This window comes from Humulus lupulus, chromosome 8 (assembly GCF_963169125.1).
Source record: "Humulus lupulus chromosome 8, drHumLupu1.1, whole genome shotgun sequence".
Lineage (NCBI taxonomy): Eukaryota > Viridiplantae > Streptophyta > Magnoliopsida > Rosales > Cannabaceae > Humulus > Humulus lupulus.
The window spans coordinates 147,948,692-148,092,870 of record NC_084800.1 but is presented as its reverse complement, the minus strand read 5'-3'; the positions used below and the strand labels follow the sequence as shown (position 1 = coordinate 148,092,870).

The following is a 144,179-nucleotide window of genomic DNA, read 5'->3' as shown; positions in this document are numbered from 1 at the left end:
TCGAGGTAAAAAATTGCACCCGATGGTGAAATGTATGATTGGAGCTTGGCCTAGCTATTAATGTAATATGATTGGGGCTTGGCCCATTTTTTATATGAAAATGTGAATAAGGCTTAGGCCCAGCTAATGAACATGATTATAATTGTGCTTGTGCAAATCTGCTTAGTATACTTTAATGCATTGTATCTGCATGTATGATGAATATATTATGTGGATGTTTGTTCTGCTTAAGAATCTTGGTTTCCTAACCGAGAATCTGTCTGTTGTATCTTATTAAAGCTTGACCTGCTAGTCAAGGGTATATCTGGTTAGAAGGGGGCTCGACTTATAAGTCGAGGGTTTCAAATGATTGACTTATAAGTTGAGGGTCTGTAAGGCTCGACTTATGAGCCGTGATCGCCGTTATGCGTGTTAAGCGCAGGCCGCTATGGCTAGGCCACCCCATGACTTCCATTTGGACTTTACTGGCTTGGTGAATGCTTTGCATATGTTATCTGTTTTGGGTTTTCTTGCTGGGCTTCGGCTCACATATGTGCTGTGGTGCAAGTAAGGGCAAGGAGAGAGCCAACCAACCTTGAGTGTAGCAGGCATGAGCGGCGGCGTGTACATGTTTAGCTAGCCTGGCTGCCACAGCGAGTGGATTTTGGGAGATGTTTGTAAATAAACCTAGATTTTGTCATTTGGTCGACTTGGTTCAGTTTATATGTTGTAAATGTTTCTAAACTGTATTTTGGGATCCCAAGTGTTAAACTTTTATGATTTTCTATGAAATGAGATTATTTCTAAGTTTTCCTCTGCTTATGGCTTAATTACACTATTTGACCTAAAACCTCGATTAGTGAGTTGAATGTACATTTTTAAACTCACTTAGTAACGACTCTAAGGAAGTAGGGTGTTACAACTTGGTATCAGAGTGAGCCAAGGTTATTGGTTGTGGAGATTGACTGAACATGTACACTCGCTGTCAGTGACAGGCTCGACTTAGGGTTGGTTGGTAAGATTGACTAATATGTTTGAATATGTGTTTGAATGCCATGTCTGCTTGCTTATCTTATATAGAGCATGATGAATGAGTTAACATATGCATGATGCTAGGGCATGGCCCGTTGTGTGATATATTCTATATGAGTTATTGCTTGTGGGTGGGTAAGGTGTTTGGGAGGTGGTTATTGGGATGTTGTTATCATGCCTGATGAGCGGCGTCATTGGTTGCGGGCATATTTGTTGAGAAGCCTCGACCATGAGCTAGACTCCGCGGCAGTAGGGCCGAGGATGACAACCAGGGTCAGGACCCTCCATGTAACGCCCTGGATAACCAAGACCGTTACACTGTGTGTTTAAAATAGTGCAAGACTTGCTAATCAAGTCCTTCAGACAAAGTGTAAGCTCTATACCATTATCAGAGTAGGAATAAAAAGATTTTGGTTACAAACAGGCTATTTTCATTAAAAATGACGATTTAGTACATGGAGACTCGAAACAGGGTTTAGATGTCTTAGTTACAACAAATTCTAGAAGTTACAAATAGTTCAAGCCACTCTAATGGCAAAATATACATTTTAGGTTTCCGTCCTGCACAATTTGTCGACCGTGGCGGCCGAGCAGTTGACAATGTACACCTCGCCCCCAGAGCTCTCCAACTCATTGTTGATTCAGCCTACCCTTGCCTTTACCTGCACCACGTAGCACCCGTGAGCCAGGGCCCAGCAAGAGAGCATAATAACATAGCAAGATTAACATCAATAATCAAATATTCCACAGTGCATAATCAGAAATTCATCAGTTCATAACACCTATCCACGTAGTGATTACAATTGTCATCCAGACAGTCAATCAACTATATTCATAGCACAATATTCACGTTCATAACTAATAGATTGTCATATCCATCAAATAACATTCAGGGTTGGCGCCCTTAGTCGCACCCTCTATTTAACACACTGTCTTCGGCTCAATAGGGCCGCCCCCAGTGTAATACTCACTGACTCCGGCCAGCTTAACCGAGCTCAGTGATAAATAAGCTGCCTCAGCTTCCAGTGGCTGAGCCGCGCCCCAGTGCGCAAATAATGATTCCGACACCCTTAGGCCGGTAATCGCATGTCCCATGGCGTAATAACACCATCTCATGACATGATATACAAATATTGGGAACTCTTAGTCCCGTCGTGACCACATGGTTAATCACATTCACATAATAATGCATACAAACATAGGGAGCACTTAGTCCAAACCTAACCACATACTCAGGTGCAGCTTTCTTACCTGTATCCCGAGCTTCCGATGCCCCAAAGCTGCAAGCACGGTCCTCTTTCCCGAGCCTCACCAAAGACCTAGTCACAACACAAGCGAAACATCCTTTATCACTAACCAATCCAAAACTACTTCCCGGAACCAATCCCACACTCTCGGAATCCCCAAGACCTTAAAACAATACCCCGGAGACATCCCCCGAACCCCCGGAGCGAAGGCCCAAAAATTGCCAAAAGTGACATCCTGAAATTGGCCTTGTGCCGCGGCACCACTTTCTTGTGCCGCGGCACCCATCAGTCAGGGACTCCACGCCGCGGCACACAAAACCCGTGCCGCGGCACGCCTTCGCAGCCCAGAATTTTGGGTTTTTCCTTCGCGTTTTCCTGAGCTTCAACCTCTCCAAATCACCCCAAACTCCATCCTAAGTCCCAAAACCAACTCTAAACCCTTAATAAACCTCACAACAACTCAAAAACATCATGCCCAAGCTCACTCACACCTTCAATCCTAAAATTCACTCTTGAATTTCATACTTAACAACTCAAACACAAACCACACTCCTAACTCCCTAAACCTTAATAGAAACAAGCCTAATAATCACATAGAAACCTTACCTTGAGTGGTGAGTCCAACCTCTAGCTTTAAACCTCCTTCCCCTTTGATTACCCAATTCTGAGTTCATACAAAACCAGCCACCAATTTGTTTCAATTCACACTTATCAACCAAAAATCAGACTTGAAACTTACACAAATTATAGACAAACCCTTACCTCTGAGTAACCTTGATTTATGCTCAATTTAGTTGCCCAAAACCATCAAAGCTCCCCTCCTAGGTCTCCCAACTTCAGCTTTCCTCTTCTTCTCTTTTCTTCTATCTTTTCCTCACATTTCAGCATAAATCAATTCCCCACCAAGTGTTATACGTGGCCCCCCTTTCCTTCAGCTGAAGTAATCCAATTCCTTGCCTAATGACCACTTTACCCTTCCATCTATTTCCCATTCCAACTAAACCTCAAGGCCCTTTTTGTCATTCCTACTTCCTTACAATTCTACCACTTCCTTTAACCAATCTTGTTACTCTCTATGGTTACTAACAGCTACACAAGTTACCAAACCACCGGTTACCAATATCTCACAAGAACTAAATTACAAAATCCCCAAAATACCCCTAGGCTCCTCCCGAGCCGGGTATGAAACCCCGTTGTGACTTTTGAGTTATCTAGCTCTCTAGGACCGTCTCGGCACGTGCATCGCATTAATATCACCACACCCACGTGGTACAAATCACATCACATAATTATCACACGTATGCCCTCAACGGGCTAGAATTATCACATACCATAGTACACATAATCATGCATCTCAAATACTCAAATAGTCATATAACATGCTTAAAATCATAATCATGCGTCTTAATCATTAAATTCACGCATACTTCCCATTATGCCCTCCAGGCACGCTAATCAAGGCCCTTGAGCCTTATTAGCAAATTTGGGTCGTTACACTCCACCTGCCCCACAGAATTGGCAAAAGGTGTTTGTTGAGATGGAAGCAAGACTGCGGCAAACAGAGGAAGAGTTGCGACAGTTGAGGTAGCAGGCCCCACCTCAGGTTACTGGGCTGCCAATGCAGCAGGTTGCAGCGCCAGTGCCAATGTAGTCTGCTACGGAGAATAAGTGGGAACCTTTGTATGAGAGGTTCAGGAAGCAGCATCCTCCCACCTTTGAGGGTGGATCAGACCCACTGTGGGCAGAGCAGTGGATGAATATGATCTCCTCAATTCTGGATTTTATGAGAGATCAGGGGAATGAGAGGGTAGCTTGTGCTAGCTACATGTTTAGAGAGGATGCCCGCATTTGGTGGGACATGGTGGTTCAAAGAAGGGAAGTATCAGTTATGACCTAGGAAGAATTCAGAAACTTGTTTAATGAGAAGTATTACAGTGTGGCAGTTCGAGCTGCGAAGGTTGATGAGTTTATCAACCTGACTCAGAATTGATCGACAATGATAGAGTATGCTATAAAGTTTGATAGATTTGCGAAGTAGGCGCCAGCTTTAGTGCCGACTGATGCGGCAAGAAGGGACAGGTTTGTGTGGGGGTTGAATGTTATGATTGCCCGCGATGTGAATATTACCTTGGATCCAGAGACTACTACTTATGGCCAGGTTGTGGATAAGGCCCTTACAGCTGAGAGGGCCGAAGATCAGATTTGGAAGGAAAGCGTTGTTAGGCGCGATGCCAGGAGGACAGACCCTCCTTTTGTTGGGTCCAGTCGTGGTGGTGGCTTCAGTTAGTAGAAGAGGAAGGCCCCAGATTCCTTTGTTCCTCCCAATTCAGATAGGAGGGCACGGGGTGCTTCCACTGGTCGTCAGGGTGGCAGTGACAACTGGAGGAGTTTTCTAGTGTGTCCGCGGTGCAGGCGTCGACACCAAGGTGAGTGCAGGATCAGGGCCTGCTTTGTTTGTGGGAGTGCCAGTCATCTGAACAGGGATTGCCCTCAAGTTAAGAAGGAAGAGCAGAAGCAGAGTGACAGTCTTTCTCCTGCAAGGGTATTCACTTTGACACAGACTGAGGCGGAGGCTAGGCCCTCAGTTGTGACAGGTCAGATCTCTAGTGCTGGTTCTCTGTATACTGCATTGTTTTATTCAGGGGCTACTCATTCATTTGTATCTGCTAGAGTGATAGATCAACTTTGTAGACTTAGTGGTGTGTATGCTAGGGGATTTCAGACTTTGTTGCCAACAGAAGAATTGGTAGTCTCTAGGAAATGGATTAGAGCATTGCCAGTAGAGGTAGATGGTAGGGAACTATCTATTTATTTGATTGAGTTAGAGATGGATGATTTTGATATGATTCTAGGGATGGATTGGCTATCCAAGTATGGGGCAACGATTGATTGCAAGCGCAGAATGGTGACATTTGAGCCAGAAGGGGAGGTACCCTTTGTGTTTGTGGGGACAGTTAGTGGACTGCGAGTACCAATGATTTCAGCATTGAAGGCTAGAGACCTGATGCAGCAAGGTTGCATAGGATTCCTAGCGAGCATTGTGGATACCTCTAGGGTGGGGTCAGTTGGACCGGGTGAGACTAGATTGGTGTGTGAGTTTCTGGATTTGTTTCCAGCGGATTTGCCAGGGTTGCCGCCGTAGTGGGAGATTGACTTTGTTATAGAATTGGTACCAGGAGCGGAGCCAGTATCTAGGACACCTTATAGAATGGCTCCGACGGAGTTAAAGGAGTTGAAGATTCAGTTGCAGGAATTACTTGATTTGGGGTTCATCAGGCCGAGTTTCTCGCCATGGGGTGCTCCAGTGTTGTTCGTTAAGAAGAAGGATGGATCCCTTAGGATGTGTATTGATTATAGGGAGCTAAAAAAGTTAACCATTAAGAACAAGTATCCACTGCCTAGGATCGACGATTTATATGATCAGCTACAGGGAAGAACACTGTTTTCCAAGATAGATCTCCGATCAGGTTACCATCAGTTAAGGATTAAAGAGGAGGACATATCAAAGACTGCTTTCCGAACGAGCTATGGACATTATGAATTCCTGGTTATGTCTTTTGGATTAACCAATGCCCCAGCAGCCTTCATGGACATGATGAATAGGGTTTTCAAGGATTATCTGGACAAGTTTGTGATTGTATTCATCGATGACATCCTAGTGTACTCTCACTCAGAGACAAAGCACGAGCAGCATCTATGGTTGTTCTATAGCGGTCGAGAGAGCATAGGTTATATGCTAAGTTCAGTAAGTGTGAGTTCTGGTTGCCAAAAGTTACATTTCTGGGCCATATTGTCAGTAAGGAGGGTATTCTGGTTGACCCAAGTAAGATTAAGGCGGTCAGAGATTGGCCTAGACCGAGCAATGTTCCTGAAGTGAGAAGCTTTCTGGGTTTAGCAGGGTATTATCGGCGGTTTGTTGAGGGGTTCTCCAGAATAGCTACGCCATTGACAAAACTGACAAAGAAGAAGACAAGGTATGTCTAGACGGACAGGTGTGAGAACAGTTTTAAGGAACTGAAGCGGCGACTGATCACTGCGCCAGTGTTAAGCTTGTAGATAGAGAATGGAAAGTTTGTGGTTTACTGTGATGCATCCAGACAGGGTTTGGGGTGCGTGTTGATGCAAGATGGTAAGGTTATAGCCTATGCATCGAGACAGTTAAAGGAGTATGAGCAGAGATATCCTACGCATGATCTGGAGTTGGCAGCAGTGGTGTTTGCACTTAAGATTTGGAGACACTATCTTTATGGTGAGAAGTGCGAGATATACACCGACCATAAGAGCCTAAAGTATTTCTTTACTCAGAAGGACCTGAATATGCGCCAGAGGCAGTGGCTGGAGTTGGTTAAGGATTATGATTGCGATATCCTATACCATCCTGGGAAGGCTAATGTAGTGGCTGATGCATTGAGTCGGAAAGGCCTAGGACAGTTGTTTGGTTTAAGGCGGGTATCTGACAAGTTAGCTGAGGAGATGACCAGAGCAGGTATAGAGTTGGTGGTTGGACAGCTGGCCAACATCACTCTTCAGTCTACACTCCTTGAGAGGATCAAGGAAGCGTAGGGGAAATATTCCCAGTTAAGAGGTCTCAGGGAGAGTGCCTTAGTCAGAGCGACTAAGGACTTTTCCACTTCAGAGATGGGGTTACTAAAGTACAAGGGCTGGATTTGCGTTCTGATGGATTCTGATATCCGGCGAGAGATCTTAGATGAATCTCATACCACTCCCTATTCATTGCACTTGGGTACGATGAAGATGTACCAGGACTTGAGAGCTCTATATTGGTGGTCGGGCATGAAGAGGGATTTGGTGGATTATGTGGCTAAGTGCTTAACTTGCCAGCAGGTTAAGGCTGAGCACCAGAGGCCAGCAGGGTTGTTGCAGCCTCTGGGGATCCCAGAGTGGAAGTGGGAAGATATTACTATGGACTTTGTGGTTGGTTTACCAAGAACTATGGGACAGCATGACTCGGTGTGAGTGATTGTGGATAGGTATACCAAGTTCGCCCACTTTTTGCCTGTTAAGACAACTTATACTGTGGAGCAATATGCTGAGTTGTATGTGAAGGAGATTGTTCGACTTCATGGGGCTCTGAGGTCAATAGTATCCGACAGAGACCCCACCTTCACTTCCAAGTTTTGGGAGATTCTGCAGAAGGCTATGGGCACGTAGTTACAGTTTAGTACCGCTTATCATCCTCAAATGGATGGGCAGTCTGAGAGGACGATTCAGATATTGGAGGATATGTTGCGAGCCTGTGTGCTTGATTTTGGGGGATCGTGGAGTAAGTATCTCCCTTTGATCGAGTTCTCGTACAACAACAGTTATCAGGCGACTATCGGAGTGGCTCCGTACGAGATGCTTTATGGAAGGAAGTATAGATCACCTATTCATTTGGATGAGACAAGTGAGAGGAGATATCTGGGTCTAGAGATGTTTCAGAGGACCAATGAGGCGATTGAGAAGATTAGAGCTCGTATGCTCGCCTCCCAGAGTCGACAGAAAAGTTATTCAGACCTGAAACGCAGGAGCATGGAATTTCAGGTTGGTGACCATGTATTCCTTAGGGTTTCACCCATGAGGGGTGTCAAACGGTTTGGTGTTCAGGGAAAGTTGAGCCCTAGGTTTGTTGGCCCCTTCGAGATTCTGGAACGGGTTGGAGAGGTAGCTTACAGATTAGAAATGCCTCCAGCTTTATCAGGGGTTCATGATGTTTTCCATGTATCCATGCTCTGGATGTATATGTCAGATTCGACGTATGCTCTAAGTTTTGAGAATCTGGAGCTTGATTAGGATTTGTCCTATGAGGAGAAGCCGGTTTAGATTCTTGACCGAAAAGATAAAGTCTTGCGGAGCAAGACCATCGCCTTGGTGAAAGTGCTGTGGAGAAACAGCAAGGTTGAGGAGACGACATGGGAACTTGAGTCGAAGATGAGGGAGCGGTATCCCGAGTTGTTCAGGTAATTTCGAAGATGAAATTTCTGTAAGGAGGGGATAGTTGTAACGACCTGAATCTTCTAATAGGGCATAGATCCTTGATTAGTGTGCCTGGAGGGCAATAAATGATTTAATATGTTAATATGTGGATTTATGTGAATATATGATAATGATGCATGTTTAGTTGAGTTAAATGTGCGTGTGGGCCCCATCTGGATATTAGGGGTATAAATGTGATAAATGTTATATGTATGTGTAATGTCTGTGCAGCATGATCCGAGACAGTCCTGGGGAGCGGTTAGCCAGAAAGTCACAACGGGGTTGAGAATCCAACTCGGGGCGAGTCGAGGGGTAGTTTGGGCATTAGTTATTATACGGGGTTATCGGGTTAAGAAAATAAATATTTGGAGATATATTTGAGGATAGAATGTCTAGGAGGGAATATTGGGAAAAATTACCATTTTGCCCTCAGGGACGTTTTGGTACCCCGAGCCTTGAGGTAACCACATAGACTTAAGTTGAATAAAACAAACCTTAAAATATCATAGAGCTCTCATAAACCGACTCACCTTTTCTCTCCCTCTTCAAGTGGTTTTATTCTCTTTGGAGGTTTAAGGAGAAACTTGGAAACTTGGAGAAATTAGCTAGAAGCTAGAGGAATTCAGCTGGGAAATCTTGGGAGCTAGGAGCTTGAGGATTAAGGATCAAATTCAGAGACTAAACTCAGCAAAGGTAAGCTCTAACCATGGGAATTAAGCTTGAATTTCTGCTGTGTTTTTAGGATATGCATGTGATTGGAACTTGATCTATTTTTGGGTATTTTAGTTGAGCTTTGGAGAAGGTTTTAATGGGGTTTTGATGTTGATGTTGAGCTGGAATGTTTGTGTTAATTATCTGGGATTGTTAGCTAATTTTTGGGTGAATTGGCTTGAGGAAAATATAGAAAGTTGATGAAGATTTATGGGTTGGAGGTGAGGTTCGCAGCCCTAGGATGGGCATGCCACAGCCCGTGTGCGCGCGCGGCCATGGGAGGCCGAGAAGTTCATGTGCGCTGCGGCGCTTGGTGCACGCGCCGCGACCCGTGTCGGTTTCAGTGAGGTGCTAGCCTTTGTTTCGAGGCTATCCGCGACGCTTGTGGGTAGGGCCATGACTCTTAGTGCCAGTTTGTGTTTTTAAGGGTGTTTAGGCTTGGGAACTCAATGGTTAACGCTCGGGATGGATTTATCACCCGGATTGATAGAATTCAAGGTCCCGGAGGTTAGGGCTATGGTTCAAAGTTATTCAATGGATTAGAACTTAATGGATGGATATTGTTAATGTGTTGTGACCAGGGTTTCGGCGAGGTTCAAGTTAGAGGACTGTGCTCTGGACATCGGTGCTCGGAGAGCTCGGGACTCTGGCAAGAAAACCCTTGTTCCCATAGAGCTTGTATGCAGGGTTGAGCCCAACGTGTTTGAATTGTAGGGCGTAGCCCTTTGATTGTATTTGCTAGTATTTTGTACTTGATTATTATGCTATGAGTGCAATTATGTGAATGATCGGCAAGAGCCGGGAACGGTGTAGGCTGAGGTCAGCAAGGGCCGGGAACGGCATTGGGCACGTTGAGTGCAAGGCCGAGTACGGCAAGGGGCCGGGAGCAGCGTTGAGCACGTGGAGTGCGAGTTGCCAGGGTGAGTCCCTAAAAGGATACCTGGGATATCCTCATGGTGTGGACAGTGAACCCAGGGCCTGGTAAAGCGCCTGGGACGGCTAGGCCGTATTTGTTTTGCGTATTGATGGCCAGTTTATATACTTGGTGAATGCTTTGCATATGTTATCTATTTTGGGTTTTCTTGCTGGGCTTCGGCTCACAGATGCTCTGTGGTACAAGTAAGGGCAAGGAGAGAGCCAACCAACCTTGAGTGTAGTAGGCATGAGCGGCGGCGTGTACATGTTTAGCCAGCCTGGCTGCCACAGCGAGTGGATTTTGGGAGATGTTTGTAAATAAACCTAGATTTTGTCATTTGGTCGACTTGGTTCAGTTTATATGTTGTAAATGTTTCTAAACTGCATTTTGGGATCCCAAGTGTTAAACTTTTATGATTTTCTATGAAATGAGATTATTTCTAAGTTTTCCTCTGCTTATGGCTTAATTACACTATTTGACCTAAAACCTCGATTAGCGAGTTGAATGTACGTTTTTAAACTCACTTAGTAACGACTCTAAGGAAGTAGGGCGTTACATCTGGCCTCTTCTTTTTAGCTCTGCAGTCTAGCTTGCATTTCAGCAAACATTTGTTGCTAGTTCTCAGGAGATAGCGGAGGGTCTTGACCTATGTTATTTTCTCTAGCCAGGATTTTAGTGCCAACTAATCTGTTTGATCGCTTTGGAGGCATAACTCTCCAAGTATATCTGCACTCTATGACTTGCCTCATCAGGCAATGATAACATATTTCCCAATTGCCCCACGGTTCACAACCGAGCCAATAAGCAACACTCACAAACATCATGCTACTTGACATTCCACATGCATCAACAACATTAACAAGCATACATTCTCATAGTCACCTAGCAGTCAAGGGCGAGGCCCTATCACTATAACTCATGCTCCCTAATCAAGCATGCCAATAAGGAATATATTTTTCATTTAAAAGATTAGGCACATAATAATATCATTTGTTGCCAAACCTTGAGTCAAGCTTATCTTTAGCGACGAGTGTACATGACCAGCAAATATTCAGGAACTAATAAACCTTCTGAACTTTGATACCAAGTTGTAACACCCAGAATAGTCATGATTGTTACATCGTGTGTTAAAAATAGTGCTTAATGCTTTAAGCGAGTCATTTGGACTTAAAAGTGTAATTAAGGTTAAACAACTGTTTGTTGGTAAAATTTTTTATCAAAAAGTTGAAACCATCATTAAAAGTTTTGAATAGTTACAAGAGATCCCAAAAATTTCTAAATAAAATCCAAGTTTATCACAATTACAGACTTTGCCGACCAAAGCGGCAAATTTCAACTAATGACTCATGTTCCTCAAAATATCTCTATCGTGGTGGCTCAGCCAGCTGAGTACACACACGCTGCCCCTACAGCTCTCCAATTCAAAGCTAGTCCAGCTTTCCTTTTCCCTTACCTGTGTCATGAAGCAAGAAAACCCAAACAACTCATACAGATCATCAAATAAACATTAACATGTATTGCATACTCTATAACCACAACTAGTTCAAATAGATTTTCTAAACAATATACATTCCAAATAATATACAACTCATGCCGAGTAGATGGATGTCACATCTTCACAATGGCCCTGCCACTATGGAGAATATCGCATCTGTGTTATGGACCCGCCACTACGACATACATTACGCATGTAATCCCGATAATGGCCTCCAGACCGAGTGATCAGTACAAACAAGTATAACAGCATATATTCAAACGAAGAAAACATTTACCTATAAACAAAATCATGATATGGCCATACTCGTGCCCTATAATTAGGGCGCATGCCCTACGCTCAATGTAAGTGTCAGTTTTCTTACCTCAAGTCCTCAGCAATAGGGAGAAGAGAAAATGAGCACAATATTTTCCTTGCTGAGCCTTGCAGTAACCCTAGTCTCAACATATTAAGTGATATCCATCAAGAACTAAACCAATTAAATGCTTCAAGATTGATTCCCAGACTCCGAGACTTCAAATTCTACTAAGCCGGGTACTAAATTACTATCTGATCCCTTATGTTTTGAGTCCCCGCAACTCAAGTCATTAGTTGCCCAATTTCCCCACTTAGATCTGCGGCCCGCCCCTAAAGGGCAGCAGCGCACCTCTAGGCAAAGAGCCCTGAACCACAAGGGCACAAGACACGCATCGTGGCACTGCCTACCAGGCGCCGCAGTGCCAAGGCGGTTCAGATGAAGCCCTAAATGCTTCTAGGTTCATGCGTGTTGCCGCACTCCAACAACAACATCGTGATGCAACCCTGCAAACCCAGGAATTCTGTGATTCTATAAATCACAATCGAACCAAATCCATTCCAAACACACTTTTCAATAACTTATGAGCCCAAAACGACCACAAATCAACTCCAATAACATAGAAATTCAAAATACAACCATCAAAACCCTGTAAAACACAATCACACTCCAACCCTAAGGATTTTTTCAAAACACCAAAAAGAAAACTAAAAGCTTTGAAAAACTAAGTTTACCTCTTAGAATTCGAACTCCCCCACTGGATTCCCAAAGCTTGGCAGCTTCTAATCCTCAAGAACTAGCTTTAATTCCACTAAGGGTTGCCTCAAGGATCAATACTACTAGAGCTTTTGTAAAGCCCCATGTCATTATGGCTACTTCCTGGAATGACGACTGGCCAAGTAAACCGACATGAGTCTTTCCAGCATGATTTGTCCTCATTCGCACACTTCTTGGGAAAACTTCATAGGAGGTCACTCATCATGAGACTACTCCAGGTCAAGCACGCTTAACTTTGGATTTCTCAAGTGATGGGCTACCAAAAAGAAGATGCATCTTGTTAGCATAGGTAGTACCCATCGATCCATTTAAGTTATCTTCAACTGTGTAGTCCCATACCTACGCAGCCTTAGAATCATCACACTTGACCATCCCTAGGCGATGTGGGATTGCACAACTTTTTACCCGATCTTTCCCCCTGTGGATCACAGGATTCTCACTGTCACAATCACCCCCCTTAGTGGTCTAACATCCTCGTCGGCCACATTTCTAGCCGGGTCAATGCTCTGATACCATTTGTAACCCATCCATGTCACTATGGCTGCTTAATGAATTGACGACTGGCCATACAAACCAACACCAATCTTTCAAGCGTGGTTTATCTACACTTGCATGCTTCCTGGAAAAAGTTCCAGGAGTTCACCCATCATGAGACTACTTTAGGTCAAGCACGCTTAACTTTGGAGTTCTCAAGTGATGGGCTACCGAAAAAGAGATGCATCTTTTTGGCATAGGTAGTACCCATAAATCCCTTTAAGTATTCTTCACATGTGTAGTCCCATACCTACAGTCTTAGAATCATCACACTTGACCTTTCCCAAGCGATGTGGGATTGCAAATATTTTTTCCCGGTTTTTCCCCCTACAGATCATGGGATTCTGACTGTCACAATTTTTTTCTTGAAGCAAAGTACAGTGAGAAAAAGAGAACAAGAGGGAGAGAATGTAAGTGAGAGACTTCCATCAGACTTTGGCTAAGTCTGGGTTATCCCCTTGGCAAAAGACCATATTGCCCATACTAAAAAATTCTTTTCTTTAGGCCCCCAAGGGAAAAAAGCTCATTTGACACCACTTTTCTGCTAAACCTCAAATTTCACTTAAGATTCCCAATTAATCCCACTAATCTTCCAAACACCAATATTTTCCCTCAGTTATAACTCATACTCCAAAACCCACGGTAATTCACCAAATTACTAAAATGCTCATATGCTCACCCCGAGCCATGTATTAATCCCCGACATGACTTTTCCACGCTCACTAGGATCGCCTCGTGCCACACATCTCAAATATATCCATATAATAATGTGGTCCCACTCACTAAACACATATAATTATAGATATACCCTCAGCTGATCAAATTACAAAAAATGCCATTTTTAACAGAAACGGGCCTATTAGCACATTTAATACACTTAAAACATGCATGAGCAGTCATCATAATATAACTCATAAAATTCACATATATAATCACAATTAATCATACTAACACATAAACATCCAATTATGCCCTTCTGGAACAGTAATCAAGGCACTAAGCCTTATTAGCGAATTTGGGATGTTACATTTAACAACTCTTTTAATTGTCCTATAACCTATATGAGCAAGTCTATTATTAGGCCACAAAGAAATAAAACTAATATTAATCACATTGCAAGAACTAAATGTTATATTACTATTGTACTAATGTGGGTTGGTCGGACACCTCAAGAAAATTGCCCGCGTTGAAGAAAGAGGAACCAGGGAAGGTGGACAGCTTGACTCCAGCTCAAGTGCACCTGTGGAGCTAACTATGATTTCCTCTCCCTAGCCATTCGCTATAATGGATATTTATCTAATTGACTCGTTGCCTACTGGAAAATGAGGAGTTTCCTACGCAGTTATTGCAATCGACTATTTTACTAAGTGGGTTGAGGCTGAGCCTCTAGCAACTATAACCTCGAAGACAGTACTAGATTTTTTTCGTAAACGTATAATATGACATTTTGGACTCCCAAAAAAGATTGTGTCTAATAATGGAACTCAATTTTGACAGCGACCTATTCGTGACTTTTTGTGAGAAGTACGACATAGTAAAAAGTTCCTCTTCAGTGGCATACCCTCAAACAAATGGGAAATTCAAGGTAGTAAACAAAACCCTAAAGGCAAGCTTAAAGAAGTGACTAGAAGAGGCTAAAGAGTTGTGGCCTGAACAGCTCCCGCAAGTCGTTTAAAGAAGCTACTTAGTTTGAGATGCGAGAGAACCAGATCACTTTCGTGAAATTCTGAGCGTGACGCATATCAGTTTAGATTAGGTCTTCGATACCCAGCTCGAAGGAAGTATTCATCTCACGTAAGCCTGATCATGACGTATATTGGAGGATCCCAAAAGAATCGGAGATTCCTTATACACTCATTGATGCTCATATATTATTCTATATTTATTACCTGATATTGGGGGCATAGAATCAATAGGCATTAATTTATTTATGTAAATGGGATGTTACCAAAAAATGTATGTTAAAATATTTATGCTCGGTTTCCCAAAACAGTTTAGGAAGAATTCCCTATAAATACAAGGGAGAATGGATAGAAAGGGGGATCGGCATTTTTGTATATTGACAATTATGTGAAACAATCACAAACAATTTCACATTGAGAACAAAACAGGTTAATAAGTGTGACTCGTTGACTAGGTGGATTTTAACCACTGAACCACGTAAAAAGTGTGTGTTCTTAAGAATTTTTATTTATCCAATTATAGTTTAGCAAAAGCCTAATATCTCTAATTTCTTATTTCTTAATCCACTGTTGGCGAAAAACCGCATCAACAAATTGGTGTTTCATTGGGAGCATATTAAGCTTAATTTCCCACGCAAGTTTCACTTAACAGTTACAATAGTTGTCACCTGATCTATGCATGACAATGAGACGGAGCAACCTGATCATCAGGAGGCTCACCGTGCATCCATCCCCCACTATAGAAGGCTCATCTGTAGAACAAGATGATGCTGGGAGCATAGCCTTACGCCCACCAAATCCTCATCCTGGGTATTTGATAGCCATCTAGAAGAAAAACACCCAATTAAGGCACCATCTCGCCCAGGCTAACAAGCAGATTAAGGAGATCTTGGCTCGAAAACCTCCTCTTGCAACTGATGTTAACATAAGAATGAGGCAAAGTGGGTAACATAGGACCCATAGGAATATTTGGCCCAATCCCAGTCGCTCTGTCAGAACTGCAACTATGAACTCCATACATTATGAGCGGATTCAGCGAAATACTCGACCTACCAATCCTCACATGAATTCTTACGCCTTACTACCCTAAAGACATTACCATGTGATTTATAAATGTGCCATTAGCTCGTTAATGGAGGTTTTAGGTTAAAAAGTGTGATTAAACCAAAGTAAAGACTTATTTAATGAACAATAGATAAAAAGAGTTGGTCATTCATTAAAATTATAAAAGTGTTACATTTACAATCCAAAGAGTTGGTACAGTCGACCTAGGTGACAAAAGCAAACATTCACCATGTGTTCCTTAAAACAACCACAGACGTGGCGGCCAGGTAGACTAAACATGTACACACCACTCTAAGCCCTGCAACTCATGGTTGTTCGACCTTTTTCCTTGCTCTTACCTGCACCACTGAGCATCCGTGAGCTGAGGCCCAACAAGAGAACTTCAAGCACAACATACAATAATATACTTCAACAAATACATACTTAATCATAGACAACAAGTAATTACACGTTTCCACTGGAATGCGGAACATAACCGCAGTGGAATAGCCCAATAGCACATTGGCGTAACAGCCAAATAGAATTGTAATACAATAACACAACAATACCATAACACAACAGTATAATAACACGACAACACTATAGCACATCAACACAACAACACGTCAGGTCAATACTACAACAGCGACGTTTGTCGATCAGGGCGCATTACTAGGCACCAAGTTCAGGATCCCTGCCGAACGGGTGTGTATAGAACCCTCGAGCATCTCTCCCTGGTGGCCAGCATTCAGCATGCTTAACGCCAATCTCAGCCCCTTGTTGTTCCCAGCTCTTGACACTCCTAGCTCTTGCCACTTCCGGCTCTTGCCGATCAGGCATAATCACATGTATGACATAATAAATTTAAACAATACATACAATGCTATACATCACATAGCGCTACGGGTACAAACAGTTCTCTGACCTGGTCTTCCGAGATGACAACCCAAAGCGATCCCGAGCACGATTCCTAATCCTGAGCCTGAGCGGTTAGACCTAGTCACAACGTATTAATAAATATCCATAATGATCTAAAACCATTAAAAGTTTTTGAAATAACATACTAGCCTCCGTGACTTTGAATTCCACTAAACTGGGTATTAGAATCCTTCTTGGTCCTTAACATTTGGGTTCCCTAGCCTAAAACCTTCATTTCCCCTCTTTTCCCTTTTGTTTTCATTTTGGGTCGTAGCATGCCCTTTAGGGTCACAACGCGCCTATAGGTTAGAGAAAGAGCTCTCTCTGCTAAAGGAAACGGGTCGTGGCACGCCTCACTTGTGCCACAGCGCCTGGACAACCCAGAGGCTTCTCCAGCCTATTCAAACATGCAGGTCGCATCACCTGAAGAATAGGGTCGCGGCTTGGGCCTCCCAAAATCCACCATTCTCACTGCATTTTCCTCAGCCAAACTTCCCCAATTCCTACCTAAGCTTGCCCCAAACTCATAATCACATCCCAAACTTACAACATCAGAGCATGATCAACAAAACCACCTCAAATATTAGTCAATAACACATTAAAATTCAAACAATTAAACCAAAACTAAAACGTTAAGAAACCCTTTAAACCACAACTAAAACCACAAAAATTTAGGGTAAAGCCTTACTTCACTGAAGAATCAAAACGCCTTAGGCTGTCTCAAACCTTCTCCTTGCTTGATCTTCCTCAAGTTCCAGCCTCTAAGCCTTGATTCGTCAGCTGAATTCTCAGAAGTTCCACCAAAATTTGAAGCACCATTAAGAGGGATAGAGAGCTGACTAAAGAGGAAGAGAGAGATAGACTGAGATATGTTTCCCCCCTTCTGGCTTGTTCTATACTCTTATTTAGCTTAAGTCTATCCTTAGAAGTAGAATACCCAAAATGCTCCTACGTATATCCTCAATCCTTTGGTGCCACCAAGGGCAAAATTATCATTTGCCACATTTCCCGCTAATCTTCAAATTGTTCTATAAATCCCCATCTAATCCCGATATACCCAAATAATTACTAAATAATTCCCCATTACACAATAAACCCCAGGCACATGCCAAATCTCTCAAAACACCCCTAGGCTCACCCCGAGCCGGGTATCTGACCCCGTTGTGACTATTCCGCTAAACCACTCCCTAGGATCGTCTCGGACCACACATCTCAAATATATCCCCATAACACTGGGGTCTCACTCACAGTACAAACATAATTACATTTATGCCCTCAATGGGCAAAATTACAAATATGCCCTTATTCACAGAAATTGGCCCACATGCATATTCAATACACATAAACATGCATGTCTAATCACATTACCACATAACTCATTTATAACACATCATCCCGCATATAATCAATTACTCACTCATAAAATCCCAATTAGGCCATCCAGGCATTATAGTCAAGGCACTCAGTCTTAATATTAAATTCGAAACGTTACAACTATCCCAAAATTTGGTCAAACATTTCGGGATACTAATCCTGCAATCTTAAACATATATCCCAAGTCAGGTCCTTTACTTCGTCTCTTCTTACAACACCTCCATAAGAACGATATTTTTAATCTATAAAACTTCCTTTCTTTTATCCATAATTTCTACTGGTCTTTCCTTACATAATAAGTTTCACTAAATTTCTAGGGTCTCCTCACCCAATTAAGAGTTGTACTTGTCATCCCTTTCTTCAACATTGGCACCAGTAACACCTCATAAGCCTCTACCCATACTGGGGTAAGGCCAGACTATAGGCCCCTGGCCTAATCCCTATTAGGATCTCACAAACTAATGTCAACTCTAAAGTCAAACTCCTTTTTCTTTTCTGAACCATCGTATCCTTGTTAGTTCATAATACACGAAGTAAACAAAGCCCTCAATCCTGGAACTCCACGTTCCCATATCTAGACTTGCAAATTCTTGTGTCCTTGTAATAACGCAGACATTTCTGCCCTCAACGTTCTTAATAATTTCACTAGTTTTCTAAGTCATTTATGAACTAGTATGCTTCCTGTCCCTTGGTTCATTTTTTGGGAATAAGTACTTCTCATTCCTTGTCTCACATTATTCTATTCAGAGTCACTCTATGACGCTTTTTCCAAGAACTTGGGAGTCCATGGGTCTCAATTTGACACTATCGACCTCAGTGTCCAATGGAGACGTACGGTCTCCTTTCGTACCCACTCCATCTTTTAATATGTTACTCAAACCAATCATGGTGTGCTAACCCAATAGGTCAAATCACAACTTTTTCATCCACTCACCTCATCTGTAATCGAAGGTAGTCCACCTCTAGGGTTCATAATCATATCCCTTTACTAACTCCAGGATACACTAGAGTCATATAGCCCTTCTGGCTTCTGATCACCATCTCTTGTTTATTAAACAGTTAGATCGTACGCCTCCTAGATTGTAGTCTCGACACCCATTCAAACTTCCTGGATACAATAATCGTAAGGGGTAACCTAAGGTTCATGCCACATCCTCCCCTCAATGCCAGTATCCTTCAGATCATTCATCCGGTCCGCATATCTTGACCCATCTGTTCCGAAGTGATAATATCTTAATCCATTCCTACAAGATCTTCTTTTTATGTTTCACTGTTCATTCATAGGAATATATCCGCCAATTATCAATCACAGGTTCCAAACCAACCCCTGTCAGTACATCATTCTAACAGTGGCTAACTGGCATTACTATCAACTTGAAATCAACAATGAGGTTCAAATGATAACTCTTTGAGTTACACATAGGCGCACCCTAACTTATAACATACTACACCGTGATTCCAAACTCTAAGCAAGGACGATGTCTTCTGCATCGTTTTTCTTTACCAATCCATTATGTACAAACTTTAATACCATGACGTGTGAATCACTCTTCATTCCAACTTCTAAAAATCCAGTATGCAACTTTCCATTCTGGCAAACATTATGTTCTCACGTTACTTCATTCAAGGTGTGCCTGTCCTCGAAGATGCTTTAACTAGTAGCCGATGTGTCCCACTGGTTTCACTGTGCTTCTCGCCCCTAAGGCATTCCTTTAGTAATTTCCTTAGGGTTTCCATCTTAATTACCTCATACATGATCCCATTACCTCCCATAACATGACCTTGAATGTCTTCTAGAGAAATCGGAACTGTCCCTCTTAGAATCTTACCTGTAACCATGCTTCCTTAGCCTTGGTACTATCAATGAAGTTATTATTCGCATTCTGCTTCTAACAGGGAGTGGTCTGAAACATCCTTGATCAATTTGAATACAACTTATCCACATCATCCTTGTACTCTCTACTTGTCAAACTTACTTGGGCCGTTGAAGCATTGGTCTGTTTAAAAGCCTTTACCGATAATCCACCACATCCTACTTTGTACATGAGGAAATTCTTGAAACATCTCTTGCCTTGATCCTCAACTGGATAATTCTTGAAAACATTTTCCTATCCTCGCATTCAAGTAATGAAACCTTTATTCTTGATAATGGGTACCCATCCTTAACAATTACTTCCTTTGACTATTCATATGTGGTACATACCCCTGCAGACTTGGCCCTCTTCTTGACAAATAGTGTTGACGTCTCCCATGATTAGATGTTCCGTTCAATCAACCCTCAAGTCAAACACTTCTTTAAATGAACCTTTAATTATTTCTGCTGAGCTAGTATCATCCTTCATAATATCTTGAATATTGATTCTATTTCTACCTTAATCCCGTTGCACGCTCAATTCCCTAAATACGACAATTATCCTAACAAATCCTCGTGAACTAATCTGAAACCTTACCGGCCAATCCCGTGTTTATCTAGTCTAATTGATACAACCTTATTGGTATCTTCCTCGACAGCTAGGTGCCCTATAACTGCAACAGGGTCCTTTCCGTTTAACCTCAGATTCACCATCTTATTTTACTGTCCATAGTTGTCCCTTACTTGACAGGCAAATCCACACTCAGGTTCACCTCGAATACCTCATAAAGCCAACTCAATCAATCACTACCAATTTCCCCAGATAGACGCTAAAATCTAAAGCCCCACAACATGACAATCATATAGCATATGCCACACATCGATGTCTCTCCTAAGAAGTACATAGCACCAAACTCGTCAGCTCAATTTATAAACAAGAACAAGAACTGAAAAGTCTATCGGTCGCCTCTGAGGGGTTACCCTCAGGCTCTAACCATATCGATACGGTCACTCAAACTGGGGTAAGGTTATCTATATTCTTTAGTTCTTCTATCTTTGTCTTTCTGACAATTCCCCTTGATGTGCCTTACCATTCTTCATCGATAACGTGCCTTTGCTCGAAATTCGCCCACATGATGTCTCATGCGCCTAGCGCATACTAAGTAACCCCTCCATATCTCATTGTCGTCCAAGCGGCCACCCTGAATACCATGAACCCTCCTATCAGGACCAGGAGTAATAGAACCATCGGGGGTCTTTCTCTCCTAGTTACTGGGCCTCCGCCCCTACCTGATCTCATGAATGGGGATACCATTACCTGAGCTTTCCGCCCAACGACACTCTTACTTCATGTCTCGTCTCCTGCGTCCTCTATAACAAGTTCCCCTACTACCCAAGCATATGTAACAACCTCCTACATTGGAGCAATCCTAAAATTCTGGGCCGTGCCAGGGTTCAATACTCGAGTGGACCGCTTCTTCCAGGCCACATCTGTTGGTGCCGAATCAAATGCAAATTTAGCCAATCTACGAAACTCACTGACATACTCCGTCACTGCCCTACTATCCTAAACCAAATTCATAAACTCATCAGTCTTTGCTATTCAAACTGCGTCACAATAAGGCCTCTCGTTGAACTATTTTCTGAGTTTCCTTCCAACCCACCATGACAACATTCTGGGTCTAGGATACAACTTCCCACCTGGTTCAGGCATCCTCCCAAAACACGTACGTGGCACAAGCCACTCTATCATTGCCTTTCACTTCTATAAAGTCAAGGACGGAGCTAACCATGCCCGTCCACTATTCAATACTGCACAGGTCCAGACCTCCCTCAGAAACTAGAGGATTACACTTCTGGAATCTTTCCTATAATAATTCTCATCTATTTCCACCCTCAGGTTAAGTCGTAACTGGTTCCATTGTTGCCAACTCTCATAGAGCAGCCTTCCTTGATGGAACCCGCTATCTCAATCACCTAATCTCTTCATCTTGCCTTTACAATCTTGCTTACATGCCTGTAAACACCTGTCGCCAATCTTAAGGCTGATGGATGATTTTGGCCTCAGTTTCCGTTATTCACATTGCCTGATCCACTTGACTGCCTTGGATACAACACTTCCAAATCTATCTGCCGCTGAAAACCTAGCCTACCAGCCCTGATACTCTCATGCAGCACTAAACTAAAGCAAGGCTAAACAACACAATAACCATATAATACACATACCAGGATACAAATCAATATACACATGCAACACTCATCTAACCTCAATCCCACAAAAACATAAACATATATATCATGCTCCATATTCTAGCAGATAAGGCAACTAAAATAAACAGTTAAGCAAATATTGCATTAAATACCAACCAACCCTGAGTCGAGCTTGTCTCTGGCAGCGAGCGTACATGTTCGGTCAATCTCTAGGAACCATAAACCTTGGCACGCTCTGATACCAAGTTGTAATGCCCTACTACCCAAGAGTTGTTACCATGTGATTTTTAAATGGGCCATTTCCTCGCTAATCGAGGTTTTAGTTTAAAAAGTATGATTAAACCAAAGTAAAGACTCATTTAATGAACATTAGATAAAAAGAGTTGGTCATTCATTGAAATTATAAAAGTGTTACATTGGGATCCCAAAATACTCTTTCAAAATACATTTACAATCCAAAGAGTTGGTATGGTCGACCAAGGAAACAAAAAGCAAACATTCACCATGTGTTCCTTAAAACAACCTCAGTCGTGGCGGCCAGGTAGACTAAACATGTACACACCACTCCATGCCCTCCAACTCATGGTTGTTCGACCTTTTTCCTTGCTCTTACTTGCACCACTGAGAACCCATGAGCCGAGGCCTAGCAAGAGAACTTCAAGCACGACAGACAATAATATACTTCAACAAATACATACTTAATCATAGACAGCAAGTAATTACACGTTTCCACTGGAATGCAGAACATAACCGCAGTGGAATACCTCAATAGCACAATGGCATAAGAGCCTAATAGAATAGTAATACAATAACACAGCAGTACCATAACACAACAGTATAATAACACGGCAACACAATAGCACGACAACACAATAACACAGCAGCTCAATTTCTACAATAGCGGCCTTCGCCAATTAGGGTGAATTACTAGGCACCAAGTCCGCGGTCCCTGCCGAATGGGTGTGTGCATCACCCTTGAGGGTCTCGCCCTGGCGGCTAGCATTCAACATGCTTAACGCTGATCTCAGCCCCTTGCCGCTCCCGGCTCTTGCCGATCATTCATAATGTAGCGTCCCAAATTTGCTAATAAGGCTTAGGGCCTTGATTAGCGTGCCTGGAGGGCAATAATTGATTTTTATGTTAATATGTGAATTTGTTGAGTATGTGATTAGAAATGCATGTTTAGGCAAATTAAATATACATGTGGGCCTTTTTTGGCTATTAGGGGCATGTTTGTAATTTTAGCCCGTTGAGGGCATAAATGCTATATTTGTGTATATTGTGATTGATACCATGTTTGAGTTGTGATATATTTGTGATGCACGATCCAAGACAGTCCTAGGGAGCAGATTGGCTAGAAAGTCACAATGAGGTCAAATTCCCGGCTTGGGAGGAGCCTGGGGGTATTTTGGGGATATTATATGTGTTTGGAATTTATTGAATAGTGTGTAGTAATTTAGTAATGATTTAGACATGTCAGGACTAAACGGGGATTTATAGGAATACTCGGGGACTTAACGAGATTTGGTAAATGGTTAAATTGCCCTTGGGTTACTTAAGGATTGAGGATAAGCTTAAGGGGTAGTTTGGTCATTTGGCAGGGGTATTACTTAGCTCAGAGAAGTCTTGGGAAGACACTGGAAGAAAACAGAAGACTATCTCTCTCTATCTCACAATTTCTTCCTCTCTCTTTGGATGCTTGAAGGCTGAGGGAATTCTAAAGGATTTAAGGTAGGAATTCAGAAATATAAGGCTTGGAACTTGGGAAGGATAAGCTTAGGGTGTTGAAGAACTAGTCTAAACTCAAAATCATCCTTGAGGTAAGGAACCTAGCACTGAATTATTTGAGTTTCTGCTAAGTTTTGGTTAGAGTTATGGGTCTACATGTGTATTGGATTCTTAAGTTTAATTTGGTTATTGGCTGAGTTTATGTGATTATTTATGGACTTGTTATGGAGCCTAGATTGTGTGGAAGTGAAGTCCAAGATTAATTTTGGGTTTAGATATTGATTTGGATTGATTTTAGAAGAATTGGCTCGAAGAAAATGCAAGAAAAATGGAGGTTTTCTGGGTTTGGAGGCTCGAGCCGCAGCCCTGTTCTTCAGGTGCTGCGCCCCGTGTGTGTCAAAGAGCCTAGAGGCCTCTGCCTGCCAAGCGCGCCATGGTCCAAGGAAGGGTATGTCGCAGCCCATGTCTCCTAGTAGGGAAGCATTTTGCCTCTGTCTTGGGGTGCGTTGTGGCCCTTAAGGGGCTGGGTCGCAGCCCTAATTCAAAGTATTGGCTCTTTGAAGGTTTTTGGCTTGGGAACCCAAAAGTTAAGACTCGGGAAGGATTTTACCACCCCGGATTGGTAGAATCTAAGGTCCCGGAGACTAGAATTCTATCCCAAAGTTATATAATGGATTAGAGCTTGATGAATGGTTATTGTTAATGTGTTGTGACTAGGTTTCCAGCGAGGCTCGGGTTAGAGGACTGTGCTCGAGATTTCGGTGCTTAGGAAACTTGGGACACAGGTAAGAAAAATGTTGTACCCGTAGAGCAGGGCATGGCACTATTGTTTCTATTGCGAGGCATGACCCTTCGTGATTAAAATGCAGGGCGTACCCCTATTGTTGTGTTTAGTATATGTTTCTATACTCTATTGATATTATGCTATTTATTGCATTTTTGTGAATGAATAGCGAAGGTCGGGAACGGCGAAGGTCAAGAACGGCAGGAAGCCAAGAATGACAAGGGGTTGGGAATGGCTTTAAGCATGTGGAGTGCAAAGCCGAGTACTGCAAGGGGCCAGAAGCGAAATTGAGCACACAGAGTGCGAGCCATTAGGGCAAGTCCCCTCTCGGATGCTAGAGTCATCGTCACGGTGAAGACCACAAACCCAGGGCCTAGTAAAGCACCTGGGACGACATGGCCGCTATGTGTTTAGCCTATTGGCTGTTTTGTTATATGCTAATTGATGGATATGCATGTGTTGATTGTTTGTGTTGAGTTTTCTTACTGGGATTCGACTTACGGGTGCTCTATTGTGCAGGTAAGGGCAAGGGAAAGGTTGACCAACCATGAGTACAGAGAGTGTGAAGCGACGTGTACATGTTCGGCCTTCCTGGCTGCCATGGCCAGGGGTATTTTTTGGAAATATGATGTATTAACCTGAATTTTGTCGCCTAGTCGACCCTAAATGTATTTTGAGTTGTAAGTATTTACTAAATAGTATTTTGGAATCCAAAATGTTTAATATTTAGTGTTTTCAATGAATGACTACATTTTTATATTTAATGCTTTAAAACAACCTTCAACACAGTTTAGCTACACTTTTAACCTAAAACCTCGATTAGTGAGTGATTAGCACATTTTAAACTCACTTAGTAACAGCTCTAAGGAAGTAGGGTGTTACACATAATCACATGTATGGTATAATAACTATAAAAAATACACACAACACTATACATCACATAGCTCTACGGGTACAAACAGTTCTCTTACCTGGTGTCCCGAGCTGACAACCCAATGCGATCCCGAGCACGACTCCTAATCCCGAGCCTGAACGATAAAATCTAGTCACAACGTATTAATAATATCCATCATGATTTAAATCAATTAAAAGCCTTTGAAATAACATACTAGCATGTGAGACCTCGAATTCTAGTAAACCGGGTAATAGAATCCTTCCCGAGCCTAAAACCTTGATTTCCCCTCTTTTCCCTTTTCTTTTCATTTTGGGCCACGACGCACCTCACTTGCATCGTGGCACCTGGGCATCCTAGAGGCTTCTCCAGCCTCTTCAAACACACTGGTCGCGACACCTGAAGAACAGGGTCACGACTCGGGCCTCCAAAACCTAGAAATCCTCCATTCTCACTGCATTTTCCTCAGCCAAACTTCACCAATTCCTACCTAAACTTGGTCCAAACTCAAAATCACATCCCAAACTTACAACAGCAGAGCATGATCAGTAAAAACTCCTCAAATATTAGTCCATAACCCATTAAAATTCACAAAATCAAGCCAAAACTAAAACTTTATGAAACCTATTAAACCACAACTAAAACCACCAAAATTCAGGGTAAAGCCTTACCTCACTGAAGAATCAAACCTTTTAGGTTGTCCCAGACCTTCTCCTAGCTTGATCTTCCTCAAGTTCCAGCCTCTATGCCTTGATTCCTCAGCTGAATTCTCAGAAGTTCCACAAAAACTTCCAGCACCATTGAGAGGGAGAGAGAGCCGAGTAAAGAGAAAGAGAGAGATAGACTGAGATATGTTTAATTACTAAATAATTTCCCGTTACCCGACATACCCAAATAATTACTAAATAATTTCCCATTACCCGATAAACCCCAGACACATGCCAAATTTCTCAAAACACCCCTAGGCTAACCCCGAGTCGGGTATCTAACCCCGTTGTGACTATTTCGCTAAACTCCCTAGGATCGTCTCAGACCATACATCTCAAATATATCCCCATAATGTGTAGCCCACAACATGTTAATGGTGACCCACCACATTGGGTTCAACCTAAGTTGTATCCTGTTCCCAGCAACACTGAATGGATCAGCCATGTTAATGTTCTACAAGTACAAAAAACATTCAATCACCTCGTGGAAGAAACTATCTTCTGAGTTTAAGAGGTAATTCCTAGCTACGAAGGAAGCTCGTGTTGAAGCCAATTAGTTGGCCAACATCAAACAACAGGTCGGTGAATCCCTGAAGGCATATCTGAACCGGTTTACCAATGCAGCAGCACAAACTAGGGATGCTGACGACAACTCCAACCTCATGGCTATGAGGGTAGGGATCACAGTAGGAGGTGATTTATGGAAAGAGCTCAAGTTTAAAAGAGTTAGGAGTGTAGATGAATTCCTAGCTCAAGTTCAATAATGGATAAATCTAGAGCAGGCACAATCTGCAATCGCAGGTACCAACCAGACCCTTGTTCAGCCCGTTGGAGTGGTAACAGATGCTGCAGCTACAGCTCAGCCTGCTACCCCGAATAACCAGGTAGGGAGTAATAAATGGAAGGGGACTGGTGAAGGCACTCCCTAGGATCGTCTCGGACCACATATCTAGAATTATGTATTATATTCTTATAAATAAATTATGTTTGCTTGAATTGGTTTGATTATATTAATAGATATCTCGCCTGGGGTGTGAATAAGGGTAGTTTTCATGCCCCCAACCTTAGGGTTTGAATAATAAATCATTATACATATGAGTTGTGATTAGCTTTTTTATATCTATGCTTATGATATGCAGATGGATAAAACTTGAATCCATTTTAACAGGTTAGCAAATAAAATTATATAGTTTAAGTTTAAATTAGGTTTAAGTTTAAGTTTAAGTTTAAGTTTTGGTATTTTATTATTGAAGTATGTAAAGACAAGATGACATTGTTGGAAGATAAGCAGCTAAATATGAAGATTCAAATTGCTGAAATGTTGAATCTACTTAAAGGACACTTGGTAACAATTCTTTCTTGCACTTATATAACTAAAAATTTGTATTTTTGAAATGAATCTTATATTGTTGTTTATATTTAGGGTGGTAGAGCAACAACAAGTGAGGGGCAGTCACACAATATTCCACAATCCAACAATATTCCTTCTCCTAAGGTAAATCTTCAAATTGTTTTCTTTCTTTTTAAGGAAACAAATACAAAAATTAATATAATGTCTTCAAAATTAATTTTGTAGAGTGTTGGAGTTAAAAGGGGCCATAACTTTACAGAAGCAAAGAATGCTTGCTACTTGCTCAATTGATCAGATGCAATTATTGCTGAAGGTCGTTGGGATTCTAGTAATCCAGACTCAGAGGTGCACGGAATTCCTCTTGGACCACATTTTATGCGTGCTTACTATACGAGAAGCTGTTGGTTAAACAGTTGCATGGCCTTCTCAAAAGGTTATTCCAAGAGGTATTTATTTGGTTATTTGATTATATATATGCTTTTTCAACATTAACCGATATGCAATCCGTGATTATGATGGTATTTTTTTATTTATTTGATATGGAAGATGAGAAAGAAAAAATGATAATGGGGCAAATTTGAATTAATATTATGCACCATTTAATTAAAGTTCTAAGGTCACTTGAGTATAGATAATTGTAGTAATGTGTGTAATGTAACAACTTGTTTATTATTCAATCTCAATTATTGTAAATTTGGTTATGTGTCATGATATTATTGACTATTTTAGATGAATGATGATATTTCATGACCTCATTAGTTTTTTCTTTTATTTTATTTACTAGATTCAACAAGTGAAGTGCAAAAGAAAATCTGATTTGGACGACTTTGGTGTGCTGACATTTGGAAGATCAAGAATTCCTACCTTTACTTTTGAATATGCAACTGTTTAAGACTGTTTTATTGACTATTGTGAGAATGTTTTGTTTATGTTAATTAGGTAGTGTTGAATATCTTAAGACTTTTGGATTGTTTTTTAGATAATCTTGAATGTATTTTGAAACAATTATTTAGTTATATGTGTTATGCACCATATAATTGGTACTCAAAAATATATTTGTACAATGTTAAAGTTGTCTTAAGTATATTAAATGAAGTGGGTTTAAATTAAAGCAATAAAAACTAATTGTAATATACAGGTTTATATAATAATAATTCAAGCTCATCCAAATATTAGAATAATACAAAAAATGTGTTATTATATCTTTTACAATAACACTTGTTTATAAGCATAAAATTATGTTATGCAAACTATTTTTTATAATGCAGAAAGTGTGTTATTATAAAGTGTATCATAACACTACTTTATAAGTACAAAAAAGTGTTATATAATCTATTTATAAATAGCATAATGAATACTCATCTACCTATTAAAATAACACAACAAAATTGTTATTGTAGGCTATACCATAACACATGTCAATAACTATGGAAAAGTGTTATGCAAAGTGCTCCGACCTACTTTAACACCACTTTCCTTAACACATCAAAAAGTGTTATGGTATATATTTGATAATACTTTTTCAGTCTTACTGAAAGTATTTTTTCTTGTAGTGTTGCTCAGTCAAAGGTGTTTAATCATTTTCAAATATGCTGAAAGAGTGCAAAAACATGTTTGATATATCAACGTATGATGATATATCACAACTATAAGGGCTGATATGTCACCTACGGAAGATACAGAAAACACGTCGACTTCGCACAAACGAATACACATAGCCTCGGGAATATGGGGGAGGTGATATATCACCTATAGGGGGAGATATATCGGCTCCACACTTATATTTTGAAAGTTCGTGGAATCCGAGCTAGAAACAGCCCTTAACCACTTGGACTTGCTCTTGAACGTTTTTGACCGTGTTCTAGGCACTTGTTGAAACGAAAATTCAAATCTTTTCAATTGATATTCATTTATTTATTCATTTTAAAAGGGGTTAGTTTCACTCCTTAAACTCTATAAATAGGATCTAGTACTCAGCCATTTCACTCATCAATCAAGCATTCATCAGAGCATCCAAGCTACTAAGTTTACTATAAAGAGAAAACACATGGGTTTTGGGTTAAAAGTTTTTCCAATCTAAGATTTTCAAAACGCTTGGGAAGTAAGATAGAGTGTTATTTTGGTATCCAGATGTAGATCAAAGTCATAGTTCATCCAAGGTATTCTTATCCTCAAGTTTAGTTCTTCATAGTTCCTTAGTTTTCTTTTCTTTTCTTTCAGATCCTAACTCTTTGTTATGATTCTTGGTTAGGTGTTTAAGTTCTTTGAAACTTAAGATTTTTGGTAAGTTTCTACTTTGATTTTTTAGTTCTCTTTTTCTTCTCCTTTTCTTTAGAAACTCATGGTTTTACTGTTGGTTTTAGGAGTGTTCCAATCTCGTTCTTGTCTCCATTTCCCTGTTTTTGGTAAGGAAAATAGGTTAGATTATATGTGTTTATATGATATGTTTTATGCTATGATATGATATATGTTTTGTAGTCACTTGGGAATATGATTTGCTTAGATAGCAAACCCCAAGAAATTTTATCATTTTCGTGGTTTAGAGTTATGATGTACCCTACCTCGATTAGTAGACGGAGGACCTAGATGGGTTATCATATACTATAGTTGTGATCTAACCTACATCCATTAGTAGACTGAGGACCTAGATGGTTTTATCACATACCATGTTAATGAGTTAATGGCCATTAATATTGTAGTCTATATGATATAGTCTTATGTTTTATGATTTATGACATATATGTTTTTAGTAGATTTTCCTGGCTGGGCATTAGGCTCATTCCTTTCGTTTTAGATGGTGTAGGAAAATGAACATGGAAGGCGGGTCAGATTCGTGGCAGCTCGGCATGTGTGTTGAGGACAGATGGATTGAATGGACTACTGGAAGGTCAAGGATGACGATGTTTTCAAGTCTTTTAATTTATGTTTTTTTGTATTTCCGCACTTACTTTTTTAATCAAATTCATTAAAGTTTATGTTTTATGTAAACAATAATGGATACCCATACTTTATTTTGTATTTCGTACAGTATTTTGGGTTTTAAATGAAGTTATGTTATTTCTTATGTATGTATCCCAAACTAGTAGTTATGTATAGTATTTTTTAATGTTCTGAGGTCTAGAATTAGTCGGGGCATTACAGTTGGTATGAGATCCAAAGTTCAAATGCATGAAGTTCTCTTTGATACACACACACAAGCTCTGAATCCAACCGCCAATGTAAGTGTTTATGTTTTGATTTTTATGTTTACGTTTATAGCTAACGTTTTAGTCATTATGTTTTCAGTTAAAAATGGATGGAGTCTTGACCTATCAGGATATCCGAGCTGTTAAGGCATTGAAAAGGATTATAAATCCAAGGAATACAATAGGAGTGCTAGAAAGAATCACTCAGAGATTGATCCTATTTCACAAGGAGATAGTCTACCTTCAAACCACTAAGCAAATTATGTTGAGAGCTATAGAACAATATATCCTAGTAATTAGCCTTGTTAAAGATTTTCCTTCTGTAATTTCAACATTAGAAAAATATGGGAGACTATCGATGATTTACCAATCACCATGAGATATTATTTTCTCATACTTAGGTTCACCTCTAAGTTGGAATTTCAATTCACTATTGAACAAAAGCATAGCATCTTCATGAATCTTCCCCGAGGTAGTTTTGAGGCTCAAAATAATAATGATTATGAAGAAATAAATGATGATATGCTAGATGAAGGGTCAAATGTTGAAGATCCTGATTTTTAGATTTACCCTATGTATTATTTTTAGTTTTCTTTATTTATTTTTGAATTTATGATTGTGCTTAGTGAAAATCTTTTTCCAAATGAATTTAATTGTTATTTTTGAATGACATGTATGAGTTTGATTTTTTTTACAATCATAATAAATAATAAGTTTAATAAATAATGAACAAGTTCAGTGAGGGTGGATACAAATCAATGGACCGTGTTTTGTATTGAGAGTTTAGGGGGCCATAGTAGTGGGAACAATTTTACTGATCCTAGCCCTCCCTTAATATGGTTAACTTTGGAACAACGACGAGTTTCGAGCCTGAGAATTTAGTCATATAGGATGGTTAGAAACAGACTTAGAAAATAATAAAGATGGCTGATTTTCTAAGTATAGAAACACACCCTAATTAAAAAGAAGGCTTACATAATTTTTCATAAGAAATCATAATTGATAGGTCCGAGTTATGTTTTCTTAGACTAAGTCTTCCCTTAAAGCCTATTAGGGTAAGTTCTAACATGTTTTTCTCGACTGTTAGAACTTTGTTGAAGATGTCGCTTGGAAGGTTTGCACACACAGCTAGAAATGCCTCCAGCACCACCAACAAGACTAACGAAGCCCCTCCAGTCCAAAGAAGGGGAACGTATGCTACCAATGCTGCTGCCAATAGAAATGCACCGCCACCTCCAGTTGACAACATCGATGAGATTGTCAGACTACGTCAACAAGTGGAAGAACTGTTGCAGCAACAACAACGACAGACTCAGCCGCAGCCTCAGACTCAGCCCCAGCCTCAGCCGTAACCGTAGCCTCAGCCAGCGGCTCAAGCATCCCAGCAAGTAGGTCGATATGGGGGATGGCTGATAGCGAATTATGCACCTTATCCAACTCATTACATAGAGCCAATCTACGAGCGCTTCTGTAAACAACACGCTCCGAAATTTGAAGGGACAATTAATCCCTTCGAGGCAGAAGAATGGTTCAAGAATGTAGAGCCGATACTTGCACACATGAACCTTGGCAACGCAGATCGCATATCTTGTGTTTTGTCTCTTCTGAAGAAGGATGCCAGGATCTGGTGGAATTTAGTACAACAAACTCACGACATCGCCACCATGACATGGACTAGATTTGTGGAACATCTTGACAATAAGCAAGCCGATGGTGAAAAAAGAGCACAAAATAGCAACGATAATAATAGATCGGGTTATGTAGATTACCCGCAGTGTTCTAAGTGCCAGAAAAGACATTCTGGGGAGTGTCATGGGAACACCAAGGGCTATTACAATTGTGGCCATGAAGGTCATCGGAAGAGGGAATGTCCACAGCTCAAGGAAGAGGAAAAGAACGACAACAAGATGATTCCAGCCAGAGTCATTGCCTTGACCAAGGGAGAAGCCAAAGCTAGTAACAAAGTGGTCACAGGTCAGATTCCTATCCTCGATAATATAGGTTCAGTATTATTTGATTCAAGAGCAACACACTCGTATGTCCCATTAGGAATGATAGAGAAATTAGACAAACCTTGTGAAAGATTTAGAACTAGGTTTGTGACAAAATTGCCTTTGGGCGAAGTAGTCCTATCATCACGGATAGTACGAGGAGTACCGATCATAATCGAGGACATAGAACTAGAAGGAGACATGATAGAGCTAGAGATCAAAGACTTCGATGTAATATGGGGCATAGATTGGCTAGTAAGGCATGGCACAACCATCGATTGTAGATGCAAGCAAGTGATGTTAGAAACTCCTGACGGTCAAAAACTATGCTTTATGGGAAAGGTTTTAGGACTACGGACACCGCTTATCTCGTCTCTCAAAGCTCAGAGGATGATAGAGAAAGGATGTTACGCATTCTTAGCCAGCGTTATGGATGTGGTACAAGAAACACCACCAAAGGTTGGAGACGTCCGCATTATAAAGGAATTTCCAGAGATATTTCCTGACAACTTACCAGGGTTACCCCTACTTGGGAAATAGGCTTCACAATCGAACTAGCACCGAGTACTGAGCCTATCTGTAAGGCGCCATATTGAATGGCACCTACCAAATTCAAGGAGTTGAAAATGTAGTTACAAGGACTCTTAAACTTATGTTTCTTTAGACCAAGCCATTCGTTATGGGGAGCACCGGTTCTATTTGTGAAGAAGAAGGATGGAAGCATGCAGATGTGTATAGATTACCGTGAGCTGGACAAGGTGACGATTAAGAATTAGTACTCGCTACCACGGATCGATGACTTATTTGATCAACTTCGAGGAGCGACTGTATTTTCAAAGATTGATCTATGGTCCTGTTGTCACCAGCTCAAAGCACAGGAAGAGGATATACCAAAGGCAACTTTTAGAATCAACTCGATATGGACATTACAAGTTTCTAGTTATGTCTTTTGGTCTTACCAACACTCCAGTCGCATTTATGGACTTAATGAATCAGGTCTTCAAGGATTACTTGGATAAATTCATCGTAGTGTTCATTGACGATATTGTTGTGTACTCCAAGGATGAAGTCGAGCACGAGGAACATTTAAGATTGACCATGTTGCGAGTAAACGAATATCAACTTTACGCTAAGTTCAAGAAGTGTGCATTTTGGCTGTCGCAAGTGGCATTCCTAAGTCTAGCAGGCTATTATCGAAGGTTTGTAAAAATCTTTTCTAAGATAGCCACTCTGCTTACCAACCTTACCCTGAAACAACAAAAGTTCAACTGGACAGATAGATGTGAAGAGAGCTTCCAGTTTCTCAAGGATAAGTTATGCTCAGCACTAGTACTTTGTGTACAGACACCCAATGACAAGTTTGTAGTATACTGTTATGCGTCGAAGCAAGGTTTGGGTTGTGTGCTTATGCAAAATGACAAAGTGATAGCCTATGCCTCAAGGAAACTAAAGAAATACGAGCAACACTATCTAACACACGATATGGAGTTGGCAGGGTGGTCTTTGCATTGAAAATCTAGCGCCACTATCTTTATGGAGAACGGTGTGAGATTTATATGGACCACAAGAGCTTAAAGTATTTCTTCACGCAAAATGAGCTCAACATGAGGTAGCGCAGGTGGTTAGAATTAGTAACGGATTATGACTGTGAAATCATATACCACCTAGGAAAAGCAAATGTAGTTGCAGATGCGCTAAGCCAAAAAAGTTATGGAAATCTTACAGCATTATCTAGAATAGAAAAGTCGCTCCAGCAAGAGCTGATTAATGACGGAATAGTAGTAGTTATTGGTAAACTGGCTAACTTGTCCATCCAGTCAAATTTGTTAGAAGATATACGGATCGAGCAAGGGCATGATGACACATTAGTAACACATATGGATGTAGTCAAAGGGGACAAGGCCACAAATTTCTCTATATCAGAACAGGGGTTCTTGAGATATAAGGGTCGGGTATGCGTGCCGAGTGACCATGGAATTAAGATGAAGATTTTAGAAGAAGCACACACTACCCCATACTCAGTTCACCCAGGGTCGACCAAGATGACTCACGACCTTAAGGCACTATATTGGTGGCCGGGAATGACGAAAGACGTAACAGAGTATGTGTCCAAATGCCTTATATGCCAACAAGTAAAAGCGGAACATTAGTGACCTGCAGGCTTATTACAACCGCTTAGTATTCCAGAATGGAATTGGGAAGATATAGTCATGGACTTCATGATAGGATTACCACGAACAAATAAGCAACAAGACTTAGCTTGGGTAGTGGTAGATAGACTAATCAAGTCAACTCACTTCCTGCATGTCAAGACTACGTACATAGCAGACCAGTACGCAGACATTTATGTTCAAGAAATAGTACAATTGCCTAGAATCCGTAAGACCATAGTATTAGATAGAGGATTAGTGTTTACATTGAGATTTTGGGGAAGCTTCCAGCAAACCACGGGTACCAAGTTAAGTCTAAGTACGGCATTTCATCCTCAGACTAGCGGTCAATCTGAGCGTACCATAGATATTTTAGAAGGTATGTTGCGCGCTTGTGTACTAGACTTTAGAGGATCAGGAGTAAGTATTTGTCACTTATACAATTCTCCTATAATAATAGCTACCAGTCCACGATCGATATGGCACCCTATGAGCTACTTTATGGAAGGAGGGGTCGATCACTGTTACATTGGGACGAGGTAAGAGAAAGACAACTTCTTGGACCCGAAGTTGTTAGAGAGGCTCAATATGCAGTGGCATTGATTAGAAAGCATATCCACACTACTTAGAGCAGACAAAAAAGTTATGCAGATGCCAAGCAGCGAGACGTGGAATTCAAAGTCGGAGATCAAGTCTTCTTAAAGATATCTCCTATGAAAGGAGTGAATCAGTTTGGAAAGAAAGGCAAACTTAGTCCCCGATTTATAGGTCCTTTTGAGATATTGGACAAGGTGGGAACAATTGCATATAGATTACCCCTACCGCGAGCTCTAGCAGATAGCCACAATGTGTTTCACATCTTGATGTTGTGTAGATATGTGTCAGACCCATCTCACGTCCTCAAGTACGATACGATAGCACTCCTGTAATGACCCAACTATTTCTAAGACCTTGGGCAAATAAAACTACTAGACATAGCTACTACTATTTTGATACAAACATAAGAAATAACATAACTTTATTGAAAATCCAAAATATTGTATCAAATACAAGATAATATAAAATGTGATAGATATTGTATGGGATCCCATTATTTATAACACATAAAACATAAACTTTAATTCAATTGTTCAAAAACTAAGTGCGGAAAAACAAAAGAAACATAATTCAAAAGACTAAATAACGTCATCCTCGATCAACACGCAGTCCATTCATTCCATTCATCCTTAACACACAAGCCAAGATGCCAAGAATCCTTCCACCTTCCATAATCATTTTCCTGCATCAAGCTAAAAATAAAGGAATGAGCCTAATGCCCAGCAAGGAAAATCTACTAGAGGCATACATCATAAATCATAAACATATACTATAAAAAAAAAACATATATCATATAGGACTACAATATTAAAGTCCATTAACTCATTAACATGGCATGTGATAAACTATCTAGGTCCTCTGTCTACTAATCGAGGTAGGTTAGATCACATGGTAGTATATGATAACCCATCTAGATCCTGTACTAGTTGAGGTAGGGTAAATCATAACTCTAAACCATGAAAATGATAAATAATCTTGGGGTTTGCTATCTAAGCAACTATAAGCCCCAAATGACTACAACACATATTTATACATATATATACATATCATAACATAAAACATATAATAACATAAACATATCATAACATAAACATATATGCACATAAAGTCTATCCTATTTTCCTTACCAAAAGTCGGGATATTTTGGAACAAGAACGGGATTAAAACACTCCTATAAACCAACAGTAAAATGGTGAGTATCTCTGAAGAATAATGATGAAATGAGAACTAAAACATCATGAAGAAACTTACCAAGAAGAACCTTAAGTTTCAAGAAACTTAAATACCTAATCAAGAATCATAAACAAAAGTTAGGATCTGAATAAAAAAAAACTAAAGAACTGAACTTAGGAATAAGAATATCTAGAATGATCTTATGGATTGATCAAAACCTCAATACCAAAATCTCACTATATCTCACTTCCCAAGGGTTTATAAAAGCTTAGAATGATAAAGCTTTAACCCAAAACCCAAGTGTATCTCTCTATAGTAACACTAGCAACCTTGAGGCCCTGAAGATTGCTTGAAGAATGAAGAAAATAGATGAGTACTAGGTCCTATTTATAGAGTTCAAGGAGTGAAACTAACCACTTTTAATTGAATAAATAAATGAATATAAAATGAAAAGATTTGAATTTTCGTTCAACAGACGCCCAGAACTCGGTCAAAATCGTTCAAAGGCAAGTCCAAGTGGTTAAGGGTATTTTTAAATTTAAAAATATCAATATTCAAAAATACATCACCAGGGGCAATATATTGCCTACCCTGTGTGATATATTCGCCCTACCCTAATCCTGAGCCCCGTTCGAAGGTTCGTGCAAAGTCGACGTGTTTTCTGTATCTTCCGTAGGCGATATATCGACCCCTAAGCTGCGATATATCGGCATATGTTGATATATCAAACACGTATTTGCACTTTCTCAGCATATTTTGAATTGGATAAACAAATTTGACTGAGTCATAATACGATCCTAATAGTTTCTGGAAGGTTCTAGAGCTTCTAGATCTTTCTTTTAATTAAACTATTCATCAAAAATACTTAAATCCTTAATTAATATGATTATGACAAGTGTCACACTCTTATTAATCCTATCTAAACCTTAGGTTATAATAAATAATATATCTTGGACAAGCAATATTAATCAAACCTTATGTTATAATTAATATTCTTATACTATAGGTTAAACTTATAAAATCTGTAACTGTTGTTATGAGTTTCCAACTAAGTCTCGGCTTGAACCAAAATCCTCGGAATCTAACATACTACAAACTAATACTAACTACTACTACTATCTAGCTAGCTAAGTAAATATTCTAGGACACTACAATTCTCCCCTACTTAAAAGAATTTCGTCCCCAAAATTTACTTACCAAAATTCCGGATACCGTGCTAACATGTCCTCCTCCAACTCCCACGCTGCCTCCCATTCAGAACTATTACTCCATAGGACCTTGACTATTGGAATACTCTTAGACTGTAATTCCCTCATCACCCTATCTAGGATACTAACCGGTCGTTCCTTGTAACTCAAGTCTTTCTAGAGTGCTATTGTATTGTACTTGGGGACGTGAGATGGGTCTGACACATATCTATGCAGCATTGAGATGTGGAACACATTATGACTATCTGCTAGAGCTGGCAGTAGGGCTAATCTATATGCAACTGTTCCCCACCTTGTCCAATATCTCAAAAGGACCTATAAACCGGAGACTAGGCTTGCCTTTCTTCCCAAACCGTTTTACACCTTTGATAGGAGATATATTTAAGAAGACTTGATCTCTGACTTTGAATTCCACATCACGTCACTTGGCACCCACATAACTTTTCTGTCGGCTCTAAGCAACAAGCATACGATTTCTAATCAGCACTATTGCATCCTGAGCTTCTCTAATAGCTTCGGGTCCAAGAAGTTGCCTTTCTCCTACCTCATTCCAATGTAACGGCGATCGACACCTTCTTCCATAAAGTAACTCATATGGTGCCATTCTGATCGTTGACTGGTAGCTATTTTTGTAGGAGAATTCTATCAGTGGCAAATACTTACTCCACTCCAAAATCGAGTACACAAGCACACAACATATCCTCTAAAATCTGTATGGTATGCTCGGACTGACCATCGGTCTAAGGATGAAATGCGATACTAAGACTTAACTTGGTACCCATATCTTGCTGGAAGCTTCCCCGAAATCTCGATGTAAACACCGATCCTCTATCGGATACTATGTTCTTAGGGATTCCATGCAATCGTACTATTTCTCGGACATAAATGTCTGCGTACTGATCTATTGTGTACGTAGTCTTGATAGGCAGGAAGTGAGTTGACTTGGTTAGTTTATCTACTACTACCCAAGTCGAGTCATGCTGCTTATTTTTTCGTGGTAGTCCCATCACGAAATCCATGGCTATGTCTTCCCACTTCCTTTCTGGAATACTAAGCGGTTGCAATAAGCCTACAGGCCACTGATGTTCTGCTTTCACTTGCTGGCATACTAAGCATTTAGACACATACTCGGCTACATCTTTCTTCATTCCTGGCCACCAATACAATGCTTTAAGATCGTGAGTCATCTTGGTCGACCCTGGGTGAACTGAGTATGGGCTATTGTACGATTCTTCTAAAATCTTCATCTTCATCCCATGATCATTCGGCATGCATACCCGGTCCTTATATCTCAAGAACCCCTGACCTGATATTGAGAAATCTATGGCCTTGCCTTCTATAACTACATCCATATGTGCTACTAATATGTCATCATGCCCTTGCCCGATCCGTATATCTTCTAACAGACTTTACTGGATGGAAAAGTTAGCCAATTTACCAATGACTACTTCTATTCTGGCATTGATCAGTTCTTGCTGAAGCGGCCTTTCTATTTCCAATATTGCTGCTAGATTCCCGTAACTCTTTCTACTTAGCGCATCAGCAACTACGTTTGCTTTTCCCAGGTGGTATAGGATTTCCCAGTCATAATCCTTCACTAGTTCTAACAACCTGCGCTGCATCATGTTGAGCTCCTTTTGCGTGAAGAAATACTTTAAGCTTTTGTGATCCGTATAAATCTCACATCGTTCTCCATAAAGATAATGGTGCCAGATTTTCAATGCAAAGACCACCGCTGCCAACTCTATATCGTGCGTTGGATAGCGTTGCTCGTATTCCTTCACCTGCCTTGAGGTGTAGGCTATCACTTTGTCATTCTGCATCAGCACACAACCCCAACCTTGCTTTGATGCATCACAGTAGACTACAAACTTGTCATTGGGTGTCGGTACACAAAGTACTGGTGCCGAGTATAACTTATCATTAAGCAACTGGAAACTTTCTTCACACTTATTCGTCTAGTTGAACCTTTGTTGTTTCCGGGTCAGGTTGGTAAGTGGAGTGGCTATCTTAGAAAATCCCTCTACAAACCTCCAATAATAACCTGCTAGCTCCAAAAAACTTCTTACCTCTTACGCGTTCTTAGGTCTTGGCCAATCCTTCACAGCCTCTACCTTAGTTGGGTCTACAACAACTCCATCCTTGGATACTATGTGGCCGAGGAATGCTACCTGTGAAAGCCAAAATTTGCACTTCTTGAACTTGATGTAAAGTTGATGCTCTTTCAATCAGAACATGGTCATTCTTAAATGTTCCTCGTGCTCGACTTCGTCCATTGAGTACACCAAAATATCCTCGATAAACACTACGACAAATTTGTCCAAGTAATCCTTAAAGACCCTATTCATTAAATCCATAAATGTGGCTGGGGCATTGGTAAGACCAAAAGACATAACTAGAAACTCGTAATGTCCATAACGAGTTCTAAAAGCTGTCTTGGGAATATCCTCTTCCCGTACTTTGAGTTGGAGATACCCGGACCGTAGATCAATCTTTGAAAACACGGTCGCTCCTCGAAGTTGATCAAACAAGTCATTAATCTGGGGTAGCGGGTACTTATTCTTGATTGTCACCTTATCCAGCTCGCGGTAATCTATACACATCCGCATGCTTCCATCCTTCTTCTTCACAAATAGAACCGGTGCTCCCCATAGTGAATGGCTTGGTCTAATGAAACCCAAATCTAAGAGTTCTTGTAACTACATCTTTAACTCCTTGAGTTTGATAGGTGCCATCCGGTATGGTGCCTTTGAGATAGGCTCGGTGCCCGGTACTAGTTCGATTGTGAAGTCAATTTCCCGAGTCAGCGGCAACCCTGGTAAGTCATCAGGAAATACTTCTGGGAATTCTTTTATGATGCAGACGTCTCCAACCTTTAGTGGTGTTTCCTTGACCACATCCGTGATGCTGGCTAAGAATGTGTGACATCATTTTTCTATCATCCTCTGAGCTTTGAGAGATGAAATAAGCGACATACGTAGTCCTAAAACCTTTCCCATAAAGCATAGTCTCTGACTGTCAAGAGTCTCGAACGTCACTTGCTTACGTCTGCAGTCGATGGTTAGCTGTTGGTTCAACAGTGGCATGACCTTCTCAAAAGGTTATTCCAAGAGTTATTTATTTTGTTATTTGATTATATAAATGCTTGTTCAACATTAACTGATATGCAATCTATGATTATGATAGTATTATTTAATTGATTTGATATGGAAGATGAGAAAGAAAAAATGATAATGAGGAAAATTTGAATTAATATTATGCACCATTTAATTAAAGGTCTAAGGTCATTTGAGTATAGATAATTGTAGTAATGTGTGTAATGTAATAACTTGTTTATTATTCAAACTCAATTATTGTAAATTTGGTTATGAGTCATGATATTATTGACTATTTTAGATGAATGATGATATTTCATGACCTCATTAGTTTTTCTTTTATGTTTTATTTACTGGATTCAACAAGTGAAGTGCAAAAGAAAATCTGATTTGGACGGCTTTGGTGTGCTGGCATTTGGAAGATCAAGAATTCCTACCTTTACTTTTGAATATGCAACTGTTTAAGACTATTTTGTTGACTATTGTGAGAATGTTTTGTTTATGTTAATTAGGCAGTGTTAAATATCTTAAGACTTTTGGATTGTTTTTTAGATAATCTTGAATGTATTTTGACACAATTATTTAGTTATATGTGTTATGAACCATATAATTGGTACTCAAAAATATATTTGTACAATGTTAAAGGTGTCTTAAGTATATTAAATGAACCGGGTTTGCATTAAAGCAATAAAAAATAATTATAATGTACAGGTTTATATAATAATAATTCAAGCTCATCCAAATATTAGAATAATACAAAAAATGTGTTATTATACCTTTTACAATAACACTTGTTTATAAGCATAAACTTATGTTATGCAAACTATTTTTTATAATGCAGAAAGTGTGTTATTATAAAGTGTATCATAACACTACTTTATAAGTACAAAAAAGTGTTATATAATCTATTTATAAATAGCATAATGAAATACTTATCTAACTATTAAAATAACACAAAAAAAGTGTTATTGTAGGCTATACCATAACACATGTCTATAACTATGGAAAAGTGTTATGCAAAGTCCTCCGACCTACTATAACACCGCTTTCCTTAACACATCAAAAAGTGTTATGGTATATATTTGATAAAACTTTTTCGGTCTTATTGAAAGTATTTTTTCTTGTAGTGACTCCAAGGAAAATTTTCAATTTATTCACATAACCACTTGTGAATCATAACTTCTAAGTCTTTGATGTTGTACAATCAAACATGTACACAGTATAACAAGTTAAAATTATAGAAATAATAAAGACGATAAAGATTACTCATTTTCTATTTAATCTTATCTAATATGATTAAATTCCATTTCCAAAATACTAATTATGCTTAGCATTCTACTTATATGTGAGTTGAGTTTGAATTCCAAGTTCACATGCAAATTACTCCTTTTGAACTGATCAAACAAGTCTCTAAGTGACTTTACTTTGAATGTTGCATGAAAATTTATAGAAATTTTCTTTAAAATAGAAATTTATAGTTAAACACATCTAAAATAAATGTCAATCAATATTGAGTTACTATTTATTATTTCTTTTAGCTTTGAACATTAAAAGGTTCAACATACATCTCTATGTATAAGCTAAACTATTATGTGATTTTTGAGTCTTTATTAGAGAAAGGTCTTTTGGTTATCTTTAATTAACAGACTATATAAACGTGGAGAGAACCATTAAATGGTTGCAATAAAAGACTATCTTTTATTTATTTTATGTGTCTAATTAATTACAAGTGAATCTAAAAAATAATTCACATATATGTTCCACTTAAATGTGATTGTAATAAGATGTCTTATTAAATCTATAATTTACACAATAATAAATACTTCATAATTATCATTTATACTCATTGATGAACTAGGTACAACAAGTATATTTAAAAAATAATAACTAAATTTATTATTAAAAAAAAATATTAAACTTGTTTATTCATCAAATAATTGTATCTAAAACATAGTTTCTAGAAAGAATTCTAGAACTACTTTAAAGAAATTTTTTAATACAAAGTTGAAATGAAAAAACTAATTTCCATGCCAGTTATCTCTTGGTCTACCAATCTGCAATCCTTTTCTTGTTTTTCTTTCACATTCTTTTCTTTTCTTGAATAATGCGTTCATGAAAACAAGATAAAAATATGGTGTCATAAAAATTTGAATCAACTATTCAAATATATTAAAAGGAGATGAGAAAATCATATTCACCCTTTCTTCATCGGTTCTTTCATATTTTGAGGCTCTTCATCAGGATTAAGAGAATTAACCATTGTTGCTGGAAATAAATAAATAAAATATAATGAATTAAAACATATAATAAATATTATATTTTATTTGGAAAAGTAAATATGATGCACGAATGCAACATATAAAAACACATCAAAATATATACTATTCCACAATAAATTAATTTAAAAATTAATGGACAGCCTCAGGGTAGGTCTGACTAACTCCAAATTAATTTTGAGACAAATCTCAATTTCATAAGTGAAAACTTAAAAACATATTTTTCTCTTTTGACTTATGATCTACCGCTAGTTTGATCAAGTTGCACTAGTCAAACTCGAAAGCCTAGATACACCTTTGGAGTATAACCCATTATTTTCAATCAATGACTTAACTCAAGAGTGTGCCGTAGGGTCAGTCGAACTTGAAATACATCACTAATTATATTCTCGTAAGAGAAGTCAACCTTGAGATAAAATAGACATATTTGGAAGCCTTTCCTTAGGGAGGCCGCAAACGGAGGCCACACGAGGCCCTTCCTATGCCTCTCGGCATTTAACCAATAATGAAGATCATGAGACTTATTGTCATGACTCCCTCTCCCACTCACTATTTTGAAAAAAAATATATATGTTTTTCACAAAATCGATATTTTTAATTTAGCTGTAAAAATAAAATAAATTTAATTATTTTTACTAAATGATATTCTATTAATTACTAATCCAATTAAGTAAAACAAAACAAAATTGTGCCCTTAATTCTAATTCTAGTTTTGCTTTAACTAAGAGAATATCATTTTTATTTTAATAAAACATTTTGTTATTAAAAGTACAAATTAAACAACTTTAATTTTGATTTACAATCTTAACCAATTAAGACTAAATAGACATATAACAAAAAATTATAGGACGTTCCTAATAGCATGTTTCTACACGAATGTAATGCATGCTAATTGCATATTGTGTGGGTATATAAATGACATGTTATAATGCATGAAAAAATATTAAACATTTTAATCCATTCAAACATTTATAATAAGTAAATAAAAGTGGGTATGCTAACTTTTTGTTATTTCTAGAAAAAATTACAACACTTGCAAAAAATACATGAAAATGTAACCTAGACTAACTAAGGCTTGATTAAGAACACATTGATCTTGAACCTTAAGATGTAGTCTTGTTGAGCCAAGGCCACCCTTTTCCATATTAATTTTGAATTATACATCTTTTTAATTATTTTAAACAATCTTTTAAAGTAATTAAACTTTGAGTTTTAACACCCAAACGTTTCTAAGGCCCAATTTGAATTTCAGTAATTCAATTCAAAAATAAAATTCAACAATTTAATTTTAATAAATTAAAATTCAAGATAATTTTAATTTTGGACATTTTAATTAAAACAATTTGAATTATGGAAGATAACAATTAAAAAAAATTTAATTAAGGAAAATAATCATGATTATTTCAAATAAAGAAATTTCCAAATTAAAACCATTTAATTCAATTTCTAATTTTTTATTAAATGAATAATTAAAATTAATTATACTAACAACACACTAGGTGGGTACCATGGGTGCAGCGGCAGCAGGGTGGTCCGGCGTAGGCTCGGCTGGGCGTGGGGCAGAGCGAGACTAGGTTGCTTAGGGGTGTAGCTGGGGTGCGCAAGGGCGCAGTATGGCAGCAGGCAGGTGCGCACAGGGGTGCGACTGGGGCACGGTTGGGCGTAGGGGAGCGGTACGGGAGCAGGCACGCCACCGGGCTAGTGCGTAGGCAGCAACTCGGGCTCAAGCTTAGGTTCAAGGCTCGGGCTCGGGCCACCTCTTGAATTTTTACCTAGAATTTATAAAAATAAATTACAAAATTCCTATGCCCCAAAATGGCTTACTTATTTCAGCTAGAAATTTTAAGAACAATTCATAAACCCAAAAGCACAATTATAAACAACCCTTAAGAATCTATCGTCATGAAAATAAACATCGATCCATTCAAACATATATCACATATAATATAAAAATGTATACAATCCCACACAATAATTTATAATATGTATAGATCAATAACCTGCTCTGGTACCAATTGTTGGAAAAAAATTCAGAGCACGCAGCGAAATTGGCGTGGTGGACCCATTGTTTTTGGAACAACAACAATAAAAAAAAGTCATCACTCATATAAATAGTTTATATGAACAAGAAAAGAATTTAGAAACATTAACATACAATATCATTAATCATGCAACAAATATATAAATATACAATATATTTATATATAACATATAAACACAAAAATTCAATAACATAAACAACTACCTCTTGAAGCCCATCAAGTGTCCTTGAGTCTTTTTTAAAAAATTTCGATCTTCCTATCCAAAGCTTTGAGTACTCAAACCACAATCTTCCGGAGTGTTCTCTGCACCTCAAGATGTTTGTGGGAACATAGAGAACATGGGTTTGTATTTTATGAATCACAAGTATTTCTCAACACATGAGAACTTGCATTGTGGTCTAAGAATGGCTAGAATAAAGAAGAAGAAGAAAGTATTTTTGTCTGACAAAAATCCTGAGAACTATTCTGAATTGTATATTGTGTTGTATTGTTGTGTGTATTCTCTTCTTCTTCTATATCATATATATAGAGATTTATATTACCTTATTATTCCTAAAATAATGATATCATAATTATGATAGAATTTGATTTAGGTAAATATCTAACTTACCAAATTTAAAAAACTATTTTCAAATTATTAAATAATTTAATAAATAAAATAAAAACAACACTGATACAATATTAGTGTAGTCATACACGCATGACACAATCCTTGGACTTTTCCGTGCGTGGACTACAATATCCTTTTAAGGGATATTGCAGTTTTCTTTTATTTAAATATTTAATTAAAACCAAGCTTCCACAAAATAAGGTATTTATCTTCCTAAGGAAAAGATGACAACCATATTTCAAATTTTAAATTTTAAATTCAAATTGATAATCATCATTATCATCTTTTAAAATTCAATAAATCAAAAACTATTTTTTGACTTACCAATTTTATTTTCTCCCACTCAAATGAAATAATTAATTTCAATTTTTTTATTTATTTATTTATAAGAATTTCCAAAGTTTACATATTTAAATTAATAAATATATTTTCAAAAATTAATAATTGATTACAAATTAATTATTAAACCTCAATTATCATAACATTATATACTTGACCCAAAGAATAAAATTCTTCTCAAATTCCCAAATTACAATTATACCCTTGTATCAACTCTTACATTGATTTGATGTTTATAGAGACAACCTGGGGGCCTATGGACCTTTAATATCAAACTCCAATAAATATTACATTATTAATCATAGCTCATTGATTAAATATTCATATTTATTAATCTCATGATTACTTCATTATAAATATGAGATTGAACTCTTGATAATTACAGACATATATTTACTGAGTACTTTATTAAAGAATATGTTGACCCACGATTTGGTCAACGACACAAAGTCAAATATACGACAGAAAATGAGACGACAAATAAGAGTTTAATCTAATGGTAAAGAAGAATACACCAACGATTTATAGTGGTTCGGCCCCAAGGAATGTGTAATGACCCAACTACTCTAGACTTTTGGACCATTAACGAAAACTATACATAAACACTAATTCTCAATAACACTTACAAGTGATAAGATCATAACTTTATTAAAACTTTGAAAAAAACAAAGGTCAAACTTACATAAAGTTTAAGTTAGGATATGGGATCCCATTGTTTTAAAACCAAAACATGACATAATGATAATTTAAAAAGAGATTACATAATAAAATGCGGAAAAATTCATATAAAAACCATAAGAACAAAAACTACATCCTCGAATCGAAACTCTCAGCTATTTGAATCCATTCCGCCTCAATACACATTCCCCAAGCTGCCAAGAACCTTATCCGCCACTAAAACTATTTTCCTGCACATATAAACAAAAAGGAGTGAGCCTAACGCCCAGCAAGGAAAATCTAACATATAGCCATATACATAAAACATACTATAACACTTATGTCACATACATACTATAATGGCCATTATTACTTGGGGTCCCATAAACTAAGCAAGTCATATGCCCATTAGATTAGTGGGGTCTTGCTAGCTAAGCAAGTCATATGCCCATAATCTATTTGGGGCTTGTTAGTCATATAGGTCATATGCCCAAGTCTATAATCATACTTAACATAACATATTACATAACATAAAATCATAAGATAACATATAAAATCATATAACAAATAAATCCTATCCTATTTTCCTTACCAAAATAACTGGGAAATGGGAACTGATTTGGGACCTTGGAACACTCCTAAAAACCATTTATAATAAGGTGAGTATATTGAAGAAAAGGGATGAAAGTGAAAAAGGGACTATGCCATCAAAATATACTTACCAAAAACCTTGTGCTTAAGAACTTGGATTTCCTAACCAAGAATAAGAATAAGGTTAGAATGAGTAGAAGACTATGAGAATTTTTAAAGAACATAATACAGAAATGGACTAGAGTTTGGATATACCTTGAAGACTTATATGACCAATCTAAACCTTGAACCGAAATGTGAATAAACCTTACTTCCCCAAGTGTTTGATAAGTTTATAATGGTCAAGCTTATAATTCCCAACCCAAGTGTTTACACTCTCACACTCACCTAGCAACTTGCAGCCTCTGAACTTAGAGTAATAGATGAATAAATGGCTGGGTACTAGGTCCTATTTATAGAGTTTAGGAATGAAGAGATCTTCATTTAACTTGAATAAAAATAATGGCTTTTTAAGTGAAAATAATTTGAATTATCGTTCAGCAGAGGCTAAAGACTCGTTCAAACAGATGTTGGACTCATCAAGAGGTTGAAGGTTTGAATGGAGAACGTTTTTGAAAACTTTCAAAATATGCTGAGAGGGGCGATATATCGCCCCTGTAGGCGATATATCGCCTGGGCCAGTATGCCCGAGGCAATCGTGCAACGTTTCGTGTTTTTCGTATCTTCGTGCTGCGATATATCTCCCCCTATAGCTGCGATATATCGGCATACGCTGATTATTTAAACACGAAATTACACATTTTTAGCTTAATTTAAATTGAGTAAACAGCCTTGACTAAGCCCTCTAACGTTTTCAAAGCTGCTGACTGACCTTAGAGTATTCAAATTTTAACCTTAATAAATTAAATCCTCAAAATACTTAATCATTAATAAACCCATACATAACATGTGCTATTATCCTATTGGTTCTTATCTAAACCTTATAGTATAATAAATATTATCCTCAATATCAGTCATATTAATCAAACCTTAGGTTAAAATTAATATTCCTAAACTATAGGTTAAACTTAGAAAATCTACAAGTACTACTATGAGTGTCCAAATAAATCCCGGTCTGAACCAAAAATCCACAGTCATAAAGATAATACTATTATTACTATTATACAACTATCTAACTTAGCTAAGTAAAGTTCTTGGACTCTACAATTCTCCCCTACTTAAAATGAATTTTGTCCTCGAAATTTACTTACCAAATAATTCCGGATACCGGCTTTGCATGTCCTCCACTAACTCCCATGTTGCCTCTCGTTCAGAACTATTACTCCATAGGACTTCGACTATAGGAAAGCTCTTGGACCGTAACTACTTCATCCCTCTATCTAGGATGCTAACTGGTCATTCCTCGTAACCTAAGTCTTTCTGGAGTGCTATTGTATCGTACTTGAGGACGTGAGATGGGTCTGACACATATTTGCGTAACATCGAGATGTGGAACACGTTGTGACTATCAGCTAGTGCAGGCGGTAGGGCTAGTAAATACGCAACTGCTCCCACTTTGTCCAATATCTCAAAAGGACCTATGAATCGGGGACTAAGCTTGCCTTTCTTCCCAAACCGCTTTACACCTTTCATAGGAGATATCTTCAAGAAGACTTGATCTCCAACTTGGAATTCCACATCGCATCGCTTGGCATCCGCATAGCTTTTCTGTCAGATTTGAGCAGCAAGTATACGCTGTCTAATAAGCGCTACTGCTTATTGAGCTTTTCTAACAGCTTTGGGGCCTAGAAGCTACCTTTCTCCTACCTCGTCCCAGTGCAACGGTGATCGGCACCTTCTTCCATATAGCAACTCATAAGGAGCCATCCTGATCGTTGACTGGTAGCTGTTGTTGTAGGAGAACTCTATCAACGGTAAGTACTTATTCCATGATCCTCCGAAATCAAGTACACACGCGTGTAGCATATCCTATAAAATATGAATCGTACGCACGGACATCCCATCTGTCTGAGGATGAAAAGCTGTACTAAGGCTTAACTTAGTACCCATAGCTTGCTGTAAACTTCCCCAAAATCTTGACGTAAACACCGATCCTCTATCTGACACTATCGTCTTGGGGATTCCATGCAACCGTACAATCTCTTGGATATAGATGCCTGCATATTGGTCTGCTGTGTATGAAGTCTTAACAGGCAGGAAATGAGCCGACTTGGTTACTCTATCTATTACTATCCAAGCGAAATCATGCTGCTTATTTGTCTTTGGCAGACCCGTCACAAAGTCCATAGCTATATCGTCCCACTTCCATTCTGGTACGCTAAGCGGTTGCAATAAGCCTGCAAGTCGCTGATATTCTACTTTCACTTGCTGGCATATAAGACACTTGGATACAAACTCTGCTATGTCCTTCTTCATCCCTGGCCACCAATATACTGCCTTAACATCATGAGTCATCTTGGTAGACCCTGGGTGAACTGAGTACGGGGTGTTGTGCGCTTCCTCCAAAATTGTCTTCTTAATACTTTGATCATTTGGCACGCATACCTGATCCTTATATCTCAATAAACCTTGGCTAGATATTGAGAAATTTGTAGCCTTGCCTTCTCTGACTGCATCCATATGTACTGCTAGTGTGTCGTCATGTCCCTGACCAATTCGTATATCCTCTAGCAGATTTGACTGGATAGACAAGTTAGCCAGCTTGCCTACAATTACTTCTATTCCGGCACTGATCAGCTCTTGCTATAGCGGCTTTTCTATTCCGGCTAAAGCTACTAAATTTCCATAACTTTTCCTACTAAGCGCATCGGCAACTACGTTCGCCTTTCCTGGGTGGTATAGGATTTCGCAGTCGTAATCCTTTACTAACTCCAACCACCTACGCTGCCTCATGTTGAGCTCCTTCTGAGTAAAGAAGTACTTTAAACTCTTGTGGTCCGTATAAATCTCGCACCATTCTTCGTAAAGATAATGGCGCCACATTTTTAATGCAAAGACCACCGCTGCCAACTCCATATCATGAGTTGGATAGCGTTGCTCTTACTCCTTCAATTGTCGTGAGGCGTAGGCTATCCCCTTATCATTTTGCATCAGCACGCAACCCAATCCTTACTTTGATGCATCAGAGTAGACTACGAACTTATCGTTGGGTGTCGGTACACTGAGTACTGGTGCTGAGCAAAGCTTATCCTTAAGCAACTGGAAGCTTTCTTCACACTTATCATTCCAGGTAAATCTTTATAGTTTCCGGGTCAGGTTGGTGAGTGGAGTGGCTATCTTTGAAAAGCCCTCTACAAACTTCCTATAATAACCTGATAACCCTAGAAAGCTTCTTACTTCAGATGCGTTCTTTGGTCTGGGCCCTTCACGACCTCTACCTTTGCTGGGTCTACTGCAACTCCGTCTTTCGATATAATGTGCTCGAGGAACGCCACTTGCGAAAGCCAAAATTCGCATTTCTTGAACTTGGCGTAGAGTTGATGCTCCTTCAATTGCATCAAGATCAACCTCAAATGTCCCTCGTGCTCTACTTCATCCTTGGAGTATACTAAGATATCATCGATGAATACAACAACGAATTTATCTAAGTAATCCTTGAAGACCCTATTCATTAAGTCCATAAATGCGGCTAGTGCGTTGGTAAGACGAAATGACATAACCAAGAACTCGTAATGTCCATAACGAGTTCTAAAGGCTGTCTTAGGAATATCTTCTCCCTTTACCTTGAGCTGATGATACCCGGACCGTAAATCGATCTTTGAAAATACAGTCACGCCTCGCAGTTGATCAAACAAGTCGTCGATCCGAGGTAGCGGGTACTTGTTCTTAATCATTACCTTGTTCAGCTTGCGATAGTCTATACACATCTGCATACTTCCGTCCTTCTTCTTCACGAATAGTATCGAAGCTCCCCATGGTGAATGCTTGGCCTAATAAAACCCAAGTCTAGGAGTTCTTGTAGCTGCGTCTTTAACTCCTTGAGTTCCGTAGGTGCCATTTTGTATGGTGCCTTAGAGATAGGCTCGGTGCCTGGTACTAATTCTATCGTGAAGTCTATTTCCCGAGTTGGTTGCAATCCCGGCAAGTCATCGGGAAATACCTCTGGAAATTCTCGTATAACACGGACATCTCCAACCTTAAGTGGTTTCTCCCTTTCCACATTTGTGATGCTGGATAAGAATGCTTGACATCCTTTCTCCATCATTCTCTGAGCTTTGAGAGATGATACTAACGCGGTGCGTAATCCTAAAGCTTGTCCCATGAAGCATAGTCTCTGTCCGTCAAGAGTCTCAAACATTACCTTCTTGCGTTTGTAGTCGATGGTTGCGCCATGCCGTGCTAGCCATTCCATGCCTAGTATTACGTCGAAGTCCTTGATCACCAGTTTTATCAGGTCTCCTTCTAGTTCTATGTCCTCAATCTTGATCGGTACGCCTCGTACTATCTGTGATGATAGAACTACTTTGCCCGAAGGCAACTCGGTTACAAACCTAGTTCTAAATCTTTCACAAGGTTTGTCTAGTTTTTCTATCATTCCTAACGAGATATACGAATGAGTGGCTCCCAAATCAAATAATACATAGCATAAGTTATTGAGGATAGTAACCTGACCTGTGACCACCTTATTGCTAGCATCAGCCTCTCCTTGGGTTAAAGCAAAAACCCTAGCAGGAACCATCTTGTCGTCTTTCTTTCCTTCTGGCTTGCGCTGAGGACAATCTCTTTTCTGATGCCCTTCCTGACCACAGCTAAAACATTCCTTTGTGTTTGTGCGGCATTCTCCAAGATGCTTCTTCTGACACTTAGCACATGGCGGGTATTCCACGTAGGCCGACCTATTTCCCCCATTATTTGTTCGTGCCATTTTATCGCTGTCAGATTGCTTGTTGTCAGGATGCCTTCTCTTCTAACTGTTACTGTTGTTGCCTGACTGATTGTTGCCATTATAGTTGTTGTTCCGACTGGTCTGAGGTTGACTCTGCTGTCTAGGTTCAGGCTTACCAGCTTCTTCTTTACTTACATTAGCCTACAACCTCTCTACTTCTATTGCCGTCTCAAGAACGTTGGCATATGTAGTGTTCCCCGGGTTTGCTAGCTTAACCCCCATCTCGATTTTTGGTCGAAGTCCTCTAACAAATTTTTTCACCCTCAGAAAATCAGTTGGAACCATCTCAGATGCGAACTTAGCTAAGCGGTTGAACTGACAAGCATACTCTGCCACCGATAAATTTCCTTGCTTCAAATTGGCAAACTCCTCAACTCTGGAAGTGAGTACAGCTGAATTGTAGTACTTTTTGTGGAACAACTCCACAAATCGAGTCCACATCATGGTGGCAACATCATGCGATTGCTGGACCAAGTCCCACCATATCCTGGCATCCTTCTTGAGCAATGACGAGATGCAGGATATGCGGTCCGCATTACTGAGATTCATGTGCGTCAGAATCGGCTCCACATTCCTTAGCCACTCTTTTGCCTCAAAGGGGTCTGTAGTCCCTTCGAAGTTTGGAGCGTGATGTTTCCGGAACCTCTCATAAACTGGCTCCATATTCGATACTGGATATGGCGTGTAGTTCGCCACTGGCCATCCCCCATATGGACCAACTTGTTGGGGTGCTGGGGCCATTTGTTATGGCTGCGGCTGCGGTGGAGGCTGAGGCTGAGTCTGCGCCTGTTGACGTTGTTGCTGCAAAAGTTCCTCAACTTGTTGTCGCAGTCTGGCGATCTCCGCAGTGTTGTTAGCTTGTGGTGCCAGCGCGTTGTGGCTAGTAGTAGCACGCACTCCCCTTCTGCGAACTGGAGGGGCATCATTGTTCGCTGGAACAGCGTTTGAGGCGTTTCCGTTGGTGCGTGCAGATCTTCGGAGCGATATCGTAGCAGAGTTCTAACAGTTAAAAGAAACATGTTAGAACTTTACCTAATAGGCTATAAGGCAAAAACTTATTCTAAAACAAACATATCTCGGACCTATTGATTATGATTTCTTATGAAAATTATATAAGTCTTCTTTATTATTAGAGTGGGTTTCTATACTTAGAAAAATAAAGTCATCTTTATTTTCTAAGTCTGTTTCTAATCATCCTATATGACTTAATTCTCAGGCTCAAAACTCATCTTTGTTCCAAATTTAACCATATTGAGGGAGGGCTGGGATCAGTAAAATCGTTCCCACTACTATGGCCCCCTAACTCTCAATAAGGAAACTTGGTTCATTGATTTGTATCCACCCTCACCGAACTTAGTCATTATTCATTTTATTTAGTATTTATTATGATTGCAAAAATAAAATCAAACTCATACATGATAATAAAATAACATGATATTCATTTGGAAAAATAGTTTTTCACTTATTACAACCATAAAATAAAGAAATAAATAAAACAAACAATGAAAAACTAACTATTCTAAAAATCAGGATCTTCTACATCGGATCCTTCATCTAGCATATCATCATCCAATTCTTCATAATCCTCATTGTCATGTGCATCAAAATGTCCTCTAGGAAGGTTTTTGAAAATCCTATGTTTTTGCTCCTTTGTAAACTGAAATTCTGATTTTGCAGTGAACCTAACTAAGAGGAAGTAATATCTCATTGCTATTGGCAGTTCGTCTTCATCATCCATTGTTTCCCATATTTCCTCTAAGGCTGCTATTACCGGATGAAAATCCTTAAATAGTCTAATTACTAATTGTTGACGCGGTTCTTCGCCAACATGTAATTAAGAGAAAGAGAGAAGAGGATTAGTGCCAAATATAGAACCGTAACAGATATAAGATCTTAGTGAATGAAATAGGTGACTCGAGACACGTTTTTAAGTGGTTCAAAGGTTAAAATCCTTCTACTCCACTAGTCAATATTATTGATATATTCTGGGTATTTGGTTACAAAGTATATCTCTCCAGAGACTATTTGTTCCAACCCTTATCAACTCCCAGGGTCTCCATATTTATAGGAGAAGGCACCTGGAAGTTGGTAAGGAGGTCATCCCGTGACCTTCTTATTTGTCATATCAACTCTGTGACATTCATGATTAATTCCTAAAGCTGACACATAAGTATGGTCAAATCGATAGATAAGGAGATAATGGGCCGCACGGCCCAACCCAGCCGTGGGTGTCTGAACACGCACGTTCCTGCAGCGTGTCCGAGAAGTCAGGGAGATATCGGACACGTGATGTCAGATATATGCACATTTATCTTGCATGTGTTGACTTTACAAGGGGTCATGGCCTCCATATCTAGCTCGTACCACGAGCTGTGCATCTAACTCGACCTTCGGCCTTTCGATTCCTTGCTCCAGTCTTGGGAGTCTTGGCAAGTCCTTGAGGATTCCTCGAGCTAAGGGGGGTACGACCTCAGGACAGGATCTCTGACCTGGGGGATGTTTATGGACTAACCATGATCAGTCCGAAGCTCGACCTGCTAATCAGCCCGTGGGAAAATCAGGGCGTACACTAATACATATTGTTTCGTTGCTCTCATCATTATTTGCTTAGACTCTTGAAGATGACCTATTTCTTTGTGGAACAAAAGCAGTCTTCGTGTGATTCTTTCTAGTGCTCCTACGTTGTTTCTTGGTTCCCTTATTCTTTTTAAAGCCTTAATGGCTCGGTTATCCTCATTGCTTAATGCTCTGTTCCTACTTAACTGAAAACATAAATACTAAAATTTTTAGCTATACACATAGGCAAAATAACTATACCTTATATACATACTTGGCGGTCAGATTCAGAGCTTTGAGTGTGTGTATCGAGGAGAACTTCGTGCAAAGGAACCATTTGCTCTGATACCAACTGTAATGACCCAACTACTCTAGACTTTTAGACCATTAACGAAAACTATACATAAACACTAATTCTTAATAATACTTACAAGTGATAAGATCATAACTTTATTATTTTCACCTTATTTTGCGACATGGCCTAGCTGCCCCTGTTACATTCACCAGCTCAGCTTCCAATTCTTTTTTCTTCAAAAAATAAAAAATAATAAATAAGTCATTACTTCCAAGGATCAGGGAGCAACAAAAAATTCCATACGCAAAGCTGTACATGTAAGAAGTTATCATACCATTGTATCCCTCATTTTCTCAAATAATATTGATTTTATAGGGTCCTTTTCAATCCATCGACAAAGCTCAAGAGTAAGTCCCCTAGAAGATGCACGAACATTTTGATCTTGATGGTCAAATAGCTCAGGCAACATCTTTAATATTCTCTTTGGAGGCACAACTTTTGTTCCAAACTCACTATCAAACCAAACATGCAGATTAGATAAAGAAGTACAAGAAACATTTCCCACAAAATTAAACTAAAAAGTAACTAACTCTTTTGCATTTTATCCATTTATGTCAAAGTTAATACTAGATCTAGCCGAACTCCTCTAGCCTCCTGCAGTAGAACTGCAACACAACGACCCCTGCTTTTAATAAAGAACATAAATATAGAAAGTTCATGATACCTTAATTGTACTTAATATATGAGGAGTAATTTCAAGGAGACATTTGTTCAGTAAGATGAAACTATAGATTTATTAAGAGTGTAGCAACAAGGGGTTACTTTTATGATGCTATATAAAATGCTGATAGAAACTCAAACTAAAAAAAATAAGAGCAAAACATATAATAGAACAAAAACAATAATCATAAAACAAAGACAATCAGATAAATAAGCCAAAACAGAAAGTTAAAGTACAATGCCATATAGTAGTTGTGGCAACCATGAGCAATTGTTATATGTTATTTAATATACGTCAAAGATAAATAGATAAACAAGAAAATATATATAAATATAACCCATTAATTTTTGGAGCTGATATAACATATATTTTCAAAGCTATTTTTGAAAGAAATGTGATTCTGGGTCACTAATGCAAAACAATAATACAACTAACAACCAAATAAAATGAACAAGAAAGAAACATGACTCAATCCAAACAAACCATGATATCATATATGGCATGGGGAAGAATATACATAACCCTATAAAAGACACTACAACCAATTCAAGAAACCCAAATTTGAGACTAAGTGGCATGGAAAAGAAGATGCAGAAAGGTCATGTAAAATCCTGCTATAGAACCAGTGAAGTTCTCTTATTTTATGAAATTAGAGCTAAATATAAGGCAAGCATCTATAATCAAATATTAAAACTAAACACAATAAATGAGGGAAAATATGGTCTAATATATGACAAGCACTTTCAACTTGCAAGCATCTTAAATCTAGACTCCCTTGGCAATATATAAGAATAAAAATATAATAGAAACATTAGGCCAAATGTGGAGTAGAAAAAACAAGAAAAGATAAATAATTGAAGTAAATCTTATAATTACCATAAGAAGACAACACAGGTAGACCAGTTTCTCAAGCTTTTAAGAACCTGCATATAGAGTTTTATCATAAGATAAATAAGATGAGATTTTGCTCAATGAATGAAGAGATATGCAGCTAGTTATATGACACCCAACAGAGATAAAACAAGCAATTAGTAGCAAATCACAGCTCACAAGAGACAAAGACACGAAAACTTAAACTAATAGATCCTAAATCTGTACATGGTAAACTATCACAAAAGCTTTCAGTTTTTATCTTCAATCTATACTGTGAAACACTTTCTCAAAAAAGAATTTCAGAAGAAAAATAAAAATAATTTAGCTAGCACTGTTACCAAAAGTAAACTGAAAACAATGGTGAACCTCATTTGCACAATACAAAAATATCAACATTTAGGGCATTAAAGTATAGCAGAGGACAAAAAGAATGGAGCACTTACCCTTTCAATTAGACTATGGGACATAGTTGACAAAAGACTTTAGAGATTGAAAAAGAGACTTCCAGTATTGAAATAGAAGGCAGGGTAGTGAGATCCCTTTGCCAACATCCCAAGCCTCATCATCGAGAGCCCGTCGTCGTCGCCACCTACAGAAGATAAAGAGAGGGTGAGCAAGAGAAAGACGAGAAAAAGGAAGGTACCGAGATACCGAGAAAAAAGAATTGGAAGCCGAGCTGGTGAATGTAACAGGGGCAGCTAGGCCATGTCACAAAATAAGGTAAAAATTCATTTTTTCATTAGCTGTTTGATCTGCTTGCTATTTTTATTTTTCTTAACCTAGTTGGTATTGATGTCTTCAGGTCTGAGCAAGACAAGGAGCCAGAAAAGGAGGTTGTATCTGAAGTTGTGGGTGCTGGCCCATCTGAGGAATCTACATCTGATGGTGTGTAATACACATAGTCTATTAGATTATTCTTTTTCTTGGTTGATATTAAATGACGACAAGTAGGTGTTCTATCAGCGGGTAACAAGTGATTACCATTGTAGGAGTTTGACACTTTAGTGTTATATTTTATTAGTTTTTTTACTGCAGAGATGTTGGTTATTTAGCTCTCATGTTTATGCATAGTTTAACATATTTTAATTGTCACCTCCTCATTAAATAGATGAGTATGAGCTCGTTGATCCTGTTGATATATTGGCTCCTTTGGAGAAGTCTGGATTTTGGGATGGAGTGGTTAGTCTTCTTTCTTCTATCTGTCAAACTAGTTCAGTTTTGTTTTTGGTTGTAGTGATTTAATTTAGGAATATTTGGTTTTGATGTTCCTGTACTTCTATTAACATCTTGTGCCTTTTGTCACAGAAAGCAACCAAGTGGTCAGAATGGAAAGAGGCTATTGCAGAGCTAACCAAGCTTGCTTCAACAAAAAGAATAGCACCCGGTGATTTCTCAGAAATCTGTCGGACACTAAAAAAGGTACATTGTCTTTTTATGTTTGGCTATTTTGTTTGCATCATTTATACCTCTATCTATTGCCAAGGATCTTTTTAATATTGCATAGTTAAGTGTTCAATTTTCTCCATTAAGTTTTAACTTCATGCTTTATATTCTTACTTCTGTTATAAGTTTATACTTGCTTTTTGAGTTGATGAATAAAAATCATTTAATTCTTTTTCTGTACAGCTCATAACAGATGTTAATATCGCTGTAGCAGTCGAGGAAATTCAAGTTATTGGCAATCTTGCTCGGGGTTTAAGAACTAATTTCTCTGCAAGTTCACGCTTCCTATTGCCAGTTTTGCTGGTATGTTCATTTTTGCTAGCTAAAAAAATAATATTATATCAACTTAAAATGCAAACAGACTGTTTGAATGTAACCAAGCTGTTCAAGTGTTCATTTACTTTTTGCCAGTTACTTACAACTGAGCATGGTGGTATTTTTTTTTTTGGATTTTGACTTGTACATTCATTTTCCTTATTAATAAAAGTGCACTTAGTCATACGAGTATATTATTTTTTAGAAGTTCAAATGATGTTGATCGTATCTTTGATTTGTATATAAAGTTATTTTTTTATTCAATTTTACTTTTAATATATATTTTGATCTGGTTTATCTCAGATTTTTCTTAGAAATAATTTAATAAAGATTGAAGAAGGGATATTGGTTTATTGCATTTATCTAACTCCTTTGATTTATCTCTCTCTCTCTCTCTTATTTTTTTTTTATAAAAGAAAAATTGAAAGAGAAAAAACCTGCCTCTACTGAGGCACTAAATCAAAGTCTTCAGGCAATGCATACAGCTGGGTGCTTAAGTCTAGCTGTCATTTTGGAAGGCAAGTATATCTTTATCCTACGCTGTAGTTCTTTAATTCAGAATATAGTATTGTCATAGGATTCCTTACTATGTTTTTGGTTTAAGTTTTTTTTTTTATTAGAGATTAGATGACATAAATTCTTTGCATTTGAGTGTTTGTAATCGCTTTGATAGGTGGTAATTTTGATTTTGCCCAAACTGTAATGGATGTTGTCTATTGCAGATATTAAGACAGCTGTGAAAAATAAAGTTCCTCTTGTACGGTCATCAACTCTTACTGGGTAACATTCTATATTGAAACAAGTAACAAGGCTGTTATTTTAAAGGTGCACAAGGACTATGTGCCTATCCTTATGGAGGTAGGTGCATTTATGTTTGTAGTTGTAATATATTTCATATTTTTGAACAATCAGTTGAGTAAAATGTGCTAAACATTGCTTATTCCCATTTATTTTAGAAGACAGCTTCAGTACTGGTTTTGATAAGTTTAGAGCACTAATTCATGGTTTGCTGCTTAATTATGAATTTTGATTATTGATGGTATGGATTTATTTCTTCTTTGCCCATTTTATTTAGTTTGTTGGTATGAGACCCTTGGAGCGGTCACTTGAGAAACTTGATGATGTTAGAAGAAAGAAGCTTTCTGAAATGATTTCAGGTTCTGAAGGTAGCACATCCACCAATACAAGCTCAGGTTTGTAATATCTTTATAGCATCAGTTCTTATATCACTAATTTGTTCAACATTCTTGTGAGTTTTTATAACCTTGTGTGCATACTTATTGTTGTGTGAGCAGTAGTCCAAGCTTCTGGTGCAACCGCATCCTCTCATGAGGTGAGTTATTTCTTATATAATGGATTTATGGAAGTTAAAGAACAATGCTATGTTGAGAGGTTGCATGTAATGTTGCTATGTTACACGCTTTTAGTTAATATTCTTCTAGATTACAAAGTTATTTGGTCAATAAACATGATTTTTCCACCTACTGGCGTGTATTTTTTTGTTTGTTAAGAATGATCCTTGAGACCTCCAACGAGAAAGGATAATTATTTACGTCTTTAATGTATGCAGGCATCAGATGCTTCATTTGTTCAAAAGTCAGCAGCAAGCATGCTTAGTGGGAAGAGGCCTGTTCAAGCAGCTGTGAGTTCTTGACACTGTTAATTATTTTTGTTCATAGGTTGTTGAAGTTATTTTGATCTTGATATCTTTTGATTGACGATATTTTCTAGCAGCCTACCAACAAAAAAGGGGCTTATGCTAAAGGGGGTGTGAGTAAGAAGAGTGATGCACCTGCACAGACAAAATCCTCTAAATCTGCTGAAACACCCGAAGATGTTGAGGTAGAGTGGTACACACTTATTGATATGTGAGTTGTCTAATTTTTACTTCAAATTCTACATCTTTTTGTCTCACTGTTTTTCTGAATAGTTGCAGCCATCTGAAATGGGTCTTGAAGAGATTGAAAGCTGTTATCCAAAAAACTGGCATGGATGACGCGACAAGTGATTCCCAGACACGTGGCTGACACCTGGAGGAACTCTGCTAAGGTATCGACCATAAAGACACATTATAAACAGTAGGCAGCCCAGTCTTTCCTGCGACCAGTCTGGTCGATGGTACCGCATGCAACATGACGTTCCAATAAAGATCTTTGTAAATCCTGAAATTGACTCTCACAATCTCCTGAGTATCTGATTATTTAGGAGATTATATCTGTAACATATTCATGTAATCCCCCTGAGCCTATAAATAGAGAAAGATAGCTCAAGGAAGGGACTTTTGGCTTGGGAATTATTTGAGACTAGAGTAATTCTATCTGAAATATTGTATTGTTCTTTAGAGGTTAGTGAAACTCATTGAACCCTAGTTCTTTGTTCACTCCTTTAATTCTCACATCGATAACAATCTAAGTGGACGTAGGTTATTACCAGATCCTGGGGCCGAACCACTATAAAATATCGTGTTCTTATTATTTTTGTCATTACGTTCTTTTCAACAAATTCATTCACATCAAGAATATTCTGACTCCGTGTCAGTTGACCAAAATCTGGGTCAACATTCTGGTGCTTTCATTGAGAGCTTGATATATCACCGTTGAAAAAACCAATGGCAAAAGCTGCAAAGAAAACTGGACAGGCGGCCATCGCTGCACCGTCAAACCCGCCGCCTCCTCCTCCTCCTGCAAGCCTGGCTGAGGATGAGCCACATTTAGACTTTGAGGAGGAAGAAATTGATGACGCAACGCTGAAAAGCAGTCTGGGGGCATTGCATCAGGAACTGGCCAATCTGAGGGCCAGTCAAGAAAGCGCCGCCGAAGTCATGGCAAGGCAGCAGCAGGAGATTGAATGGCAGCACGCAGAGTTAAGTGAGAGGCAGGCGGAAATGGACCGTCGCCAAAGCGAAGCCATGGCAGCCCTCGAGGCAGCCTTACAATTGGCTAGGAATCAGGCTGCACCTGCCTTGCAGCCTGAACACCCTACAAATGGGCCACCCCAGAGGGGTCCTAATCCTAGCCCACCAATCCAGCTCTCAAGTCCGCAAAGGCCCGAGCAGCCTCAGGTACCTCATGACGATGTCCCACTGGACCCTGAGGCGCAACCACCATCCCAAGCTGGTCACGGTAATCCCTCGCAGCAGAGGCAGAATAGAATCGAGCATCAGCCTCGCAGTCCTAGACGCCCTAGGGGTGATGAGCCAAACCTACCGAACAGAGGTCAGTACCCTCCTGGTAATAGGAGGAACTCAGAGTTAGGCTCTGTGGTCCGGGGTCCCCCACGGCATGATAATGCACGGGGACACAACGACCAGCGCAGGCCACCCTTTAACGCTCGGGACGTTACAGCCAGGGATGGAAATCGAGGGAACAGTCGATCCCACCATAGCCAATCGAGGTTCAGAAATGGACATGGGTATAATGAGGCCGACTCAGGCAAGGGAAATGCTGGTCGGAGGAATGAAGAAAGAGGTAGAGGCGGGAGCCAGATACCTCAAGATGACCAACCCAATAGACGGGATGCTGGGGGGCAGCCCAGGAAAAATAATGTCTTCAACCGGCCCGGGGGTAGCGAGCAGCGGAGCAGAGACGAGGATTTGAGAGACGTACTCAACGATCGCCGCGAACGGCATGGAGAGAACGTCCCCCCTAGAAACAGAGGCCACAGCAATTCTTGTCGCTGTACAGGCCCGGATAGATGCCCTCAACCAGGAAGTGCAACAACTGGTTGGGGGAAGGACATCTTATATCGACCACGATAGGAGGAAAGGCACTCCTTTCGTCCAGAGGATAGCTATGGCAGAAACTCCAAGCAAGTTCAAAATGCCTATGCTTCCAAACTTTGACGGGTACGGAGACCCAGTATCTCATGTCAATACGTTTGAGATACAAATGGACATTCAGAAAGTGTCAGAAGACGCTCGGTGCAGGATCTTCCCTGCAACACTTTCTGAGGCCGCGCAGGAGTGGTTTTATAAGGTTCCCTCCCGCAAGCATAGTTTCCTGGGAAATGTTCGTAAGGGAGTTCTACGGACAGTTCTATGCAGGTCGTGTGCATCCGACCAAAGCAAACCAGCTGGTTGAAATTCGCCAGCAGGATGGAGAGTGGCTGAAGGATTACATCTAGTGTTTTATGCGAGCAGCAGCTGGAGCAAAAATAGTGGGGGATGAAGGCAAAATGATGGCCATTACCGCAGGAGTTAAGCGTCGCTCCCCCCTCTGGAAGAGCCTCCGCAAGGATGGAGTTAGAACTACCCAAGAATTCTTGGACCGGGCTGATCGTTACATCAAGCTCGAAGAAGCCATTGCCGATGATGGAAAGCCCTCAGGCAAGGATAAGAAAGCAGCTGAGCCCACCAAAGCCGCCAATGGGTCCAAACCTAATGGCAACGGCAAAGGCAACGAGAACGGCAATGGCAAGAATGGTGGAAAACGGCCGCACAATGAGCCTTCCACCTCCGACAATAAACGAACCAAGGGTAACCGTTATGAACCTCGGTTCATTAACTACACTGCCCTCGTTGAGTCTCGGGGAGAGGTTTATCAACCTGGTCCCATTCGAAAGGATATTTCGAAGAGAGACACTACCAAGTTCTGTCGTTATCATAACGACTACGGACATGACACAAACGAATGCAACCAGCTGAAAGACGAAATCGAGTTCCTTATTAGACAAGGACACTTGAGAAGATACGTATGGACCTTGGGAAATTCCCAACGAGAAGCTCCGAGTAGCAACGAGCAGGCACCCACGCGCCAACGCTCGCCACCCTTACAGCCTGCCCCCGTGACTGGCTCACTCTTAACCATTTGTGGAGGCCCGCACCTCGCAGGAAATAGCAGAAAGGCCATGGAACGATACGCTCGGACTCTGCGCCATGACCAGGACATCGAGATGATGACTGTGGAGGACCGTGCACCAAAAATAGCTCAATCAGAAGAGGGTGAAATAACCTTCTCTGATGGCGATGCCCAACACGTCCGATTCCCACATTCCGATCCGCTGGTCGTGGATATCCAGATGGCAAACATGATGGTAAAAAGAATACTGGTCGATACAGGAAGTTCGGTGAATATCCTGTATAAGTCTTCGCTGGAACGCATGAAGTTGTTCGTTCAGGACCTGGAGCCTTGCTACCAAACGATATACGACTTCTCTAGAGAAGGACTCGCCCCCGCCAGATTGATCAGACTACCGGTGACGACAAGTACAGCGCCTGCTACCAGGACATTACTTGCTACTTTTGTAGTAGTCGATTGTCCTTCGACGTACAATGCCGTCATTGGGAGGCCTATACTGGTTGATCTACGGGCCGTCATCTCTATGTGGCACTTGGCCATGAAGTTCCCGACAGACACAGGGGTAGGATGCGTGTTGGGGAACCAGAGGGAAGCCAGAGAGTGCTACAACGCCTCAATCACAAAGGCGAAGAATGGAACACCAAAGGGTACTACCTCGGATAGGTTGCAGATGGCAGTTGATACACAAGCCTAATCCGGTGATGGAGTCACCAAATAGGGTGTTGCCCAAAGTGAGGATAGAGATCTAGATCCTCGTTTTGGGGATTTTGAAGAAAACATTGGACCCGTAGAGGACCTGGAAGAGGTCCAACTCGACGAAAAAGACCCGACCAGAGTTGTAAAGGTCAGGAAAAACCTAGAACCAACCACGAAGTACGTACTGGTGGAATTTTTGCGAAAGAACCAGGAGGTTTTTGCCTGGTCGCATCAAGACATGGCTGGGATAAACCCTACAGTTATCAGCCATGTCCTGAATATAAACAAGACTTTTCCACCCGTGCAACAAAAAAGAAGGCTGCTCGATAAAGATAGATCGAGAGCCTTAAAAGAAAAAGTTGAAAGATTAAAGGAGAATGGGTTCATTAGGGTGGCATTTTATCCATCGTGGGTCTCCAATCCAGTGCTGGTTCCCAAGCCTAACGGAAAATGGCGAACCTACGTGGATTTTACAAACCTCAATAAAGCCTGCCCAAAGGATTGCTTCCCACTCCCAAGAATCGACCAGCTGGTCGATGCTACTGCAGGACACGAGATCCTCTCATTCATGGATGCATATTCGGGCTACAATCAGATTAGCATGCATCCCCCTGACGAGGATCACACTAGCTTTCGGACCGATACGGGCTTATACTGTTATAAAGTAATACCCTTCGGACTGAAAAACGCATGTGCGACTTACCAACGGCTAGTCAACCACATGTTTAAGGAGCTGATCAGTGTAAACATGGAGGTATACGTGGACGACATGCTGGTAAAGTCTAAAAAGGCAGAAGGATATGTGAAGGATTTACAAGAGTGCTTTGATGTATTGAACAAATACCATATGAAGTTAAATCCCCTCAAATGTTCCTTCGGAGTTGGATTAGGGAATTTTTTGGGGTTCATTGTGAATTCAAGAGGAATCAAGGCCAACCCCGACAAGATAAAAGCCCTGATCGACATGAAATCGCAAGAAAGGATCAAAGATGTACAAAGTTTAACCGGGAGAATCGCAGCCCTAAGTAGATTTATTTCGAAGTCAACAGACAAGTGCGTCCCTTTCTTCTATCTACTTAGGGGCAATAGGAAGTTTGAATGGACAGGAGACTGCGAGTAGGCTTTTCAGGCCTTGAAAGCTCATATGGCACGGCCTCCCATCTTATCAAAGCCAATCAAAGGAGAAACTTTGTTTATTTACCTGGCGATTACTGAAGTTGCTGCTAGCACGGTACTAGTGCGAGAGGAAGAAGGCGTACAAAAAACAGTCTACTATGTTAGCAAGAGACTGATCGGGGCAGAACTGAGATATCCACCAATTGAGAGGTTAGCATATTGCTTAATCCTAGCCTCTAGGAATCTGCGCCCTTACTTCCAAGCCCATCCTATCACAGTTTTAACTGACTAGCCCCTTCGGAAAGTCCTTCAAAAACCAGAGGCGGCTGGGCGATTATTAAAATGGGCAGTCGAACTAGGGTAGTTCGATATAACTTATTCGCCGCGAGCAGCAATAAAGGGACAAGTCTTGGCTGATCTCATTGCAGAGTTCACAGAACTCCCAGACAGCGAGCAGTGCAAATCGCCTAGTGCGCCTGAGCCTCAAGAGAAAGCTCCTTCGTGGAAGGTATTCACGGATGGGTCGTCCAACAAATCCCACGCAGGAGCGGGAGTAATATTGATAATGCCGGAAGGGCATTGATTTCACTGCGCTATTAGGTTCGACTTCACCGCATCAAACAATGAAGCCGAATATGAAGCACTCCTCGCTGGATTGAGAATGGAGAAAGACATGAGCATAAAGATGCTTGATATTTACATTGACTCACAGCTGGTGGTAAATCAAGTTCTAGGAGAATATCAAGCGCGAGGCTTAAAAATGGTGGCCTACTTGAATAAAACAAAAGACCTGCTAGCCTAATTAGCGGAGTACACCCTCCAGCAAATTCCGCGGGATCAGAATTCAAGCGCAGACGCCTTAGCCAAACTCACGAGCGCGAAGGATGCCGACACTTTGAACATTGTGCCAATAGAAAGACTGAGTGAGCCAAGCATACAAGCGACTGAGACCAATATGGAGATTCGAATGGAGGATACATGGATGGCACCTTACTTGGGGTATCTGACGAACGGTGTGCTACCAACAGATAGAAACAAAGCCAGAACTCTACAAAGGCAGGCTGCTAGGTACATATTGGTCGATGGTGTTATGTACCAAAGAGGGTATTCAATGCCACTACTCAGATGCGTTACACCTGAAAAAGCTAAGGAACTCATGAAAGAGGTGCATGAAGGCTTCTACGGGGATCATGTTGGGGGGCAGAGTTTGGCAAAGAAAATTCTAAGGCAAGGCTACTTCTGGCCAACTATGAACGAAGACGCAATGGAGTTTGCCCCAAGATGCGATAAATGTCAAAGATTCTCCAAAATTCCACGAGCAGCTCCAAACGAATTGAAACAGATGCAAAGTCCGTGGCCTTTTGCGGTGTGGGGGATAGATTTAATTGGGTCCCTACCCAAAGGAAAGGGTGGAGTAAAATACGCAGTTGTGGCAGTTGACTACTTCACCAAATGGGCCGAAGCTGAACCGCTCGCTACCATCACGACCAAGAAAGTTCTTGACTTTGTCATCAAGAACATTGTTTGCCGGTATGGTTTGCCCCGAAAGATCGTGTCAGATAACGGAACCCAATTTGACAGCGACTTATTCACCGACTTCTGCGAAAGGCATGGAGTTATTAAAAGCTTTTCATCAGTTGCGCATCCCCAAGAAAATGGGCAGGTCGAGGCCATAAATAAAACTCTTAAGGATACCCTAAAGAAGAGACTTGAAGATGCTAAAGGAGCATGGCCAGAACAGCTGCCTGAAGTCCTCTGGTCGTATAGGACGTCTCACCGAACAGCGACAAGTCATACCCCATTTTCCTTAGCGTACAGATATGAGGCTATGTTACCTGTCGAGTTAGATCCCCCCTCACATCGACGCCTAACATACGACCAGGACCAGAACAGCCAACTAATGATGGAGTCCCTAGACTCAATTGACGAGATACGGGAGAAGGCTCAACTCCGAGTTGCTGCGTACCAGCAAAAAGTCGCCCAGTACTTTAACTCCAAAGTTAAAGAAAGAAAATTCAACGTCGGTGACTTGGTGCTACGACGAGTTTTCTTAAACACCCGCGACCCCACTACTGGAGTACTCGGACCTAATTGGGAAGGACTTTACCATATTGAAGAAGTCCTTCATTCGGGCACCTACAAACTTGCACACTTAAACGGAGATCTTGTTCCACGTTATTGGAATGGAGAACACCTGCGCAAGTATTATCAGTGAACAATCCTTTTTAGAGGACTGGCTTGTATTAAATTTTACTTTTTACAAGTTTTGCAAAGAGGGGTAGCCACGTTGTATGGCTAATCGCTCGTATATGTAAGATTCTATTTTAGAATCACTCGTAAAGACATGTTTAGTCCATTTTTAATACGTGATTATAAGGGACTGTGCGCAGCCAGTCATTCTTGCCAACCTTTGTAAATTTATATTTACAAGTATTTGTTCATTACGTGTGTTGTTTTGCTGTATTACAAGTATTACTTTTCCACCCGAGCAGAAATGTTCGAACAGGTCATGGTCAAAGCAAGTGACCAAGGACCTAAAGGCACATCGATAGTAAAGCGTACCATGAGGTATGTAAACACATGAACAAAATGAGTGAAAGCATGCTAAGGTACTTAGAGTATTTTTCAAAATTTATATTTTGTTAAATCAAGCCAAAGTACTATGCTGAGTTCGGTCATACGGACAGATGTTATAGTAGATGAAAATATTATAACATTATAAAGCAATCTTTTACACCGCAAGCATCACTGCTTGGATGTAACTGTTCAAATAAAAGGAAAAGTTTGCTGCCCATGCAGCAAATTCAAAAAAGATATTGTCTTTACATCATGACCTGTGGGTCGTGTAATTAAAGAAAGAAAAAATAATAATAAAAGCTCAAGAGGCATTAGGAGCAGGAGGGTCTTTATCAGCATTCTGATTGGTCGCATCCTCAACAACTCCTTCTTCCTCTGCGCCAGCAATGCTTGGGGAAGCAGGGATCCTTGCTCTTGCCTCCTCTTCAGCCAATTGAGTAGTGCAGCGGGCCAGCTCAGCATTTCTAACATCTTCTGAAAGATAACCAAAGTTGGAGCCCTGATTGTTTTTCCAGAAGTTGTAAAAACACCAGAGCGTCGCATTCTTGTACCTTTCCAGATCTTTGGCATTGGAAAGCGTTAGCTGCTCTACTTGGCTCTCAAGAGTAGCGATGGCCTTGTCCTTGGACTTGAGCTCCTCACCCAGTCTCTTGCATTCTCGATATTGGACTCGGCTGGACTCCTGATACTCCTCCCTCTGCTTCCTTATAGCTGCCTTCGAAGCTTCAGCCTCCGATAGCTTTGTCACCACAGCATCCCTCTGTTGGGTGACCGCCTCCAACTCCTTCGCATGCCTTGCCTCTGCAGCCTGAAGCTCCTCAGCTACTTTCGCCTGGTACCTCTCGATGGCCTTTGCCCGAGCCTGGTCAATGGTGGCTTGGGTGCGAGTGCGAGCGGCAGTTGCAGTCAGCAAAGCCTGTGGACAAAGGATAAAGTTAGAGCCCGTTGCAAATAATAAAAGACTAAGGCCAAAGAGATAAGAAGCACTTACGCTGGCCATTTCATTTAGGGCCCTGTTCAGAATTTGGTCGACCCCCATAGTCTCTGTCTCAGCCATCGCCTCCTTGCAACGGTCATACCTCACAATGTGTGCAAGGCGGTCCTTGGCTGCTCGTAAGGCGCAGTTCGAGAGTTTGGCTCCAAGAGCTTCGTCCCTCTGGGTTTGTTCTTTGGCAGCTGCAGGCGGAGGATTCGTCGGGGCAGGCAGAGTTTCCTTCTCAGCAGGGGCCGAAGGCTGAGCAGTAGTTTGCCCAGTTGGCACGTCCTTGGAAGGATCTTCTGTTCGACCCTTCTTGGCAGGAGGTCCCTGGCTTGTTTCGCCATTGTGTCTCTTGGACGACTTCCGCCGGACCAGAGGAACTTCTACTTCCTCCTCAGCCTGGTATAAGTCAAAAACGTTGGGAGTGGCCATATCTGCATACAAGTAAACACATTCAAATGATAAGGTAAAGGTAGATAAAAACTCTTTATCAAACAGAAAAGAGGTCACAAAGTTAATACCCGAGCTACAACTACTGGTCGCTATATTATTGACTCTATTAGTCACACACTCACTATCTGGCACGAAGAAGTCTGGCCCTAGATTTGGAGCATATGTAAAGTTGCCCTCCCCGTCAAACAAGTGACAAGGAATTGGCAAGCTATTTAAAAGCGAAATTACTGTACCGTTTTCATCGGAGGATTCCCCCAAGTCCACAATCGGCTCTTTTGCCTTTTGTTTCCCCTTGCCTTGGGTAGCAGAGGGCCTTTGTGCAGAAGGATCGCCTGTGGGTTCCCTGATTGTAACCCCCGTTGGCCTCCTTCGTGGAGGGGACGCAAAAGGTTGCTGCTTGGGAATCCCCTCGGCAGCAGCATCGGCTACCACGGGTCCTCTTGTTTCATGGCGAGGAGCCAGGAGGCCAGATAGCCTCAAATTTTCATCAGTAACTAGGGACTTGATGTTTTTTTTCTACGTCTGTCATCCTGGCCAATACATTGGACCTCAACACCATGTCTGGTGTTGGGGTCGGACGTAACCATGGGCCTGAAAGACAAAGTATACTTTAAGAAAGATGGAGGAAATTTTGCTTATTGAAAGGTATCGACCAGTAAAAGCAGCACTTACCTCCTCTAGCGAAGGCTAGGTTGTTGCTGGTCATGTCTGGCGTAAGGAAGTACTCCTTGCTGTACTGCCCCACATTGGATATATGCGTGGTGTCACTCAGGAACGTCCGGTTGGTCTCCTGGTGACAAAGATGGAAGAAGCCCGTCCCATACTGCTGAGGGTTGGACTTGAGGTCGAAGAGATAGTTGACCTCATGTGGGGTAGGTTCTGGCCACTTTTTAAGTTTGTACAGGATATAGAGTGCGGCCAACATTCTATATCCATTTGGAGTGATTTGGAAGGGGGCGACATCAAAATAATTGGCCACCCTCTGATAAAAAGGATGTAGAGGGAGGCTAGCCCCCGCCTCTATGTGATACCGAGACCAAGCACTATATACACCTCCGGGGAGGTTAGCCCTTTGATCTGCAGCAGGAATTTTGAGGTTGACCCCTGTGAGAGGAAACTTCCTAAGATAGTTAGCAAGCATCCTAGGAGTCACTAGGCTGGTCGGGGAGAAATACCACTCGACATCAGGTAGATTCTGATGGCGAGGACGGGCTCTAGTTTGAATTTTAGGGTCAGGAGTAGGATTTTCTCGACCGCTGGTCGAAGGAACCCTAGCCTGTGAATCAGGCTGGGCAGGAAGGTTTGGACTATCGTCAGATTCAAGTCTTTTCTTGCCTAAGGATTTAGAGCGTGCCATTTGAGGAGGAGAAGGACGCGGTCTGGAGGAAGATCGTGAAAAAGGAATCTCGTGAATTCGGTCGGCCGGTTGTTCTTTGCCTTCGAGCAGCTGGGCGAGAAGATCGTCGTCAATGGGTCGTTCACCTCCCCACAAATCTAGCATCAAAGTCTGCAACAGAAGAATGGGGAGGTGAGGATAGAGAATTTTAAAAGACTTTTTAGAATAACACTGGTCGAGTATAAAAGTCAAGCTATTATACAGCAACATTCTAACAAAAAGCTAAATTTTTCCACACGAATAGTTTGAGAAACGGATCAAAGGGTGAAAGCAAAAAGTTTATCATAAAAGCCTTTTCAACTCCCCTTAGGGCGGGAAAAACCTATTTTTCAACTGGCCTAAAAATCGAATTCTTACTTCGGTTTTATGTCCTAAAAAAGTATGATCCCAACTATCAAACTAACTCGTAACTCTTTTCACCCACAAGACATTCTACTGACAAGCATCTCAAACCAGATGAAGATAAACTCAAACAGTCAACATAGCATTACGGAAAATTGAAGCATAAGGATTCAAAAACTTACCAGAAAGATGGTCGTGAAGATTGATAGGAGTTTTCGGAGATCAAGGTACTCTCTGGCCGAGTCTTGAAAGCGCAGAAGAACGGTCTCCAGGAGAAGATGGAAGCTCTGGTTTTAGGGTTTCTGGAATGAGTAATAGCGTGCGTAAAAAGAAAAAGAAAACTTTGGAGATGTTATATAAGTTTGTTTGTGGCATTAAAAAGGTGTAATCATCAGTTTCCCTTTTTTGAAGTATGGGGAAGCGAGATAGCCGTCGAATTATTACTGGGGAACCGAAAAGTCATGATTGGACAAGAGTAGGTTACATTTTCCAAGAACACACGAAAGGTTCTGACACGTATGGCAGGGTCACCAAAGGGTCGTTTCCTCAAAAGTTTATTTATTGCTCGTAATAAATAAACTTGGGGGGCAAATGTTATCCAAAAAACTGGCATGGATGACGTGGCAAGTGATACCCAGACACATGGCTGACACCTGGAGGAACTCTGCTAGGGTATCGACCATAAAGACACATTATAAGCAGTAGGCAGCCCAGTCTTTCCTGCGACCATTCTGGTCGATGGTACCGCATGCAACATGACGTTCCAATAAAGATCTTTGTAAATCCCGAAATTGACTCACACAATCTCCTGAGTATCCGATTATTTAGGAGATTATATCTGTAACATATTCATGTAATCCCCCTTGAGCCTATAAATAGAGAAAGATAGCTCAAGGAAGGGACTTTTGGCTTGGGAATTATTTGAGACTAGAGTAATTCTATCTGAAATATTGTATTGTTCTTCAGAGGTTAGTGAAACTCATTGAACTCTAGTTCTTTGATCACTCCTTTAATTCTCACATCAATAACAATCTAAGTGGACGTAGGTTATTACCAGATCCTGGGCCGAACCACTATAAAATATCGTGTTCTTATTATTTTTGTCATTATGTTCTTTTCAACAAATTCATTCACATCAAGCATATTCTGACTCCGTGTCAGTTGACCAAAATCTGGGTCAACAAAAGCAAATTGGGTTCTCTTGTACAAGCAGATACTATTTCCCAATTGAAGAGTGTTGTGTGGAAGGAACGGCTTGAAGGTTTGTTATAATGATACTGATTTGTTTAATAAAAAATTAGGTGATTTTTTATTTATTTAATTGTGATTGTTTCCTATTGGTTATGCAATCACACTAGGCATGGCTTCTACCTTTAATGTCTATCCATTTCACTATATATTATTTATTTTTTGAAAAGAAACTATACTTGAGTTTTTGACGAAATAACACAAGGGGAGTGTGATATTAGTGTGCATACAATAACATTACAAATGTAAAATAAAACTCCACTACCATACCAAGTCTTAAAAAGAAATATCATTGAACTCTTATGCATCATATAACTGAATGGCGATGCAAAATATCTATAAACCTTCCTCAACATCTGCAAAGATTCTTCTACCGTGTTCCAGCCATATAGCTCAGTAGATAGCCATTGTTACAACAATATACATCTTTAACCTTTTGTCACCCGGAACAACATATCCCAAGAGATCGGAGCAATGTTGTGGCTTAGCTCACTGCTATTTTAAACTCTCTTTATAACTTAAACCACAGCAATATAGAAAAATTATAATGCAGAAACAAGTGATCTACTAACTCTGGCCTTTTTGCCTAAAACACATCATTTAGGACACAAAACTTAGTTGGCCTCCTTTTCGTAGCACCTCATGTAAACCGAGACACCATGAAAGCAGTAACTATACAAAAATATTACTTTTGATGGTACTGAGCTTTTCCAGATATTTTACATTAAAGAATTGGTAGAACAGTGTAATATATTTCTTAGATAAAAGCCTTATGGGAGTGGAATTGATATATCTTTTTGGATGCTTTAGTTTCTATTTACTTAAAATGACTTTTTTTTTGCTGCAATATCTTCATTTAAACAACAAGTGGAAGGTTTATCAGACCTAGACCACTAAGTTGAGTTATTGATTCGTTTGCTGTGTGCTGTCCCTAGCTGGAGTGAGAAAAATGTCCAGGTATTTAAAGGTTTCATTGCTGCAGATATCTGTCTTTTTTACCTTTGTGGATATTTTTGGCTGTGAAGATAGTATTTAATATGTTTGCTATATCTTTATATGCTTGCTATCGTAATTTTTATGTTGCTGACTATTATTTTAATATGCTTGCTGTCTATATATGTATATAAGAAACTAGTTTTATGACTCTTTTGCAGATTTAAACTTTGTTTATTGTTTTATTGCGATAAGCTTTGGAGAGATAATAGATAATGTGTGAAACTTGATGTATTGCTTGTACTCTTTTGAAACTTTTCTTGTTCTATATATTTTCTCTAGTTTTCTTTGTTATTCTTTGGATTTAGCAGATACAAATGGTGAATCCTTGTGTTGTCCTTATTGACACTTTGCAAACAATAGCTTAAAAGTTTCTTTTTCTCTTTTGGATAATTATCTATTAGCACTGGTAGATAATTTTGGGTTATGATGAATCTACACTACATATATATAATATGGCCAAATGTGTTAAGTACTTCTACATATCTAAGCTTATGCTTTCTACATATACTCATGTGAAGTGATCTCGTGTTTGTCATTTATTCTTTTAAATTTCTGTTGAGAGTTTAGCTGTGGAATAAAAGAGACATTGGTAACTATGCTCTCTCTGATATATTTTACTTGCACTAATTTTATTCCAATGGGTAACTAGTTCATATACTGTAAACTTTAGGATAGAAAAGTTCAAAAATTTCTTTACTCTGTCATTATTTTGTGCTTGACTAGTAATAGAGAAGGTGAGGCTTTTAACTATCCAGAAGCTGTAATAATAACTATTGTCCTTTCTCATTAAAAAAACTGAAAAAGGTTGAATAAAACAAAAAAAACATTTATACTCTACTGTCACAAAAACGTACAAGACTATTTCTGGATGATCAAACAGAATTAACTTAGATAATCTTTAAGTAAATGGCAAACTCATTAGAAGAGCAAACATTTCTCTCTACTAGCTGGACATGATACCTATGGGAACCAAGATATAGAAACATTTTAAAGTTAGATACTTATAGTCTAAAGAAGAAGAAACTAAAGAAAGCATTAATATTCATGCACAGAGTCATTTGTTACAGCTATACTTGAAAGATATCTTTGTGATATTACAGCTATACTTATACTAGAGAAAGTAGATTGATATTGTTTTATGCATAATTTTGTGAAATATATGAATATTGCATCTGGTCTGGGATTTCTTTTTCTTCTGTTGTTATATGAATATGCCTGTTGTTATAGCCAGTCATGGGTAATGTTTCATGAGCAATTTTTTCTTCAAATAATGCTTGTGTCATGTTGTTTATGGTATATCTTAGTTTCTTGTTAATTATTTAATTATTTAGGTTTCTTCCTCCAGTAATGGATGTGAGATTCCATCTAGTCTACTATTGGTTATCTGAAAATCTCATCTTCTCAAGCTTCAGATTTTTTTTTAATTCATTTTGGTATCTTAGTAGTGATCGCTGCAAGCATAACAGTTGTTATAGGTCCTTTCTTTCATTCTCTCTCTCTCTGACCATTTCTAAATGTTGATGTTTGTCTGTGTTGCTCTTATAGATATATTTGTTATCTTGATACATTTCACAAGCCTTGTTTTAAGTTGCGTGTTTTGTTGCTTCAGTCATTGTTTTGTATGGTAGTACATCTTGCTATACCTTACTGTTTTGTCAAGTTTTGGAGTTATTACAAATTTAATTTAAACTTTATATGCTTACAGGTGGAAACTAGCTTAAGTCTTATGTTCTTAATAATAAAAGGACTTTTTTTTTTACAATGTGCATGTATATTGAGATGATTTCTTTGGAGCAATTCTTGACAACATTTGTAGTTGAGGCCATTAGAATGGAAGAATGTATTTCACTAATTTTTGTATACATTTATTGTTTTATTTAGTGATAAAGGAATCTGAATTGAGCATAAATTATGTTGTAATATGATTTCTTAAGCGTAGACTAGTAGACTAAATATTGTAATTACATTTGAGTAATTAATACAAATCTATTTATGTTATTTTATTTGGCTTCAACTTTCACAATTGTTTTCCTAGTTTTGTGTAAGTAAAAAAAGATTATGTTTCTCTAATCTAATATAACACATGTGTTATACTAAAGTGTAGTATAACACAAATAATGTGTTATACTAAAGTGTAGTATAACACAAATAATGTGTTATACTAAAGTGTAGTTTAACAGAAAAAAAGTGTTATACTAAAGTGTAGTATAACACAAAAAAAGTGTTATATAATCGACTATAGATAACATAATTCAACACTTATCTATATATTAAAATAACACAGAAATTGTGTTATCGTTGATAGTACAATAACACATCTGTATAACACTGATAAAGTGTTATTTAAAGTACCCTGATCTATGATAACATAGTCGGTCTTAACACATCAGAAAGTGTTATCGTATGTTTTGATAACACATTTTCGGTGTTATTAAAAGCATTTTTTCTTGTAGTGTGCCAGGTGTCAGCCACGTGTTCATAAATCACTTGCCACGCCATCCGTGCCTATTTTTTGGATAACACATAGGATCCAAAAAGTAATTTGTCAAAACACTGGGTCCAAACAAGTAATGAGATAAAATACAGGGTCTAAAAAGGTATTAACCCTGTATTTTAAAACAGTGAACCAATTTTTATTAAAATTATAGACAGTGTTTACAACTTTAAAACTAAGTAAATGTGTACTGCACTAGTATGTATATATATGGAAAATTTCTCAATAGTTACCACCAATAGATGAGTGTTGACGCGGTTCTTCGCCAACAGGTAATTAAGAGAAGAAGAGAAAGGGATTAGTGCTGAAAGTAGAACCGTCACAGATATGAAATCTTAGAGAATGAACTATGTGACTCAAGACAAGTTTTTAAGTGGTTCAAAGGTTAAAATCCTTCTACTCCACTAGTCAATATTATTGATTTGGTTTACAAAGTATATGGCTCTTCAGAGACTATTTTTTCCAACCGCTATCAACTCCCAGGGTCCCCATATTTATAGGAGAAGGCACCTGGAAGTTGGTAGGGAGGTCATCACGTGACCTTACCATTGGTCATATCAACTCTGTAACATTTATGATTAATTCCTAAACCTGACACATAAGTGTGGTCTAATCAGTATGTAAGGAGATAATGGGCCGCACAGCCCAACCCAGCCGTGGGTGTCTGAATGCGCACGCTCCTGATGCGTGCCCGGGAAGTCAGGGAGATATCGGACACGTGATGTCAGATATAGGCACGTTTATCTTGCGTGTGTTGACTTTACAAAGGGTCAGAGATCCGCGAGCAGCAGCTCGCACAACGAGCTGCTTCACTGACCCAACCTTCGGCCTTAAGGACTCCTTCACCCAGTCTTGGGCAGCATTGGCGAGTTCTTGAGGATACCCCGAGCTAAGTGGGTACGAGCTGGAAAACAAAATCTCTGACCTGGGGAAGTTCTCTGACCTGCTAATCAGCCCGTGGGAAAACCAGGGCGTACATCTACCCCCCAAGCTCCTGCTCGTGGTATATGACGTCATATATAGAAGACCACAGTAGGGGCTTTTAGACTTCCCTACCACCCTTCACATTCCACTTTTTGTGCAGGCGTCTGATACGTGGAACGCCGTGGGTGGTGACGGTACGTTTTACGAGAACCGCATTTAATGGCCTAGCCTATTGCCCAACCGTCGTTTCATATTTCGAGTGGAAAGCCTCGGATCCCTCACTAAGGCCATCCAAGAGCCTTCTTCACGTGATATTTCCCTTATATAAAAAGGGGGTGGCCATCCTACGCACGGACCACCCCTTCATTCAAATATTTCCCAAATCTCTTTCCTTCTTCCTTCTCTGACTTTCAGAAGAACGAAACCCTCGGCTCTACTGCCACCATTTTCCTTGTTCTCGAAGCTTAGGCGCACGAGTTCCTCCAAAGCTTTGGAAGCTACTGCACCGACGAGGCTCCTGCCAACGCAACACTCTCGTTTACCGTCCAGCCATATACTGTAAGTTTTCTGACCCTGCTCATATTGAAAGCATGCCACTGTAGTTTAGGTGAGAATTTTTACTGTAGCCGCATGCAAGGGTTTTCTGGGTTGCGAGGGTAAGAGGGGGACAACCCCTTTTAGGCTAGGGCACGCTTGCTGTAGGAAATCTCCTTAGAGTATGGGTTTCAAGATGCTCCTCCAGAAACAATTTCTGGTTAGGATCTTTAGGAATTTTGGGTGCAAAACCAGGTAGCTTAGGGGATACGCTTCAAAAGCGGTTTTGCAACGTTCTGCCTGCTAAAACTTCCCCCAAGGGAAATTTTTACTCTGAACCCCCTGACACACGAATTCCGAGTAATCTGGGATCTGTTGGGAGCATATACGCGTGTTCATTGAACCGCGTGGCTCCACTCTCCGCGGGCTGGGCTTACCTCAGCTCGTGTTAATAATGATTGCTTCGTCCTTCTGCTTGGGTTGCCTTTTCTAAAGTGTTTTCTTTTGTTCGATAGGCGACCAGATGGCTCCAAAAAGGAATTTGCCTCAGAAGAACGTGGGAAGCTCGATCTCCCAGCAAGAGAAAGGAAAGGCGGTGATGCCCAGCTCGCCGATCCCCCACTTTGGGCCGACCGTGGAGAAACAAGTCGAGGTGGCCCCCGACACATTCTTTGAGGCGGAGAGAATCGTCTCAAAGGTGACTGACCAGGCGAGGATCAATAAACTTTTCCTCACCCACAAGATCCCACTGGGGAAGGCCTCAGTCATAGCCCGACCTGCTGCGGAGGGCGAGCGGAGCTGTACGCCGCTAGACGAATCGTTCGCGGCCTGGAGCGGTGAGCACTTCAAGGCAGGGGCCTTCCTCCCCCTGGACCAGTACTTCGCTGACCTTCTGAACTACGTGGGGTTGGCCTCTTTTCAGCTCCCCCCCAACTCCTACCGTCTGCTGGCGGGGTTGAGGTACTTGTTCAAGAAGCAGGAGTGGGAGGTCCCTACTCCTACTGATATTCTATATTTCTTTTGCCTCAAAGCCAGCCCGGATCAGCGGGGGCGAGGTGACGGGTTTTACTATTTAACCCGTTTTCCAAATACGGCGGCAGTCATCGAGCTGCCAAGCCATCAAAATGACTTCAAGGACCAGTTTTTCATGTCAACTGGGTTCCGGAACTGTGAGCACCACTACTTCAATCGTCCTCGTAAGTGAACCCTGACCCTAGCTCGCCTTTTAAGTTTTGTTTAATTTTAGCTCCCCCGTACTCCATTTTGACTCCAGCCCAATCTTCCAGCCATCTACGCGAGGACCGAAAAGTCTACGACCCTCGGGGGTCAATATGAAACACTGGCGGGCTTGCCCCCAGTGAAAAGGACTACCGCGTGCTCGTGACGGACGAGAGGATGGTGTTCTGCAAACTGATTTTTCCAAATCAGACTCTGAACCTGAAGAGGCTCCGGGGGCCGCCCCCAGCTCGTGCAAACAGACCTATCACCGTGGAGGAGGTCGCGGAAGAGGAGGACGATACAGCTGAAGTTCCACTCGTGAGGAATAGAAAGAGGACCTTGGAGGTCGCTCAGGGGATGGATGAGGAGAGGATCCAGACCGGAGAAGCCGCGGGTCCTTCCGGTCAAGGCAACCCTTATTTATTTAAGAATGTAGATAGGGCCACTGCAGACCCCCAGCTGGTTAGGTTCAATCCTAGGCAGATCGTCCATCGTCACGGGAGGGACCCGGACCTGAATACACTCCTGCTCCATTGTGTTGACCGGCTCGTGCTGGATCACCAAGAGAGCCGGCCTAGGGGTACCATAGTAGTAGATAACACCCTAGCTTTTAGGTCGATCCTTTTTTAGGAGTATGGGACCTACTTACGCACATGGCCATCACTTCAGAGGGGTGCCTATGCCCCGGGGCTTAGACAGTATGTAGAAGAGTCAAGCCCTGAGTTAGAACCGGACCTAGAATCCGCGCGAGTTTGTGAGATAATTGTCCTAGGCTCTTCCAGCTCGGGGGGTAGGGCTCCCTTAATATTCGTATACTTTTTTGCTTTTAACCTCTGCATGTTTGCTAACTTGTAATAACCATGTTTTTGTCTTTGGCAGAAGAGATGTCTCAGCCCGGGGGTAATCTGCGAGGTGTAGTCTTCGGCGGGAATCCCCCAACAGGGCCAAGGTTGAAAAGGCTCCGAGAGTCCAAGAGCGCGGCCGGGGCCTCCACCAAATCCCCGGCTAAGGAGAAGGAAAAGACCCCGCCATCCCAGGTCGAGGGGGCGATCCTTCCTGTTCCCGGAGCAGGCCACATGCCCCCACCACCCCAGTGATCTCCACCATCCACCCAGGACGTGGTACTGGAGGTCGGGGCTCCCATGCTCCCGGACGTACGCATACCGGTCGACTCCCATGATTTGGGAAAGATCCCCGAAGCATTCCGGGGGACGGTGTATGAGTCGGCGAGCTATGCCGTCGGCCGCTTCTACAAGCTCAAAGAGAAGGATCTCCGGGATATTGAAGCAACGAGCCCGGTCCGAGTCATAGAGTCTTCGCTGGACATGACTTTAACGGTAATCTTCCCTACTCTTTTAAAGCTGTAACACTTACACAATGCCTTGTTTTTCCACTTAGCCAACTTATCCTTCCTTTCTTGCAGGGCATTGCTGTCGCTCATCGAGGTATCGCCAGGACCAAGGCTCAGCTCGAGGAGATGGAGGCTGAGCGCCAGGCCGCCCTTCAGGAAGCTCAGGCGACGAAAGATGCGCTGGCGACTTCGAAGGCCGAGCTAGAGAGGAGCCGCTCAAAGAACCGAGAACTTGAAACCTCCCTTGACACTTCGCGAGCAGATCTCCAGGCAGCGAAGACCGAGGCCCAGACTGCCCTGGAGGCCGCCCTGGAAGCCGAGCGGGCCATCTCGGAGCAGTCAATGTAGGACCTGTTCTATCACTGTTGGGCCCATAACCCGGATGCTGACTTCTCTTTTATGCCACCGGAGCTCTGGGCTATCATGCTGCCGAAACTCCAAGCCCGCCTAAACACAGAGTTACCGCCCTCGGAGACTAGGGAAGCCTCTGGTGCGGCGGAGCAGGGCGAGACCGCGACCTCCAAAGGACCAGCTGATGGGGCTTAGGGCACTCCTCCTTATGCATTTGTGATTATTTTTATTTTGTCTTTGTAACCTTTTAATGAGGTGTTTTCACCTCGAGATGATTTACTTGGTCACCTTAACTTATATATATTATTATTTTTTTATATAAGTTTAGTTCATGCTAACCGTTATTTATATCCCGAGCTCTTTAAGAAAGAGCCACGACCAATAAATTTAAGTTAACTTCCCAATTTTTATGACCCGGTTAAAACCAGGAACTTATTTTGAAAACTTAGTTCGTGTTAACTTTTATCCATATCCCGAGCTCTTTAAGAAGAACCACGATCAATAAATTTAAGTTAACTTCTAAGTTTTATGACCCGGTTAAAACCAGGAACTTATTTTGAAAACTTAGTTCGTGTTAACTTTTATCCATATCCCGAGCTCTTTAAGAAGAACCACGATCAATAAATTTAAGTTAACTTCTAAGTTTTATGACCCGGTTAAAACCAGGAACTTATTTTGAAAACTTAGTTCGTGTTAACTTTTATCCATATCCCGAGCTCTTTAAGAAGAATCACGATCAATAAATTTAAGTTAACTTCTAAGTTTAATGACCCGGTTAAAACCAGGAACTTATTTTGAAAACTTAGTTCGTGTTAACTTTTATCCATATCCCGAGCTCTTTAAGAAGAACCACGATCAATAAATTTAAGTTAACTTCTAAGTTTTATGACCCGGTTAAAACCAGGAACTTATTTTGAAAACTTAGTTCGTGTTAACTTTTATCCATATCCCGAGCTCTTTAAGAAGAACCACGATCAATAAATTTAAGTTAACTTCTAAGTTTTATGTCCCGGTTAAAACCAGGATAGGACTTAGTTCGCGTTAACCCTTATCCATAGATAAGAATCAACATCTAATTCGTTAAGGAGACCTAGTCGTATCCAGGTACCATATGCCCCCCAAGTAACTGGGAAAGGGTCTTTCGTGGTTACTTTTAAAATCACACTTGCGAATAAAAATAAACATTCGATTCTTATTTATACATAGAAAGTGGCCCTCCAGGCCTTACAAGTGGATCATTGATAGTATTTCTTTAAGTGGATGGCATTCCAAGTCCGCGGGATCGCCCCTCCATCAAGTCGAGCTAACTTATAAGTTCCCTCCTTGATGACTTCGATGACCTGGTATGGTCCTTCCCAGTTTGGTCCCAAAACCCCATCTTTGGGATCTTTTCCGGCCAGGAAAACTCTCCTTAGGACCAAATCGCCAACGCTGAAGGCGCATTTTTTGACCTTGGTGTTGAAGTAGCAAGTGATCTTCTGCTGATAATGGGCGAGTTGGAGTTGCGAATCCTCCTGCCTTTCATCAACTAGGTCTAGGGAATGGCATAGGAGTTCGTGGTTCCGGTCTTGGTCGTAGGATTGGACTCTATGCGACAGAACTTTAACCTCCACGGGGAGGACTGCTTCACTCCCAAATGCTAGGGAGAAAGGAGAGTGACCCGTGGGAGTTCGATGCGAGGTCCGGTACGCCCACAGGACCTGGGGGAGCTGGTCTGGCCAGACCCCTTTTGCCTCGTCTAGCCTCTTCTTGAGGCTTGTCTTCAGAGTTTTGTTCACAGCCTCGACCTGGCTGTTCGCCTGGGGATAGGCCACGGACGAGAAACTTTTCACAATTCCGTGCCTTTCACAAAATTCGGTGAATAGATTGCTGTCAAATTGGGTGCCGTTGTCGGAGACGATCTTCTTAGGAAGGCCAAATCGACAGATGATGCTTTTCACCACAAAGTCGAGTACTTTCTTCGATGTTATTGTCGCCAATGGCTCTGCTTCGGCCCACTTGGTGAAGTAGTCAATGGCTACCACGGCGTAACGGACCCCGCCCTTCCCGGTGGGCAGGGCGCCCACTACATCTATTCCCCAAACGACAAATGGCCAAGGAGCCGAGATCATTTTTAGCTCGACCGGAGGAGCTCGGGCAACCACAGCGAATCGCTGACACTTGTCGCACCTTTTCACGTACGAGATTGAGTCTTTGGACAGAGTCGGCAATAATAACCTTTCCTGAGAACCTTTAAGGCTAGGCTTTGCCCCCCAGTGTGGTCTCCGCAGAATCCCTCGTGGACTTCCTGCAGAATGGCCTTCGCTTCACTTGGAAGAACGCACCGGAGGAGAGGTAGGGAGTGCCCACGTCGATACAACACTCCTTCGACTAGCGTATATCTAGGAGCTTGATAAAGGATTCGTCGTGCGCCGTTACGCTCTTCGGGTAACCTGCCTCCGATGAGATATTCAAGAATGGGAGTCATCCAGGTCGGCCTAATATCAATCATCTCGATCTCTGCCCGATCTCCCTCTATACTTGGCTTTTCCAAAAAGTCTATTGGCACCAACCCCAGGGTTTCTGCCTCTCCTGAGGTGGCGAGTTTGGCGAGAGCATCTGCGTTGGCGTTCTGCTCCCGAGGTATCTGTTCGATCGACCCTCGCCTGAATGTGGCCAGCTCGTCTTTTACTTTTGCCAAATAGGCAGCCATTTTGGGTCCTCGCGCCTGATACTCTCCCAGAACCTGGTTCACCACGAGCTGGGAGTCACTGAAGCACTGGACGGAGCTCGCTTTTAGCTCACTAGCTATCCTCAGCCCAGCCAATAAAGCCTCGTACTCTGCCTCGTTGTTAGACGCCTCGAACCCGAACCTTAGAGCCGAGTGGAATCTATGTCTCTCGGGGGATATCAGGATGATTCCGGCCCCGGAGCCGTTCTCGTTAGATGAACCATCAACGAAGATCTTCCACGACGAATGTGGGGGAGCGACCTGAGGCAAGCCTTCTGATGGATTCTCCTGGAATCCCGTGCACTCCGCCACGAAGTCGGCCAAGGCCTGACTTTTTATGGAAGTTCGTGGAGTATAGAAAATCTCGAACTGACTGAGTTCGATCGCCCACTTTAGCAAACGTCCCGATGCTTCAGGCTTTTGCAACACCTGCCTTAGAGGCTGATCGGTCATGACGTGCACCGAGTGGGACTGGAAATATGGTCTGAGCTTTCGCGAGGCTGTGATCAGGCAAAACGCCAATTTTTCCATCAGTGGGTATCGCGACTCTGCTCCGAGGAGTCTCTTGCTGATGTAGTAGACTGGCTTTTGAACTTGGTCCTCTTCTCGCACTAGCACGGCGCTTGCTGCATCCTTAGTGACGGCCATGTATAGGAAAAGAGGTTCTCCTGCCCTGGGCTTTGACAGCACGGGCGGCTCAGCCAGATGCGCCTTCAAGTCGAGGAATGCACTTTCGCATTCTAATATCCACTCAAACTTCTTGTTTCCTTGGAGCAGGTTGTAGAAGGGCAAACATTTGTCGGTTGATTTGGAAATGAACCAGTTGAGTGCTGCCACCCTTCCTGTGAGGCCTTGGACGTCTTTCCGCGACCTGGAGGAAGGAAGCTCGAGCAGTGACCTGATTTTGTCGGGGTTTGCCTCGATTCCTCGGGTATTGACTATGAACCCCAGGAATTTCCCTGATGCGACACCGAACGTGCATTTCTGAGGATTGAGCCTCATGCCGTACTCTCGTAGTATTTTAAAACATTCTTCCAGGTCGGGAACATGGTTGTCGGCAGTCTTTGATTTGACAAGCATGTCATCAACATACACCTCCATGTTCTTTCCGATCTGGTCCGCGAACATTCTGTTTACTAGCCTCTGATAGGTAGCTCCGACATTCTTCAGACCAAACGGCATGACCTTATAGCAATAGACATTCGTTTGGGTCATGAAGCTGGTATGCTCCTGGTCCGTCGGGTTCATCGCGATCTGATTGTAGCCTGAGTACGCGTCCATGAAGGACATGAGCTCGTGCCCCGCCGTGGCATCCACCAGCTGATCAATCCTTGGCAATGGAAAGCAATCCTTGGGGCAGGCTTTATTCAGGTCGAAGAAGTCAATACAGGTCCGCCACTTCCCGTTGGGCTTTGGAACCAGCACGGGATTAGCGACCCAAATTGGAAATTTGGCTTCGCGGATAAAGCCACACTTTTTGAGCCGGGCCACTTCTTCTTCAAGGGCTTCGGCTCGGGTCGTTCCTAAACGCCTCTGCTTCTGGGATTTGGCAGGAACACTTTTATCCAGGTGGAGTGTGTGCATGATGACACTCGGACTAATCCCCACCATGTCCTCGTGGGACCAGGCGAATACGTCCAAGCTATTCTTCAGAAATGCAATCAGCTCCGCCTTTCTCTTGTCGCAGAGGTTCTTCCCAAGCTTAACCGTCCGTGACGGATTTTGTTCGTCAATTTTCACCTCCTCGAGCTCCTCAATAGCCTGGAGCTCGGATCTGTCCTCGCCTACTCGGGGGTCAATGTCCTCGCTCAACGTGATCTTTTCTTCTTCGGTCTTCTGAGGTTTTTCAATCTCAGGAGCCGCCAAGGGTCCTTGAGATTCCTCCTTGCCCTGAATGGCCATTGCCAGCTACCCGGGTTTAGACTTTCCCTTCGTGGAAATGCTGTAGCATTCCCTGGCAGCGAGCTGATCGCCCTTGATGGTACAGATTCCTGTTGAAGTAGGGAACTTCATTGCGAGGTGTCGAACGGAAGTGATGGCTTCGAAAGCTATGAGCGCAGGTCGTCCCAAAATGGCGTTGTAGACAGCGGAGCAGTCAATGACCACGAACTCAAGTAGCTTGGAGACTGTCCGAGACTCTTCTCCTAGGGTGATCACCAGCTCGATCGTCCCTATCGCTGCTGATCCTTCTCCCGAAAAGCCATATAGCATCATCGAGGTTGCCTTTAGCTCGGCGATAGTCAGACCCATCTTTTCTAAGGTCGATCGGAATAGGAGGTTCACCGAGCTCCCATTGTCCACCAACACTCTCCTTACTTTCCGGTTGGCGAGCTGGACTGCTACGACCAAGGGATCGTCATGAGGGAATTGGACATGGCCTGCGTCTTCCTCCATGAAAGTTATCGGCTGTTTCTCTAACCGTTGCTGTTTGGACTGACGTTGTTCCGGGACGAACTCCGCTCCGTTATGAGCCTTTAACTCATTCACATACCTCTTCTGTGCGCCTCTGCTCGTGCCAGCCATATGCGGCCCTCCAGAGATGGTGGATATCTCTCCCTCAATCACGGGAGGAGGGATGTCCTGATCTACCCGAGGCCCGGGCTGATTGGCTGGGACTTCTGCAGTTGGTCGACCCGCTGGGACCCTGTTTCGTGAATATTGCGCCAAGGGGCCTGCTCGGATGAGAGTCTCGATTTCATCTTTTAGATGTTTGCAATTGACGGTATTGTGGCCGATGTCGTTATGGAAACGGCAGAACTTCGAAGTATCTCTCTTTCCCTTGTGGTGTTTCAATGGCTCCGGCCTCTTCCAGGGGACCCGAGCAGCGTTGGCCAGGAAAATATTTTCCCTGGACTGGGTGAGCTTGGTATATGTTGTGAACATGGGCTTGAATTTATCCACAGACTTATTCTTCTTTTGACCGTGCTGGCTGTTTTCACCGTTTCCCTTTCTTTTGCCCCCGCCAGGCTGGTTGTTCTGCGCGTCGCCGGGAATTGCCACCGCGATCTCCGTCCCTGCCCCAGCGGGCTTCTCGGGAACCTGGCTGGTCCCCGCGGCTGAAGCTTCAGCTTCTTCTAAGTTTATCCATTCTTGGGCTCTGTTAAGGAATTCGTTAACCGAGCCGACTCCCTTCCTCTGAATATCTTTCCACAGGTCTCCTTCGACCAGGATTCCGGTTCTCATGGCCATGAGCTTAGAGCTATCGTCAGCGTCCCGAGCTCGAGCAGCGACATTCGCGAATCTGCTCAAGTAGGCTTTTAGCGTTTCACCGGGCTGTTGTCTCACGTTAGCTAGGGAATCTGCCTAGATTCGGGCGGCCTGGGAGGCGCGGAATGCCCTTTTGAAGTCAGCTGAAAAAGTCTTCCAGGAACTGATTGACTGTCTTTTACTTTGCTTGAACCACTGCCTGGCAGGTCCGATCAGTGTGGAAGGAAAGATCAAGCAACGCAGCTCCGGGCCAATGTTATGAGCCATCATTAGGGTGTTGAACATCCCCAAATGATCCGACGGGTCCCCGTCCCCGTTGAACTTTGACAAATGGGGCATACAGAAACCAGATGGGTAGGCCGTCGCTTCTATATTGGGGGCGAAGAGTTCCATTTCGTCGCCAGAGTCATACTCGTCTTTTTCTTTTTCTGTCAGGAGCTTTCTCATCAGCTCCTCCATCTGAGTTAGGCGCTCGAGGGTTTTGTCCTGAGATCCTGGGTTATTCCGGGGCTGTTCCACAGCTCCGGACCCATTGTACACATTAGGTGGGTTGTTGCCCCTCCTATCTTGAGATAGGTTATTTGGGACATTCCCTCCATTACGTACTTCGGATCGGACTCCCGCCGAGCGGGCCTGCCTACCATCTTCGGTTCGATCGTCTCTGTGAGAGTTGAGGTCATCTCGGAGGTCGCCTCCCTGCGTAGTCTGGTGACTTTGTGCTGAACTCAGTCGCTGACGCAGGTCTCCTCCCGAGAGATCACTCCGGCGGCTACCGGTCCAGTGGCTCCTGCTGGATAGGCTTGGAGTGCGTCTTTGGCGGTTACGATCTGATCCTTCCCCTGGCACCCTGCTGCGCCAAGAAGGCCCAGCCGACGGCGGGTCTCTCCTACTACTCCCGTAGGCTGGGACGTCCCGAATGGGCTGAGGAGATGGGTATCTGATTGGAGAAGGAGGATGCCTGACTGGGGAGGCGATCCTAGTTCCGTCCGTACGGATCAAATTTGGCGGGGGCCTTTCGGCCCTGCCAGCTTGCTGGTCCTGCACAAGGCGAGCTGGACGAGGTGCAGGACGGTCTTCTGGGACGGGCTGGCGCTGCTGGCCTGCCCCGGATCTCCTTCGGGAGTTTCCTCGAGCTCTCCTGGGCGCCCTCGAGGAAGGTTGAGAGCTAGGGGTTGACGTCCTAACCGAACGGCTGTATTGCTGTTGTCTGACCCCAGGCATTTCCCTGAAGTTTGCCTCTTGATGGTGTGATGAAGGGGCGGAGTTGGCTGCATGAGGCCTGTCTGAACGGCTATGTCTGGACCGATTACTCCGGCGAGACTTAGGAGCCTCACCTTGCCTCTCTCCAACGTTAACGTTGGCTGTGAGAGGGGGTAGTCGGGCCAGAATATCCTGGATTTGCCGACCGGCTGTTGCCAACTGACTCCTCAGTTGAGCATTCTCCATCTCCACCGCAGTATAATAACACGGGTTCGGATTAGGTGGCCGGGGTGCTGAGCTACCAGTGTCGTCCTGGCCCGCCGGCTGCTTTCCTGTCCTCTGCTGGACTTCAGGAATTTGCTCATCAGGGATGGAAACATGGTGGGCATCCTACCCATCATGTTGTTCTATTTCGTTGCCATGCCTGGATCGAGTGGTCACCATAGTTGGATGTTTGTGGTAGCACTAATCGAACTTGCTCTCAATGAAAGCACCAAACTGTTGACGCAGTTCTTCGCCAACAGGTAATTAAGAGAAGAAGAGAAAGGGATTAGTGCTGAAAGTAGAACCGTCACAGATATGAAATCTTAGAGAATGAACTATGTGACTCAAGACACGTTTTTAAGTGGTTCCAAGGTTAAAATCCTTCTACTCCACTAGTCAATATTATTGATTTGGTTTACAAAGTATATGACTCTTCAGAGACTATTTTTTACAACCCCTATCAACTCCCAGGGTCCCCATATTTATAGGAGAAGGCACCTGGAAGTTGGTAGGGAGGTCATCACGTGACCTTACCATTGGTCATATCAACTCTGTAACATTTATGATTAATTCCTAAACCTGACACATAAGTATGGTCTAATCAGTATGTAAGGAGATAATGGGCCGCACGGCCCAACCCAGCCGTGGGTGTCTGAATGCGTACGTTCCTGATGCGTGCCCGGGAAGTCAGGGAGATATCGGACACGTGATGTCAGATATAGGCACGTTTATCTTGCGTGTGTTGACTTTACAAAGGGTCAGAGATCCACGAGCAGCAGCTCGCACAACGAGCTGCTTCACTGACCCAACCTTCGGCCTTAAGGACTCCTTCACCCAGTCTTGGGCAGCATTGGCGAGTTCTTGAGGATACCCCGAGCTAAGTGGGTACGAGCTGGAAAACAAAATCTCTGACCTGGGGAAGTTCTCTGACCTGCTAATCAGCCCGTGGGAAAACCAGGGCGTACAATGAGTACTAACAATTATGATGATGTAGCAACATAATGACTTGGTATAGCAAGTCATCAACAAATAAATATATTTTTTTTACATTAATTGCGAATTTAGTTTTTTTTTTTTTTGCATAATCACTACAACAATTTTGAGATTCAATGACTCCTTATAATGTCTTACATCAATGGTATAAGACATTAAAAATTATGAGGGATTTTAAATGTCTTATGTTGGGAGACATTGAAAGTTTTTATTAATTACTAAAATTGTAAGACATTAAAAGTGCAGGGAGACGTTTAAAATAGGGAGTCTAAACACGTGTCTGTGGAGACATCTAATGTCTCCCACTGAAAGATGTGCCACGTGTCCCACGTCTCCCAATGGAAGACGTGGGACACGTGGCACGTCTTCTAGTGGGAGACGTGAGATCTGTGTATATTTAAATAAAAATAAATAAAATAAGAGAAACAACCCACGATATCCCTCTTTTTCTCTCTTGCATTTATTATTAATTTAAACTAATCTATATATACTGCAGCATGAAAAAAGAAACTGAAGGTCACATTTCCATCACTCCCTCCCACATTTCCATCACTCTCTCCCATACATTTATTATTATTATTATTATTATTATTATTATTGTTATTATTATTATTATTATTATTAAATGTACATATTCTTCTCTCTCCCCAATGCACGATTATTATTATTAATATTATTATTATTATAATAATAAATGAAAACCTAACAACTACTTATCTCATTTCTCTCTCTCTCTCTTCCCTCTCAATAATATAGAACCCTAGCCGCCCCTTTCATTTTCATTTTCATCTTCATTTCTCATCTCTCATTCTCTTCTCCTCAAACATATCCCATCTCTCTCCCGATTATCTCAGCAACCCCATCACACTTCTCTCAAACTCTCTTTCACAAGGGAGGAGGCCAGAGTGCTAGTAAACGGTGGTTGCAAATCCATGGGTCACGGTAGTGAGGGCTCGCAGAGGTGAAGACTTGGCGCGGTGGTAGTTTTGTATTTTGTATTAATTTGACTTTGTATATTGTATTAATTGTTGTTGGCTTAATTTGTGGTATTTTTTTAATATGTTTATATTATTTTATTGAATATTAGAATAATTTTAGTATTAATTTTATTTTTTATTAAAAAAGTGTTGATTTAAGTTTTATTAATAATTTTCAATTTCAATTTAAATAAAAATATCAATATAAATTTGTTTTATTAATAAATATATATTTTAAATATATTAATAATACAAATATATATTATTTAAAAATAAAAAAACAGTTTGACTTTCAACTTCTTCCATTGGGAGACGTGGGAAGTCTCTCACCTCTCCCAATAGGAGACATTGAAAGTGACTTAGTGACTTTCAATATCTCCCATTGGGAAAGGTGAGAGACTTCTCACTCACTTTCATTGTCTCCCATTGGGAGAGGTGAGAGACTTCCCACGTCTCCCAGTGGGAAAGGTTGAAAGTTAATGTTTTTGGACACCTTTCAACATCTTCCACTAGGAGACGTGGGATGTCTCTCACCTCTCTCATTGGGAGAGTGAAATATATACTTATAATGACCTCACCTACAACGTCTTCCCCTATGAGAGACATTGTAGACTTTCAATATCTCCCAAATATAGTCATAAAACTCCTATTTTGTTGTAGTGAATTAATGTGTTTCCAACCAATGAAAGACACTAGCGATATTTAGAAATTGACATGCATTTGAAAAATGAAAAGTTTACAATATTATATTTTTATAATAAATACACGTTTTTTATTAGGTAACCCTTCCAAAAATTTGAAAAAATCAAAATTTATTTTTAGAAATATTAATTAACAACTATAATTATGGAATATTGATCTTAATCTAATGATTAATATTAAAGTAATCATCCATGAGTAGTAACCATTAAGAGTGCACACATATATTTATATATAATAAGTATGTAGATAACGAAAATTCTTGATTTTAACGGTTTTTATTTTTTTTACGTTAACTTTAACGAAATATTTTTATATTTAACTGTAGATTGTAAACATGACTTAAACTTAAATAAAATTAAAAAAATAAATAATTAAACAAATTATAATATGATATTTTTGAGATATTTTACGATGATAATTATTTAATAATAATAAAACCATATATTTTATAACTTAAATAAAATTTAATTAAACTTTAACTCAATATATATTAAACATATAATATATAATCTTTTGTTGTCACTGAAAAATTAAAAAACTAGAACAAATATAAACTTAAACAAAAATTAATTAATTAATTAATTGAAAAATGATATTTTTCTGATAATTTAAATAATTAAATCATATTTATTTTAAAATAATAAAGGCATACATCATTTTTTTTATCTTATAAATTTGTGTGATAAATTATTTTTTATCAAGTGATTGAAGCTCTTTATCTTCATCAAATTCACCAAAAGACATTGTGAGGTGTATTAGAAACTAAAAATAATTGATGCATATATACTACTATCTACACTATGCTTTTTCTATTCTTATTTTATTTCAATTATTAATTTTTTTTAAATATTATTGTTATCCAATAAATTAGCATTTGTGACGTGGCGAATAATCTCTTGACACGTGGCTGACACCTGGAGCGTCTGCTAGAGTATCGACCAGGAGACACACCAGAAGCAGGACAGACCTATCTTTACCACGACCAGACTGGTCGGTGGTTCCGTTGGCAAAACAACATTTATGGAAAGATCTTATGAATCCCGAATTTATCTCATGCAATCTTCTGAATATCCCATGATTCAGGGGATAATATCTGTAACAATATTGGGCAACCCTCCATGAGCCTATAAATAGCAGGAGATGGCTCATGGGAAGGGACTTTTGGAGCCCGGAAATCATAGAGATTATAGAAATTATCTGAGTAAACTTGTATTGTTAAGGAGGAGTGTTGAAACTCATTGAACCCAAGTTCTCTGATCACACTTTTGATCCCATATCAATATTATTCTAAGTGGACGTAGGTCATTACCAGATCCTGGGGCCGAACCACTATAAATTACTGTGTTTTCTTTACTTTTGTCATTACGTTATTATCTATACATATTCGTCTATATCATTCATATTTTGACTCCGTGTCAGTTAGCTAAATCGTGGGTCAACATTCTGGTGCTTTCATTGAGAGGACGATTCATCGTTGTTGATAAAACTAATGGCGAAAGCAGGGAAGAAAGCTGCTCAGACCGCCGCCGCTGCACCGTCGAATCCGCCACCTCCTCCTCCCCCTGCAAGCATGGCGGAAGATGAGCCGCAGCTAGATTTTGAAGAGGGGGAAATGGACGATGCGACTTTGAGGAGCACCTTGGGCACGTTGTAGGAAGAGTTGGCTAGTCTGAGAGCCAATCAAGAGACTGCCGCAGAAGCTATGGCAAGGCAGCAGCAGGAACTTGATCGTCAGCGGGCGGAGTTAAGCGAGAGACAAGCGGAGGTGGATCGCCGCCAGACCGAGGCCATGGCAGCCCTTGAAGCGGCCTTGCTGTTGGCCAGAAATCAGGCCGCGCCTGCCTCGCAGCCTAATCAACCTGAAAATGGGCCACCCCAGGGAGGTCCCAATCCTAGCCCACCGGTCCATCCTTCAAGTCCGCAAAGTCCTGAACAGCCCCAGATGCCTCATGACGATGTTCCACTGGACCCCGAGGCAGATCCTCCATCCCACGCTGCTCGAGGTAATCCCCCGGAGCAAAGGCAGAATAGGGCCGAGCGACAGCCTCGTAGTCCTAGACTCCGCGAGAATGATGGGCCACACCAAGCGAACAGGGGTCACTACCCTCCTGGTAACAGGAGAGACTCGGAGTTAGGCTCTGCGGTCCGTGAATCCCAACGGCATGATAATGCACGGGGACATCGCGACCAGCGCAGGCCACCCTCTAACGCTCGGGGTGTTTCTGCCAGAGACGGGAATAGAGGGAACAACCAGTCTTACCACAGCCAGTCAAAGTTCAAAGATGGCCACGGCTACAATGAGGCTGACTCAGGCAAGGACAATGCTGATGGGAGGAACGGAAATAGAGGTAAGAGCAGGAGCCAAATACCTCAAGATGATCAACCAAATAGACAAGATGCTGGGGGGCAACCCAGGCAAAATAATGTCTTCAACCGGCTCGGAGGTAGCGAGCAACGGAGAAGAGAGGAAGATCTAAGAGACATACTCAATGATCGTCGAGAGAATCATGGTGAGAACATCCCCCCAGCAGCAGAGACCGTAGCTATTCCTACTGCGTTGCAAGCCCAGATAGACGCACTAAATCAGGTTGTGCAACAGCTGGTCGGAGGAAGGACCTCTTACATCGACCACGATAGAAGAAAAGGCACTCCATTTATCCAAAGAATAGCCAACGCAGAGACTCCCGGCAAGTTCAAGATGCCTACGCTCCCAAACTTTGATGGATACGGGGATCCCGTCTCGCATGTGAATAAGTTTGAAATCCAGATGGACATTCAGAAAGTGTCCGAAGACGCTCGGTGCAGGATCTTTCCTGCAACACTTTCTGAAGCCGCACAGGAATGGTTCTTTAAGTTCCCACCTGCAAGCATAGTTTCCTGGGAAATGTTCGTAAGGGAGTTCTACGGACAGTTCTACGCAGGTCGTGTCCACCCGACCGAAGCAAAGCAACTGGTCGAGATCCGCCAGCAGGATGGAGAATCACTGAAGGATTACATCCAGCGCTTTATGCGAGCGGCAGCCGGAGCAAAGACAGTCGGGGACGAAGGAAAAATGATGGCTATAACCGCGGGAGTGAGGCGCCGTTCGCCCCTATGGAAAATTCTTCGTAAGGATGGGGTTAGAACCACCCAGGAGTTCTTAGACTGAGCTGATCGGTATATCAAGCTCGAAGAAGCCATTGCCGATGATGGAAAACCCTCGAACAAGGGTAAGAAGGCTGCCGAACCCGCCAATGGCACCAAACCAAATGGCAACGGCAAGGGCAACGGAAACGGCAACGGAAATGGCAAGAATGGTGGGAAACGGCCACACAATGAGCCTTCCACCTCCGACAATAAACGAGCCAAGGGTAATCGTTATGAACCTAGGTTCACTAACTACACTGCCCTCGTTGAGTCTCGAGGAGAGGTTTACCAGGCCACAAGCTCTAGTGTGCCCTACAAGAAACCTGGGCCCATTCGAAAAGACATTTCAAAAAGAGACACTACCAAATTCTGTCGTTACCATAACGACTACGGACATGACACTAATGAATGCAACCAGCTAAAAGATGAAATTGAGTTCCTCATTAGACAAGGACACTTGAGAAGGTACGTACGGGCCTCGGGAACTTCCCAACGAGAAGCTCCAGGTGGCAACGAGCAGACGTCCACACGCCAACGCTCGCCACCATTACAGCCTGCCCCCATAGCCGGAACACTCTTAACCATCTGTGGAGGCCCGCACCTCGCAGGAAATAGCGGAAAGGCTAGAGAACGATATGCTCGAACTCTACGCCACGACCAGGACATTGAGATGATGACTGTGGAGGACCGAGCGCCGAAAAAGGCCCGCTCAGAGGAGTGCGGGATAACCTTCTCTGAGGGCGATGCCCAACACGTCCGGTTCCCACATTCCGATCCGCTGGTCGTGGATATCCAAATGGCCAATATGATGGTAAAAAGAGTACTGGTCGATACAGGAAGTTCAGTGAACATCCTGTATAAATCAATGCTGGAACGCATGAAGCTGTCCGTGAAGGACTTGGAGCCCTGCAATCAAACCATATATGGCTTCTCGGGAGAAGGACTCGCACCAGCCGGAATGATCAAACTCCCAGTGACAACGGGTACAACGCCTGCCTCAAGGACATTACTCGCCACTTTTGTAGTGGTCGATTGTCCTTCAGCGTATAACGCCGTTATTGGAAGACCCATACTGGTTGAACTGAGGGCCATCATCTCCATGTGGCATCTAGCCATGAAATTCCCAACGGACGCAGGGGTAGGATGCGTTTTGGGAAACCAAAGGGAAGCCAGGGAATGCTATAACGCCTCGATCACAAAGGCAAAAAGTGGAGCATCGAGGAGCGCTACCCCAGAACGATTGCAGATGACGGAGAACAGACAAACCCAATCAGGTGGAAAAGTCACCAAATAGAGTGTTGCCCAAAGTGAGGATATAGATTTGGATCCTCGCTTTGGGGATTTTGAAGAAAATGTTGGACCCGTCGAGGACCTGGAGGAGGTCCAGCTCGATGAAAAAGACCCGACCCGAATCGTAAGGGATGGGAAGAATTTAGAACCTACCGCAAAGCAGGCGCTGGTGGAATTCTTGCAAGAGAACCAGGAAGTTTTCGCCTGGTCGCATAAAGACATGGTCGGAATAGATCCTGCAGTGATCAGCCATATCCTGAACGTGAACAAAGTCTTTCCACCGGTGCAACAAAAAAGAAGGCTGCTCGATAAAGACAGATCGAGAGCCTTGAAAGAGGAAGTCGAAAGACTTAAAGAAAATGGGTTCATCAGGGTGGTGTTTTATCCATCACGGGTCTCCAATCCGGTGCTGGTCCCCAAGCCTAACGGCAAATGGCGGACCTGTGTGGATTTTACAAACCTCAATAAAGCCTACCCAAAAGACTGCTTCCCACTCCCGAGGATCGACCAGCTAGTCGATGCAACTGCTGGGCATGAGATCCTTTCGTTCATGGATGCGTATTCAGGCTACAATCAGATCAGCATGCATCCCCCTGATGAGGATCATACCAGCTTTCGGACCGATACGGGCTTATATTGTTACAAGGTAATGCCTTTTGGACTAAAAAACGCAGGTGCGACTTACCAACGACTGGTCAACCACATGTTCAAGGAGCTGATCGGAGTAAGCATGGAGGTATATGTGGATGACATGCTGGTAAAGTCCGAGAAGGCTGAAGGACATGTGAAGGATTTGCGAAGGTGCTTTGATGTGTTAAACAAGTACCATATGAAGTTGAATCCCCTCAAATGTTCCTTTGGAGTCGGGTCAGGAAAGTTTTTGGGGTTTATAGTGAATTCAAGGGGAATCGAGGCCAACCCTGACAAGATAAAAGCCCTGATCGATATGAAGTCGCCAGGAAAGATCAAGGATGTCCAAAGCCTGACCGGAAGGATAGCTGCCCTTAGTAGATTCATCTCAAAATCAACTGACAAGTGCGTTCCATTCTTCAATCTACTTAGGGGAAATAAGAAGTTTGAATGGACGGAAGACTGCGAGCAAGCATTCCAGACAATAAAGGCTCATATGTCGCAACCTCCCATCCTATCAAAACCAATCGAAAGAGAGACTTTGTATATTTATCTGGCGATTACCGAAGTTGCTGCTAGTGCAGTACTGATACGGGAGGAAGAAGGTGTGCAGAAAGCTGTTTACTACGTTAGCAAAAGGCTGATCGGTGCAGAATTGAAATATCCACCGATCGAAAGATTAGCATATTGCCTAATTCTAGCCTCCCGAAAGTTGCGACCGTACTTCCAAGCCCATCCTATCACGGTTCTGACCGACCAGCCCCTTCGGCAAGTCCTCCAAAAACCCGAGGCGGCTGGACGACTGTTAAAATGGGCGGTCGAATTGGGACAGTTCGACGTAACTTATTCACCGCGAGCAGCAATAAAAGGGCAAGCCTTAGCCGATTTTATTGCGGAGTTCACCGAACTCCCCAGTAACGAGCTGTGCAAACAGCCTGAAGCGCCCATGCCTCAAGACAAGACTCCTTCGTGGAAACTATTCACAGATGGATCATCTAATGAATCTCACGCTGGAGCGGGAGTGATATTGATAACGCCCGATGGGCATCGATTTCACTGCGCAATCAGGTTTGACTTCGCAGCGTCAAACAATGAAGCGGAATACGAAGCACTCCTCGCTGGACTGAGAATGGCTAGGGATATGAACATAAAAACGCTCGATATTTACAGCGACTCTCAGCTGGTCGTGAATCAAGTCCTGGGAGAATATCAAGCGCGAGGGTCAAAAATGATGGCCTACCTTAATAAAACAAAAGATTTGCTAGCACAGTTTACAAAATACACCCTCCAGCAGATTCCGCGAGACCAAAATTCGAATGCAGACGCCTTGGCCAAACTTGCAAGTGCTAAAGACGCTGACACCTTGAACATAGTCCCAGTAGAGAGATTAAGTGAACCAAGCATTGATGCGACCGAAGTCAGCATGGAAATTCGAATAGAAGATACATGGATGGCGCCTTACCTGGAATATCTGACAAATGGGACATTGCCAGCAGATAGAAATAAGGCCAGAACTCTGCAAAGACAAGCTGCTAGGTACATACTGCTCGACGGTGTTATGTACCGAAGAGGATATTCAATGCCACTGCTCAGGTGCATTACATCAGAAAAAGCTAAGGAACTCATGAAAGAGGTGCATGAAGGCTTTTGCGGAGATCACGCTGGGGGGCAGAGTTTGGCGAAAAAAATTCTCCGACAGGGCTATTTTTGGCCAACGATGAACGAGGATTCAATGGAGTACGTACGAAGGTGTGATAAATGTCAGAGGTTCTCCAAAATCCCACGAGCAGCTCCAAACGAGCTAAAGCAGATGCAGAGCCCGTGGCCTTTCGCAATATGGGGAATAGATTTAATTGGATCCCTGTCAACAGGAAAAGGAGGAGTAAAGTACGCAGTTGTGGCAATTGATTACTTCACAAAATGGGTCGAAGCTGAACCACTCGCAACCATCACAACCAAGAAAGTTCTCGACTTTGTCATCAAGAACATTGTGTGCCGGTATGGTTTGCCCAGAAAAATAGTATCAGACAACGGAACCCAATTTGACAGCGACCTGTTCACCGATTTCTGCGAAAGGCATGGGGTAATTAAGAGATTTTCTTCAGTCGCACACCCCCAAGCGAATGGGCAAGTCGAAGCTGTAAACAAAACCCTCAAGGACACCCTGAAGAAAAGACTCGAAGAAGCTAAAGGAGCATGGCCAGAACAACTACCTGAAGTCCTCTGGTCGTATAGAACATCTCATCGAACAGCCACAGGACGTACCCCATTTTCCTTAGCTTATGGGTATGAGGCCATGTTACCCGTTGAGATAGATCCCCCCTCACATCGGCGTTTAACGTACAATCAAGATCAAAACAGCCAGCTAATGCTGGAGTCCTTAGACTCAATTGATGAGATACGAGAAAAATCTCAACTCCGAGTTGCTGCTTATCAGCAAAAAGTCGCCCGGTACTTTAACTCCAAAGTTAAAGAAAGAAGATTCAACGTCGGAGACTTGGTGTTACGACAAGTTTTCTTGAATACCCGCGACCCCACTGCTGGCGTGCTCGGACCTAACTGGGAAGGACCTTACCAGATTGAAGAAGTCCTTCACCCAGGCACCTACAAACTTGAACGCTTAAACGGAGATCTCGTTCCACGTTACTGGAATGGAGAACACCTGCGCAAGTATTATCAATAAACAACCCTTCTTAAAGGACTGGCTTGTTCAAATTTTTCTATTAATTTTTACAAGTTTTGCGAAGAGGGTTAGCCACGGTGTATGGCTAACTGCTCGTATATGTAAGATTCTGTTTCAGAATCATTCGTAAAGACATGATTAGTCTATTTTTAATACGAAATTATAAGGGACTGTGCTCAGCCAGTCGTTCTTGCCAACCTTTGTGAATTTACATTTACAAGTATTTGTTCATTACGTGTGTTGTTTTGCTGTATTATAAGTAGCATTTTTTCGCACGAACAGGAATGTTCGGACAGGCCATGGTCAAGGCAAGTGACCAAGGACCTCAAGCTCCTCGATCACTTGGGGGGCATATAAGGCACATCGATAGCAAAGCATACTCTCAAGGTATGTAAACACATGAACAAAATGAGTGAAAGCATGCTTCAAGTACTTAGAGTATTTTTTCAAAATATATGTTTCGATAAATCATGCCAAAGTACTATGCTAAGTTCGGTCATACGGACAAACGTTATAATAAGTAAAAATATTATAGCACCAAGAGTTAAGCTTTTACACCGCAAGCATTGCTGCTTGAATGTGATTGTTCAAACAAAAAGATTTACTGCCCGTGCAGCAAAGTTTAAAAAGAAACTGTTGTTTTTACATTGCGACCCGTGGGTCGCATGTTCGAAAAGAAAGAAAGACAGTTAAATAAATTAAGAGGCATGGGGGGCAGGAGGATCCTGGGCAGCAACTTGGTCAGTCTCTTCCTCGATGGTTTCTTCGTCCAAACCAACGACGCTTGGGGTTGCAGGAATCGCGGCTCTTGCCTCCTCTTCAGCCAGTTGAGCAGCGCACCGAGCCAACTCCACAACTCTGACTTCCTCTGAAAGGTAGCTGAAGTCAGCACCCTGATTGTGTTTCCAGAAGTTATAGAAACATCGGAGTGTCGTCCTTTTGTACTTTTCCAGATTCTTGGAGTTGTCAAGCTCCGACTGCTGCACCTTGCCCTCGAGAGTGGCAATAGTCTCATCCTTAGACTTGACTACCCCCTCCAGATGCTTGATTTCGCGGAGATGAGTTTTGTTGTACGACCGGTACTCTTCCCTCAGCTTAACCGCTGCATCTTTTGCAGCTTCAGCCGTGGACAGTTTGGTCACCGCTGCATCCCTCTCTCGGACCACCGTCTCCAACTCCTTAGCATGTTTGGCCTCAGCAGCCGAAAGCTCCTGAGCCGCCTTCACCTGATGTTTCTCGAGAACTTTAGCCTCAATCTGCTCAAAGTAGGCCTGGGCTCGGGTACGAGCAGTAATGGCAGAAAGTAAGGCCTATAAACGAAAGAAAAAGAAGTCAAGACTTATCACGAGGGCTGAAAAAACAAAGACTCAAGGAATAAAGAAATACTTACGCTGGAGATCTCGTTCAGAGCCCTGTTCAGGATCTGATCGACTGGTAGCTCTTCAGCTTGGATCATAGCGGCCCCAATACGCTCACCTTTGCCTATGCGTTCAATTCGATCCTTAGCAGATCGGATGGTACGGCTCACAAGCCTGGCCTCATGAGCCTCTTCGCGAGAAAGATGCTCCCTAGCAGGCGTAGGTGGAGGGTTGGACCGAGCAGGGGTGTTTTGCTATTCAGAAGGAGCTGAAGGAGGGGTAGGAGTTCGCCCAGTTGGCGCAGGACTTTGCCCAGTTGGTGTGCCCTGAGGAAGGTCTTCTGTTCGACTCTTCTTGGCTGAAGGGCCTTGAATGGTTTCACCAGCTCGTTTCTTTGACCTCCGTTGAAGTTGAGGGACTTCCTCTTCCTCTTCGGCCTGGTACATGTCAAAGATATTGGGAGTCGACATATCTACATGAAAATAAACACAAGAGGTTAGTAAGGGAAGAAAAAGGTGAAAGTAAGTAATACAACATAAAGAAGATAATAAAGTGAATACCCGAGCTACAACTACTGGTCGCTACACTAGTGACTCTATTAATCATATACTCATTTTCTGGCATGAAGAAGTTTGGCCCTAGATTTGGAGCATATGAAAAGTTACCATCCCCGTCAAACATGTGACAGGGGATTGGCAGACCATTTAAAAGCGAAATAACGTTACCATTGTCATCAGAAGACTCTTCCAAGTCAACAACTGGTTCTGTGGCCTTTTCTTTCCCCTTGCCTTGGGGAGCAGAAGGCCTTTCTGCAGAAGGGCTGCCCGTGGATTCCCTGATCGTAACTCCTGTTGGCCTCCCCCTTGGAGAGGGCACAGGAGGTTGCTGCTCGGGAACCCCCCCGGCAGTAGGTTCGTCCGTTTCGGACCCTCTATTGTCATGGCGAGGAGCCAGAAGGCCAGACGACCTCAAATTCTTTTCTAGTGTCAAGGTCTTGACACATTTGGTTGCGGCAGACATCTTGGCCAGAGTCTCAGACCTTGACACCATGTCTTGTGTTGGGGTCGGGCGCAACCAGGGGCCTGAAAGGCAAATCAAGTTTGAGAAATGACGAAAGGAAATACTCTATGATAAAGTATCTACCAAGGCAAAGACAAATTTGTACCTCCTCTCGCGAAGGCCAAGTTGTTACTGGATATATCCGGAGTAAAGAAGTACTCCTTGTTGTAATGTCCCACGTTTGATATGTGGGTGGTGCCACTCAAAAACGTCCGGCCAGTTTCATGATGGCAGAAGTGAAAAAAGCTCGTCCCGTTGTGTTGAGGATTGGACTTGAGGTCAAAGAGGTAGTTAACCTCATGAGGTGAAGGTTCTGGCCATTTGTTAAGTTTGTATAGGACATAGAGTGCATCCAACATCCTATATCCGTTAGGGGTTATTTGAAAGGGAGCGACGCCGAAATAATTATCCACCCCCACAAAGAAAGGATGAAGAGGGAGATAAGCCCCCGCTTCAATGTGATACCGGGACCAGGCGCTGTTTGCTCCTCCTGGACGATTAGCCCTCTGCTCCGCAGTAGGACGTGTAATGGTTACCCCCGTTAGAGGGTATTTTCTGAAGCAGTTGGCGACCATTCGAAGGGTCATCGAACTGGCTGGAGGAGTGTACCACTCGACATCAGGCGGATTGCGATGACGAGGACGAGCCCTAGTTTGGATATTGGGGTCAGGAACAAGATTCTCTCGGCCACTGGTCGAGGGAGCCCCCGCCTGCGAATCAGGCTGGGCAGAAGAAGAAGGGTTACTTTCAGATTCGGGCATTTTCTTGCCAGAGGATTTTGAACGGGCCATTGAAGGAGAAGGGTGCGGTCTGGAAGAGGCTCGTGAGAAAGGTATCTGGTGGATATGATCGGCTGGTTGTTCTTCTCCCTCGAGCAGTTGGGCGAGGAGGTCGTCGTCGATGGGTCTCTCACCTCCCCACAAATCTGGCATCAAAATCTGCAAACAGAAGAATGGGGAGGCGAGGTCAGAGGAATCTAGGAGATTCTTAAAGTAACGCTGGTCGAGTAGAAAAGCTAAGCCTTTATATAATAGCATTCTAACTAAGTCTCTCTGTGCAAACAGTTTAAAAAACGGACCAAAAGGGTGAAAGTGAAAAGTTTTCCTGAAAAGCTTTTTCGACTCCCCTTACGACGGGAAAAAATTATTTCTAACTGGTTTAAAAAATCGAAATGCTACTTCGATCCTACGTCCTGAAAAGCACTAATCATGGGTTTTAAACCTACTCAAAAGCCTACTTTGCCTACAAAAACATCTTGTCTACAGGCGTTCAAAAAACCAGAAACCAAGAGATTCAAACAGTACACCATTTAAAAGCATGCACCACGAAAGGTTAGAAGCATGGAGTTTCAAAGTAACTTACCAAGGAAAGTGGTCGTGAAGATGGAAGTGAGAGTTTCGGGAGTCAATGAGCCCACCATCTGATCCTACAGCACAAAGGAATGTTCGCCGGAGAGAGTAAAGCTCTGGTTTTTAGGGTTTTCGACAGAGAGGTGACGTGCGTAAAAAGAAAAGAAGTGGCTCAAGTAACCTTATATAAGTTTGTCTTTGGTATTCAAAAGGCGTGATCATTAGTTTTCCATTTTCGAAGTATGGGGAAGCGTAATGGCCATCAAAATTGTTTCTGGGAAACTAAAAAGCCTTGATTAGACAGGAGTGGTTTGCTTTTTTCAAGAACGCACGAAGGGCTCTGACACGTCAGGAGGGGTTACCGAAGGGTCGTTCGCTCAAAGTTTATTTACTGTTCGTGGTAAATAAACTTTGGGGGGCAAATGTTATCCAATAAATTAGCATTTGTGACGTGGCGAATAATCTCTTGACACGTGGCTGACACCTGGAGCGTCTGCTAGAGTATCGACCAGGAGACACACCAGAAGCAGGACAGACTTGTCTTTACCACGACCAGACTGGTCGGTGGTTCCGCTGGCAAAACAACATTTATGGAAAGATCTTATGAATCCCGAATTTATCTCATGCAATCTTCTGAATATCCCATGATTCAGGGGATAATATTTGTAACAATATTGGGCAACCCTCCATGAGCCTATAAATAGCAGGAGATGGCTCATGGGAAGGGACTTTTGGAGCCCGGAAATCATAGAGATTATAGAAATTATCTGAGTAAACTTGTATTGTTGAGGAGGAGTGTTGAAACTCATTGAACCCAAGTTCTCTTATCACACTTTTGATCCCATATCAATATTATTCTAAGTGGACGTAGGTCATTACCAGATCCTGGGGCCGAACCACTATAAATTACTGTATTTTCTTTACTTTTGTCATTACGTTATTATCTATACATATTCGTCTATATCATTCATATTTTGACTCCGTGTCAGTTGGCTAAATCATGGGTCAACAATTATTATATTTTTCATATATATGTCATGTAACCATGTAAATATATATCTATGTCAATGTTTTGTTTAGATGTCATATATATAGAGATTATTGATATAAATAATTATATATACTATAGAATTATAATTCATTCTATTATATCTATATATATTTAAAAAAAAACACTGAATCAATTTTTATTAAAATTATAGACAATGTTTACAACTTTACAACTAAGCAAGCGTGCATTGCATATTACTTCTACCTATAATATAATATATATATATGTATATGGAAGAATTCTCAATGGTTACTACCCATAGATAGGTACTAACAATTATGATGATGTGACAACATAGTAACTTAGTATAGCAAGTTACCAGTAGGTAAATATTTTTTTTCTACATTAATTTTGAATTTTTATATATAATGCTTAACTAAGATTTTTTTATTTCTTTAATTTAATAAATATGTGTTCGCCATGTAATCAGGTAGCCTTTCTATAAATTTAAAAAAATCAAAATTTCATAAAAAAAATAATAATCATAATTAACAAGATAAATATTTTGTTTTTATAAATTACGGACTAATTGTTTCTCAAACTATGTCCAACAAAAAAAAAATTAGACCCGTCATTTGAAAGAGATTAGAATAAGTTATACACTTTATAACAACTTTAGTTGTTAGCATTTTGCTGAAATACTATATTGTTATTTCAAATGATATAATTTACAATTCCAAAAAAATAAAAATAGCTAACCCCTTTTCAAATGAGTATATAAAATTTAGTGATTAACCACAATAATGATAAATAATTTACTGTGCATTTCGCTTTCAGAAAGCATTGTCCCTAAAAAAAACGTTTACAAAGCAGTCATTTGAACTATCTTGAGTAATAATAATAAAAAAAAAGTTATTTAGGATTTTTACCTCCCGAACTATTATCACTACCGTATCGTGCCCTTTAATTTTTTTAGGCCGTTAAAAATTCTCCCCGAAATATTCACAGTAATGTAAAAATAGACTTCCGTTAACTTTCAACACAGAATGCTGACATGGCTCTTTACATACTGATGTGTCTTGGCCATGTCAGCGCCATGTGTGTAATTTTATTGTTTTTAAATATAGTTTTTATTTTTTTTAATATATAAAAAGGGGTTTAATTTATTAATTCTATTTTTTAGTGTTTAATTCATTAATTTTTAATATGATTATAGATTTTTTAATTTTAAAATTACACACATAGTGCTGATATGACCAAGACACATTAGCATATAAAGAGTCATGTCAGCTTTCTGTTAGCCACATGTGTTAAAAGTTAACGGAAGTCTTTCTTTACATTACTGTAAATATTTCGGAGGAATTTTTAACAGCCTGAAAAAATTAAGGAACACGATACGGTACTGATAATAGTTCGGGGTAAAAATCCTAAATAATCTAAAAAAAAAACTCAAAGTCCTATATATAATGTTCAACGCCTAAATAATTAATCTGTGTAAACAGCCTTTAGTGGTTGTTACAAGCAGATTAAATAAGTTATTTTACCCTTCTCCAAAATATCACGTGTCGAAAAAGGTTGCGTATAATATGAAAACTAAATTTAATAAAAATAGTATAAATAATGAATCAATAGTTTCAGACATTATAAAATAAGCTAGCGTGTGCAATTTATTTTTTCAAAAACTAACAGTACATTACCTGTAATCAATAAGTTTCTGCAAAAAGAAAAAATACTAATGATGTGAGAAACTTAATTGTAAAACCATACTCTAGGGGATTTCTCTTATTTTTTTGATAGCTGGATAGTTATAAATTCAAATTTTTTTATATGAGTGTGTACAATATAATAATTATAGTGAGTACCTTATTAGTTTTTGAAAAAATTATAATTTCAATATTTTTATATGAGTGTGTACAATATAGTTATAGTGGGTACATTATTAGATTTTGAAAAAATTTGAATAATTTACAATGTCAAAAACATAGTTTAAATATTTTGTTGTATCCGTGCTTATTTTTTATAGGCATATTTACTGAGAATGTTTGAGTCATGATTTCGGCATTACAAATTATACGAAATTAAAAAAAAAATAATGCAATGTCTACTATAACTACAATATATACTATTTATAAAAAAAATTGGAATTATAACGGTTTAAGAGCCAAAAAAACATGAAGAGCATAAAAGGGTGTAAAAAAGAACTAGCCCATAATATATATAAAAAAATTATATATATAAATAAATATAATATTATTTTTTTTAGATAAATAAATATAATACTCTTGGTAGATGGTTGATGTTACAATTATATAATATCTTATTTTGTCACGTTACATGTAGTATAAAATTCAAGTTTTACTTTTTGAAAACCATTAGTCACTGATAATTACGTACCCTACATGTATATATATAGAGATATATAGTGATAATTAAATATTTCATATAATAAACCTAATCTTGTAGTACACCTAATTTCAATACACACTATGCCTCATTATTACAATCGGAATAATCCTATCATATTATTGTTGTGTCTACTTAATATGTTATATTTTTGTGCCACTATCTATATAATATCAACATTTCCTATACATGATTGTTTATATTACATGTTGTAGTAAAATATATACAATATGTACGTACCAACAACTTCTATATATTGGTCCAAAAATAACACTATCATCTATAATAAAGTATAACTCTACATAGACTTGCAGACAGTTCACTTGGTTCATAATTAATAGCCAACTGATATGTCTACTTAATTACATTATACACTATTATATATATTGTACAGAAGCAAGACACAACTTTCGTTGTCGGGTCTTTTTCTCCTCCTACCCTATAATGTTTAATTTCGCTGTCGTTTAAACAATTTTTATTGCTAATATATATTATAAGCGCGCAGGTTCTTGAATCGTGCTTGCTTGAAAGCTGAAAACGACGAACAAATTGATAGCGTTCACACAAAATCATGGAAACTATGCACAGTTGAAGAAGTGGAAGACCTTAAAAGAGTATTCAGGCTCATTCCTTTATGGTCAACCGACATTCTCTTAACCACCACCATCGCCATGTTTAATAGCTTATCAACAATCCAAGCCCTAGCAATGGATAGGCAGGTGGTGGGCTCCATCAAAATCCCAGCTGGCACATTCCTAGCCTTCACACTTGTAACCACTGCCATCTCAATCTTCATCGTCGACCGTTACCTACTTAACAAGTGGCAAAATTTACGCGGCCGAGCTCTATCACCTTTTCAACGAATAGGGATCAGACACATCATTAACATAATAGGTATTGTGGAAATTGGCACAACCGAAGCAAAACGGCTCCACTTGGCACGAGCAGATCCATCCAAGTCAGTCGTGGCCATGTCAACCTTATGGCTCGTGCCAAGTCTAGTGATTGTAGGAATAGGCGAGGCATTTCATTTTCCTAGCCAAGTTGCATTGTATTACCAAGAATTTCCTGAATCGCTGAAAAGTACTTCAACAACTATCATATCACTATTAATTGGATTAGGATATTACCTTAGTGTGGTTGTCACTGATCTTATAGACCATACTACGGGTTGGTTACCTAATAACATAAATCAAGGAAGAGTAGATAATATGTATTGGTTTTTTGTGGTGATTGGAGTGCTGAATTTTGGATATTTTTTGGTTTGTACTAAATTGTACAAGTACCAAGTTTAACTATGTTGTTCATAATTAATGGTCTGCTGAAAACTACATGGAAGTACCTTCAGTAATTTTTTATTTTATATTTTAAGAAAATGTCAATTATATTATATATTAGTGATATAGTTTTGGGAATGAGTGATTTTATAATTTTTCATTGAAATTCCTATTTTAGTATTATTAAGTGATTAATTATACAACTTTCATCTCAAAGCAAAATATAACAAGTTATTGTAACACATTGAACAGTTGCTCTAGTAGATTTTTACTTTGTAATTGCAACTTTAGACAATAAAATGTAAATATAGAGAAATTTAAATGATACATGGAATTTTGACATGATTATTTGGTTTTCATAGTTCATTGCCCGCCACACCCATAAATAAAATATGATTAGTAACATTATCAATAGTATAAACAATTCATCACTTGGCTTATGCACAATAAGACTTTCTCTTGACTTAAGCCCCAAGAATCTTGTACCAATCTTCAAATCATGTTTTCTGCAACCACCTTCTAGCTTGAACTTCTTTTAACTGATGGTAATGAATATTCTCCTAAAAACACTAAGTGGTTAGCACAACAATGGGGTTACAAACAATAATCACAAGATCCAATGGAAATAATAACACAAAATAACACAAAGGCTTGCACAATTTGAGAATCTTTGTCAAAAACCTTTATTGCAAACCACTATGAGAGTTACTTGAGGTTTCTAAAAGGTTGAATAAGGAGTGGGATACAATATGCCTATGAAATTCTAAAGTCAAGCATTCTTGATGAATTTTCTGGGAGAAAATTGAGAGTCTTGGAGAGCTAGAGAGAGAGAGTGTGTGTGTGAGTTAGAAGGAGTGATCGAACTATTCCATATGACAAAACCGGTAACACCTCACACACCTCTAATTGAATTTCAAGTTTCCTTCTTACAAGCTTAGCACCGTTATGACCATGCGGTCATCCATTAATGAAATATGCCGAGAGAGACTAAAAAACTTCCAATGAGAGGCATCATTACTTCTAAGTTCATATAGGTGAAATATTTACAGCATCCTTATTAACTTTATAAATACTTGTTGCACTCAACTTAATTTCATTAAAAGCTTCTTAAGCTTAATTACCCTCTTTTCGGTAACAAACAACACTATATACACATGGACGAGACTTTACTTTTTGGTTAGCGTTGCACCTATTCAGTTATTAAAGACTTGTTGTTACCTATTGAAATCTAGATTAGGTTCCCTAAGTTTAAGTCGCGGTTGCCATCATTGGTGAATTTTATTCTAGGAGTTTCAATCCCATCCCTTTTGATGTTGTGCTCACCAACTCCTTTGTGAGAGGTTCAGTAAAAGGATCTGCTAAATTCTCACTAAATCTAACATAAGATATAGAAATGATTCCATCTTGAATCAATTATCTCACATAATCATGTCTAAGATTTATATGTCTAGACATCCCATTGTATACACTATTGTAAGCTCAAGCTAGTATAGATAATTGTAACTTTATCATTCATGAAAGGGAAAGTTGTATACACCATTCGAACTCTTTGCTGGTAGCCTTTAGAGCTATGAACTCAGCTTCCATGGTTAACTGTGAAATGCAAGTTAGTTTCTTTGAGCCGAAAGAAACCACACTACCTCCTAGTGCGAATACCCAATATGATGTTGAGAAATTATCTCTTACACTACCTCTTAGTGCGAATTTGGGTCATTACAGTGTTTGTGTTCAGGGAGGCATAGCCTCTGCTTCAGGGGGCGGGTCATGGCAGGGTTCTTAAGGGTCGCAGCCCTTATGGGCACTTTTAGTGTAACGACCCAAATTCGCTAATAAGGCTTAAGGGCCTTGATTAGTGTGTCGGGAGGGCATAACTGGGATTAGAGTGAATACTATTGACTGAAATGTGTGAATATGTGATTAGTGATAATTATATGATAATTAATGATGTTACGTGATAATATGAGTATTTATGTGATATATGTGAGAACCACATTATTATGTGGCCAGGTTCTTGGAGCGCAACTCGAGACGATCCTAGGGTCAGATAGCGGGAAAAGTCACAACGGGACTTAAGATATGACTTTGGACAAGTCAGGGGTATTTTAGGTATCGGGTAGCGATTTGGACTATCGGGTCATGAAAATAAATATATGGAGATATATTTGAGGTTAGGATGTCTAGGCGGGAATATTGGGGGATTTTACCGTTTTGGCCTCGGGGACAGTTCCGGCACCCCGAGCCTTGGGATTAGCTTAACAAGTAAGACAAGAGTTAGGAAGCCTTTAGGGAAAAATAAACCGACCTAATCTCTTTCTCAGTTGGTTACTCTCACTCTCACTCTCAAGAGAAACAAAGGGAACTAACTAGAAGCACTCAAGGGAATTGAGGATTGGAGCTGAAGAATTGCTGGAAGTTTAGAGAGATTCAAGAGTAATCTTGAGGCTTAGCTCAGTGAATAAACCAGGACTGAATCAAGACTAAGGTAAGGGTAATGCCTGTGTTTTTTCTGAAGTTTGACCTTGTGTACCAATTGGTTATTGAGGTGTTGTTCAATTGATAATTAGGGTGGAATTGAGCTGGGAAAATCCTTGGAAACAGTTGGGTTTTGGCTAAAGGAAGGGTTCAATCAAGAAGGTAAGCTTTGTTTCATGAATTGATGATTTGAGTTTGAGTCTTGGTTGGTTAGTTTTGGGTGTTTGAGTTCTTGGGTTTCTGAAATTAAAAAGACAAGATTAGCGTGTGTTAGGCTGAGTTTTCTGTGGAATTATGTTGTTTAAGTCATGCCAAAGAAGTTGGGATTAATTGGTTATGAGTTGGGGAGCTTTGGGATGGTTTAAGGCAAGGTTTCAAGCTTAGCAATGATGGGTTTTCTGGGCACGAAGGGAAGGGCCACGACTCTGTTCTAGAGTGTTGCGGTCCTAGGATGAAGATGAGCCAAGGGAGCTCAGCCAAAGGAGGGAGCTCAGCCAAATGTGAGCGCCGCGGCACCCAAGGCAAGGGCTGCGGCGTGTGTCCTCTTTTAGGGGTGGTCCTTGGCTCTGTTTAAGGCTAGGTCCGCGGCTAAGATTCAAGGGCCGCAGCCCTTGGTTGTGCACATGAACTTTTGAGAGTTTTAGGCATGGGAGTGTGCTATAGTATGCTCGGGATTGATTTCACCACCATGCTTGGTGGAATTCGGATTCCCAGGAGTTAGTTTTGTAACCGGAAACCTATATTCGAGTATTAATGACACCCTATACTTTTGTTGTGACTAGGTGATAAAAGCTTAGGCTCGGGAACGGATCGTGCTTGAGGGGCATTGCTTGTAATTCAGTAACCGTATAGACTAAAGGTAAGAAAACTACACCCGGTTGAATATTTGAACGGGACTAAGGGCTCCCTACTATAAATGATTGAAAGAATGGTATTATGCCATGTAAACTGTAACCAATGGCCTAAGCGAGCCACGGTTAACTTGTGCAATTGGCACGGCTCGGACACTGGTATCTGAGGATAGCTTATTATGCACTGAGCTCGGCTTAAGCGGGCCGGAGTCAGTGGGTTAAACAGAGGGTGCGGCCTAAGGTGTCAACCCTAGTATTTGTGTAAATTGAATACTGTACTTTGTGATAGATGAGATTGTTGAATAATCTAAGTGAGATTGAAGTTGCTTGTACCTTGAAATATGCTTATATGATATGGATTTGATAGCTGAACATGCTTACTAGTATGTCTGTTTGAGATTGTTGTATATGTTGTGTATGTTGTTTTCTTGCTGGGCCTCGGCTCATGGGTGCTGCGTGGTGCAGGTAAAGGCAAAGGCAAGGCCAATTAGCTTTGGTTGGAGAGCTCTGCAGGGTGAATGTACATGGCAGGCCACTCAGCCGCCACGGTTAAGGAGATTACAGGGACAAGAGGACCAGAACCTTGTATTTTGCCTAAGTATGGCTAATATTTACTTTTAATTGTTAGGTTTTGTAAACTGGCTTTTAAACACTGATCTTTTGGGGATCCCTACTGTAAACTGATTACAACTTATAAAATGTATCATTTGAGACCAAAAATGTCTTTTAACCCTAGAACACTTAAGTTAATGACACATTTTTAAATTAATGACTTGATTAGCAAGTCTTGCACTTTATAAGTACACAGTGTAGCGGTCTTGGCTATCCAGGGCGTTGCATTTAGCCTTTTGGAGGTTTTAAGTGCGGGAACCTAGTCTAGGATGCTCAGGATCGATTCTACTACCGTGTTTGGTGGAATTCGATGTCCCGGAAGCTAGAACTTTAATTAGAAACCTTTTTACAATTGTTAATGGAATTCCTTATCTTGGTTGTGACTACGTAAAAGCTAGGGCTCGGAAAACGTATCGTGCTCAGGGGGAATCTTTTGTTATCTAAGCATTTGGAAATCAAAGGTAAGAAAACTGCACCCGGTTGTGAGTTAATTATGGGACTAAGGGTTCCCTATTCTTGTATGTGTTATGAAAGTTGGTATTATGCCATGAGAATATTAAACCAACGGCCTAAGAGTGCTGGGGTTTACATTGGCGCACAGGGTGCGACTCATCCACTGGTAGCTGAGGACAGCTTAATATTCATTGAGCTCGATTTAAGCAGACCGGAGTCAGTGGGGTAAACAAAGGGTGCGACCTAAAGGCGTCGACCCTAATTATTGTGTGATATGATTGTCATTGTTAACTATAGTATATAAGTTTCTAAGTGGATAAGTTTTAGCTTATGGAATCATGAGTATGTCTATGAATTATGTGATTATTAGGGATTGCTAAGTGTATAAACATGCTTTAAGAGTTATATGATTATTATCATTGCTTGTGTTATAGCTTTATGTTTTCTTGCTGGGCCTTGGCTCACGAGTGCTACGTGGTGTAGGTAAAGGCAAGGGTAAGCTTGATCAACCCTGAGCGGAGAGCTCTGAAGGCAGAATGTACATTGCTAGCTGCTCAGTCGCCACGGTTGAGGAAAGGACAGGAACAGGAGGATCATAAATGCCTATTTTTCCCTTAGAGTGGCCAGCAGTTGTTTATACCTTGAAATTTTTGTAAACTGACTTTCAAACGTTGTTTCGTTTGGGATCCCTTGTACAAAAACATTTAATATTATGAAATGTGTCTTTTATGACCAAAACCTTTTTAAACCCTAGTTCATTAACGACTTTAATGACACGTTTTCAACTTAATGACTTGATTAGCAAGTCCTGTACCTTTATAAATGTAGAGTGTAATAGTCTTGGCTATCCAGGGCATTACAACTTGGTATCAAAGTTGTGTCCAGGGCATTACAACTTGTGTGCTTAGAAAGAATTATGAATGTTGCTATCTGTTGGATTAATATGAAGCATGAAATACTGATGGAGCCTGGCTCTTGACTGCTGTGTGATTATATTGAGGCATTCTTATTAGCATTGCTATGCATGTAAGAGAATATTTGAATTATTAATTGCATATCGGGTATATATGGATGAATGTATGGATGGATGTCTATATCCTGATTGTTGTATGGTGATGTTGGGGCATGCTTATTAGCAGTGCTAGTGCATGTGAATAAATGCCTATATTTTGATTGCCTGTGATTGATTATGTTCCATTGGTGGATTTTGGAAAAGCTTTTACCCTGTCATCATGGTTTGATTGCCGAGCTGTTGATTGCAGATTAACTTGGATAGCTATGCGTCCAAGAAAATCTATGCGACTAGCCGACACTAGATCTGAGACTAGAGATGATGATCAGGGCCAGAACCCTCCGCCAGCCCCTGAGAACTGGCAGCAAATTATGGTAGAGATGCAAGCGCGACTTTAGAGCCAAGATGAACAGATTCATCTTTTACGAAAACAGGCTCCATCAGGGAGTGCTGCACCTATTTGAAGTCGTTGTATGAGTGGTTCAGGAAGTAGCATCTCCCAACTTTTGAGGGAGGACTTGATCCACTAAAGGCCGAACAATGGATGACTATGATTACTACTATACTGGACTTCATGAGGATAGAAGGTTATGACAGAGTGGCCTATGCCACATATATGCTGATAAGGATGCCTGCATCTAGTGGGAAGTGGCATCACAGACCAGGGACGTCACTACTATGAGTTAGGATGGATTCAAGGATTTGTTCAGCCAGAAATATTACAATGTTTCCATCAGGGCAGCGAAGGTTAATGAGTTCGTGGGGTTGGTGCAGGGCAGCATGACAGTCTTCCCACTTCCATTCTGGGATCGCCAGAGGCTGCAGCAACCCTGCTGGCCTCTGGTGCTCAGCCTTAACCTGTTGGAAAGTTAAACACTTCGCCACATAATTCACCACATCCCTCTTCATGCCCAACCATCAATATAGATCTCTCAAGTCCTGGTACATCTTCGTCGTACTCGGGTGCAAAGAATAGGGTGTGGTATGCGATTCATCTAAGATTTCTCGCCGGATACTAGAATCCATCGGAACACAGATCCGACCCTTGTACTTCAGTAACCCTATCTCTGAAATGGAAAAGTCCTTAGTTGCTCCGACTAAGGTACCTTCCCTATGACCTCTCAACTGAGAATCTTTCCCTTGCGCTTCCTTGATCCTCTCAAGGAGTGTAGACTGAAGAGTGATGTTGGCCAACTATCCAACCACCAACTCTATACCTACTCTGGTCATCTCCTCAGCTAACTTGTCAGATATCTACCTCGAACTAAACAACTGTCCTAGGCCTTTCCGACTCAATGCATCAACCACTACATTAGCCTTCCCAGGATGGTATAGGATATCACAATCATAATCCTTAACCAACTCCAGCCACCGCCTCTGGCGCATATTCAGATCCTTCCAAGTAAAGAAATACTTTAGGCTCTTATGGTCGGTGTATATCTCGCACTTCTCACGATAAAGATAATGCCTCCAAATCTTAAGTGCAAACACCACCACTGCCAACTCTAGGTCATGCGTAGGATATCTCTGCTCATATTCCTTCAACTATCTCAATGCATAGGCTATCACTTTACCAGCTTACATCAGCACGCACCCCAAACCTTGTCTGGATGCATCACAGTAAACCACAAACTTTTCATTCTCTGTCGGCAAGCTTAGCACTGGCACAGTGATCAATCGCCGCTTCAACTCCTTAAAACTGTTCTCACATCTATTCGTCCAGACATACATTGTCTTCTTCTTTGTCAATTCTGTCAATGGCGTAGTTATTCTGGAGAACCCCTCAACAAACCGCCGATAATACCCTGCTAAACCCAGAAAGCTTCTCACTTCAGGAACATTGCTCGGTCTAGGCCAATCTCTGACCGCCTCAATCTTACTTGGGTCAACCAGAATCCCCTCCTTACTAACGACATGGCCCAGAAATGTAACTTATGGCAACCAGAACTCACACGTACTGAACTTAGCATATAACTTATGCTCTCTCAACTGCTGTAGAACTAACCGCAGATGCTGCTCGTGCTCTGTCTCTGACTGGGAGTACACTAGGATGTTATCGATGAATACAATCACAAACTTGTCCAGATAATCCTTGAAAACCCTATTCATCATGTCCATAAAAGTTGTTGGGGCATTGGTTAATCCAAAGGACATAACTAGGAATTCATAGTGTCCATACCTCATTCGGAAAGCGGTCTTCGGTATGTCCTCCTCTTTAATCCTTAACTGATGGTAACATGATCAGAGATCTATCTTGGAAAACACTGTTCTTCCCTGTAGCTGATCAAATAAATCGTCGATCATAGGCAGTGGATACTTGTTCTTAATGGTTAACTTGTTCAGCTCCCTATAATCAATACACATCCTAAGGGATCCATCCTTCTTCTTAACGAACAACACTTGAGCACCCCATGGCGAGAAACTCGGTCTGATGAACCCCAATTCAAGTAACTCCTGCAACTAAATCTTCAACTCCTTTAACTCCACCGGAGCCATTCTATAAGGCGTCCTAGATACTGGCTCCGCTCTTGGTACTAATTCTATAACAAAGTCAATCTCCCGCTGCGGCGGCAACCCTGGTAGATCCGCTGGAAACAAATCCGGAAACTCACACACCAATCTAGTCTCACTTAGTCCAACCGACACCACCCTAGAGGTATCCACAACGCTCGCTAGGAATCTTATGCAACCTTCCTGCATCAGGTCTCTAGCCCTCAATGCTGAAATCATCGGTACACATGGTCCACTAACTGACCCCATAAACACAAAGGGTACCTCCTCTTCTGGTTCAAAAGTCACCATTCTGCGCTTGTAGTCAATCGTTGCCCCATACTTGGATAACCAATCCATTCCTAAAATCATATCAAAATCATCCATCTCTAGCTCAATCAGATCAACAGACAGTTCCTTACCATCTACCTCTACTGGCAATGCTCTAATCCATTTCCTAGAGACTACCAATTCTCCTGTTGGCAACAAAGTCTGAAATCCCCTAGCACACACACCACTAGGTCTATAAAGCTGATCTATCACTCTAGCAGATACAAATGAGTGGGTAGCCCCTGAATCAAACAATGCAGTATACAAAGAACCAGCACTAGAGATCTGACCTGTCACAACTGAGGGGCTAGCCTGGAAGGAGCAAGACTGTCACTCTGCTTCTGCTCCTCCTTCTTAACTTGAGGGCAATCCCTCTTCAAATGACTGGCACTCCCACAAACAAAGAAGGCCCTGATCCTACACTCACCCTGGTGTTGTCGCCTACACTGCGGACACACTGGAAAACTCCTCCAGTTGTCACTGCCACCCGAACGGCCAATGGAAGCACCCCGTGCCCTCCTATCTGAACTAGGAGGAACAAAGAAATCCGGGGCCTTCCTCTTCTTCTCACTAGTACCACCACCACGACTGAACCCAACAAAAGGAGGCACTGTCCTTCTGGCATCGCGCCTAACAGCGCTGTCCTTCCAAATCTGATCTTTGGCCCTCTCAGCAGTAAGGGCCTTGTCCACCACCTGGCCATAAGTGGTAGTCTCTGGATCCAAGGTAATATTCACATCGCGGGAAATCATAACATTCAACCCCCGTACGAACCTATCCCTTCTTGCAGCATCAGTCAGCACTAAATCAGGCGCAAACTTCGCCAATCTATCAAACTTTATAGCATATTCTGTCACTGTCGTTCGATTCTAAGTCAGGTTGATAAACTCATCAACCTTCACAACTCGAACTTGCACACTATAGTACTTCTCATTAAACAAATTTCTGAATTCCTCCCAGGTCAAAACTGATACATCCCTTCTTTGAACCACCACATCCCACCAGATGCGGGCATCCCCTCTAAACATGTAGCTAGCACAAGCTACCCTCTCATTCCCCCGAACTCTCATAAAATCCAGAATTGAGGAAATCATATTCATCCACTGCTCTGCCTGCAGCGGGTCTGATCCACCCTCGAAGGTGGGGGGATGCTGCTTCCTGAACCTCTCATACAAAGGTTCCCACTTATTCTCCTCAACAAACTGCACTGCCACTGACGCTGCAACCTGCTGCACTGGTAGCTCAGTAACCTGAGGCGAGGCCTGCTGCCTCAATTGTCGCAACTCTTCCTCTGTTCGCTGTAGTCTTGCTTCCATCTCAGCAAACATCTCTTGCCAATTCTGTGGGGCAGGTGGAGGGTCCTGACCCTGGTTGTCATCCTCGACTCTACTGCCGCGGAGTCTAGATGATTGTCGAGGCATCTCAACAAATATGCCTGCAACCAACAACGCTGTTCATCAAGCATGATAACAACATCCAAAACCACCTCCCAAACACATCAGTCATCCACAAATAATAACTCATATAACATATAACACACAATGGGCCATGCCCTAGCAACATGCATATGTTAACTCATTCATCATGCTCTATATAAGATAAGCAGGCCAACAGGGCATTCAAACACATATTCAAACATATTAGCCAATCTTACCAACCAACCCTGAGTTGAGCCTGTCACTGACAGTGAGTGTACATGTTTGGTCAATCTCCAGAACAAATAACCTTCGCTCGCTCTGATACCAAGTTGTAACGCCCTACTTCCTTAGAGCCGTTACTAAGTGAGTTTAAAAACGTGCTTTCAACTCGCTAATCGAGGTTTTAGGTCAAATAGTGTAGTTAAGCCATAAACAGAGGAAAAACTTTAGAAATAATAATTTCCATAGAAAATCATAAAAATTTTACACGTGGGATCCCAAAATACATTTTAGAAACATTTACAACATATAAATTGAACCAAGTCGACTAAACGAAAAAATCTAGGTTTATTTACAAACATCTCCCAAAATCCACTGGCTGTGGCAGCTAGGCTGGCCAAACATGTACACGCCGCCTCACGCCTATTACACTCATGGTCGGTTGGCTTTCTCCTTACCCTTACTTGCACCACAGAGCATCTGTGAGCTGAAGCCCAGCAAGAAAACCCACAAATAGATAACATATGTAACACATATATCAAGCACATAAACAGGCCACCAATGGGAACAACACATAGGGCCTAGCCGTCCCAAGCGTTTACCAAGACCTGGGTTCGCGATCCATACCGTGAGGATATCTCAGGTATCCTTTAGGGACTCGCCCTGGCAACTCGCACTCCACCTGCTCAATGCTGCTCCTGACCCCTTGTCGAACTCGGCCTCGTACTCAACGTGCCTAACGCCGTTCCCGACCCTTTTCCGTTCCCGGCTCTTGCCGAACATTCACATAATAACATTCATAGCATAGCAAGCAAGTACATAATTCTAGCAAATTCAGTTAAAGGACTACGCCTCGCAGCTCTATGGGAACAAGGGTTTTCTTACCTGAGTCCCGAGCTCTCCGAGCGCCGATGTCTCAAGCACAGTCCTCTAACTTGAGCCCCGCCGAAACCCTAGTCACAACACATTAACAATATCCATCCATCAAGTTCTAATCCGGTAAAAAACTTTGAGCCATAACCCTAACCTCTGGGACTTTGAATTCTATCAATCCGGGTGATAAAATCCATCCCGAGCCATAACCATTGAGTTCCCAAGCCTAAACACCCTTAAAAACACAATCTGGCACTAAGAGTCGTGGCCCTACCCTCAAGCACTACGGCTAGCCTCGAAACAGAGGCTAGCTTCCCACTGACACACACACGGGCCGCGGCGCGCATGAACTTCTCAACCTCCCATGACCGCGCGCGCACACGGGCCGCAGCGCGCCCATCCTAGGGCTGCGGCCCTCACCTCCAAACCCAGAATTTTCATCTTTCTCCTGCATTTTCTTCAAATCAATTCATCCTACAATCAAGCTAACAGTTCCAGACAATCAACACCAATATTCTAGCCCAGTTTCAACATCATAACCCATCAAAATCTACTCCAAAACTCAACTAAAACTCCCAAGAACATATCAGATTCTACCCACATGCATAACCTAAAAACTTAACTGAAATACAAGCATAATTCCCATAGTTAGATCTTACCTTTGCTGTGTTTTGATTCAGAGTTATTTCCTCTAAGTTCCAGCTTCAATTCCTCAACCTTCAAGCCCTGGTTTTCTGATTGGAGTCTCCTAAGCTCAGTCTCAATCCTTAGTTCTTGACTATCTTCCTTCCCTTGCCTATTTCCTTGAGTTAGTCTTAGAGAGTAGAGAAAAGGGAGTTTAGAAACTATCCTCAGCTGGGAAGGGAATATGTAAGTTGGTTCCTAAGTATTCCAAACAATTCCCAGTTTTGTTTTATTCAGCTTAAACTTTAAGGTTACCTTAAGGCTCGGGGTACCAAAATGTCCCCGAGGGGCAAAAATGGTAAATTTCCCCAATGTCCCCTCCTAGACATTCTATCCTCAAATATATCTCCAAATATTTATTTCCATGACCCGGTAACCCCATGACACATCTAATACCCAAATTACCCCTCGACTCGCCCCGAGTCAGAATCCTAACCCTGTCGTGACTTTCAGGCTACCCGCTCCCCAGGACTGTCTCGGATCGAGCTGCACAGTCATATCACATATATATATCGCATTTATCACATTTATACCCCTAATATCCAGTCGGGGCCCACATGCACATTTAACTCAACTAAACATGCATCATTATCATATATTCACATAAATCCACACATTAGCATATTAAATCATTTATTGCCCTCCAGGCACACTAATCAAGGCCCTAAGCCCGATTAGCAAATTTGGGTCGTTACACAAGTATTCTTAAATATTCAACATATTGAAAAGTTACTACTTTCAGCACAAAATATTCTCCCCTGACAGTACATTTATCCTTAAGCTCCTACTATTTGCCAAATTAAAAAACAACCGTTGCAATGACTGTATAGTTGCAGGGAGAGGGTCTAGTGGTCAGTAATGATTGTACAGTTGCAAAGAGTGGGTAGTAATCCCAGACACATTAGAAATATTAGCCACGTCCTCGACATATTCCATGTCTGTCATGCCACCAAAACATGAACTGAGACAACAAAACTCCACTGTCGAGAGAAGCAACACAAGTAAAAGCTTTATTGTTATGTTAACCTCTGTAGTTGATGGCCTGAAGTCACACAGTACCCAAAGGCCAGAACCTGATGTTTTCAACAAATGTATGCAAACAGATAAGTTGAGGCTTTTACGTGCAGATCTCAAAAGAATCAGAAAGTAACATGTCCCAGATGACCCCAAACATAACACAGTACACAGGAAAAGAACAGTATTTACCACACTCGACTCTCCAATTTCCCACTCACAGTAGTTTCTTGAGCATGAAATGAGCTGCCAATGCCCATTAAAGCAAAACACACCGCCTAGAGCATAAAGAAAAAAAATATCAATAGAAAGAACAAGGGAAACCAAAAAATTTATAGAAAAATCAAACAAGCCTATCAAGAAAAGAAACTCTTGGCAAATTTTTAAATAATCAAAACACAACAAATTGAAGATTCCCATTTGTGCCAATTCCAAAGTGCAAAAAATAGTTAACAGACCTTAAAGCCAATGTACAGTAAAACATATTTCAATAGAAAAATGCATGAATAGCCAAGCAGTAAAATAGTCACATGTCACTAGTTTTAACATCTATCTAGGAGGGCACAAATAAAGTAAGAAAGACTGGATTTTATAAGTAGAGGATGAAACTAGACATGCCCAAGCCTCTATAATCAGTCCTCCACATGCATACCATAATAGCTTAAACCAAACCACAAAAGGAAACATCAAACAAGAAGATGTTTTCAAATCACTCCATGCATAAGAGCACTCTCCCAAAAAAAGGATGTAAAAATTATTCATCAAGACAGAAAGAAAGGAATAAATTTCTGATTAAGATTCTAGACCTATCAAACATTTTTGTCTTTTTTAATAAACGACGTGAATTAAATAATACTAAGCAAACCTGGTTGGGCACCAAGATCTATAACATGCAGCTTTGATGTAATTTGGCCAACATTAAAACTCTTTGTTGCAAAGGAAATGAGAGTAGAAGGATTCTCATTCCCTGGAACCTGTATAAATTCGACAATCAATCAACAAATATGCATATATGATATGCATACAAAGTGCGATAAAAAACAAGAGAATTAAGAGAGATAAAGAGAGGGAGAAGTTAATTTACACACTTTAAATTGTGCAAAAGCAGCAGCATGAGCTTCCAGACCTTGACTTCTCTTTTGTTCCACTGAAAAGAGTTGCATATTCCCTTTGACCAGATTTTTCCTCTGCAAACAGAGCAGAGAAATAAATCAAGTACAAGAAATAGGACAATTAAAGCTCAGAGTCTGCCAAGCAATCAATAAGGTATTAAAGCATGTTACAGGAAAATTCAAAAGGACCATTTGGACAAGGCTCTTTGGCACTAACTAGTTACAGGAGAAGCAGTCCCTTCTATTCCAACTACATGGATTACATCATTACAAATGTAACATATAAATACCAAGATCATCAAATATATTGGCTTGATGAGGATTTCCCTATGAAAAATCTATACATAAAGCATATCTGCATATGAGTATCAATCTACTAAATGATGTTACAATATATAAGAACATACCTCAGGAACACCAGTGGCAATTCCAATCAAAACCAACTACTTTTCAGAATGGTCACATCGATATTTTATTATCTGATTGTTTGCCAGATTAGCAGTTCTTTCGAACATCTTCACAGGTTCAGTCTCACCTACAAGGAAGATATAGTGCACATACCGCCCAAATTTTTAAAACAAAAGTAATTGTATTGTAAAACAAAACAGGCTAGAAGAGAAGTTTAATAATAATAATAAAGTGACAAACCTTCAATTGAGCAATGATATACTGAGGTCTATTGTATATGATAGAACAGTAGCCCAAAATAGTAAGAAATAAAACAAACAAAAACTCAAGTAACCAAATTTAAAGTAAGTATTGTTAAAAGAAAAAAAAAAACTCAAAGCAATCAAATTTATATCAGGTATAATGACAATGAGTGAGTCAAACTCTAAATGCAATTTCACCTAGTTTAACTAAAAAAATACAGCCACATCTAAGTAAAGATAACACCACACACACTAAAAAATTCAACTTGAAAAGAATAAGTCAGGAGGCATAGACAGTAACATTTCATCTGTATAAAGACAATGAATTGACTGTGACGAACATACAGAGAACACAAAATGAGCTTAAAGTTGATTAAGTAACAAGCAAACTGTGGGATACACTTATAAAGCACATCACAACAAGTTTAGACAAAATCTCAAAGATTCTGCAATAGAACAATGCAAAAATGCATATAAAGCATTACAGAACGACAAAATAAAAAAAATTAAATTGTTTAAATTAAATCTCAAAGATTCCGCAATAGTGTAATCTATTGTATTTAGACATAATGATTGAAATTGTGTACTCAAAGCTTTCCTAGTACTTAACACTGTCTTGCATAAACCTTCAAAGACACTGATTATAAATAGTTATCTAGCATATGAAATTGGTTGAAAACTCTACACCTAAAGATGCTGACTTCTAGCCTTCTAGTACTCATTTAGCAAGCCAAATTGTATTATTCAAACTCATTGGTAGAAGAAAGAATATCATAGAAAATATTGTTTAACCTTAAATAGATAATTATCAATTGTATTAAGATGAAAGTATTAGAACTCAGCCCTGCTTTATCAAGGTGAGCATTACATAACTATCATTATCAGCTTTCTTTGTTTAATATAATACTGCATTTTTAATTTTTTTTGCTCATTCTACTGTCATGGCTTGCTAAACTTCTATGGTGTATAATTTTGATAAACTTCTTCATGAACAGAAGTTTAATGAAATTATACACCATAGAAGAATTCTACTATCATTTCAACTGGTTCCTAAATAATCTAAATTAGAAATTTAGTACTATAGTTCTGAGAGATGGAAATTAAGAGCTAGAGAGACTAAAACCAAAATTCAGGAACAAGTTAAAACTGGTGAATGCAATCTTCAATCTGAGAATCAATCCAATTTAAATTCAGTAGTTATCAAATGTTTTCACTGCCATAATCATAGCTGCCACTAAAGCAGAAGATCATATTGACACAAGTAAGTTCATACAACAGAGATTTATGCTGAAAAATCTCCAACTCTCTCAAAGTTCAAGCATTACTTGGACATTGTAATTTTCAGCAGGAAGAATTAAATAAATCTTCTATTAATGGCATGATAAAGTAGAAACTGTGAAGAATGTTTAAAGAGAGTTCAAGAGTTAGTTATGTAAGCTAATTCAGTGAGTGACAAATAACTAGTGCAATAACAAAGTTTTATCGTAACACACAACTACTTATAACAAGATAGATGATAGGAATATTAGGCATTCTCTGAGGTTTAATTATTCCAGAAAAAATAAAAAGAACTAGTTACTAATTAGGCCTATTATTATTGGCTGAATATATGTCTAATAGGATTATAAGAAATGTACTAGGCATACTAAGTGATTATTATATATATTGCCTGATGTTCTAAGGGAAGAGATATAAAAAAAAAGTTGATTGTAAACAAGAGATGCAAGAGAGTAACTTTAATAAAAAGAGAAAATCGTATACAAAGTAATAACAGGATATGCAAACTCCAACAAACAGTTATAAGAATTCAATATTTAGGTTTTCTCTAAGTGGATCAAAATTGAAAACAGCAGCTAAAAAATTCATCTTTTTTTTTTCCAAATAAATTTCATTAAAGTTACAGTTGAGAACTCTAAGTATTGATTAAATCCTGCATAAGACTCCCCATTTCGTATATCATAGTCAACATGACTAGAGTGCAAATATTTAATCAAATGCACTTTGTACTTTTCACACTAGTGTTTATTTAGATATCACACGAACAAAGACAACCATAAATTTATAGAACATACCAGCAACATGAAAATAATGGGTTCAGCGAGGTTTTCCTGCTTTGCAAGTTTTTTAAGTTTCGACCCACGACCTCTCTGTGAGACCGAGCCATCCACGACCCTCCGCAAGACCGAGCCCTCCAACCCCGTCCATAGCCCTATCGGCGAGCTGCATTTGGAGTCTTGATCAAGGTCCTACAATATGCAGACATCGAAAAACAGTATATTCATGCACAATTTTCAATAGAAATGAAAGAATATATATTGTTCAATTTTCAATAGAAAGGAAAGAAAGAAAGAAAAACAACATTAGTCATACAACATTATTACCATTCGTTATCAATGAGAGTCGAAGCTTTTATGTACACCTTTTCTAGTAAACAAACTAAGTGAGCTTACTAAATATGGAAATAACTAATCTAACATTACAACAAATCCCATAAATGCCATAAGGTTTGTTGCATATTTATTCTTATGTGCCATTTTTTATATAGCATTGATTTATATTTTGACATGTGTCTTGTGCACCTATTGTATTTACTATATAAATGCATTATAATCACTTAGTCATCACTAGGATTACCTTACTTTCTTTTTTGTCCCCGGTCATGATGATAGAATAGCAACATGGTAGTAAGTACCTCAAAAAACTTCAAATTCAATGCTTAGCTATAACATCAAGAGAAAAATGGCATGCTCTTACAAGTAGCAAAGTTAGGTATGATAAATGAAGAACCACTAAAAGAAACATATTCAAACACAAAAATATGAATTACTTGAAATCGACTCAAGAAAACATATACAAAGCATTTTGAGAATTATAAATCAAATACACAATTCATATGAAACACACATACCTCAACATTGTCTAAGACTATCATATACTCATTCTTCAAATTCAATTACAAAGGTTTTCCCATACAGTTAAAAATAACATTAATTATAGCTAACCAGAGAGAGAAATAGTTTACTTTCATGCCAAGATCAAACATTGTCTAGTTGTTTGAGGCATTTTCTCAAACATCTAATGTGCATTAGATCTGAGAAACAGAGAATGGTAAAAGAAAGTAATTCCTAGTACTCATAAAGTCAACCTAAAATACTTATTAAATAAAAGCCTAAATACACATTCAAGCTGCATCAAAATTGGTATGATAAATGAAAGATCTACTATTACCTGTTCCTCAAAACTGTTTATTTTTACTGAAGTGTTTTTGCCACTAGCAATTTTAGTCTCTCGTTTACCTTAATCACAACATTGCAACCAGAAGAAACAACACCATATGCAATACAAAATATCAACAAAGAAAAAATACAACAACTCAGGCTAGCCTCCCCGTCCCAACCAAGAGCGCTGCTGCTGCATTTAAGATCTGATCCAATGTTTTTGGCATGAATTATGTTCTCAAAAAAACTTAAGGCACTAGTGCTTTGTCATAAGAATTAAGGAGATACTTACAAATGCATCTGCAATTGAACGTTTCTCCCCTGACAATACACCCTTTAGTGCCTCGGCATTATACTCTGGGCCTCCACCTCGCAAGTCATCCAGGGTACACTGAGGAATCCCAAAGTCCACTGCATAATCAGCGATTTGTTAGCAGATTGAAGTGGCAATATAATATCTGAAATTCCATCTTGGTAGCCTAAAGGGCATATTTCCTTGAACAGAAAAGAAAACAAATTAAAAACTAGCGACGAGTTTCTCACATGGATCAAATGAGAATTTCTCAATCTTTTCTGGTGTAACATCAAGGATTAGCCTAGGTCCTGTGTCAAATAACTTATGAGTAGTTTTGAAGATTATGTACGCTGAAACTTGTATATAAAAAAATTAGCTTATGGAAGTCAAAACTTTCCAACTACTACACGCATTACCAAGGGGGCTCATCTAATCCAAGCCCTCTGAGTGAACAACTAATGCCCGTTTCATGCCAAATTGATGCAATGCTTTAGCCATATTCAAAACCTATTCAATGAACCACAGAAACATGAAACAAGATATTAAAAGATTATGCTTGTCAAAGAGTTTTTTTAATGTGAATTACATGCAAAGCATAGTGATATAGAATTTATAAGCCATTCAATCTATTTGCATTAAAGGATAGACATTATAAAATAAAATAAACACCTTGTTTTCATTAGTTAAACTTGTTCCACGCAGCTAGATGGGTCCTTACGATTTACACTAAAATTAGAGAAGACTAAGCTAGATGATAGAGAGTATCACAAGTCACAAATGAAAAAGGGATTCAGATCTTTATTGTTTGTTCCTATGTGGACTTTATCTTTTTTGTTTTACAAACGATTCCATCATCATTTATGTAAAAGCCTTAGATATGCTAGTCATATTTGCTAGTCACCATGAACATCATATGTAGACCACAATTCAACAAAACAGGTAGAAGTAAAGTTTAAAATTATAAAAATCTGACAAAAAACTTACCAAATCTTCTGCATAGACACCCACAATAGCATATGGTACTCTTGATGGGTTTAACATAGGGCCCAATATATTAAATACAGTTTTTACTTTCAGCTTTTTCCGGATTGAGCGGACAACCTTCATTGCTGGATTATATGTTGGAGCCATCATAAATCCAATGCTTGCTTCTTTCACACAGCTTGAAACTCCCTGTTATCAGGAGATAAATTGACCATATGATAATAAGTTCAGTTACACTCTTACAAGATGAGAAGTTTTTGCTGACAAAGACATTGACAAATTTGAAATTGGTTTAGCATCTTATTAATCTACCAGCTTATTCATCTAAAACAGAAATTTACAGCACCAACCTCAAGTTCCAGGTCGATAACTATCCCCAACTCTTCTAATACATCGACACTTCCACATGCCGAAGAACTTGAACGATTTCCTTGCTTAAAGGGAAAAAAAACACGTTTAGCTCTAACAATTTACAATATGGGATCACATTCATGTCAAGTAATCAATACAATTGATGCCACCTTTGCAATTTTGGCACCACAAGCTGCAGCAAGTATTGAAGCTCCAGTCGAAATGTTAACTGTGTTTGCTCCATCACCACCTGTTCCAACAATGCCCACTGCATCAAGTAAGCCCTCTACTTCTAAACTATGCTTGATCATCGCCCTCGCAAGCCCCATAATCTATTTAACCACTAAAATCCATAAGTCATTTCTTTACTTATTTCCTCGAAACATACCCCCAAAAATTCTTCAGTAGAGAAACTACAACCTATCAAAATTTCTTAGAAAATAATCAATTGCATTGATATCAGTTCTTTCTATCCAAACAACATGGTAATAAGACTTTCAACAGTCTAAAATCATGGCTGGACAAACTAAGTTATCTAGTGTAAATAAATTCACATTGATATGAATAAAGGAGCCTTACTTCCTCGAAAGTCTCTCCTTTGGCTCTCAGTAACAAAAGAAAAGCACTAATCAAAGCCTCATCGGCACCATTCAGCAAAATTAATTAGCTGCAGCTTGTGGTGCCAAAATTGCAAAGCCTCATCTCCTCGAAAGTCTCTCCTTTGGCTCTCAACGTCCATCAAAATGAATAATAATATAGCTAATTATAATGTATGAAGATATAGAAGCTTGAACTGTTACCACATGAGATGCTAAATTCAACAAATTTCAATAACACATTTTGCTAAATTATAAAAATTTAGAATGAAGTTAATTGTGAGAGTAGAGTACCATTTCAAGACTCAAGGAAGCCAAAATTAAACAAATGATCTCTACCGATTGAAACCCATTAATTTCCTCTGTCGATTTTGATTGAAAAGGAAATTAGGGAAGAAAATGAAACCCCATAAATTGTTGCGTTTATGTTGTCCATTTGGAATCCCTGGTAGAGATGGAATTGGAAGTCCTTGAAAGCCCTCTAATTTCGCCATTCTTGTTGCTCTCTCACTCTTCATGCCTGGGCTTGTGCAATCTAGGCCCTCGCTTGGTGCACACTCAGGGCTCTACAGCGGAACGGGTGCAGAATCGCGCCTAGTGGTGTCCCGCGAATGGAAGTCGGACTGGGTCGAAGCCACGCAAAGGTGGGCTCGCACCTGGGGTCACTTGGTTGGGGGTTGGGTTCACAGGTGTCTGAGATTTGGAGCTTGGCTTGAAGAAAAAGGGTTGTGAGGATGGTGGTTAGGTAGTCGGAGCTGAGGATGATGGTGGTTACGGGAGTGGCGGCTAGGGCGAAGGGAAGAGAAAGAGACGAGAGGAGAATGGGAAAAAAGGTATCGGGGGGTAGGCTGGTTTTTTTTTAATATTTTATTTCTATTACTTTACCACTATTTACATAGTGTATATAATAATACATTTTCAAAAGACTTATAATTATATGTTGTGGAAAGTTGCTTTTGGTGTAGTGCCTTGACATTTGCAATCTCATCACTTTCTAAATACAAGTGACTCATGGACTATGGTTAATTCATAAGCTGAACTACGTAAAAACCTATGCACAACAAGAAAAAATGGCTTTTACTTCGGTTTTTAAGCTGGATTTACTTCGGTTTTCGCTAAAATTTGCAATCGCAGTAGTTCGGAGCGAAGTAAAAAGCAGTTAAAAACTGAAGTAAAATATAGGCTTTCTACTTCGGTTATTATGTCAAAACCGAAGTAGAAAGTGGGGATTCTACTTCAGTTTTTACATAATAACCAAAGTAGAACACCCCCCCCCCCCCCCCCCATTTATTTTAATAATTATTTATAATTATTTTTAAATGGCCCAATTCTGTTTTTATATATATATATATATTTTTGCCCTATTTTTTTTAAAGAGTCTAATTATATGAATTATATATATATATTTACAATTGGAATTGGTTTATTTTCATTTAATTTATAACAGAAATAAAAATCACTAAATTTATACACTTAGAATTAAAATTCTTATAAAATTAAATATTTATACATTCACATAATTGTTAAGTAGAATAACCAAATCATTCATATATATATATTCACATAATTGTAATTAAGTAAAATAGCCTAAACATTTATATATACATTCACATAAAACTAAAGGTATGTATAAACAAAATAGTCTTACTAATAAATTTAAGTCATCAATCAGCTTAACTATTCTTGTTGGATTGGCAAGATGTCCTCCCGACCCTTGGCAACAATTTGACTACTAGTAACTTTGTCATTTAGTTCATTCTACGAAACAAACCAATGATAGATTAAATTAGTAACTTGTAACAACACTTAAAAAAAATTCCTACTTTGCTTTAAACTTACAACTCTTTCTTCAATTTTTTTGTCCAAATTATCTTCGACAAGAGTCTTCTTCATTTCTCGCGCTCTTATCCAAATTTCATATTGTTAACCGAGATTTTCGGCAACTCTATTAATGAACAATATTTGCTGGTAATAATAATAATGAGAGTAGAAGATCGACACGGGGTTTTTACGTGGTTGGGGCGTTAACTAGCCTTAGTCTACGAGTCTATATATTAGAGCTAGAAGCTTATACAATGGAGTTTTCTAGCTGTATCTGAATAGAGTTTCTGCCTTCTTTCTTTTTGGGACCCCCCTTTACGTTGTTCTACAGCATATATTTATAAGCTGAGGGGAATACCGGGTCTGGGCCGGATCCGACCCGGGCCCATCAGAGAAATGAGTGCAAGGGGCCTTTCTAGTGGAGGCCCAATACAAAGAGATATACAATACACAAAATTCAAACCAGCTAAGTCCCAATTGGCTGACCTGAGATACAAGCTTCGCCCGACAAAACGGCACTTTGGCTCTGACCACTTCGAGTCATGAGGCTGATTCAGGAGACAAGACCGGTCAGGGTACTTGGCTGCGCAGTCCTGACACATCAGTGAGCAATCCCGAGGCGACCCTTTCTGCAGGCGAAAAGTGGGGGACAATGCCCACGCGAAATGAGGCGGCTTCAGGATCCTGGACGCTTGGCCCTTCACCCGGGGAGGGGATGATCCAGGTCCGTTTACCTTTGGCCCGCTCCGTTTACCATAGGCCTGGACCACACCAGGGTCCGGGACAAGAATGCGTAGGCCGCGACGGTCCAGGCGCTCTGGCCATCGCCAGGACCGTTCTTGCTGAGGACGAACCCGGAGGGACGTCCCGGACCCCTCCAATGGGCCCAGTCTGGGGTCCCTGGTCCGGACTAGTCCCCTTGGGCAATACTCAAACCCAGGGACCCTGGGCCGGGCCCATACGCCGATCTGGTCCTCTGACCGTGGGCCAGGGCAAAGGCCCAAACCCCCTGCAGGAAATGGGGATAACATTTACCCCCTAAGCCTTCACCCGGGCTTGCCGGGAGGAGGGTTGCATCACCCTAGCGGCGCTCACCAAGTCGTCTCCCCAGTTCCTGCCCGAGCTAGGAGGCTTGGCCGAAAGGCCGTGGCATTGGCAGGTTTCTTAGCCCGGATCGTTTACCGTGATCCGGGGACGTTTACCTTTGGCCTGCTTCAAGAAAACGACACACGTGTTGCCATGTGATTGCTGCAAGGGCGTTGAAGAGTCGCCTAGGCCTCCCAAGGGCCGCTAGGCCTAGACTAGGGTGTCAGTGCATGTCACGAGGCGTCACATCCGCATGGGGGGATTCATCATTAATGTCTCTGGAACGAGGTGGACCGTAGGATGGGGCGTCTTTTGGCATCTGCCACTCCTGGGCCGTCGGATTTGAGACGTCGAGGATCCAGACCACAAGGACTCATAAATGCCCCCTACGCGATCCTTGATCGTCAGATGAAGAGGCACCTGACCGTTGGATCGTGGGCTAGAATTTAGGGGCCGGTATAAATACCCCCATCTTTGAACCAGCTTAAGAAAAACCCGAACGCTTGTTGAGGCTTTGCATGTCCGACCTCGCCGACGAAATACTCCGTCGCCTGCTAGTTCTGCGCCGCCGCCTGTTTCCCAGAGTCCCGACCTTCGCTCTTCAACCTGACGGCGCTTCTCGGGTTTGTCCCATTGACGAACTACTGTATCGGTTGTGCTACTTCAAGAATGAGGTTCTGCCATCCTTACGGTCGGACAACCACAAGCATCAACGGTCGACACAACACAGTAAGTCTTTTTTACCTCAGTTACCAACCTTGTGAACTTATGCTCTCTAGATGTATGCGTCTAGGCTCTGGGCTTTAGGATCCGCTAGGAAGGCTGCCTGGGATGGGTAGCACCGTACTCGGATGCTTCCCTGACAAGGGGTAGACCTTAGTAGCCCTCTCCCAATTAGGATCCCGCGGCTTTTCGGGGTCCCAGGCCTGATCCGACGGGACTCCAAGCAGTCCTTAGGAGACTCCCTGTACCTTGACCGACTTTTTTGGGTTTAGGTACTAACTGCTTGGTCTTACTTTCTTTGTTCCCAGATCATTAGTTATGACCACGGACGTTACACTCCACCCTGAAGAAGAGGTCAATAGGGCCCCTGTAGTCGTTCCCGGAACCAAGACGCCCACAGGAAACAGGTGGGAAATAGACGTAACGGCCAACTCATTCCGGAACTATCGGATGATGCTGCTCCTGGGGACACGACTGGGCATCGAATCAACTTTGGGCCTCTTCCACAATCGCATGGCCAGGCTAGAGGAACGGGCGCACACGTCGGTAGATGGATTCGGGGCCTGGAGCACCAGCCATATCAGCGCGGGAGCTACGCTCCCGCTTCATGACTATTTCGTGCGATTCCTGACGTATGTGGGGATCGCACCATTCCAACTGTTGCCGCAAGCGTACCGCCTGCTTGCTGGGTGGAAGGTGTTCTGTGTCACGAGGGAGATCGCGGAGCCTACTCCTGCGGAAGTCTTGTATTTCTACAAGTTGGTGCCGCAAGTCAACGTCAAAAACAAGAGCCTGGACGGCTTCTACAGGCTGCAGCCGTGGAGCGGCTATTCTACTCCTACCAGCACCTGGAGGCACCCTCCGGATGTCAGGCATTACTGGTTCATGACATCCGGGTTCCTTATTGACAAGAACCCCACACTGCTGCTGGACTTCCAGCGAGTGGGTAAGTATTCTTCCGGACCCTCTCTTTTATTCATTTTTTGCTTCCACCTCTTATTGTATCTTCCGGGTCGCAGGTCCCTTCATTCAAACCCCCTTTATCGAGTTCCTCCTGGAAAGGAGGAGGTTCTATGCCAAGCTGACCGCGGAGGAGCTGGACGTTGGGGGCTATGTTAATGATGCCAACCTCCGGCTAATAGGGTTGCTCGCGGCCACCCAGACCATTGTTGTCTCGAGCCTCCGGGGCATTCCCTGCAAGAAGGAGGCTGATGTCCGGGAACAGTTGGCCCTCGAGCACATCGCCGAGGTAGTGAGAGCGGCGCGGGCCACCGCAGCCCAGCGTAAGAAGAACCAGTTTTCGGCCGAAGCAGCCACCTCAGGAGAGCTGACGGAGCTTTTCGAAGACGCCCTACCAAACGCCGGGACACCCGGGGCTAGCGTATTGGGGCGAGGTAACTCCCCACTAATCTTAACTTACGCTCCCCAAATCGGGGACTTAGCTAGGGATAGGCTAGGACCGCTGGGCCCCGCGTTTGGGGCTGACGGGGAGATGAGGCCTTCATCTCCTGTCTCTGTGGGATCAGAGGTCCTAATGTTCCTGTCCGGGTTCCTCCAATACGGGGGGTTCCTGACCCCGGACGATGCAGGAGATCGGAATCACGCGTTTTCTTTAAGGGAACTGAGTCTCGCCCGGGGCTTAGATGAGGGTTCATCTCAGGCCGTTTTTTATTGTGTATTTTCATCTATTTCACTTATCGTCCTAACTCCTTTCTCCTATACTTTTGCAGAGGATTCCGACATGTCTAATCCGGCCAGCGAGATGAGGAGACTCATCAAGGAACGGTCGGCCAAGAAGGCGGCCAGGAGGTCAAACGTTGTGGCGGGCACGGAGCCCCTCCCCACCAGTGAAACACCCAGGATAGTGCCCTTTCCAGGCGAGGCCCTGGCCGTGGTTCCCTTCCAGGCCGTGGAGCCGGCCGCCTACGTCTCTTCGGACCAGCCCCCGGTGATTGACTTGGAAGCAGGCGAAGCCGTCAGCCGGAGCTCATGAAAGAGGGGCCCGGAAATCGACGCCGGGGAAGGCAACCTCGGGAAGAGGCCCCAGACGACGCGGTCGGAAACAGCTGAGGAGTCGCATGGGGAGAGTCGGCTAACCGCAAAGGATATCCCTACTCCGCCTGTCCTTCCCCTCCGCCCAACTCTTCTCGAGGAGGGGGAGTCCGCCCTGCGGGACGAACAGTCCCAGCTGATCAACTGGACCTGGGAAAACGACCAGTGCTGGAGGGACGACGCTTACAAGGCCCTGACAATCCGTTGTCAGGTCGAGTTCTCGGACCGTCCTGCCGAGTTCAGCGCTCCCCAGCCGATCGTGGACCGGCTAGCTGCCGAGGTGGGCTTCCGCCCCAAGCTGGGCCAGGACATCGCCCCCATGGCTGCTGATTTGCTGGATCAGGTTGGGAGCACTATGTCCAACCTTCAGCTGAAGAGGTATGCCACGATAGCCAACCCGGACATGCTGTTCATCTCTCAGGCTCTCCACCACCAGGCCACCGCGGTAATGTTCACCTCACTTATATTCCTTCCGTCATTTCTTGGTGGTTTTATTTTCTAACTTGTCTTTGCTCCAGGTTGATTTACTGTCCCAGAGGAGTGTCGATCTAGTAGCCGAGCTTGCCATAAAGATGGAGACGGCCAAGCTGGAGCTGGAGGCGGCCGTGAACCAGAGGGAGGCCATCAAGGAGACCCTCAGCCAGGAAACGGCCCATCTTCAGGAAGAAGTGGCCCGCCTGAAGGCGGAGCGCGAGGAGATTGGCCGTGCCAAGGTTGGGCTGGAAGAGGAGCTCTCCCGGAAAACAAAAGTCGCCGATGAAAGGGCGACACTCTTGGAGACGGCTGCGGCACAGTCCGCCCTGGACAAGGAGGAGATCCTGGCCCTGAAAGCCCGAGTCTGCGAACTGGGCGACTCCCTGCTTCAGGAGAAAGCGCCGCATGAGACGACCCGTCATGAGAAGGAGGAGGTCGATAACTTAGTGGATGTTACCTTCGACGAGGCCATCTATATGGCCTGGTGCAAGGATAAGAACATGAACCTCATCGTCTTCCCTGATCCACAATCGAAGCGTGCCAAATATGAGGCCAAGGAGAGGGAGGATGCGGACCTCCGGGCGGATGCGCTGTAGGCCCGTATCCTGGCCTTGAACTTTTGTTACTGTTTGGCTTGTAATCAAACTTAAAACCTTGCTACTTTCTTTGTTTTTTTTTTAAGAAAGCTTCCTTCCATTGTTCAGTAGAGATTTCGATTTGTTGCCGCAACTAACTGATTGCTGGGGTTTAGTCCTGGTTCCAACGGCCGGGACTAGACTGAACTAAAATTTCCAAGTCTCTAGCCTTGGCGCTCGGTCCAGGGCTCCCGGGGCTTGGCTCAACTGGGCATTTCGTCCTTTTCAGTTTTAGGCCCAGGCCTTACCCTGGGGCAAACCGGATATCTTTATATCCCCGGACAACATCCGGGTGGGACCGGCCTTGGGCTCGGCCCTCTTTTTTAATATCCCCGGACGTCGTTTCGTCCGGGGCGGGATGAGCCTTGGGCTTGGTCCCTTTTTTAATATACCCTCGGACATCGTTCGTCTGGGGTGGGACCGGCCTTGGGCTCGGTCCTCTTTTTCAATATCCCCAGACGCCGTTTCGTCCGGGGCGGGACGAGCCTTGGGCTTGGTCCCCTTTTTTAATATACCCCCGGACATCGTTCGTCTGGGGTGGGACCGACCTTGGGCTTAGTCCTCTTTTTCAATATTCCCAGACGTCGTTTCGTCTGGGGCGGGACGAGTGTAACGACCCAAATTCACTAATAAGGCTTAAGGGCCTTGATTAGCGTGCCTGGAGGGCATAATGGGAAGTATGCGTGAATTCAATGATTAAGATGCATGACTATGTGTATTATGATATGTGATAATTTTAGCCCGTTGAGGGCATAAGTGTGATAATTATGTGATGTAATTTGTACCACGTGGGTGTGGTGATATCAATGCGATGCACGTGCCGAGACGGTCCTAGAGAGCTAGATAACTCAGAAGTCACAACGGGGATTTTATACCCGGCTCGGGAGGAGTCTAGGGGTATTTTGGGGATTTTGTAAGTTAGCTATTGTGAGATAATGGTAACTGGTAATTTGGTAACTTGTGTAACTGCTAGTAACCATAGAGAGTAACAAGATTGGTTAAAAGAAGTGGTAGAATTGAAAGGAAGTAGGAATGACAAGAAGGGCCTTGAGGTTTAGTTGGAATGGGAGTTAGATGGAAGGGTAAAATGGTCATTAGACAAGGATTAGGATTACTTCAGCTGTAGGAAAAGGGAATACGTATTATACTTTGTTATATTTTGGTTTATGCTGAATTTGAAAGAAAGGGCTAGAAAGAAATGGGAAATGAAGAAGGGGCTGAACTTGGGACCTAGGAGGAGACTCAAAGGGAGTTTGAGGCAATCAAAACCAGGTTTAAGCTAGGATTTCTCAAAGGTAAGAATTGTGCTCTGTTTAAGTTGAATTTAAGTCTGAATTTTCAGAGATTAAGTGAGAAAACTTAAAGGGAATATGGCTGGTTTTACTTTGAAATTCAATTAGGGTAATCAAGAGCAAAGAGGTTGGGAGCTGGAATTGGGAGGAGTTCAAGCTGAGTTTGATTGAGGTAAGAATCTTTAGCATGTTTAATTTCATAATTGGTGTGGCTTAAGACTTTTGAAGCATGATTTGTAGTTTTGGAAGCCATGGTTAAAGTTTTAGGAATTTGAAACTCAAGATAGGATTTTGGGGTGTGTTTGTGTGATTGGGGTTGTTTGTGATATTTATAGCTTGTTAAAAGGGGTTCATTTGGGGTTCTGAATTGATTTTGAGGCTTAGGTATAAGTTTGGGGTGATTTGGAGTGTTATGGGTTCGGGAAAACGCAGGGGAAAAACCTAGAATTCTGGGCTCGCGAAGGAGCGTTGCGGCGCTGTTCTAGCGCGCCGCGACGCAAGGCTGTTTCTGGGCAGTGCGTGTGCTCTCTGTCTTGCTGGGCGCCGCGGCCCTATAGGGCAGCGCCGCGGCACTAGGCCATTTTCAGAATGTGATATTTTGCAATTTTGAGCCTTTGCTCCGGGGATTCAGGGAATGTCTTTGGTGCATTGTTTTAGGGATTTGGGGCATTCAGAGAGTGTGGGATTGGTTCCGGGAAGTAGATTTGGATTGGTTAGTGATAAAGGATGTTTCGTTTGTGTTGTGACTAGGTCTTTGGTGAGGCTCGGGATAGAGGACCGTGCTCGCGTCGTTGGGGCATCGGAAGCTCGGGATACAGGTAAGAAAGCTGCACCTGAGTATGTGGTTAGGTTGGGACTAAGTGTTCCCTATGTTTGTATGCATTGTTATGTGAATGTGATTAACCATGTGGACACGATGGGACTAAGAGCTCCCTACATTTGTATATCATGTCATGAGATGGTGTTATTATGCCATGGGACATGCGATTACCGGCCTAAGGGTGTCGGAATCAATATTTGCGCACTGGGGCGCGGCTCATCCACTGGTAGCTGAGGCAGCTTATTTATCACTGAGCTCGGTTAAGCTGGCCGGAGTCAGTGAGTATTACACTGGGGGCGGCCCTAATGAGCCGAGGACAATGTGTTAAATAGAGGGTGCGACTAAGGGCGCCAACCCTGAATGTTATTTGATGGATATGACAATCTATTGATTATGAATGTGAATATTGTGTTATGAATATAGTTGGTTGATTGTTTGGATGACAAACTGTTATTACTGATTGGATAAATGTTATGAAATATTGAATTCTTGGTTGAGCATTGTGAAATATTTGATAAGTGTTGCTGATCTTGCTATGTTATTATGCTTTCTTGCTGGGCCTTGGCTCACGGGTGCTACGTGGTGCAGGTAAAGGCAAGGGTAGGCTGAATCAACCATGAGTTAGAGAGCTCTGGGGGCGAGGTGTACATCGTCAGCTGCTCGGCCGCCACGGTCGAGAAATTAAACAGGAACGAAAACCTAAAATGTATATTTTGCCATTAGAGTGGCTTGAACTATTTGTAACTTCTAGAATTTGTTGTAACTAAGACATCTTAACCCTGTTTTGAGTCTCCATGTATTAAACCGTCATTTTTAATGAAAATAGCCTGTTCGTGACCAAAATCTTTTTTATTCTTACTCTGATAATGGTATAGAGTTTACACTTTGTCTGAATGACTTGATTAGCAAGTCTTGCACTATTTTAAACACACAGTGTAACGGTCTTGGTTATCCAGGGCGTTACAACGAGCCTTGGGCTTGGTCCCTTTTTAATATACCCCCGGACATCGTTTGTCCGGGGTGGGACCGGCCTTGGGCTCGGTCCTCTTTTTTAATATCCCCGGATGCCGTTTCGTCCGGGGCGGGACGAGCCTTGAGCTTGGTCCCTTTTTTAATATACCCCCGGACATCGTTCGTCCGGGGTGGGACCGGCCGTGGGCTCGGTCCTCTTTTTCAATATTCACGGACGTCGTTTCATCTGGGGCGGGACGAGCCTTGGGCTTGGTCCCTTTTTTAATATACCCCCGAACATCGTTCATCCGGGTGGGACCGGCCTTGGGCTCGGTCCTCTTTTTCGCATGTGCCTGGGATGACACCCCCCGCAAGTGAGCGGAGACGGGTCTGGGGTCACTTGAGAAAGAAATTCGAAAGGAATTCGCCCTGAGGCGTACATTTTCATGGTGACAATAGCCCTTTACGACATTTTACACACGTCGTTTTCATTGTTCAAAAGGGAATTAGCCCTGAGGCGTACATTGCTTACAACGTAAACACTAAACTGGGACGAGTTCTAGGACTACTGGTAGTATTTACGGAGATGCTCCGCGTTCCAGGCTCGCAGAACCTCAGAACCATCGAGCCTCTTCAAGCGGTACGTTCCGGGGCAGACCTCGTGCTGGATCTCATATGGCCCTGCCCAATTAGGGCCCAGAACCCCTACTCCTGGATCCTGAGTGGCAGGGAAAACCCTCAGCAGGACTAGATCGCCGGTTTCAAACTTACGGCTTTTGACTCTGGAGTTGAAATGCCGCGCGATCTTGCCCTGGTACATCTTCAACTACACTTACGACTCTTCCCGGATCTCCTCAATAAGATCCAGCGATTCCTGGAGTAAGGCGTGGTTCTGGGTGGGATCATATGTGTCGCGTCGATGGGACGGGACGGTCATTTCAATTGGGATGACGGCTTCGCATCCATAAACCATTGAGTAGGGGGTGTGCCCGGTAGACGTCCTTTCGGTTGTCCGGTAGGCCCACAATACGCGGGGTAGCTCCTCGGGCCATTTGCTTTTACAGGCCTGCAGCTTTTTCTTCAGCGTCCCTTTTAGGATTTTGTTCACGGCTTCGCCCTGCCCGTTCGCCTGTGGTCTGGCGACTGCCGAGAAACTCTTCACTATACCGTGCCTTTCGCAAAAATCCGTGAAGTGGAAGCTGTCAAACTGCTTCCCGTTGTCGGACACGATTTTGTAGGAGAGGCCATATCGACACACTATGCTGTTGACGACGAAATCTAAGGCCTTCTTGGACGTGATCGCGTTCATGGGCTTCGCCTCGACCCATTTCGTGAAATAGTCTACAGCCACAATGGCATACTTTACCCCTCCTTTCCCGGTCGGGAGAGATCCCACAAGATTGATCCCCCACACTGTGAAGGGCCAGGGACTGTTCATCAAAGTTATCTCTGTCGGGGAAGCCCGAGGGACCTTCGCGTACCTCTGGCACTGCTCGCACTTGCGGACGTAGTCGATGCAGTCTTTCTTCATGGTGGGCCAGAAGTATCCTTGGCGCAGAATCTTATTGGACAAACTGGGCCCGGCCGTGTGATCTCCGCAAAAGCCTTCGTGGACCTCATGCATGATGGCGCCCAGCTCAGTTCCGGACACGCACTTGAGATAAGGCATAGACAGTCCCCGACGATAGACTTTTCCGTCCATCATGACGTACCGGTGGGCCTGGTACAGGAGCTTCCTGGCCGCGGCTCGATCGTTCGGAACTTCGCCGGTAGACAGGTACCGGATTAGCGGCCTCATCCAGGAAGTGGAGTGGTCGACGGTATGGACGGTGGGAGCCCTGATGCTCGGGATGGGGAGATGGTTGACGGGAACCAGTCCGGCCAGTTCAGCCTCTGCGTCGGTTGCCAGCTCGCTAATGTATCCGCGAAAATATTCTTCTCCCAGGGGATCTGGCGGATGGAATGCGCCGCGAACGTCTGGAGCATCTCCCTCGTTTGAGTCACGTATGCCGCCATTCTTTCTCCCTTGGTCTGACACTCCCCCGAGATTTTCCTGACTACTAGCTGAGAATCGCTGTAAAGTTCGAGGTTCGCTGCCCCTACCTCCCGGGCCAGACGCAGGCCGGCCAGGACGGCTTCATGCTCCACCTCGTTGTTCGATGCTTTGAACTGGAAACAGAGGGCATTTTGTAGCTGGTGCCCCTGCAGTGATACCAAGATGATCCCGGCGCCGGCCCCATTCTCGTTCGAGGCTCCGTCCACGAAGATTTTCCCAACGGGCGCCTTGGGGGCTGCGGGGATACTCTCTTCTGGGGGGATCCCGGAACATTCGACGATGAAATCGGCCAGGGCCTGTCCCTTGATGGACACCCAGGGCACGTAAGATATATCAAATTGGCTCAGCTCCATTGCCCACTTCAGGAGTCTCCTCGACGACTCAGGTTTCTGCAATACCTGCCGCAGGGGATGGTTGGTTAAGACCTTTATGGCATGAGCCTGGAAGTAAGGTCGAAGCTTCCGGGAAGCCATCAGTAGGCAGAAGGTCAGCTTTTCGATCAACGGGTATCGAGACTCGGCGTCTAATAACCGCTTGCTCACGTAGTATACCAGGAGTTGTGTCCTTTCCTCCTATCGTACCAACGTGGCGCTGATGGCGTGCTCGGTCACGGCCAGGTACAGATACAAAGGCTCCCCTTCGACGGGCTTCGCCAGGATGGGGGCTTTGGCCAGGTGTTCTTTCAGCTTCTGGAAGGCCTCTTCGCATTCGAGTGACCACTCGAACCGCTGGCTTCCTCGAAGGACGTTGAAAAAAGGGACGCACTTGTCCGTGGCCTTAGAAACGAAACGGCTCAGGGCGGCCACTCGCCCTGTCAGGCTTTGGACGTCCTTGTGCTTCCGAGGAGAGGCCATGTCGATCAGTGCCTTGATCTTCTCTGGGTTGGCCTCGATTCCTCGGAAGCTTACTATGAAGCCCAGGAACTTCCCGGAAGCTACGCCGAAGGTGCACTTCTTAGGGTTCAGCTTTTCCCCGTACTTCCGAATAACTGCAAAAGCCTCCGCCAAATCGTCCGAGTGGTCCCTCGACGTCTTGGACTTGACCAACATATCGTCGATGTATACTTCCATGTTTCGCCCTAGCTGGGCCCGAAGCATTCGATTGACGAGCCTTTGGTAAGTTGCTCCGGAATTTTTGAGTCCGAAAGGCATGACTACATAACAATAGATGCCCTTGTCGGTTTGGAAGCTAGTATGCTCCTAATCCGCCACGTGCATGGAGATCTGGTTGTAGCCGGAGTAAGCGTCCATGAAACTCAAGATCTCGTAACTAGATGTAGCATCCACCATTTGGTCGATTCGGGGGAGTGGGAAACAGTCCTTCGGACACGCTTTGTTGAGATTTGTGAAGTCAATGCAAGTCCTCCAGGTCCCGTTCGGTTTCGGCACCAAGACCGGGTTGGCCAGCCACACGGGATATACCGCTTCGCGGATGAAGTTGATGGAAGACAACTTCTCCACCTCCAGCCTGAGGGCCTCGGCCCTTTCCGTCCCCAAGGGTCTGCGCTTTTGGTGGACCGGGGTCGCGTTTGGGTCAATACTTAACGCGTGGCAGATTATATTGCGGTCGATCCCGGTCATATCGGAGTGGGACCAGGCCAGAAGATCCTGGTTTTACTGGACTCGGGCAATAATGGCGGCCCGAATGTCCGCCGGCAAGCTCTTTCCCACTTGGATGATCCTGGCCGGGTCGGTTTCGCTGACGCATACCTCTTCTATTTAGTCCATTGGCTCCAGGATGCGATTGTCTCCTATTCGCGGGTCCAGATCATCCTCTTCCTGGACTGCTTGCTCGGCCGGAAAGAGGGCCGGCTCGACAGGCTCCTCCCGGACCATATATATGGGTCGGGCAGAGACATGGTAACACTTCCGAAAGCTTTTTGGGTCTCCCCGGACAGTCCCTGTTCCTCCGTTGCCGCACGGGAACTTCATGCAAAGATGGCGGATGGAGGTGATGGCCCCAAACTCGACCAATGCGGGCCGGCCAAAGATGACGTTGTACGCAGTTGGGAAATCCACCACAACAAAGGTGCAGAATTTGAACGAGTGCTGCAATTCATCTCCCAGCGTCACCGGTAGCTGGACCTTTCCCATGGGGATACGCGCATCTCCGTTGAAGCCGTAGATTTGGGTTGGGCAGGACGCCAGATCCGCCTCCGTCTGGCCAATGGCGGCAAAGGCGGGTTTGAACAACAAGTTGACGGAGCTACCGCCATCCACCAACACGCGGGATACCAACTTGTTGGCAATTTGAGCATCTATAACTAGCGGGTCGTGGTGCGGAAAATGGACGTTGCGGGCATCGTCCTCCATGAACGTGATGGGGAGGTTCATCAGTTTAGGACGCTGAGCCGGGGCCTGGACAAGGGCGCAAACTTCTTGGTCGTGGTCCAACTCGCTCAGATAGCGCTTTTGATCATTCTTCGAAGGTCCTCCTAGGTGGGGTCCGCCCGATATGGTCGCCACATGTCCGTCCACTCGAGGGGGTGCTGCCTCGGAAGAATAGGGCATTCCAGGGCCGGGAGCTGGCGCGGCGATGATCCCCTGAGGGGCCTGCGCTGGAGGTCCCTGTGCATACCCTCCCTGGGGTGGGTATGCACGAGTCGTTACCGGAGCCGTGGATTGCCCGGGGCTCGCTGACATGCCTGGGACACCCACGGGCATTCTTACCCACTGGTGGAGGTGCCCGAGCTTGATGAGGTTTTCAATCTCGTCTTTGAGCTGTCGACACTCGTCGGTGGTGTGGCCCACGTCTTTGTGATAGGCGCACCGTTTGCTGGTGTCTCTCGGATTCCTTCCCCCCTTAAACATGGGGCTAGGTTTCCGGTAGTGGACTGCTCTTTCTGTCGCCAGGTAGATGTTTTCCCGGGTGTCCACCAAGTTGGTGTATTCCGAATATTGGGGCTCGTAGCCCCTCTTCCTCTTTTTGGCCAGCTCAGGCCGATTCTGGCCTTTGCCCGATCGCTTCCCCCGGGAGGGATTCACGCTTGCCTCGGTTACTCCCGTCTGCGATTGCTGGGCTACGACAGGAGTCATACTATGGCCTGCCGGCGCGACGCCATAACCGGAGAAGTGCGTTGATTGGGCCGGGGCATACCCCGAAGCGGCAGGGCCGTATACCGTAGGGGTGTAACTGACGCCGGGCGTGACGGCCGTCCCCGGGACTATGGGGGCGTGGTGTAGGACTGCGCAGGGAACTGCCCCACACCTCCCGGAATCGTCTGAGGGATCGTCGGAGGGATGGGGTGAGGAGCTGGGGGCCATCCGAAGGCCTGGATCTGAGCCTTCTCCCAGTTGATGAATCCTTGGGACCTCCTGACGAATTCTTCCAAAGTGGCGGCTTTACTGCACTGCATGTCGTCCCAAAGTGGCGACCCGGCCCGGATTCCAGACTGCAGTGCCACCAGGCGCTGTCCGTCATCGACCTTCGTCTTGGAGGCTTCTTCAGTAAAGCGCTGGATGTAGGCTCTCAATGTCTCCGCGGGTAGCTGTTTAATATTGGCGAGGGCGCTGATTTGCATGTCCATCCCCATGGCGGCCACGAACTGCTTCCGAAATGCTAACTGTAGCCCGGACCACGATTGGATGGATCCTGGTTTAAGCCTTTTCCACCACTCTTCGGCGGGACCGCTCAATGTGATGGAGAAGCAGAGGCATTTTCCGTCATCGCTGACGTGAGCCACGGTCATGAGTCGGTTGTACCGTGACAGATGATCCCTAGGATCAGTATTTCCAGTATAGGCAGTGAGGCTTGGCATCTTGAACCCCTTGGGCAGTACGGCGTCCAGGATGTGCCTCGCGCACGGTTCTTTATCCTCTTCGTCGGAGTCAGTGTTCGCGCCTTCCTGTTTGCAGACCAGGCGATCAGTGACCTTTTTTAATGCGGCCATTTGCTCCATGAGCATCTTGGCCGTGCTATCCTCCAGGGGGATTCTCTCGTTCTTCCTGTCGTTGATGTCGTTCCTGAGGTCGCTGCCTCGAGGGAGGATTTTTTTCTTGCGGGCCCGCTCCTTCCGGGCATTCAGTCCATCACGTAAATCTACCCGGGAAGTGTCGTCCCCTGAGCTGAGAGCGTGACGATCCTCGCGGCGAGATCGTTCCCGGCAGTTCTTGTTGACCGAAGCACTCGGGTGCAAAGACCTTTCCCGCCCGTTTGGCCCTGGGGGTGCCGGGGCTGCTCGTTCTGTGGCCGCGCTCCTTGCGGATCGATTGGGTGGCCTCGTCCTGGGACGGGGCGCACCTTCTCTATCCTAGGTAACGGCCGTGAATGTGCCCCGGCTTTCTCGACAGGGGTGGTCTTCTCCCGGGTCTTCCGTCGCTCCTTGTCCGGGACTCTCGGAGCTGCGTCGGGAAAAGGCTCTGGGGGACGGATCGGACTAGCACCCCTGGGGCCCCCGACTTGCTCTTGGGGAGCGGGTTGTTGCATTTCTGGAAGTGGGCCAGCTGTGGGGTTGGCTGCTGGGCCCTGTGCGGCCATAAGCGCCTGTAGGGCTCGTAGAGATTCCTGCACTCGGCGGTGTGCCTCCGCCTGCTTAGCCATCCTGGCTTCCTGATCCAGGATTTGCTGCCTGAGTCTGGTCACCTCCGAGTCCTGCTGATCGCCGTGGGGCATTCCAGGATCCACGGCTTCATCGTGATACTCCCCCTCGTTCTCCTCCTCGTAGTAATCTTCTTCGTTTTCTACTTCGTACTCTGCCCCACCCTCGTAATCTTGTGACTCATCTTGGTGAGACGTCTGAGGAGGCACGTCCTCTGGCAAGTCCTGAGGGATGTGCTGAGAAGGCAGCGGGTCTCCGTTACCTTGCTCTGGGTCGGTAGGGTCGAAGGTGGTGTGTCGTGTGCTCACCATCGTAATGAAAGCCTGATGTTGGCGCTAGCTTCCTTCAGCTCTCAGTGAAAGCACCAAACTGTTAACCGAGATTTTTGGCAACTCTATTAATGAACAATATTTGCTGGTAATAATAATAATGAGAGTAGAAGATCGGCACGGGGTTTTTACGTGGTTGGGGCGTTAACTAGCCTTAGTCCACGAGTCTATATATTAGAGCTAGAAGCTTATACAATGAAGTTTTCTAGCTGTATCTGAACAGAGTTTCTGCCTTCTTTCTTTTTGGGACCCCCCTTTACGTTGTTCTACAACATATATTTATAAGCTGAGGGGAATACCGGGTCTGGGCCGGATCCGACCCGGGCCCATCAGAGAAATGAGTGCAAGGGGCCTTTCTAATGGAGGCCCAATACAAAGAGATATACAATACACGAAATTCAAACCAGCTAAGGCCCAATTGGTTGACCTGAGATACAAGCTTCGCCCGACAAAACGGCACTTTGGCTCTGACCACTTCGAGTCACGAGGCTGATTCAGAAGACAAGACCAGTCAGGGTACTTGGCTGCGCAGTCCTGACACATCAGTGAGCAATCCCGAGGCGACCGTTTCTGCAAGCGAAAAGTGGGGGACAATGCCCACGCGAAATGAGGCGGCTTCAGGATCCTGGACGCTTGGCCCTTCACCCGGGGAGGGGATGATCCAGGTCTGTTTACCTTTGGCCCGCTCCGTTTACCATAGGCCCGGACCACACCAGGGTCCAGGACAGGAATGCGTAGGCCGCGACGGTCCAGGCGCTTTGGCCATCACCGGGATCGTTCTTGCTGAGGACGAACCCGGAGGGACGTCCCGGACCCCTCCAATGGGCCCAGTCTGGGGTCCCTGGTCCGGACCAGTCCCCTTGGGCAATACTCAAACCCAGGGACCCTGGGCCGGGCCCATACGCCGATCTGGTCCTCTGACCGTGGGCCAAGGCAAAGGCCCAAACCCCCTGCAGGAAATGGGGATAACACATATCCATCCACAGCTTCCACTCCTAGTTATTTTTTCTAGGACATCAAACATAATTGAAGTTTAATTATTAAATTTTCCTAAGTCTAACAAAATTTCGGCAGCATAACAACTGCATTTTAACATCTCAAAAAATTTAAAAACCTGTAAATAACACACAAAATATCTCGACATAGTGTGCGAATTGAAAAAGGAAATTAATTAATAAAATCTATAAAAAATTGGCAGAGTTTCCTTTGTTTTTGTAGCATATACCAATTTTATAGTTATATATAAATTCAACACAAACAAATACAAAATCAACATATATAATTCCATCCTTATATTACTGCCAACAACAAATTTCCCAGAACCTACTTCACTAAAGTAAAACATGCATGATTTAATTCTAATTTTATAAATAAATATTGCAATAGTATTAAATAAAATTTAAAGATTACTCACCTCCAATATTACTGTTGAAGTCACCCAAAATTAATACCAAATTGACAACTAAATCAACAACCCTACTAAAAAGCTTAAACAAAAATAAATAAAAATCAATTACATAATTAATTAAACTAGTTACATGATCATCAAACAACATATCATGCTAGCTAGTT

The 144,179-nt window shown here is 42.0% G+C and overlaps 3 protein-coding genes and 3 long non-coding RNA genes across 6 annotated transcripts; 3 read left to right on the top strand and 3 right to left on the bottom strand.

The window, feature by feature from the left end:
• Positions 1-58,089: 58,089 nt before the first annotated feature.
• LOC133794424 (uncharacterized) lies at positions 58,090-58,415 on the top strand. The gene is made up of 2 exons (XR_009875214.1): positions 58,090-58,168; positions 58,376-58,415. It is a non-coding gene; the product is annotated as an uncharacterized LOC133794424 (long non-coding RNA).
• Positions 58,416-60,082: 1,667 nt separating this feature from the next.
• Positions 60,083-60,474, top strand: LOC133794423 (uncharacterized). The gene is made up of 3 exons (XR_009875213.1): positions 60,083-60,149; positions 60,242-60,349; positions 60,444-60,474. It is a non-coding gene; the product is annotated as an uncharacterized LOC133794423 (long non-coding RNA).
• Positions 60,475-67,678: 7,204 nt separating this feature from the next.
• Positions 67,679-106,215, top strand: LOC133796143 (protein NRT1/ PTR FAMILY 2.7-like). Its single transcript, XM_062233625.1, has 2 exons — positions 67,679-67,683; positions 105,426-106,215. The coding sequence occupies exons 1-2, from the start codon at positions 67,679-67,681 to the stop codon at positions 106,213-106,215; spliced, it is 795 nt and encodes a 264-aa protein (XP_062089609.1).
• Positions 106,216-118,521: 12,306 nt separating this feature from the next.
• Positions 118,522-120,103, bottom strand: LOC133794422 (clathrin heavy chain 2-like). The gene is made up of 4 exons (XM_062231646.1): positions 119,714-120,103; positions 119,491-119,599; positions 118,818-118,903; positions 118,522-118,684 (listed from the first exon to the last, which is right to left on the bottom strand). The coding sequence occupies exons 1-4, from the start codon at positions 119,786-119,788 to the stop codon at positions 118,628-118,630; spliced, it is 327 nt and encodes a 108-aa protein (XP_062087630.1). The 5' UTR covers positions 119,789-120,103; the 3' UTR covers positions 118,522-118,627.
• Positions 120,104-123,781: 3,678 nt separating this feature from the next.
• On the bottom strand, positions 123,782-125,069 carry LOC133794421 (uncharacterized). The gene is made up of 3 exons (XR_009875212.1): positions 124,885-125,069; positions 123,898-124,016; positions 123,782-123,811 (listed from the first exon to the last, which is right to left on the bottom strand). It is a non-coding gene; the product is annotated as an uncharacterized LOC133794421 (long non-coding RNA).
• An 82-nt stretch (positions 125,070-125,151) lies between these two features.
• LOC133796142 (anthranilate phosphoribosyltransferase, chloroplastic-like) lies at positions 125,152-126,325 on the bottom strand. Its single transcript, XM_062233624.1, has 4 exons — positions 126,171-126,325; positions 125,815-125,893; positions 125,406-125,567; positions 125,152-125,318 (listed from the first exon to the last, which is right to left on the bottom strand). The coding sequence occupies exons 1-4, from the start codon at positions 126,323-126,325 to the stop codon at positions 125,205-125,207; spliced, it is 510 nt and encodes a 169-aa protein (XP_062089608.1). The 3' UTR covers positions 125,152-125,204.
• Between the last annotated feature and the right edge of the window lie 17,854 nt (positions 126,326-144,179).

Bases quoted from the DNA above. Each gene is read 5' to 3' on its own strand.
- LOC133794422 (XM_062231646.1), bottom strand. From the start codon at position 119,788: ATGCAACTCTTTTCAGTGGAACAAAAGAGAAGTCAAGGTCTGGAAGCT. The intron at 119,600-119,713 runs GTGTGTAAATTA...GAATTTATACAG, and splicing joins CTGCTTTTGCACAATTTAAA to GTTCCAGGGAATGAGAATCC. The intron at 118,685-118,817 runs GTAAATACTGTT...TGAAAACATCAG, and splicing joins AAATTGGAGAGTCGAGTGTG to GTTCTGGCCTTTGGGTACTG.
- LOC133796142 (XM_062233624.1), bottom strand. From the start codon at position 126,325: ATGGCGAAATTAGAGGGCTTTCAAGGACTTCCAATTCCATCTCTACCA. The intron at 125,568-125,814 runs GTAAGGCTCCTT...GTGGTTAAATAG, and splicing joins AAGGAGAGACTTTCGAGGAA to ATTATGGGGCTTGCGAGGGC. The intron at 125,319-125,405 runs GTGGCATCAATT...TTTCCCTTTAAG, and splicing joins GTGGTGCCAAAATTGCAAAG to CAAGGAAATCGTTCAAGTTC.